The following is a 133186-nucleotide window of genomic DNA, read 5'->3' as shown; positions in this document are numbered from 1 at the left end:
TATAAATCAACACTATGTCAGTCACTTGGAAACATCCAATGAACTGTAGCTACTCTTAGCAGAGGTATTAACTATTCAATACCTCGATGTATGACATTTAGAAAATCTGAATTCATGAACAAAGAAAACAAATTCAGTGTTATTCATCAGAGTCCAGTGTTTTAGGACTCAGGGTCCACCTTGAAGAAGAAAGACACAAGTTTATAATGGAGCAAAAGAATTTTGTATGCTACAGCAGGAAGAGACATGTTACTCAAAGAGGAGAACAGCCCAAGTTTGAAAGGAAAAATGAAATTCAATAAAAGTTATAGAACATTCCAGGGTGACAGAGCCAGAATGGGTGCACAAGAGAAGGCCGGATGTCTTAGGGATTGTGCATCCTGTGATGGGAGGTGGGGCGGAAACAGTGGGTGGCTGGGGGCACACAGAGCTGTGTTCAAGGTTCAGCTCTACTACCTGAACCAGGTACCTTGGCCTCCCTGAGGCCAACCGTCTTGTGTGTAAATTGAGAATATGGTTAGCACGTACCCCACAAGTTGGGGATAAAACAAAACAAAAGAGCTTGGCTCAGAGTAGTCACTATTTTTAGTGCCTGTGTGTGACCTTATATATCCCCATTCCAGCAGCTTCCCCTTTTCCTGCATCAGCAGCTCCTTTAAGAATCTGATGAAGGAGTGCCTGGGTGGCTCAGTCGGTTAAGTGTTCAACTTTCGGTTTTGGCTCAGGTCATGATCTCACAATTCATGGGTTCTGGCCCTCATTGGGCTCTGCAGTGACAGTGCAGAGTCTGCTTGGGATTCTCTCTCTCTCCCTCTCTTTGTCTCTCTCTCTCTCTTTCTCAAAATAAATAAATAAACTTAAAAAAAAGAATCTGATGAAAATTTGGGGCACCTGGGTGGCTCAGTCAGTTAAGCATTGGGCTCTTGATTTTGGCTCAGGTCATGATCTCACGGTTCATGAGTTCAAACCTCGCGTCGGGCTCTATGCCAACAGTGGGGAGCCTGCTTGGGATTCTCTTGCGTGTGTGCTCTCTCTCTTTCTGCCCTTCCCCTACTTGCATGCTCCCTCTCTGTTTCTCAAAGTAAAAAAGCAAATAAACCTAAAAAAAAAAAAGAATCTGATGAAAACCAGAGAAGAGTGTACCAGTCCAAGTTTCACCTACCATTCATGCCCCAAATCTCCCAATGGACACATGGAACCCAGATTATAAACTTCTCAACAGATTCAACTTCCCCAATGTACAGCAGTGGTCGAATCCAGAGACAGGTACACACAGAGATGAATGTCTTCTCTCTCGGGGAGTAAACCCAGATGACAGGTGGGCAGGCCACCCACCAGGCAGTCCCATTTGAGTGTGTAACAGGAGTCAGGGATCCAGTACCTTCCTCACTTGGTGAGACCCTGAGTGTCAGGTTCCACTTTCCATCTGGAGCTTAGCGGTGATGGTTAGGTTCTTGGAAGGGGTTTGGACGGCACTTGGGCAAAGCATTGAGCATCACTACTCCAGATGAAGAACTGACCTTATCCTGGCTGCTGTCAGCCTCTTGGCGACAAGAAATAGAACAGCAACCACTCCTCACCTCAGATTCAGGGTCAACTTCTTCCTGGCCCTGGAAGCAGACATGGAGGCCTCTCGCCACCCTACCTCCTCTCAGCAGGCCCCTTCAGGACCCTCTCCATTCTACCTCACCAGCCCAGGGAGACTTTATTTAGTCTGGCTGAGGGTGCGGGGAGTATATGGAGGGAGGGCTGCATCAATGTGGAAGAACTTGCGTCCTTCTGCAGTTTTCCCATCTTCTACCTGGCCCTGCCTTCTGAATACTAAAAGCCAAGAATTTGACACTGTTTTCTTTGGCTTTCCCTAGAGAACCTTCCCCTAGGTGGTAATGGGCAGCTTACTCCTAGCTGGCTTGGCTAGAGTCAGAGTCTCAGTTTGCAAGTTAATTTGCTGAAGTATGGGTGTTGGGACGTAAGACAGGGCACAGGGGTGCAACTGCTCCCCTTTTGTCTCCTTCTCCCCCTGCACCTTTCCCCATTCTTCCCTCCCCTGAAGCCAGGCTGCCTCTGCCATTCCTCAAGTTGGGGGAGCCCACCTCCCCACTCAGGGCTTCTGCACTTCTGGTCCTCTGCCTAAAGTCCTGTCCTCCCTCACCTCCCTCACATCTGTGCTCAAGTGTCACTTCTCATTGGCCATCTGATTTCTCTGACCGTCCTATTAGAAACCGACCTTCCCGCTGCCAATGCCTCCCAGCACACTGTGTAGCCCCTCCCACTGTATTTTTCTGTATAGCACTTGCCACTACTTAGCATGTTATATATTTCATCGGTTTATATGTTTGTTTGTCTCCTCACACACACACTAGAAATGCATACTCCACGGGGGTGGAGGTTTTTGTCAACTTGTTCACCATTGCAGTCTCAGCCTCTAAAGTGGTGCCTGACACACAGTAGGTGCTCAAATATTTTTGAATGAATGAGTATATATATCCCTAGCATGAGTATGGATGTCTATAATAGGAGTAGAACAGGGAACTAGGGGAGCTCATGGCAGGGACCCCTACCTGATGATGGAGGAAGGGGCACTTCTGATCCCTTCCTGCAGGAAGGTCCCCTGCAGAAAGTGGCAGCTGAAGAGTGTCATGGGCCCCCACCGCCCAACACCCAATGTGCTTCCATTGTTAGTGTTCTCACACGCCCCTCAGTGGAGATGAGAACCTGAAGGCCGGGCCCCACGTCCCCACTTCTTTCTAGGCCTCTGTCCTCAGACTGCTGCTCAGGAACACTGAACCAGAGATGAGCTGGCCAAGCCCTGCCAGTCTGTGCCTCCAGCTTTTGTTTTCCCCCAATGCACAGTCCTCAGGGACAAGCTGCTTTGGGAGACAACTTTATCAGGACTAGTAAGACAAACAGCTTTGGTTCTTGCTAATGGCCTCATTCAGAGAAGTGGCATCTTTATAAGAGGACTGCTTGGGAGAAGAGGAAAGCACTAAAATCTGGTGACTGTCCTCCCGTGTCATGTCAACCACTACAGTCAGAAGCATATTATGTCTCCATCAAGTGTTACCTGAGCCAGCAACCACGTACGCCTGTCGCCTCCACATGCTCCTGCCTCCTGCGCATTATGCTCTCACTTATTTGTTCTTCCATTTACTCCACAAATGATCATTGAGCACCTACACAAAGAGGAAGAAAACCCAGCTCTGCCCTCATGAAAACTTCAGGCTGGAAGAGGAAACCGGACTCAAAATGATGTATACGTCGCGTAGAAAGAGGTCCCTGTGACACAAGAGTTAAGTGTAAGGACCACAGAGCCAGACAGAACGAGGTAAGGACTTTTATTCCCCCATTTATTAGTTTTGTCTACTTGGGCAAATCACCTACTGTCTCTGAGGGGCAGTTTTCACGATCTGTAAAATCGGAGAATCCTACCTGTCTTCGAGGGGTGTTGTGAAAATCAGTTTCAATAGGCCATGTGGTATGTTTAGTACAGTGCCTGGTAGAGGGTGATTGGTCAATAAATGGCAACTGTGATTACTAATACGCCACTGGAGCCATGGAAATAAAGGGTTCAGGAATTTGAGGGAGAAAGGGTTCACATCCACATGCGCAGAATCAGAAACGCTTCATGGAGGAAGCGGCATCTGAGCTGGGTCTGAAAATGTGGCTAAGTAGAGATGAGCAAGAAGCAGGAGCAGAGGAACCCATCTGCTGTTCTGTGAGGAAGCTGAGGCCACATGTAGATGTTTCTGCCAACTGAGGGCCCAGCCAACAGCCAGCCTCAACCACCAGACTGTAAGTGATTCTTGAGTGAGAGCCACTCGACTGAGCCCCATCAACCCCCAGAATTGTGACAGATAATAATAACCCACTGCTTCTGTTTTCCACCACAAGTTTCTTACACAACAACAGATGACTAGAAAGGAAAGAAGGTCTCAGATTTCCACTTAGGCCATCTGACCCTGGAACCCCTGCTCATAACCATTACCCCTAGCATCTAACCAGTGCCCAAAACATGTTCGTGTTCTCTTGACACAGCTAATGAAATGCTGAGCCAGATTTCAGATCTGGCACCTCCTGATCTTGACTTGCCAAGGAGACAGAGGATGATAGGTAAGACTAGGATATTAGGTCAGGAAGGGATGTGCTTTGTGGTTTGATTCTTTTTCCCCAGCTTTATTGAGATACAATTAACAAATAAAAATTGTATGTATTTAAGGTGGACAACTTGATGTTTGGATACATGTATGCATTGTGAAATGAGATTACCCCACTCAAGCTAATTAACATACCCATCACCTAATGTAGTTTACCTTTTATGTAGATGTGTCAAGAACACTTAAGACCTACTCTCAGCAAATTTCAAGTATATGATGTAGTATTAGTAACTATAGTTACCATGCTCTACGTTAGATCTCCAGAACTTACTCATCCTGCATATCTGGAACTTCGTACCCTTTGGCCAACTTCACCCTTTTCCCCCTACCGCCCCACCCCCCACCCCCCCACCCCCCCACCCCCCCCCCCGCCGGCAACCACCCTTCTACTCTCCCTTTTTATGACTCCAACTTTTGAGATTCCACATACAAGTGAGATCATACAGTATTTGTCTTTCTGTGTCTGGCTTATTTCACTTGGCACGATGTCCTCCAGGTTCATCCATATTGTTTCAAATGGCAGGATTTCTCTCTTTTTTAAGGCTAAATAATATTCTTCTGCATACATCTACCTGGTTTTATTTTTTCCCCAACTAAATTAGGGGAGGTAGATATGTGCTCCCCAACCTCAAGGACCTCCAAAGTTTATTTACTATTGTATTAGTTTTCTAGGGCTGCCATAACAAAGTACAGAAATTTCTTTCCCATAGTCCCGGAGGCTAGAAATGTAAGATCAAGGTGTCAGCAGGGTTGATTTTCTCTGAGGCCTCTCTTCTTGGCTTGTAGATGGACGTCCTCTCCCTGTGTCCTCCCATGGTCCTTCCTCCATGTAGGTCTATGTCCAAATGTCCTCTTCTTATGAGGACACCAGCCATATTGGGTTAGAGCCCACCCTAACAATCTCATTTACATTATTTAACCTCTTTAAAGACCGTATGTCCAAATATAGTCACATTCTGAAGTACTGGAAGTTAGGACTTCAACATGAGTTTGGAGTGGGAGGGATACAATTCAGCTCACAACAAGCAACCCAGAACCTTAGGACTAAAGCCGTAATGTTACAAGAACACATCAATGGGGGTGCCTGGGTGGCTCAGTCGGTTGGGTGTCAGACTTCGGCTTGTGTCATGATCTTGCGGTTTGTGAGTTCGAGCCCTGTGTCAGTCAGTCTCTGTGCTAACAGCTCAGAACCTGGAGCCTGCTTTGGATTCTGTGTCTCCCTCTCTCTCTGCCCCTCCCCTGCTCATGCTCTGTCTCTCAATAATAAATAAACATTATAAAAAAAAAAAAAAAGAACACATCAATGAAGTGGGCATTATAATTGTCTCATTTTTAGGCTTAGAGAAGTTTAAGTCATCCAAAAGGATGTGGCCCCCAGGAGGCAGAGGCAGGATTTGAATCAAGCAGCCTACTAATCTTACTCTGCGCATGCCCAAACTGCAGAAACCCCCTTTGTATGTGGGAAGAAGTGCTTCTCACCCTTCTGCTTCTCCAAGTTCCTTTCTCTTTCCCCCCAACTCTGCCCTCTCTCTGGTCTGGGGCTTTCAGAAAACAAATCCAGGAAACCTTGCATGCTGTTTCTGCTTCCCCCCACCCCCCCACGCCTCATGTGAGGGAGGGAAGAACAGAACCTGCTGCCTGCTTGAACATAAGGAGAGGGATGGGTGGGGCAGAGATGTGGATGAACATCACAAATTATCATCTGTCACTCACTACCCAGATGTCCAAGCCATCACCATCCAAAGGGTGAACCCAGCTGCAAAGATGTTCTGCATGTGTATGTGCACATGTATGAAGGACCAAGCATGCTGACTCGGCCAGGTGTGCAGGGGTCCGGCCCACACAACTAACCCTGCCCGAGGCCATGGCTCTCCAGCTTCTGCAGAGCAGGGCTTGATAAGGAAGTATCTGCTGCAGCTTTCAGAGTGGAAGCAGCCTCTTTCCTTCCCTCCTCACCTGATCCCAGGATGAGCTCAGCAGATTTCTCAGGAAGGGGCTCCAAAGGCAGAAGCTAGTGGCTCCCCGGACACAACAGAGTCTGCAGGGCTTCCCTCAGAGAGCCCCAGGAGTGGGCCAGCCCCCCGCTGTGACCCCTCCAAGGAAACACCTTGGGAAGGTCTTCCCTCTCCCCCCCAGCACGAACTACCTGCAGGGAGATGCCAGGGGGCCCAAATGCCTGCTTTCAGGATCTTCCTCACGCAAGGTTCAAGCTCCAGGTATTCCAGCACGGGTGTGCTGGACCTTCAGCATCGTTCCTAAGGTCCCCAGGGACAGGTATTTTTCAACACCATTCACCATATACTGCTGAGGGCCTCCTCCAAGCCAGATGTGCTTGACGTATGGTGATGAACTAGACGGAACCGCCCAGCCCCTCAGCCTCCATGATGGGAATGTGGCAGGAGTTGCAGTCAAACCGAATCTGGGATCCATGGTGTGATTGGGCCCACCGCCCAGGGTCCAGGGGCCCTCCCAAGCGTCTGCTTGCATAACTTGGCATGCACAGAATCAAAGGAGTCTGCAAGAAGGCCAATTATGTAGGTGGGCATTTAGGGGCAGAGGGACAATAATCCCTTTTATTCTGGCATCCCCAGTCTTTACCTTCCTCTCTCTGTTGACCCCCAACCCCCGCCTCCCAGCTACCAGCCTACTTCGTTATTTCCCTTTTGTGCTTACATCCATGTCTCCACTATGTGCCCCCCCCCCACCCCGTTCCCTCTCCCATCCATCGCAAACAGCTTTCATCCCCACCGCTCCCTGGGAACCGTGCTTGTCAAGGTCATGAAGGGCTCCGATGGGCCCTCATCTGCGGGCACCTCTCTGCAGCATTCGGCACAACAGATCCTACTCCCCTATGTTTTTAAGCACTTCGTTCACACAGCCTCCAACCCAGCTGACCACTCCTTCTCAGCAGAGAACCTTCTCATCCCAACCCCTCAGTGCTGAAGCTCCCCACAGCTCAGTCCTTGGATCTTTCTCTTTACTCCCTGGTGACCTCCTCCACTCCTGTGGCATTAAACTCTATCCACATGGTGACCACTCCCAAACTGTCACCAGCCCATGCCTTTTCATAGGCCTCTCAAACTTAACAAGTCCCCAGCTGACCTCTTGTTTCTCTCTCTCCCTCAATGGTTTCTCCCCCAATTTCTTTTGGTGAGTGGATGTCACCACCTCAGAGAGGCCTCCCCTGATCACTTGTTCTAAAATAGATTGCTTGGGGCGCCTGGGTGGCTCACTCAGTTAAGCGTCCAACTTCAGCTCGGGTCACAATCTCGTAGTCCGTGAGTTCAAGCCCCGCGTCGGGCTCTGGGCTGATGGCTCGGAGCCTGGAGCCTGCTTCCGATTCTGTGTCTCCCTCGCTCTCTGCCCCTCCCCCGTTCATGCTCTGTCTCTCTCTGTCTCAAAAATAAATAAAATCTTAAAAAAAAAATTTTTTTAAATAAAATAGATTGCCTATCACTGTAGCTCCTTACCTTTTTTTATAGCACTTGTCATGAACTGTTTGTCTGTTTGTTTGTTTGTTTGTTTGTTTATTGACTGTCTCCTCCATTAGAATGTGAACTCCACCCTGGCAAGAACTCAACCCATTGTATTTACTTCTGGATCCCCAGATCAGACAGTAGCAATTGGCACAAGGTAGGCATTCATTAAAAATTTGTTGAGTGAGGGGTGCCTGGGTGGCTCAGTCACTCAGTGGCTTAAATGCCCCACTTTGACTCAAGTCATGATCTCGTGGTCCGTGACTTTGAGCCCCGCATCAGGCAAATGATGCCTTGGCATCTGGTCCCTGGCCAGGCCTCAAGTAGTGGTGTGCTAAAGTTGCTCTTTACCAGCTACAAGGCTGATTACCAGCATGTCTTTCCAATTTTGCATTCAGTGACATCACACTGGTAGCTTCAAGTCTGCTGCCATGGGAATATTCTACAGAAATCAGCAAACACTACCGATCAGGGCTTTGGTTTTTGTTTTTGGAAGGGAGTCTACCGGCACACCACTTTTCATCTCTGAAGAAGCTCTTTCCTCAAAGGACTGTGGGGCACCTGGGAACCTGAACAATGCTGCCCCTGGGCTGTGGCAACAACACCTGAGCCAGAAACAGGGGCATTCTGCTTGGAACAAAGCATGGCTGGGGCACTGTGAGACCCAAAGGGAAGACACTTCCAGCAGGCCCTTGAAGATTTGCAGCTTTGAGAGGGCTGGGACATAGCCCTAAGGGAGAGAGCTGCGTGTGAAACACCAGGAAATTGAGCTCCAGTGGTTACACTTGTGGTTCCTCTTTCAGGCAGCTTGCAGGAAGCAGTTAGTTATTAAGGAGGTGGTGGGAGATGAGGAATTCACAAGAGCCCCCAGAAATATTTGAGAAGACATTTTAAGAGGGCCCAAGGTTTGGGGCACCTGGGTGGCTCAGTTGGTTAAGCCTCCGACTTCAGCTCAGGTCATGATCTCGCCGTTCATGGACTTGAGCCCCACATTGGTCTCTGTGCTGACAGCTCAGAACCTGGAACCTGCTTCAGATTCTGTGTTTCTCTCTCTCCCTGCCCCTTGCCCACTCATTTTCTCTCTCTCTCTCTCAAAAATAAATAAGACATTTAAAAGAATTTTTTTAATTAAAAAAGTTTGGGGGCACCTCGGTGGCTCAGTTGGTTGGGCATCTGACTTCGGCTCAGGTCATGATCTTGCGGTCCGGGAGTTCAAGCACCGCATCGGACTCTGCTGACAGCTCAGAGCCTGGAGCCTGCTTTGGATTCTATGACTCCCTCTCTCTGCCCCTCCCCTGCTTGTACTCTGTCTCTCTCTCCCTCTCTCTCTCTCTCTCTGTCTCTCTCTCAAAAATAAATAAATGTTAAAAAAAATTTAATTTTAAAAAGAGGGCCTGAGGTTTGATAGGTGGGGACTAGACAAGAACATTGACTCTTCACACTCATGTGGCCTAATTTGCACCCTCCTAAGGTGGGACTAGAGCTAGTCACTTTGCAAGGGGAAGGGTGCTCAGAGGCTGGCTTTTATAGCTAAACTGCCTGCTTTGGGTATCAAGAGCTGGGGCGTGGTTCTCAAACTCAGAGTAGAAGAACCACTCAGGGGCTTAATGAGAATACAGACTCACCCCTGGCCTCCTCCCGCTGATTTAGTAGGTGACGGTAAACCCAGTAATCTGCATTTTCAGCAAACGTCCTGGGTAGTCATTTTGAGAAGCACTGCATGCACCCCCACAGTAAAAGACTAGCTTTTGCTCCCTCAAGATCCCCTACAGGGTCTCCAGTCTTCTGGGAACCACTTGCTAAACACGGAGTTGAAGGAGCAAATTCCTCTCTCCCCAGGCCCTGATAGGGCAGCTTCCAGTACTGACTTGCCTGCCATCTACCTTAAACTCAGGACGGCTTCAGAGACGGTAAGACTTCCATCTGACCCAGAAGTTTAAAATGGTTGACCTCCTCACCCCTGCCTCCAAGCGAGGAAGGAGTCAGGCCTGGGGGCAAAAGGGCAATGTTGTTAAGAAGCTTCAGAAACCCATTTCCAGAAATCAAACAGCAGTTGTTCTCACGCTTTAGTTTTAATCACGCCGAGAGGTTTCAATTTCCTCCTTTTGCAGGCTCACAAATATTTGGCATTGGGTTTCTGCGAGTTCTGTGACTGCCTGGAGATCTGACCACTGCCCTCCCACCCCACGCCCTACCCCCGCGAGAGGTGCGAGGGTCTCTCCTGCGGGCGCCCTGGCGTCTCCAGCTGCACTCAGCAAAGAAGACGAAGCCTCCCCGGGCTTCTCCTTGCGGCCCAGAGCCGGGCATCCTTCCTCCCTACGTGCAGAGACTGGGAAACAGTTCTTTAGGCACTGCAGTGACCGCGACCGCTCCACTCTCGCTTCCCCTGAGCAGGTGCTTGGAACAGGGCAAGTTCGGCGTTGAGGAGGACCCCGGCGCCACCTGCCGTCCACCGCGCCTAAGCGACGGAGTGTAAAAGAACAACGCTGCAATTCAGCTTGCACTGCTCTGCCCACTTCCTCTGAGCCCCATTGGTGTTTCGGCTGCAGCCAGACATTCTAGAAATCTGAGTTAGGACAGAGAGAAAGACATTTGAAGATGCCGCACAGCTGACTTTGAAGATGAAGAGAAGGGGACCAAGAGTGGGGAGACATAGGCTGCCTTTGGAAGCTGGAAAGGACACAGAAACGGTTTCTTCTAGAGCCTCTAGAAAGAACTGCGACACCTTGACGTTAACCCAGTGAAACTTATTTCAGACTTCCAACCTCCAGAAATGTAAGAGAACACATTTGTGTGGTTTTATGCCAGTGACTTTGTAGTGACTTGTTACAGCAGGAATAGGAAACTCACGTGCATCTTAGCAGGTATCACACCCTCAAGGCGGTTAGAGACGCCATACTCACAGTCCTTTGCAACGCCAAGGGTCTCTATATGACTGGTCCTTCCCCTCTCCAGGAGGAGACAAGTCAAAGAGGCAGAAAGTGCAAGTTAACACCGATTTACTGAACTTCTCCCTTGTGCTAGAGAGCTAAGTCCACATCTGAACCCCTTTCCTGGAGAGCTTTGAAACTAGGCGGGAAGATAAAGCCCAGGCCGCATTTTCCTACCTGGGTTATAGGGAGACGTGCCAGGGACTCCACACTGCTGTAGGGTAAACGCCGGGCAGCTCCTGGAGCAGCGATTTCCTGGACAAGACCAGGTTTGAAACATGTTTAATATAAATCTAGATTTTGAGATAAAACAAGGGACTTCAAAGAAATTTTCCTTTTCTTTAGCCATCTGAAACTGTGTTTCCCAGATATGCATTCACTCTGACCTGCGGTTAGGGACATTTTGGTGGACAAATCCAAAAAGTTATAAATTAAGGACAGGTGATGTTGATTGAACCAATGGTGGAAAGTGCAGTGAGATGAACCTCGACCACACAGCAGCCTCCAGGCAGAGGCTGAGGCAGGAGCATCTGAGGAGAGGGAACTGCAGCCCACCTCGAAGGATGTGAGAAGGCAAACGGTAGGGGAAGGGAAGGTTTTCCTGGAGGGAGAGACACCCACAAAACAACCTCGCTGTTTGGCTACTGTGTCATTAGAAAAACCATGTGTTGGGTGCCTGGGTGGCTCAGTTGGTTAAGCATCGACTCTTGATTTTGGCTCAGGTCGTGATCTCATGTTGTGTGAGTTCGAGCCCCACATCGGGCACCACACTGACTGTGTAGAGCCTGCTTGGGATTCTGTCTCCTTTCTCTGCCTCTCTCTCTCTCTCTCTCTCTCTCTCTCTCTCTCTCAAAGGAAAAAAAGAAAGAAAGAAAGAAAGAAAGAAAGAAAGAAAGAAAGAAAGAAAGAAAGAACATACATGTGCAGAGTGGCCTGGGTTCTGAACAACTCTAAAATTACAGCAGGAAATTTTTTTTCATTGACTATCTATTGAGAGTGTAGAGACAGAGGCAACCTCATACAGTGCTAGGGGGTGGTGTGAGGGCACCTCCAAACATTTTGGAGGGCAATTCGACAATGTCTAAAGCATTTTTTAAAAATTTTTAAAATGTTTATTTACTTTTAAGAGAGAGAAAAAGGCAGAGCACTAGCAGGGGAGGGGGAGGGAGAGGGGGAAGGGCAGAGAGAAAGGGAGACACAGAATCTGAAGCAGGCTCCAGCCTCTGAGATGTCAGCGCAGGGCCCGATGCGGGGATCAAACCCATGATCTGTGAGATCGTGACCTGAACCAAAGTTGGACACCTAACCGACTGAGCCACCCGAGTGCCCCTAATGGCTAAAACTTTTGAAGCAAACACCCTTCAGCAGAGTACATGTAGGCCTCCCACCACGGACATAGTGCTCCAAGCGCACAACAATGTACAAGGGTGTTGCTGCGGTATTGTCTGTAGGAGAGAGAAACAGAGCGATAAACCATCTATCCTCCTCTCTCCTCAGCTGTGCAAGAAGGAAGCCGATGCCTGTTATGTTCTTCTGGTCCTAACTTTTTAAGATGCCATAATTGCTCAGGTGATGTGCTTTGCACTGGGCCTACTTCATGATGATTTAAGGGGAAACACTGAATGAGCCATAATACTCATAATACTCATAATACTCATAATACTCAGAAATGGCAAAAATCATGATGTGGATATGCTAATGATTGTAGTTTGGAAGATGGTAAGTACACTGTTCAATTACTTCTGTTAATTCCCGGGAACTATAGCCCATCAAACCTTTAGAAATTATAGGCTGTGAACAAGGTTCTGGTTTAGACTCAGATTGTACCAGTCCCCATTCACCCCCACCCTGTCACTGTAATGGAGCCAGTGGAGTGAGCCAGGGAGGCCTGTGGTTTGGAAATTAAAGCTGAGCAGACAGGAGTTGGCTTCTGGTCCAAGGCTTTTTGAGCTGACCCTGAAGGTAGTTGGGGACTCTGCTGTGACTCCATAACAGAAATCCTCAGCAGGAGGAGGGATGGCAGTTGGCAAAAATAATGCCTGGTCAATCTCACTGCCTCCAGAATCCCACCTTATCCTCCAGAAGTGAAAGGATCTTCTAGAAATAGGTCTTCATGAGTTGTGCTCTCACTGCTAGCCTAGTTATCTTCCCAAGAGGATGCCACTGGCAGGGTCAGTCTCCAGGGAGAAGTGAGGTCAAGCTATTTCTCCAAGCACTCAAATTTTTTCTCGTCATGCATCCTATTCCAAGAGCCCTCAGGGCAGTGATTACTAAGAAGCCCCAAAATGAACACCATCTCTAAATCTAAGATCCAAAGGGCTGTTCATTTTAAGGTGTAACAAAAACAACTGTCTGTGCTTTAACCTTTAGAAAAATCTTCCTAGATAAGACAAAGCATTATGAAGAGTTCCCAATGTCCCTCAGACTGATGCCTTGAAAGCCTGGGATTTTAGGGTAGACAGCTGGATTCAGTAGCCAACCAGCTATGTAGCTTCCTGGGGGAAGGGGATGATCTGTAAGAAATGCTAATGCATCACTGGGATAAATTAGTGGAAAAGCTAATTGGTCTCATTCCTGCTCCAGAAGACAGTTTTTCCGTGGGGAGATTAAAAAAAATAATAATCCACTCTTTCCTAACACAGACCTAACTCTGTACATGTTCGGTCGGAGTCAACAAAACATTGGTAATCATAGTGAAAAGCATATTTCTTACAGTTCTATTCTGTGTTTGGAAACATTCTCCTACAAATGCTTCTACTCCCTTCATTTTTCTTTTAAAGTTTATTTATTTATTTTGAGAGAGAAAGACAGTGCATGCATGCTAGCAGGGGAGGAGCAGAGAGCGAGGGAGAGGGAGAGAGAATCCCAAGCAGGCTCTGCACTGTCAGTGCAGAGCTTGACATGGGGCTCAATCCCACGAACCATGAGACCAGGACCTGAGCCAAAATCAGGAGTCGGATGCTTAACAGACTGAGCCACCCAGGCTACCCTACCCCCTTTAAAAATAAACTTAAAAAGTAGGTGTTCAAATACTGATTATACTTTGGCTCAAAACGTGTCTCAAATCAAAATACAACTTTGTGCAACCCCCTAGCAGAGCCCGGCCAAAAGAAAGCCCTCATTAATTGAACTCAGCTCCTAGGATAGAATAGCCCTGCTTACAAATGTGGAAGAGATGGGCAGTTAGAAGCTGGTTCCAGGCTGAGGGACAAGACTGGGAGTGCAGGCATAGAGGGTCCTTGTCATACCCTGGTACGCTGCTGTGTGTAATCGTGGTTGTCATAGCCAACCCTGTCCTCGGTTCTCCCAGACGTGGAGAGGGGAATCCAAGTTCTGAACACTGATCCAGCAGGAGCCGCTAACTTTGGATGAGAAAACTCCATCTAAAAAATAGGCACCACTTGGGGCGCCTAGGTGGCTCAGTCTGTTAAGCATCCGACTCCTGATTTCAGCTCAGGTCATGATCTCGCGGTCCATGGGTTCGAGCCCTGCATCAGACTCTGTGCTGACAGATCAGAACCGGGAGCCTGCTTCAGATTCTGTGTCTCCCTCTCTCTCTGCCCCTCTCCCGCTCATGCTCAAGCTGTCTCGATCTCTCAAATATAAATAAACGTTAAGAAAAAAAATTTTTAAAAATAGGCACCAATCCATGGATCTCTTCTGCTCTAAAGTCAGGAGAAGAATGAAACATAAATAGTTGATGCCATTTTTTGCTGTTCCTTCTTGTCCACACCAGAAAATAATGCAGTTCTTTTCTTCCCAAGTGCCTGCTGGTAAGGGGTGATTAATTCATCTGAACCATGTGGGTGGGCTAGAACAAGAACATGCTGAAAACAATTGACATTAGGCTCACAAAGTCAATTTCACAGTAGCTGAAATTCTGAAACTAAATAATGCATACTGTGGGCCTGTTCCTGGGGAGTGGGTGATTTATGTAATTACATTAATTTTGCACCCTTTAACCTGCTTTCCCAAAAGTTATCTGGTTCAGAGAAACCACAAATGAGACTTAAAGAGAGAATACGTCCATAGAACAACAAGAGATGCTCTCTTGAATTTTTTCTTGGAATGTTAATTCTGCTTTACTAGTGGACGGAGGCACTACTCGGTGATTCATGTTTCTCTGAATTTTTATTTGTGGAACATCAGTTCTTCCTCATCCTCACTAAATAAAATCTGAAGGGCAAAGTTTGACAATTCGCTTTCAGGGTGAATGTGGGCAAACAAATATTTTCATGTAGTACTCATGGGAATGGAAACAAGACTTCTTAAGAGAAGGTACACATTAGCTACCCCCAGGCCAAGGAATTGCAAAAGCTGATTGCCTAACTGGTAAAAGGAGGAAGGGGAAACTATAGAGGGGAAGCACAATGTAACACTTTGATAGATTGTCCTCCTGGTTTATTTATAAAATTAAGTCAGTGTATTACCTAGTCATGCTACCATAACAAAATATCACAAACTGGGTGGCTTAAACAACAGAGATTTATTTTCTCACAGTTCTGAAGGCTCAAAGTTCAAGATCAACATGTCAGCGTGGTTGGTTTCTGCAAAGCCTGTCTCTTTGCCTTGCAGATGGCTGCCTTCTTGCAAGTCCTCACGTGGCCTTTTCTCTGACAGTGTGCATCCCTGGTGTCTCTTCCTCCTCTTATTAAGGCCATCAGTCCTTCTGGAGCGAGGCCCCACCCCTGCAGTCTCATTTAAGCTTTATTACCTCCTTTAGGCCCTATCGCCAAATACAGTCCCATTGGGAGTTAGAGCTTCAACATAGGAATTGGAAGAGCATGTAATTCAGTCCATAACAGTGTATTGAAATCTTTTGGAAGGATACACAGCACACTGATGTTAATGTGACTTTGGGGGAATGACACTGGGAATCCAAGTTGGGCCTGTTCTTCTACTGAATTTTTAAAATGGTATTATGTTAAAAGATGTTGGTGATAAAGGGATATTAATTGGAAGGGATGTCAAGTTTTAGCCCTCCCAGTACCTCTCCAGAGGTCCCACCCAGCCCTGAGTGTTGACAGCCATGTGCCTCACTTCTAGGCCCCATGGAGAAGGAAGTCTACTTCAGCAGGCATTAGCATCCCATGTGGTCCCCAGGGACCCATCAGTGCAAAGGGAAGGAAAAGGATCCCGTGGAAAAATAGCATTGTCCTGTGACGCGTCTGTAGGGCAAGCGCATCTTTGGGACCCCGCACTGTATCTTCACCCTTTGGCCCCTTCTAAAGCCTGTGGGCTTCTGCAGGCTGTCACCACCCACAGGCCTCCAGCTCTGATAGCAGAAGGTCCAGCAGAGTGGCCACTGGAGCAGGGCATGGAGTGTGGGGGGTGGCGGGCGTTTGGTGTTGAAAGATCCTTCACAGCCTCCACAACCTCTCCAGTCACTTCACATGCCACATTCTTCCTATAAAGTCAGCACTGCTAGCAGAAGTCCCTCTCGAGCACTTATGCAAGAAATCTGAGGAATGCAGAGCAGTGGCTTTAGTCCCTGAATTTATATAAACCACCAATTGCCTGTGGTTGTTAGCCGCTAATTATTAGGTGTTTTGTCACTGTCAGCATTTTCATAAACTGTTCCTTTCTGTGAGACATGATAAGCATTTAATCAACGCTGAATTGGAGGCATGTGTACCAGAGCCGCAGTGAGCGGGTGGGGGAGGGGGGGACTGTGAGGCTGTGTGTGGTTTGGAAGCTAGGAGCCAATCTGGTACTAAGCACACTGCATTGTGAGACACTGAAACAGTAAAGGTAATAACAGCTGCCTTTTTCTGTGCACTTGAAATTGGGCCAGGCACGGCGTTTAAGTCCTCTATATCCTCTACTCCTTGCCAAAAAAACCTTGAATGGGGCTGTTATAGAGGAGGGGCTCAGAGAGGCTCAGTCATCCAGCCAGAGAGAGGACAGTGTCAGTGAGGGAGTGAGTTTGGCTGCACATAAGACAACACAAGTAATGGTGGCTTGGACAATCAGAAGATTTTGTTTTTCTCTCATGTAGGAAGTTTGAAGGCAGGCAGTCCAAGGATGGCGTGGCCACCCCATACTGCCAGGAAAGGCCCATGTCCCTCCTAGAGTTTGCCTGTACCATCCTTCTAATGTGGCCATAATGTCCCTCTTCCACTCCCAAAGAGGAAAGGGAGCAGGGCAAAGGCACATTCAGCTGATTCTGTCCCCCTTTTAAGGAGATTTCCAGAAAGTTCCATCTGTGTACTTCTACTGTGTCACACGGGCACTCTTTTCTGCAAGATGGCTATTATGCATCTGATATTGTGGAAAGTATTTACGTATATTATTCTGTTTATTCCTCATAACAGCTCTTTAAAGAAGGCCTTTTCAACCCCTGGGTCCTAGTTTATTTTTTTTAAGTAGGCTCCATATCCAACATGGGGCTTAAACTCACAACCCTGAAATCAAGAGTTGCATGTGACTGAGCCAGCCAGTAGCCCCCCCAACTGCCTGGATTCTAGTTTAATCCCTGCTATTACATGCCTAACTCATCCCAGATAAATCTCTTTCCCTCTCTGGCGCTCAGTTTCCCTTCTCATCTGTTTATGAGGGATTAGACTAGAGTTAGGAGTTCTTACTTGGGGTCTACAGACCCCACAAGGCCATGGATAACATTCAGGGTGGCAGGGTGGGGGGGAGGTGGGGCACCTGGGTGGCTCAGTCAGTTGAGCGTCTGACTCTTGATTTTAGCTCAGATCATGACCTCGTGGTTTTGTGAGATGGCGCCCCACATCAGACTCTGCACCGACAGCACAGAGCCTGCTTGGGATTCTCTCTCTCCCTCTCTTTCTGCCCCTTCCCCACTCAGGCTTGTGCTCTCTCTCTCTCTCTCTCTCAAAATAAATAAATAAGCATTTAAAACAAAATCAGGGGGGAGGGTCATGAATTTGAATGGGGAAAAATATTACATTCTTATTTTCACTGACCTCTAGTTGAAATTTAGCTGCTTCTTCTATTGTAATTGTAGGCAACAGACCACAGTAATATTGGCAGAATCTGTGACTTTTTCACCAAAAAAAAAAAAAAAAAAATCACAGGACTTTTATAGCATGTTATAGTTGTTTTAGATATGTTAAAATATTGTCTATGTTCATCACTACAAAATTATGGTAGTTACTATACCTACCATATTTAATGTGTTAATTATATACATACATATAATAAATGTGATCTATATTACAAAAATATATGTTTTCATAATCCAGTAACTGTATTTCAATATGATTTATTTTGTTCATAATCCTGCGTATTTTGCTTTATGCACTTAAAAACATTTTTCTGAAAGCGGGATCCATGGGATCAGCAGATCCCCAAAGAAGTTCATAGAACAAATAAAATGAAGAACGCCTGAAGTATGCAACCTCTGTGCCCTTCTGGCTATAAATGAAACTCTGCCACGAGCTATCACGGTCACCCTGAACAAGTCCCCTCAGTTTTCTCTTCTGTGGAATGGTAATAATATATGCATTGCCTAGCTTAGAGCTGCTAGGAGAACCAAAGTAATCTACATAAAGCACACGCAACTGCAAAGCTCATGCATGTTCAGTTACACAGGGTTACCCGCCGAAATGCTAACTAAATGCTGAGTGTTGTCAAATTATCCAACTTTAGACCTATTTTCCAAAGATGCTGATATTTTTCTGTCATCTCTGGGGGAGTGTCCTGCTATGGCATATATTTTCTATTGCAGGATTGGGACCGAACTAGTATAAAATTCAATAATAATGAGGGAAATGCACCTTACGTGCACCTGGTTGAAGCTACTTAAGACCACAAGGAGATAAAATGAGATTTCACCACTGAGTCATATAGCTGTAATTATACTTAGACTTTTTGAAAAATTTGGCCAACATACCATGGTTTAAAGAAAGTCATGGATCACCAGTCATTTCCTTTGCAATCTCGAAACATAGGGATAGTTGGACAAGTGATAGGAATGTTTGGGAAGTTGGTTTCTTTCATAATCTGTGACTTTAAAATATCTGTGAGTACTTATTACATATTTATTCATCCAAGACGTCTTCCAAGGTGGCCATAATTAATGTTTTAAAAGCAAAGTAAAGATCTACAAATATCTTGTTGAGTTATATTCTAGAACGGACCTCAAATTATGTTTGGGACATTACTGAGTGCTTTTGTTATGCCCAGAATTCGTGATCCCCAAAGACCACTAGGAAGCCGAGTCCGATGCAAAAGCAAAGAGCCTTTATTTGAGCTAGCTCGAGCTCAATCCCCTACCTGCACCGACGCAGCGGTGAGATACCAGGGAAAGAGAGCGAGTTTCAAAAGGACAAAGGTTTTATTGGGGCCTGGGGCAGTTGGTGAGGTAATGGCTATGGCCTCAGCCGATTGGCTGGGGAAGGGTCCTGGGGAAGGGTCGAGTCCTGTTAGGCAGGTGAGGGGGGGGATTACTCAAGGGGAGGAGGTGTGGTCAAGGTGAAGGACACAGAACAAGATGGAGTCGGCTGGCGTAGGCCCGCCCTTTCACTTTCACAGTCTTGAACTCAAAAACAAAAGGTACTGTGAGGTAGTCAACTTGGCCAAGAAAGACGCTTCCTAAACAAGCTAGTGTTTTGATAAATTTCCCCAAGGATTTATGCAAGTATGTGCTCTGAGCTGTTTTTACTGGGGAGAATATTTGGTTTGCACAATGGAAGCTGCCTTTTCTTCTGGCTTTCAGAGAATTTTAGTCTGATACTGGGGTTTGAGCTATATGGAGAACCCAGCTAAAAGTTAGACTTAGGGAAGATTTTTATGGTACTAAAAAAGAAAAAGAAAAACTTTATATTTTTTAAAAAACCAGCAGAGAATAAACCCTGGTTTTTTTAAAATCATGAGACTAAGAAGAGATCATTCATTCATTCATTTACTCATTCATTTCTTGACAAGTGTTTCCTGACTGCTTACTTTTTCAAGGCACTGTGCCACGCATTCAGCACACAACTGATGTGGCCCCTGCCCTTGCGAAACTTAAACGCGTTGATGACATTAACATTTTTAAAGACCCACTCTGTTCTAAGTACTTTACATATGCTAATTTATTTATACTTCCCTATCACCCTAGAAGGAAAATACTGTTATTATCCCCATGTTATAGTTGGGAATCAGAACTTTATTGAAGTTAAGGGGTTTGTCCAAGTTTACAGGACTAGTCAGGGGCTGAGCTGCTATTCAGTCTTGCCCAGTATGATGCTACAATCAATCTGTGCTCTAAAACACAGGTCAGCAAACTACAGCCTTCCAGCCAAGTCCAGCCTGATACCTGTTAATAAAGTTTTATTGGAACATAAAAATTCTCATTTTTTTACATGGTGTCTATGACTGCTTTCATGTGACAACAGTAGTCCAGCAGTTGCAGCAGAGACCGTATGACCCAGAGGGTCTAAAATATTTACTCCCTGGCCATTTATAGAAAAAGTTTGCCAACTCCTGCTCTAAAACTCTGCTATACTTCCTCTCTAGAAAAAGGGGGGGGGGGGGAATAAGAGGTAATTAAAATACTTGAAAATATTTTTTTAATGTTTATTTATTTTTGAGACAGAGCGAGACAGAGCATGAACGAGGGAGGGTCAGAGAGAGAGGGAGACACAGAATCCAAAGCAGACTCCAGGCTCTGAGCTGTCAGCACAGAGCCCGATGCAGGGCTCGAACTCATGGACCGTGAGATCATGACCTGAGCCAAAGTCAGACGCTTAACCGACTGAGCCACCCAGGCGCCCCTTAAAAATAATTTTTTAACGTGAATTTCACTCCACTGTGAAATGGAGTGCTGTGAGAGAATAACTGGAGGGAGAAGAGGAAGTTAGAGGCATCCTCTTTAAAATGTGAGCCCCAGAGTAGGGGCCTCACAAGCGGAGATCTGAATCCTGGGATAGAGCTTCTTGCTGAGGAATTTGTACACTATTTAGGTGTCCAAATATCCACTGTTTCTACTTTGACCTGAGCAGAGAATGATAAAGGAACAGGCTCCTTTCCGGAGTGCAAAGGTTTCTTTCTCCTTCAAAGGGAGCCTGGGAGGATTCAGTGACAGATGAAAATGTTCAGCACAGTGCTTGACACCCAGCTGGCACTCCACAAAACGTCCTTCTTCTTCCTTCTGACACCTGTCCTTGCCACCTGCTGGACCAAAATTGGCTCTCTGAACTTGCAAAGGTTTGTACAGCATGAACACAATGCTTTATGCTTTAAGATGGACATTGACATTTAATATAGCAAAGTGAGGTTGGAAGTGTGGTTGCTAACTCAGAATAAATTATTTGGTCCAGCTGATGAGTCCCAGGGGAAAAATGTGCTAGGTCAGTCATTCCATTTGTAGTTGGGGCACAAATACCCTTTCTTCATCCAAGGCTGTAGGCATAAGGAGGTTGGACAGTCAGGCAAGTGGGTGTGGGATGCTTGCCTTGGCGGTTTTCTGGATGACTCACCCAAGATATTCAGTCTCCATTTTATATGGGACCTTCATCCATCCATCACAAGCATTAAAGGCCTCATCTTTAACCAGGCTCTGAGCCATTTGCTTGCCACTAAAAAAACTTCTGAGTTTTCCTGCCAAGTGTATATCCACATATATTTTTATAGATAGAAATCACCTTCAAAACCACTCATTTTTGCATTTAAGGTTACTATATCTGCCCACTCCTTTTGTTCTTTAGAAAAACATACACTTTGTGGTTAGACCTAGCCTTATGTCCTTGTTCTGTTCTACTAGCTGGGTGACCTTGGGGAAAAATTTTAACCTCTTTGAGCCTCAGTCTTATTTGTAATAATAATACTTACCAATGTAATCCATTTATACAATATTTGATTGTCTATTGAGTGCCAGGCTCTGTGCTAGGCTCTAGGAATTTCACAGCAAAAAAAGACAAATCTCTTGTGACTGTTACAGCCATAAAGGGAGTCATAATACTCAAGTAAGTACTCAAGATCATTACAATGTTATTAAATGATCTAAAGGAAATGTACAGGGTGAAGTATTAGAGTGAAATACATAAGTGATATTAAGGCAAGACCAGAAGAATGAGAATTGTGCAAAGCATAGGAAGCACTCTTAATGTCTTCAGGCAGAGGGAACATTGAGTACAAAGGTCTGGTGGTGGGGCAAATACTGTTGTGTTTTAGAACAGAAAGTAATATTGTATCCAAAAGGGAACCTGGTACAAGGGGAGGTCATTGAGATGAGTAGAGACCAGATCTCATGGGCCTTATGGGTCATGATAAGGAATTTTGGCTTTTATTCTAATCAGAGTGGGAAGTCAATGAAAATGGTTAAGACTTGTACAGGATTCAGGGCACCTGAGTGGCTCAGTTGGTTAAGTGTCCGACTTCAGCTCAGGTCATGATCTCACAGTTCGTGAGTTCAAGCCCAGCATTGGGCTCTGCACTGACAGCTCAGAGCCTGGAGCCTGCTTTGGATTCTGTGTGTGTCTCTTTCTCTCTGACCCTCCCCTGCTTGTGTTTCTCTCACTCTCTCTCAAAAATAAATAAACATTTTTTAAAAAGTCTTGGACAGGATTCATGTTTTTAAAGATGAGTCTGGCTACTGCATGGTGAAGGAATGAAGGAATTATAAGAAACAACAGCAAAGGGAGGCCAAGATCATTGCAAGGATTACCTACAATTACAAATGTAAAATAATGAGTACAACCATGACACATATAAGTTCTTTACGAAAGTTAGTTGGCTAGTGTTCTAGAAAGTTTAAGCCTCATACAGTAGACACTAACCTCATGTGGCTATTGAGCATTTGAAATGTGGCTAGTGCAATCATGGACTTAAATATCTCATTTTATTTTAATAAGAGGAATTTTAAAAATTAATATCTAATTCAGTCATTGGGAAGTATTTTTGAAAAAATTTAGATGTATGTATCTATTTAACCATAATTTTTATGAAATCTGAGTACAGATTCAGGTATTTTCAATGAAAACTTAATGTCTAAATTGAGATGTGCCCTAACAGTGAAATATATATATGATCCCAAAGACTTAGTATGAAAAAAAGAATGTATAGTATTCTCTTAATTTTTATATTAGTTACATGCTCGAATGAGAATATTTTGGACACATTTTGTTAAAGAAAATATTGCTTAAATTAATTTCACCTCTTTTACTGTTTTTAATGCTGCTACTAGAAAATTTAAAGTTACATATGTGGCAGTCACATTTTATCACTATTAGACATGCTGATCTAAGGGAAAACAGAAATCCAGGAATTTAAATGCACAGAATGTTAGCTTTTGGTTATGTCTCCTATCAGAAATCTCAATTTGAAGATTGGAACTAGGAAAAAATAAAAGGCAATAACACCTTTTGGAAACACTATAGAACTATAAGATCTACATCTTAATTTTGTATTTTATGTGATATATCTCATCCTCAAGGAATTCTTGTGGCATCCCTGGCTATTCCTGGATGTTGGACCTTGCTTTGGCAAGTTCATGCACCCCAACTCTGGGGAAATGTGGAGAATAGAGCTCAGGACTTAGAAGATCCCAGAGCAGGAAGCTTTATCTTCAAAGCTGGGCTCAGTAAGCCCCATAGTATGAATATATTCGCTCTGGGCACAGAAAAAAACTGAGTCAATATAGCATAAATATCTAGCTCCAGGGAGGGTAGATGCACAGAGCCTCCCAAAAGTTTAGCACAGTGCATACATAATAAGTCATCAGGGGAGGCAGAAGTGATTCCCATCTCTTCCTGAAGATTCTCCACAAAGCAATTTATGTTAAAGTTTGTATGAAAGTCTGTAGGAAGTGCTTTAGGTTTGTTATTTTATTTAAGCTTCATGAAACCTTATGAGGTAGGTATCAAGGTTCAGTGACTAGTCTAACATCAGATCACACAGATGCTGAGAGGATGGGCAGAGAGATTCAGACCAAGGAAGTCTGACTCCAGAGCCCACACTCTTCCACCATACTCAACAGCAATCCTATTGTCATGCCAGTGACCCAAAAGATCACCTTGAGCATAAGACTCCTTCTCTTGTATCATTCCATGCCACCGAGAAATCACCCAGCTGCTCCCCCAGAAAGAAAAGGAAAGAGAAAATGGCTCCTTTGCTATTCTCCTGATTCATTATGTACATGCCACAGGGTCTACTATGATGCCTAGCATTCATTCATTATTCATTCACTCATTCATTCATTCATTCATTCATGTTCAGCTTCCATTCTTTCAACAAACTTAGGGGCTCAATCCTCTGTCTGGGGAGTGTTAATGAAAGCTTCATAAATATTATCACTATTAATATTGATGATCATGAGTAACCCTAGTAAAAATCAAGTACTATTAGTAATTGATCATAGTATTGATAATACTGTGAGAACATCATTAATAATAATGATTACAATAACGGCAAATGTTTATTGAGCACTTACTATGTTAAGGGCTGTTACAATTAAAGTATTTTTTTCTATATTGAGCACTTCACTTGTGTTTTAGATAAGACATGACCATTTAATTCTTACAATAATCCTATAAGATAATTCCAGAAGTCTCAAAATCTCTTTATACAACTCATCAGAGCACCAGGTTACGCATTGTTTTAGCCATAAATTCTTTTTTTTAATTAATTTATTTTTTGATTTACATCCAAGTTAGTTATCCATAAATTTTTGGAAGAGAACCATTCACCCATGTGATAACAGGATGTTCACTGATCCCTTACAACTGACAACAAGACAGACATGGTCTCTGCCTCAGGAAAATAATAACAGAACGGACTTCTCAATGAAAAACATTTCTTTTCCTTTTATAATAGTGGCTGTGAGCACAAAGACAAAATTTCCACAGTTCCAGGATCTGATTAGTAGGCTTCCATTTGTAAAAATTTGTTTCTTGCTTTGTACTCTATAGCAACATCCAGCTACTTGTCGTTTCCAAAAATAGTCATGATATTTTTATGATGTCCTTCAGCCTTTCCTGTTTTTTTTTCCTTTTAATTAACTATTACTCTTTCAACAGCATAACTCAAATATCTTATTAGTGAAGAAGTACTAAAGTGAGCCAATTGGGTGTTGGCCCTTGGTTAAAAAAAAAAAAAAAAAAAAAAAAGACTGAGGGGCACCTGGGTGGCTCAGTCAGGTAAGTATCCAACTTCAGCTCAGGTCATGATCTCACGGTTCATGGGTTCAAGCCCCATATCCGGCTCCGTGATGACAGCTCAGAGCCTGGAGCCTGCTTCGAATTCTGTGTCTCCTTCTCTCTCTGCCCCTCCCCTGCGCATGCTCTGTTGCTGGCTCTCGCAAAAAAATAAACATTAAAAAAAAAAAAAAAAAAAGAGTGGATTGCATCTTCCTCAGGCTCAGTAGTGCTTTTATCTTATTTCCAGTCTCCCCTTCCCCGACTAGCCTATGCAGTCTTGGGAATGGGAAGGGCAGGGACAGTGTCTTATTAGGTTTCCTGTAACCAGCTACAGTCACAAGGCTGGTCACATAATATTATTGTCTCTAACACTCATTAAACACTATGTGTGTGTCAAGCCCTGTTCTCCGAGATTTCATCATTTCTTTCTCCCAAAACTTAATGGTGAGGTATCATTGTTACCCAACCCAATTTTTATATTTGAGGGAAAATTCATATACTAAAGTTTAGAAGAAGCATTTGGGGCTCCTGGGTGGCTCAGTCAGTTAAGTATCCATCTTCGGCTCAGGAGCCCCGCTTAGGATCCTCTGTCTTTTCCCTCTGCCTCTACCCCGCTCGCGCTGCACTTTCTCTCAAAAATAAATAAACATTAAAAAATAGAAAGTTTAGAGGCATTAAGTAATTTGCAGCAAAGTCATACAGCTAGTCAAATGGCAGAGCCAAATTAGAATTCAAATAATCAAATAATCCACCTAAAGCATTTTTCACAGCATGTGACACTTAATAAACACATAATAAATGTTAGTTACTAGAATTATAATTCAAAGTTGGACAGCTAGTAAAGTAAAAGAGCTGATATTGTAACTCAAGTTTATTTTATGTATTTACTTATTTATTTTGCTCCAAAATTCATAGCTTTTCAATTACACCAGAATTTAATTAACAGGACTTATTTTTTTTTATTATTATTGAAGTATAGTTGACATACAATGTCATATTAGTTTCAGGTGTACAGCATAATGATTCGACAATTCTGTACATTACTCAATGCTTACATAACTGTAGTCACTGTTACCAGATAAAATTATTGCGATATTATTAAGTATATTCCCTATGCTGTACCCTTCATCTCTGTGACTTATTTATTTTATAACTGGAAGTTTGTATCTCTTTGCACCTAACAAGACTTCTTAAAGGTCATAAAAGGCCTAACTACCAAACAGTTTTTTAGTTCCTGCCATATTAAAAAAATTTTTTAATATTAAAAGGTTTCCAAAATTCTGGACAATTCTAAAATTGTCTATTCTATTCTAGAATAGAATTCTAAAAATCCTATTTTTAATGGTTTTTGTATATTAAAGCTTTTGATGTACACAAAAATACGAGGGTATGCATAACTTCATTTAGAAACAAATTCAAAAAACAGGTTAGATATCCTTCCTGATAAAGTCCCTCCCAGCTATCTCTGCAATAGGTTCTGTGAGTTAAAGAAAACTAAGTAATCTCTGTTGTTATTACTGATTACCTGTCTGGCTACCTTGAAGGATGTTTCAATTCTGTATTCCCAGCATAATGTGTGGGGTCTAATAAACATTTAGTAAACATTTCTTGAAAGAATGCATTGGACAACAGTTCCCTTTGATTCCAGGACCCCTTTAACACTCAATATTAATGAGGACCACAAAAAGCTTTTATGTGGCTTATACTTACCAATATTTACTATACTAGAAATTAGAACTGAAAAATATTTAATATTTGTTAATTTAAGATAACAATACACCTATTATATGCCAACATAAATTATCTTGTTATAAATCATTATATTTTCCAAAACAAAAAATGCTATAGTGAAGAGTGGCATTGTTTTATTTATGCAAGTCTCTTGCTTAACAGAAGACTACTGGATTCTCAGAGCTCCTTCTGCATTCAAGCCGTTGCGCGATCACATGACACAGCCTCTGGAAAACACTGTATATTCATGAAAGAAGGGTGGGAAAGGCAAATTTAGTGTTATTATGAAAACAGTTTTGATCTAGCAATGGACCCCTTAAAAGGCACACTTTGAGAATCATTGGAGAGAAAATTTTATTTTGGACAGGGTTTATGCTTCAGGATTCCTTTATACATTGTTAGCACAAGAGGTCAGAGTGACGGAGTAAATGGAACAGCTTGGAGACGACCTTTTTGCCGCAGGTGCTGAGTAATGCGGCTCTCGCCGTAACCCAAGATGGTAACTTCCGCCTGCATTTCAGTCCGTACAATGGCGTCACACACCGCGACAGCGACGTGCTTTCTCCCTGAGGGTGCCACTACATTTCCCAGGATGCTTTGCTAACAGTGATGCCATTGGTTGGCGCCGACGGAAGTGCACTTGGCTGAACGGAAATAGAAGATTTTAGAGGCTGGGAAGGTGAGGACGAGAGGAGCTGGGGAGCTGTGAGTGCCACCTGGGGCTGTCCGCTTAAGGCGTGGGGGACTCAGAGAACAAACTGTTGGGAAGCGTAGGGTGGCCTCTTCTTAACCCCGGGGACTCAAACTCCTGCATTCTTCCACTAGACCTGGAAGCAGGGGAAACAAAACTGTGTGTGGAGGCTAAGTCTTAGTATTAAGGTCTTGTTTTTTGAAGTTTTCTTGGGACGAGCTGGGACGAATTCGGGCTCTTGTCGCGACACAAGGGGCGTTGGCGTGATTTTGCTGTGACCAGAGGGGTGAGGGGTGGAGCTGCTGACGGTGTGACTCAGCTTATACAGCAGTGGTTCTCAATTGGCTGTACATTAGAATCACCTGGGATGCCTTTTTTAAAAAAATACGAGTATCCTGGGCCTACGCCAGACGCCAAAATCAGAATCTGTGGAGGATAAGATCTGGGTAGCAGTACTTGCTAAAGCGTCCCAAGTATTATTGTGTTTAGCTAAGGTTGAGAACCACTCTTTTCGTGCCTGAGTCCTGATTAGGACCAGCTGCGCCACGGTTTCCTTTACACTATAACCTGCGTGGGCTCTACAGCGCGCACTTGGGTGAATTTGACAATCGCTGTTTTGGCACTGATTGCATTTTAAGCACCGTCAGATACTTATTCTTGAGCTTCGTATCGTGGTGCTGGAAAGGCCCGTATTTTTATTTTTATTATTTTATTTTATTTTATTTTATTTTATTTTATTTTTTTACGACCTGGCTATTCGTTCTGAATAAAGGTTAGGGGCGTTTCATTTTTCTTACTTTTGTTTTAGCTTATGCCTATTTTTTACAACCCTGACAAAATTTGAGCAGTGGAAAAAGGAAGAGTCACATTAAAATCGTTCTCTTTTGTTGCTTATATGAAGTTCTGAAAGGGGTGTCAGTTAAAATGATGTTTGGCATTATTTATGGGTTTATAACCAAATTTTTCTTTATGATAATTTCAATGAAAGGAAGTTAAGGTGTGTTTTGGGGTTTTGATGTATAAATTTGTTTAGGTGTAATAGGTAGAATCTTTTTTTAATACAGGTTTCCCCTGCTGTCTCAAAAGTTGAGCGTTTATCAAACCTTTCCTGAGCCAAAATGGCATAAAATAAAGATTATCCACACACCCACCACCCCCTGCCTTCCAAAAGGTCGAGTTATACCAGTTTGCTTTTACAAAGACCTGCATTAATATTTACATGTTTTCACTAAAAGAAATCTGAAGGGGATTTTCACTTTTACGAAAAGAGCTATTGCCATGCTAATGTACCATGCTAATGTTAAAAGCGAAGTGGCATAAGGCAGACTTTTGGAAAGTGGTGGATACCTGTATAAGCACCATTACCTAACATATTTTCTCTTTTCCCAGAACTTCAGCTTCACCTTCCTCACTGATCCAGCATGGGGGAGAAGTCAGAAAACTGTAGGGTTCCAGAGGATCTTTTCAATGGTTTGAAAGTTACAGATCCCCAGGAAGCAGAGTGTGCTAGCCCTCCAGTTTCTAATACCAAAGATCACCATTTCCAGAGCAAGTTGCTCAAGGATGTTGAAGCCCATCCCCAGGAGGACCAGGGAGAAGAGGAGTGTTTTCATGACCCTAGCACCTCATTTGAAAAGGAGGAGCCAGGAGTGGACAGGGTTGAGAACAAACCTGATGATAATGTGAATTCCTCTGAACTAGATGAAGAATACCTAATAGAACTGGAAAAAAACATGCCAGATGAAGAGAAACAGGTAAATATTTATTGTGCACTATCTGCCACGATAAACTGCTTTTTAAAATGAATAAATGTGTTTGATACTGTATCACAGATTGGGTCATCTGTGCTGAAAGAGTTACTTGCCCATCTGTGTCCTTATTGCTTTAGTAGTGACGGAGCTGAGATAAATCAGTAGCACGGAGTGTGTCTGCTTAACAGATTTCCTTTTTTTCTTTCCTTTTTTTTTTTTTTTGGTCAACTTTGAGTTCTTCTGTTTGCCTCATATAATATTATAACATCTGTATATACCTTTTAGCTTTTTTTTTTTTTAATGGCCTTTTTGGTGGTTGGCTGCTGAAATTCCTGTAAGGGACGTTTTTTGGTTAGACTTTAGAATTATGGTATGCTGCTTATTTGTATTAATCCCTTGATAGCAAAAAAAAAAAAAAAAAAATGACTGCCTGAATATTCTGGTGGTGGTTTGGTTGCAGAGGGCAGTGACTCGGCCCTGTATTGTTTACATAACATTCTTGAGAAATAGACTTGTATATGATACTAGTTATCATTTGTTAAGCACCTATAATTTGCCAGCCACTAAACTTAGAAAGTTGTGTTTTCATGTCATCTTTACAACACACCTATGAAACATATACTGTTAGCATTTCCCATGAGAGAACAGAACTTAGTAACTTGCCCAAGATCACACATGTAATAAATGGCAGAACTGATTCTCAAACCCAGGTCTGATTCCAAAGTATAATGTAGCATTTAATAACAAAAACAGCTGTCTTTCTACAAAGCAAATACACTAATACAATGTACATTTTCCTGCTTCTTTGCCCCTGGGCCACATCCTTAACTGGGCAAGCCTTCACTTTTGGAGACAGAAGTCTTGGTATCCTCCACATATCCTTCCTTCTCATCTCCTAATCGAGGTCATCTGAAGAGTTACCATAATATCTGAGTTCCTTGTCTGCAAGGAACTTGAATGAGATTTGTAGCTTAGGCTTCTGAACAACTCACTCACTGAACAGGTTATGACACATTGGTAATGGGCAGGGATTCTGAATGTGCACTGTAATGGTGGGAATTGGGAAGTAATGTGACATGGAGCATCTTGTCTCCTTGGGCATTTTTCATTATTAAGTCTATTGGTTTTATTTTATTTTTTATTTTTTTGAGAGAGAGTATGTGCACACCCATGCAAGTGGGGAAAAGGGCAGAGAGAATCTTAAGCAGGCTCCATGCTGTCAGAGCCTGATATGGGGTTCCATCCCACAACTGTGAGATTGTGACCTGAGCCAAAATCAAGAGTCAGACGCTTAACTGCCTGAGCCACCCACACACCCCAAGTCTATTAGTTTTAACATGCATGTGTTAGCTTTTGTGCTAGTGTGATAGGATAAAATAACAATGGCTTAGAAGAGAAGGACAAACGGCAAAATGAACCAGTTTCATAAACTACCTCAGCAGAAATGGCTCGGAAAATTAAATCACGTACTGTTCAATAATTAGGGAAATGATTTTCCAGAAAGTGCTTGATTCATATCACAGGTGCAGGCTTTTTAGAAGCATTGATTAAATGTCTGTGTTAAAATGTTAGCAATGCCTTTCTGATACCTTAATGTGTTTTACCCTGATGGTGAAATTTCTACTGTGCCATTGGTTTGACAGTTGTGTGATTTGACTCGAGATGTTACATACTCTGCCTCCCATTCCCAATTTAGTAAAACTTTGTGTCTCCTGGCCAGGAATCACATTTTAAGTTCTATAAATATTTAAAACAATTACTTCCATTGCCTCTAAGTTGAATATTCTAAATGGCACAATGACTTTTAAACTTTTTTCTTCCTTTTAAAAGTTAAGATATAACTTACATATAGTGAAACTGTTTACATTCTGTGTACAGTTCAGTGAGTCTTGACAACTGTATGCACCTGTGTAACTCACACACTTATTAGGATCCAGAACATAACCATCATTCTAGAAACTCCCATTGTGTGCATCACCACTCATTCTGTCCCTGCACCCCCACCAACCCAGGGACCCACTGCTCTGGTTCCTATTCCATAGGTTGGTTTTTTCCTATTCTAGACTTTTGTGTAAATATAATCACTTTCCAGATATAAACATTTTGTATTTTATATTTGTGTATCAACTTGTATGTTTTTGTAGCTTAATTTGAAAATTTGTAACAATATCTCTTAGAAACAACATGCTGTGGTGATAGCCATTGTTATTTTATAGAAATGTAAACCATTAATTCCACTAAGGAAACAACCTCCAAGAGTGCAGACTACCTTTACCTAATTGTGGTACTACTCTCTTGGGTATTTTTCTGGTGTTTTGATAAATATCTTTATGAAATTATTTGGAAACCAGCAAAAACAGATGAAGAAATCTCCACTGCACACATGGTTTGCTTTTATAGGTCACTAGGAACAGGATACCTTTAAACTTGATTCTTTTAAAATAGAGTTGAGATAATTCAATGACAACAAAATAAACACAAATTGCCAAAAAATGTGAACAGATTTTTAGCCTCACTAATAGTGTTTAAGTGCAGATTAAAACATTACGTCTCGATTTATCTGATGTCAGCAATGAGAGGACATAAAGAGTGCTTGTGCTAATTTTGGGAGTTTAAAGTGCTATGTCATTTCTGTGGGATATAGGTATCACATTTTTAATATGAATATTTCTTTAGACTAAGGCTATCAATAGAACCTTTTGCAATGATGGGAATGTTCTATGTATACCCTGTTCAGTATGGTAGCTACTGGCCATGATCAACCACATTTTAATAGTCATCAGCTGTGGAGCATTTGAAATGTGGCTAGTAGAGATGAAGAACTGAATTTTACAATTTTTAGTCATTTGTTTTAAGGAAGTTATTAGAGATGTGTACAGATGTATACATAAAGATGTGTCACAACATCATTCATAATTTTGAACATTAGAAATGATGTTCAACAGAGGGTATTACTTTAAACAGTTTTGCCATTTTTATGCAGTAGCATGTAATGCAGTCATTAAAAAGAAAGATAAATCTTAATATTGATGTGGAAAAAATACCTGTTAATTGAATTAAGCAGGTGTGATAATATGGCTTATAATAACAATTATGTACTTGGGTTTGTCCCAGTTCCTAGCAGAGTTCCTAAACCCTTGGAATTTCCTAATAAGAAATAAGGGTGTGTTTTGTTATTTATAACCAGCCCCTTTCAACCACACACATAGGAGCTTTCCAAAAATCACCTCAAGAATGAGGTCTGGTTGTCAGAGTTTGGAGCTTTCAGCCCCACGTCTGGGGAGGGGACAGAGGCTGGAGGTTGAGTTAATCACTAGTGACCAATGATTTGACCAGTGGTGCTTATGTACTGAAACCTACATTAAAACCCCAGGGGCACCTGGGTGGCTCAGTTAAGCGCTCAGGTCATGATCTCACAGGTTGTGAGTTCGAGCCCTGCGTCGGGCTCTGTGCTGACATTGCAAAGCCTGGAGCCCACTTCGAGTTCTGTGTCTCCCTCTCTCTCTGCCCTCTGTCATCCTCTCTCTGTCTCTCAAAAGTAAATATTTTTTAAAAATTAAAAAATCCATTTTAGTACTATGAGTGTGCAGATAGAATTGAAGTCTGCCTTAAATCTTCAGGAAAAGACCATCTAATTCTAAAAGTAGCATGCAGTATCAGTCATAGTAACAGCCATGTGCTAAACTAAATAAAATACCCTAATATTGTGCACTTACCAAAGTACTCAGCTAGTTTTGTTTTGTTCTTTTTTTTTTTTTTTTAATGTTTATACTTTTGAGAAAGACAGAGCACAAGCAGGGGAGGGCAGAGAGGGAGGGACACACGGAATCCGAAGCAGACTCCAGGCTCAGAGCTGTCAGCACAGAGCCCGACACAGGGCTCAAATCCCCAAACCATAAGATCATGACCTGAGCTGAAGTCAGACGCCTAACTGACTGAGCCACCCAAGGGCTCCTGTTTTGTTTTGTTCTTTGATCCTAGGTATCTAATTCTTGTCTTCATAGAACATTAAAGAAAATCTATGTTTTGCTGTCAGCAGAAATGAATGTGTTCACACTAAAATATAAGTTACTAACCTTCATTATATAACAAAACTAAACAGTGGGGGAAATTTGGAGGGACTTAATAATGGAAGTTACTTCATTTGATTTTATAAATGTTAAAATATTTGAGTATCTCTTAAGCTTAATGATGATACAAATTTCTATGCTGTTCACTCAGTTCAACCTCATTTGAAAGTATTTAAATCAGAGTACATTTAAATATTTATTTTCGTTATTTGGTTCATAGACACTTGAGTTTTCTTTTTACCCCCTTTTTCTTAGGAAAAGAACCTCAAGCAGTTAGCAAATTCTAAATCCTATTGATGAAAAGTTGGGCTTTCTATGATGTAATAAGAGATATGAGATATCTATTTATGGCTGGGTAGGACCAGAAATGCACTTTTGCAGAATGTTTAAACCTGTGTGCTATAATATGGAACAGAAACAGGTATCCTTCTTAGTCTGTCTAGCACTGGTTAAAGTTTTTCTCAGGAAGTCTTTCATATTATAACTGTTCACTATCTTTTCCTTATAGCATCATCATTTTCCTTTTTGTGGAGTGAAAATTGGAGTAGCTACTAAATATATTAAGGGTAATCCTCCAGAAAGGCACTAGGAGATGTTTTAGTCACAACTTCCATTTGGTTTTGGAAGTTGTTAACATAGCATAATCGATGTTTTTAAATCAAACAAACTGATGGGGCACCTGGATGGCTCAGTCGGTTGAGCATCCAACTTCGGCTCAGGTCATGATCTCGCGGTCTGTGAGTTTGAGCCCCACGTCGGGGTCTGTGCTGACAGCTCAGAGCTTGGAGCCTGCTTCAGATTCTGTCTCCCTCTCTCTCTGTCCCTCCCCCGCTCATGCTCTGTTTCTCACTCTGTCAAAAATAAATAACATTAAAAAATAAATAAACTGAGTATAACTACGATTTGTACTTGAAACTTATGTTTTGGCATTTGAATAAAACAAAAGTACTCAATGAAAAAAAAATTTAAACAAAAGGGTTCAGAGAGCTTCTGAATTGGGTGAACATGTAGAGGTGCAAGGAGGGTGACATACTCAGCATGGAAGCTCAGTGCCCCTTCCTGCATACCGTCTCTTCTGTCTGCCTGTGCCCAGAGTTAGTCTTTTTTTTTTTTTAATTTTTTTTAATGTTTATTTATTTTTGAAGGGGAGAGAGACAGAGCATGAGCAGGGGAGGGGCAGAGAGAGGAGGGAGACACAGAATTCAAAGCAGGCTCCAGGCTGTGAGCTGTCAGCACAGAGACCGACGTGGGGCTTGAACTCATGAGCCATGAGATCATGACCTGAGCCGAAGTTGGACGCTTAACCGACTGAGCCACCCAGGGGCCCCAGAGTTACAGTCTTTAGAATAAAACAGTAATCTAGTAAGTGAACTGTTTTCTTCAGTTCTGGGAGTCTCTTTAGCAAATTAATTGCAGCTGAGGAGGAAGTCATGGGAACTTCCAGTTTATAGCCCAAGGGTCAAAAGCAGAGGTGACAACCTTGACTGGCAGTTGGCATCTGAAGTAGGGGTGGGGTTGGGAACAAGTCCTTAATTTGTGGGATCTGATGCGTCTCCAGGTGGAGTGTGTCCAAAGTGAGTGAAAACGCAGGGCAGCATCTGGTGTCTGCTGTACAGTTGGAGTTGTTGGTGCAGGGGAAACTCCCACACGTCTGGTCACAGAAGTGTTCGGTGTGTTGGCAGGAGAGGAGACACGCAAGAGGTGTTTTCCCTTTACAGCAGGTTATAGAATAGTCCATGATGATTCCTTTTGAGTTAAAAACCTGTGTAAAAATGTGTTCAGACGTGAAAGTTTGGAAAGATACAGGGTGTGATTATTGGGAAATTTTCATTTATGTTTAATACACTTTTTTGAAGTATAGTTGACATACAGAGTTCTATTAGGTTTAGGTGGACAACATAATGATTTAACAGTTCCACACATTACTCAGTTCTTGCCATGGTAGTGCTTACCGGTAAGTCTGTCAGCATACAAAGTTATTACGGTATTATTGACTGTATTCCCTATGCTGTGCTTTTCATCCCTGTGACTTATTTTATAACTGCAAGTTTGAACCTCTTAATCCCCTTCACCTGTTTTATTCTCTACTTTTTTTTTATACGTAAGTGCACATCACATTTATAATCAACAACACAAGTAATTCCATTTTGAGAATATAAATAAAAATTGATTCTTTACCACCAGCATGGACTTTTTACCAGAGCACAGAAAGCTGACCTTTGAGGATTTGGAAAGAAATGCTATTATAGGATCTGTGTATGTTTCTCTTCAGGTAGAATCAAGTATCAATAGCTAAAGCCTGTTATTCAAGCTGACTTGACTTGCCCTGTGGCTGAGAAGATAATCCAGGCTCAATTGGAGTTCCAGTTCTCAGCAGAACTCCTAAATCAGTAATGGAGAAGGGGAGGGAGAGGAGGCAAAAACAAAAACAAGAGTAATGGAGGAAGAAGGCAGCTAAGATTTTTAAAAACAGGCAAAATCTTTTAAGGAAAGCACTGTGTGTGTGTGTGTGTGTGTGTGTGTGCAGTATATCTTAAGTATTTGTGAAAACCTAAATGTTGACATGACTATCCAGAGGAATGGGATTTTAGCACACATTTGAGATGTACTGGAACTGTGAAGCAAATAAGTGCTTCTCAAAGGTGTGGCTGATGTAAAGGACAAATCTGGTAGCAGATGAGAATTGTTGCTATGATATTATGATACAAAGATGCTTTATAGTATCAGAACCTATAGAACTTACTGCATAGGGCTGATCCTGTGAGAAAATCACCTTATATGGGCTACTTGTCACAGTGGAGTTTAGTCGTATGTAAATTCCCTAGATAATTCTTATGCGTTCACTGAAGTTTGAAGACCACTGTCTTAAGGCCTTGCACATCATCTTCCTTCACTCAATAGCTGTTGAATAAATACTATGATTATCTCTCCCGTGAAGGTGAGTAATTGATCTTACGAGTTACAGAGAGTTTATCTCATTCATTTATTTATTCCAGAAATACTTGGATTTCTTCCACATGCCACGAATTGTTTGAAGCCCTTAGGGATACAGTGGTAAACAGGATGAGAGGGTTTCTCTTCTCTCCTAGCTGCTATATGCTAGTTGGGAGGTATAAAAAATTTTTAAGATGAAGTGATGTAGGGGTGGGGTTGGAAGGATGGGGAGGATTACTTTAGATTGGCTGGTCAGGAAAAGCCTTCTCTGGAGAGGCTGTAGATCAGCAAAGACTTGGAGGGAAAAAGTCAAATGTGTGACAATCAGAGAGGGAAATGTTCCATGCAATGGGGCAAAGTAGTATACAGCATGATTTCTTAGCTTCAGCTACTGGGTGGATGGTGATTCCATTTACAAATATGGAGAAGATGGAGGGACTTAGAGTTCATTAGGGCTCTAGTGATGTAATTCTTGCTATAAATGAAAAGTTTATTTGTAAGCCAAAGTGCAGAGGTAGTTACTTTAATGGGTTGGCTCCCTCCTACCAGTTGTTTGCCCATGGTATTCATTTGTAAATAGGTACACCCATAGATCCATTTAAGTACAGAAGTCTGTGTTTGGTAAATGTGGACTCAGAGCACAAGATTTCTGGGATTTTAAAGTGTATTTTGAGAGGAAGAGAAAGAGAGTGAGCGAGAGAGCTCTTGGGGGATGGGGGTGGGTCAGAGAGAGAATAAGAAGCAGGCTCCATGCTGCCTGACATGGGGCTTGAACTCACGAACCATGAGATCTTGACCTGAGCTGAAACCAAGAGTCGGGTGCTTAACCGACTGAGCCACCCAGGCACCCCAAGATTTCTGGGATTTTAAAACATTTTCCTTAGGCTCTGAAGACGTAAAGGATTATTCTTTCCTTCAAGACTTTATCTCTAGCCAGAGACCATTATTGAAGTATTGTTTGGAACAGAAGTTCTTCATCAGTTATTTCCCTCTCATTTTTCCTTAATCTCACAGTACTTAATCCTTTTGATTTCCATGTTTCTGCCTTCTCATTGCATTATTTTCATAATTGTTATCAATGGTGCTGTAGCAGTGGGCCTGTTTGCAGGGAACATTCTTCTGGTTGCTTCCAGAAAGTTTTCAGTAACTTTTCTATAGTGGCCTGCATATTCTGTTAACCTTATGACAAAACTCTTTCTGATTTGTTTTTTCCTTTTTAATGGGCATCCTTTTGAATTAAGGTTGCCATATTTATTAATTTCTTAAAGTTTACTAGTATTGGATTTAACGAACACTGTTAACAAATGATTAAATAAAATCCGAGAATTTAAGAATTGGAAAGACCTTAGATTTCTGATCCTGAGTTTAAGTCAGGGGAAATAACTTTTCCAAAATTTTTACTCCCAAAACATTTGGAAGTTAGTGGGATAATTTTAGATTGTTTGCTGATGAAACAGTTAAAGTGGCATTCAGCGTTCCTTGTGTTTATTAAGGAAGATCACTTTATGTAGATCAATGGTTCTCAAACTGTATAGTGCCTAAGAGTCACAGGAAATTTATTAATCATGCAAAGCCCTGAGAAGTGTGTGATAGCACAGACTTGTGAGGTGGCAGCCAGGAATCTGCTTTAACAAACATCTCCAGGTCATTTTGTTATAGGTAGAACTGTGGTCACTCTTTGGGAGACAGAAAGCCAGATTAACAAATACGACCAAGCTTCCAAAACGCAAGTATAACCAGTATACTGACTGCATCTCACATCAGAAGAGTTGACTCATGGGATGTTTTTCTTTTATCTTCCTCTTTGCTCAGGTTCTATAAAAGGTTTGTTGGGCTGAATTTAAACAGTACTAAAATAAGGAAATTTATTTCTATTAAATTGAATTTTGGGAAATAGAACTTTCTGAACTAAGAAACAAGGAAATATTTCCAAGATTAATTCCTTATAGGTCAGTCATCTATCCTGAGAAAGATAAGACTTAGTGAGAGGTCAGATTCTCACTACAGCTCAAATCCAGAGAACCTAGAAGACTTCTAAAAGTAACTTGTGGAAAAAACAAATATGTCTGTATGTGTGAAGCAAATGATGTCTGATTTCAAAGAAAACAAAACTGAAGCTGGTCTTTCTTTTTAATGATGAAGGAATTCCCTTCAGGATCATTTGTAGGATGGGTGTCTCCAGTCCTTTCAGTGTGTAGTTGTTCCACCCCACCTAGATAAGACTGAAGCAGCAATGGTACTTGTGCCTCCATTTTCCAACCCTTTAGTAAGTGTGTGGCTTTTTTAACCTTCTCTTTGACCATTATGTGATCTTTGAACACAGTGCTTGACTTAAAAGTTTATTTTATAGCAATTACTTTACAAAACTGCAGGGGGAAGCAGAGACCTGCTGATAGATTTACAATATGGAAATTAACCTGCTGGTGTGAATCTCTTGATTTTCTCCTTGTTATCTATTAAATCTATGATCATTGCAGGATCGTTAAATGAATTTTTTAAATGTATTTAATGCCAGTTTTTTATCATTTGATAGAAGGAGTATAAATAAGCTCCAAATTGTTTCTTTTGTATTCACTGATCTTAAGAATAGGGAATATTCCTAGCTAGCACTGAAAAGGTGGTTGTTTCATGATTAATAAGGGAATTAAGGAGCACCTTCTGACATTTGCCAGTTTACACCAAAATTAAAGTTGAATCAACTTAAATTCTCTAGGATTTGAGTTACAGTTGGAAAGCTATTCCTCACAATGAGATTAAAGAGGAATTCACCTGTATCTTCTTCCAATACTTATATGGTTTCACTTTTTATATTTCGATCTCCAGTCTACTTGGAGTTTGCTCTTGTGTAAGATGCAACATATATTCTAGTTTTGTCTTTTTCCAAATGACTACCAAGTTGTCCTAGCACCATTTTTAAAAGTCTACTCTTGCCTCAATGATTTGATTAAATTTTAATATCAACTCAGACTGAGTTTGTATTTTTTTTTCCAAATGCTCACCTTCCACCTGTTAAATTATCAGTTAAAACCTAACTTAGTTTATAGTGGTATCATTAATCAAAGTAACCACATTTAGACATGGGTTAGATCACCATTGAAAGATCTCAGTAGCAATGAAATTTTTTTTTTTAATTTTTTAATGTTTATTTATTTTTGGGAGAGAGAGAGGGAGACACAGAATCCAAAGCAGGCTCCAGGCTCTTAGCTGTCAGCACAGAGCCCGACGCGGGGCTCGAACCCACAAACCATGAGATCATGACCTGAGCTGAAGTCAGACGCTTCATGGACTGAGCCACCCGGGCGCCCCTCAGTGGTGATGAAATTTAAAAATAACTGCAGAGCAGCACCTGGGTGGCTCAGTCTGTGAACTGTCTGACTTGATTTTTGGCTCAGGTCATGATCTCATGATCATGAGATCGAGCCCTGTGTCGGGCTCCGTGATGGGCGTGGAGCCTGCTTAAGATTCTCTCTCTCCTTCTCCCTCTGCTCCTCCCCACCTCAAAAAATAAGAAATAACTAGATAATTGATTAGTTTAAAAGTATAGAATGTTTGTTGGGATCGTGTTTTGCAATATAATACTTCAAAGTTGTTTTTTGTCTTTAAGAAAATACAGTTCTCTCTATTCTGTGAAATTCTTTTACCCTGTAATCCAAGAACATTGTTCCCTGGAAAATAGAATAAAATAAGATCCTAGCATACCTATATTTGTGAAGGCAAAGAATAGATTTTAAACATTTGCAAACTGAATTAGTCTGTCTGCAAAGAACTCATTTTGCTAATTCAGTGGAAAATGGCCTTGGGTTACCTATAGAAAAACAACTGAAGATCTGTGGTGCGAGTCCCTGATTCAGTGAGGTAAAGGTTTATTGTTTGTTTGTTTATTTATTTATTTATTTTTAATGTTTGTTTATTTTGAAAGAGAGCACATGCCTATGAGCAGGGGGAGGGGCAGAGAGAGGAGAGAGAGAACTCCCAAGCTGACTCCTGCTGTCAGTGTAGAACCTGTCACTGGGCCCAAACTCATGAACCATGACATCGTGGCCTGATCCAGAATCAAGAGTCAGATGCTCAACCAACAGCCACCTAGGTGCCCAGTAAAGGTTTATTTTTAACATAGTTCTCAAAACAACTCGAAGTGAGTTCTCTGGGACTGGATGACATGTTCTAAAGCACTGTCATCCTCTTTACAAGTGTCTTAATTCTTGATAGCAAGGGGATTAAAAATATTTTAAAATTTAATTTTTAAAAATTAAAATTAGTGCCTTTTATGTTAGATAATTTTTTAGTGTACCGTTGTAATATTTCTAATATTTAAACTGTTTCTTAGCTAAATTTATTTAGTGGTTGCTGTATAGATTTATATTATGCATCCTATTAGAGTCTAGTTTAGTTTAATACTTTGTAATTCCAGTAAAATATAGACATTTTGCTTCAGGATAACTGTTTCTTCTTCCTTGGTGCCACCATTGTCATATACATTATATCAATTATATGTTGTAAACTCATCCACAAAGTATTGTAATTAGTCTTTTTTGTCTTTTAAAGAAATTGAGAAAATAATGTATTTATAGAACCATTTCTAAATTTTTTTAATGTTTATTTTTGAGAGAGAGCACGAGCAGGGGAGGGGCAGAGAGAGAGGGAGACACAGAACAGAATCCAAAGCAGGCTCCAGGCTGTGAACTGTCAGCACAGAGCCCAACGTGGGGTTCGAACTCACAGACTGTGAGATCATGACCTGAGCCAAAGTTGGAAGCTTAACTGACTGAGCCAGCCACCCAGGTCTCCCTATAGAACCATTTCTAAAGCTTTTCATTTCTCCATGTCGATTTGAGTTACCGTCTGGTATCATTTCCTTCCAGTCCAAAGGATTTCCTTTAGTATGTCTTGTAAGGGAGGTTTGGTAGCACCATTTCTGTCTTTATCTGTGAATGTCTTTATTTTGCCTTCATTTTGAGGTACGGTCTTGCTGCATATCTAATTCTTGGTTGACAGTTTTTTTCTTTCAACATTTTGAGTGTGTCATCACACTGATTTCTTTGGCGAGAAATCAGATAATAATACTGTTGTTGTTCTGAACCTGATAAGTTGTTTTCCTTCTGTTCGTTCAGATTTTCTCTTTGTCTTTCAACATTTTGACTCTGGTGGTTCTAGATACGGATCTATGTACTTGGGGTTCATTGAGCTGCTTGGATCTTTAGATTAACATTTTTCATCAACATTTTGAAGATTTCAGCCATTATTTCTTCAACTATTTCTTCTGTCCCCTTTCTGGGACTCTCAACACATATATTGTGAGGGCTCTTCATTTTTCACCATCTTTTTTCTGCTCTCAGTTCTTCAGATTGGGCGTCTATTGCTCTACCTTGAATTTTATTTAATTTTCATGCCAGTTCAAATCTCCTTTCTATGAATTTTTCATTTCAGTTATTGGACTTTTCAACTTTTTCCTTTTAAATAATTTTTGTCCTTTTTTCATGGTTCTCTTTTTTTATTTTTTTTATATTTTATTTTATTTTTTTATTTTATTTTATTTTATTTTATTTTATTTTATTTTATTTTATTTTATTTTATATATATGAAATTTATTGTCAAATTGGTTTCCATACAGCACCCAGTGCTCATCCCAAAAGGTGCCTTCCTCAATACCCATCACCCACCCTCCTGTCCCTCCCACCCCCCATCAACCCTCAGTTTGTTCTCAGTTTTTAAGAGTCACTTATGCTTTGGCTCTCTCCCACTCTAACCTCTTTTTTTTTTTTTTTTCCTTCCCCTCCCCCATGGGTTTCTGTTAAGTTTCTCAGGATCCACATAAGAGTGAAAACATATGGTGTCTGTCTTTCTCTGTATTGCTTATTTCTCTTAGCATCACACTTTCCAGTTCCATCCACGTTGCTACAAAGGGCCGTACTTCATTCTTTCTCATTGCCACGTAGTACTCCATTGTGTATATAAACCACAATTTCTTTATCCATTCATCAGTTGATGAACATTTAGGCTCTTTCCATAGTTTGGCTATTGTTGAGAGTGCTGCTATAAACATTGGGGTACAAGTGCCCCTATGCATCAGTACTCCTGTATCCCTTGGGTAAATTCCTAGCAGTGCTATTGCTGGGTCATAGGGTAGATCTATTTTTAATTTTTTGAGGAACCTCCACACTGTTTTCCAGAGCAGCTGCACCAGTTTGCATTCCCACCAACAGTGCAAGAGGGTTCCTCTTTCTCCACATCCTCGCCAGCATCTATAGTCTCCTGATTTGTTCATTTTGGCCACTGCCTGGCGTGAGGTGATATCTGAGTGTGGTTTTGATTTGTATTTCCCTGATGAGGAGCGATGTTGAGCATCTTTTCATGTGCCTGTTGGCCATATGGATGTCTTCTTTAGAGAAGTGTCTATTCATGTTTTCTGCCCATTTCTTCACTGGGTTATTTGTTTTTCGAGTATGGAGTTTGGTGAGCTCTTTATAGATTTTGGATACTAGCCCTTTGTCCTGTATGTCATTTGCAAATATCTTTTCCCATTCCGTTGGTTGCCTTTTAGTTTTGTTGGTTGTTTCCTTTGCTGTGCAGAAGCTTTTTATCTTCATAAGGTCCCAGTAGTTCATTTTTGCTTTTAATTCCCTTGCCTTTGGGGATGTGTCAAGTAAGAAATTGCTACGGCTGAGGTCAGAGAGGTCTTTTCCTGCTTTCTCCTCTAGGGTTTTGATGGTTTCCTGTCTCACATTCAGGTCCTTTATCCATTTTGAGTTTATTTTTGTGAATGGTGTGAGAAAGTGGTCTAGTATCAACCTTCTGCATGTTGCTGTCCAGTTCTCCCAGCACCATTTGTTAAAGAGACTGTCTTTTTTCCATTGGCTGTTCTTTCCTGCTTTGTCAAAGATTAGTTGGCCATATGTTTGTGCGTCTAGTTCTGGGGTTTCTGTTCTATTCCATTGGTCTATGTGTCTGTTTTTGTGCTAATGGTTCTCTTTTTTTAATCATTGTTATGCTTTCATTTAAGTCTTTAAACACAATTTTCTTTAGTTCTTTGAACATGTTTATAGCTGCTTTCAAATCTGTGCTAGATCTAAAATCGGTGATATTCAGATATTTCTGTTTACTGCTCTTTTTGTTTTGTTTTTTTTTCCTGGTTGTGGGTCAAATTTTTCTGTCTCTTTGTATACCTTACAATTTTTTGTTAAAACTGGACGTTTTAAGTAGGGATGTAACAGCTCTGGATTCTGTCCTCTACCACCACCTTCCCTGCTTGCATTATTTTTCCTGTTGCTTTTTTGCAACTGTTGCTTTTTACCTAGTTTCAAGCTGTACAGTCCATTTCTCCTGGTGTCTGTGTGGCCACTGACAGCTCTGCTCAGCTGGGTTTTGTTTTTGTCCTTTTCTTGCTGATATTTTTAAGTATGGCTTTCTTGGGGTTGCTCTTGTTTCTGTATAGCTTAGTGGTCAGCCGATAACTGGTCAGAGATTATGTTCAAACAGCTCAAACCAACAAGGCTTCCACCTACTGATCTGTGTGTGGATTTAGAAGTGTATTACAATTTTAGGGAATTTTCAGGTCAGCTGGACCCTCTTGTGTCTCCTCAGCATAGGTGCACAGGTTCCTGATAGGACAAGCATGCATGAATAGCTTTGGTCCTCTTCATTGCTACCAGGCTTGCGCACCATCTCCAGTCCATTAGGGGTACAAGGAGAGCTTATCAGGTACCTCTGTGACTGCCTCTTCTGTCTCCCTGTTACATTTCTGCTTGGTCCATGGGTCCCTTATTTGCCCAGCCAGGGCCACAACCACAGATTAGTAGGACCCCTGACCTTCCCTGTTTGCTTACCACTCAGATTGCTGCTTATTTCTGACAGTACCACTGGGCATGGATTATTTCATCTCCGGTTTGAATCAGCTCAGACTCCTCAAGCAGTGGTGCTGCTGGTTCTTCATGGCCTTCCTTGCTCTATTAGAACTACGGTGTCAAATGATGGGAGGAAGAAGGGGAGCAGGTCCTTGCAAGGAAGCCACAGATTTCACGGCTGTTTTCTGAAGTTCAGTAGTTTTTCACGAGTGTTACTCACTTTGCTGTAAGCTTTTAGTCAATTTTTAGGACACTGAAACGGCTGGTGTTAATCATTTTGTCCAATTTATAGTTATTTTTTACGTTTGCCACATCAGAAGTCCCATCCAGTATTGAGTTTTGATCTGTTCAAATATTTATACATTAAAATCAAACCAGAAAGGATGAGGAAAAAATTAAGCCTTAAAATGGATTACAAATAGGGGCGCCTGGGTGGCGCAGTCGGTTAAGCGTCCGACTTCAGCCAGGTCACGATCTCGCGGTCCGTGAGTTCGAGCCCCGCGTCAGGCTCTGGGCTGATGGCTCAGAGCCTGGAGCCTGTTTCCGATTCTGTGTCTCCCTCTCTCTCTGCCCCTCCCCCGTTCATGCTCTGTCTCTCTCTGTCCCCAAAATAAATAAATAAACGTTGAAAAAAAAATTTAAAAAAAAAATGGATTACAAATAGAATGAAATTAATGTGATCAAATTGATCACATAGAGAAGATAATTCCAGTAACTTTAAGCACAGTACTCTGGCTGTTCACCCTTAGTAGGATATATTTTAAAGTTACAAAGAACTGCAACGAGGGGTGCCTGGGTGGCTCAGTAGGTTCAGCATGCAAGTCTTGATTTCTCTCATGGTTGTGAGATCGAGCCCTGTGTCAGGCTCTGCGCTGAGCTCGGAGCCTGTTTGGGATTCTCTCTCTCCCTCTCTGCCCCTTCCCTGTTTGTGCACATGCTCTTTCTTTCTCTCTCTAAGATAAAAAATTAATTTAAAAAATTGTTTTAAAGAACTACAATGAAATCTTGAACTTTACATAGTAGGTTCATCATAGGTACTGATATTCATATAGTAACTTCAGAACTTTTCTGTTAATTTTAGGATAGAGCAAATGAGTAAATATATTGCTGTTACTGGGAATCAGAGTTTTCAGTGTGGGAGAAAGTGAGGAAGAATCTGGTGGTGTTCACTTGTCTGACTGCATACAAGATTTCATGTTTATGTATTCTTTGACTTGTGGCATTTTTGTTTTTTTATTTTTTAAAGTTGTATCTCCTGGATTTCTTACTGAGAGGACCTAAAAACAATGACTTGCTAGTAACAGGGAACGTACTAGCATCCAGATCTTGGTTTCTAAATACCATTCCCCATCAAAAGGATCCAGGACTCCTTGGAAAAATGGCTGATTCCAAGGCTGGAGCAGGCGTAGTACAAAGTATCATATCTGGAACACCATGTGCACTGGCAGCAAAGTGCACCCATAGGAACCCCTGGAAGTGAGCTGAGAGATTTAGGAGCCTGGTCTAAATCCTGGAGCCCCTTGGGAGGAAAGGTGCAATCAGCCAAGGGCCTGGACAGGGGCCCCTCTTGCCTTGGTCTGAAGGCTGCACAATGTTGTATTACCATTGAAGCATTAAGTAACATTCCAAACATTCTGCAGTGTTTGTACACATATGTATTATATAGTTATATAGTTATGTAATATATACCAAATTAGAGGTGACAAGGTACAGTGCATTCACAGAAAGGTCACGCAGGGAAGGAAGCGAAAGGTGGCTCTGGGGAGGACATATGGTTTGTGTGACTTTGAAAACCCGGAAAATTTTGTTTTTGGGAAAACAGTTGGGAAGAAAATACGGAAGAGAAACAAGTGCATTCCAAGGTGGGGATGCATATACAAAGGAATGGAATGAAGGATAAAAGATAAGCATGGTAGGTGTTGAGAGACAGTGAAGAGATCAGACTGTCTAAAGGAAGGACTTGTGTTGGGTGGTAATGAGAGGTAAGGTGGAGTAGATGGGAATACAAGTTTGATGTAGTTTTAAAAAAATAGAAAACCAAGAGATATCTGATCTTGATTTTCTTACCTGTAAAATGGGTCATTTAATACTTTCATGCTCACATCTGAGAATTGCCCTGCAGAAAGCAAATGAGCTAATGTATGTGACTGCAGATTTTAAGAAGTAACGTGCTATATCCTGATACAAGTTATATTAAATTTTGAACACCAGGCTGAAAAGTTTGCAGTTGGGGTAATAACTGCTGAAATAAACTCCATTCATCACGAGCATTATCTCTTTGGGGTTTTCCTTGACAGCTCCTGTGATGATTTACAATGCAGAATAATGTCACTGTTTCTTCCTGAGTTTTCCATGATGGGGAGGAGTACTGAGTAAAGAGCTCTGTAAAATTTCTTTGGTTTCCATTGTTATGGAAATAAAATTCTAGAGCAGATATTCTCTGTGAAGCCTCTGGAATGTGTTAAAAGACCTTGTGGAAGGGCACCTACCTGGCTGGCTCAGTCAGTAGAGTATGCGACTCTTGATCTCTGGGGTCATGAATGTAAGCCCCACATTGAATATAAAGTTTACTTTAAGGGACCCCTGGGTGGTTCAGTTAGTTAAGCGTCCCAACTTCAGTTAGGTGGTGATCTCACATTTTGTGAGTTCGAGCCCCTCCGCTTTGGGCTCTGCACTGATAGTTCAGAGCCGGGAACCTGCTTTGGATTCTGTCTGTCTCGCTGTCTGTCTGTCTGTCTGTCTCTCAAAAAAAAAAAAAAAAAAAAAAAAAAAGGACATTGTAGAGACATATGACAGGGCTCCTAACCACATTATACGTTATACCAGAACCTGGAACAATTTGAACCTGATAATGCTGCTGAATGTCAACACCACCAGCTCATTTATATGTTCTTGGCGTTTAGCATGCTAAATAAGACTCATGATACAATCTGTGCTTGGATTCCAGTAATATTACACAGTATGCGTGCCGTCTTTTGGAGAAAGAGAATGTTCTGGCAGCAGCATAAACCCTAGTCTTTGTACTGGGATCAAGATAGTCCCTTGGCACAGCTGGGAATAGTGCAGCTTTCTCCTAAATGTACTATTTTTAGCTGTTTCCAAGGAAATATTCAGCATGATAGTGATAATTGCATTAATCCTCAATTTACACAATCTGTGGAAACAGCAGCTCTTTTCCAGTGTTTACTACTTAATGGGTCACTGCGTTGTGATTTGTCAGCTGAAAAAAGAAAATGCCTTCCTTTGAATAATTGGCTTCAGAAATATGATCTGGATCTCTTCCCTCTGCCAGTTCAACCTTTAGTCCTGGTTACAGAGACACTGAGCATAGCATAATGTTTAAACTTGTGGAATCACTATGTTGTACACCTGAAACTTAATGTAACATTGTGTGTTAGCTACACTCAAGTAAAAAAATATAGTTTGAAAAAAGACACTGTGAGCTTTTCCCAGACTGCCTGCTCAGGCTGGCCATCATCATTAATTCCTTCTGGTATACCTTGGATCTAAGTTTTGCCTACTGGTATGTCAGTGTTCTAAATTTACCAAAGAGTGATTAAACTCTTAACATATGCGCGCGTGCGAGTACACACACACGCACACACACAACACCCCACACGAGTCTGATCTGGCAGTCTGAGTGATTCATCTGTGTTCATAAAACATTCCTGATGAGTTTGCAATGGAGAACAGATTATAGCTTACATAGTAGCTTGAAATTAGAGTTAAAACAGAGACTGAAAGTTCAGAATGGATATTAAACTCTAGTAACTTGATGAGTTGTTCTTCTCTAAAGAATTTTTGTTTTTGCAATAGCCTTTTAAAATATATTAAAGACTTTTAGGACCTGTGATGCATTTATTCGTATGATTATGTAATTTTCTCTTTTAACTTATTAATATGCTACCTTACATTAATATGTATTCTAATGTCAAACTTTTCACCGTTAGAACCTAATTGGCCAATTATGCATTTTGTGTGTGTGAATTAAAAACCGACCATGAATTTGCTATTATTTATAGGGCTGTAATTTTACCTTAATTAAAATTGTCTTATCTTTTTTTCATACCCCCTTCACTCATGTCTCCCACCCCCTAACCCCACCTCTGGCAATTGCCAATCTATTCTCTGTTTCTATGAGCTTGGGATTTTTTTGTGTTTTATTGTTTAGGTTCCACATATAAGAAAAATCATATTTATCTTTTCCTTCATTTAGGGTAATGCCCTCGAGATCAATTTATGTTATTGCAAATGGCAAGATTCCATCTTTTTATGGCTGAATAATATTCAGTTGTGTGTATATATACATCACAATTTCTTTTTCTTCTTGTTTTTTTGTTTGTTTTGTTTTTACTAGGCAAAGAACTTTATTAACCTTGTTTCAAACTTTATCCCCAGGCTTCTTCAGCTTAATTCACTGCAAAGAATGAATTGCATATAAGCAAAAACTAAAAAGAGCTGCATTGTCCCAGAGGCTTGGGCTTAAAAATATTAGAGATCCATGAACAGAATTTTAAAAAGCAGTCATAAAATAGCAGCTCCCAGTAACTTCTTCAAGTTTTATCTTCTCCAGAAGCTGACTCAGTTCAGTTTGCTTCATTCTTGGAAGCTTCATCAAAAACTTTCCACAGGATCTGGAACTTCATCCTCCTCCTCCTCTCTGGTAACTAGTGGTTCTTCTCCATCTGCAGATTGTGCGGGCAAAGCTTTAGCCCGTCTCTTCTTAAACTAGTCAGACCTTCTGCACCGCGCTGGTTTAAGATCCTGGGGAGCATTTCTGTCATTTCCTTTGTCTCAGCATGCTGATGTTGAAAAGTGTTCACTGCCAAGAATGGCTGGACTTTAGGGTTGTTAAAGTGGATCACTATACCTCGGTTTGTGAACGTATTCACTTCTTCAATACCAGAGATACTGTTTACCCCCAACTTCTTTAAGGAGAACTGAAGTTTTTTATCATGTCGCCATTCCATGATCCCCCTTCTTTCAGTGAGCTGCACACTCTGCTTGCAGTTTGGCAAGTTTACCCTGGTTCGTGATAGTTTCTTTCATCTTTTGGGGGCAGAAATGGAACCGAGCAGGCGACTAGGGTTAGCGCTCAGGGAGTCTTGGGCAGAGCAGCTGAGCTAAGGTGGTCACACGTGGGGGTGCAAGGTGGTAGCTAGAAGGAGGCTGGAATGAGGCCCAATCCACAATTTATCCCTTCATCCGTTGACTGACACTTAGGTTTCCATATCTTGGCTATTGTAAATAATGCTGCAGTGAGCATAAGGGTGCATATATCTCTTGAAGTTAGTGCTTTCATTTTCTTTGGCTAAATACCCCGAAGTGGAATATGGGTCCTATGGTAATTCCTGGGTCATATGGTCATATGGTAATTCCATTTTTATTTTTTTAAGGAAACTCCATACAATTTTCCATAGTGATTGTGCCAATTTACATTCCCACCAACAGTGCATAAGGGTTCTTTTCTCCACATCCTCAACATTTGTTTCTTGTTTTTGTTGTTTTTTTTTTAAGTAATAACCATTCTAGCAAGTGTGTTATTTCATTGTGGTTTTTATTTGCATTTCCCTGATGATTAATGATGTTGAACATCTTTTCATGTACTTATTGGCCATCTGTATGTCTTTGGAAAAAAGTCTGTTCACATCTTCTGCCCATTTTTTAATCTGATTGGTTTTTTTTTGCTATTAAGTTGTATGAGTTGTTTATATAGTTTGGATATTAACCCTTTATTAGATATATGATTTGCCAACATTTTCTCCCATTCAGTAGGTTGCCTTTTCATTTTGTTCATGGTTTCCTTTGCTGAGCAGAAGATTTTTCAGTTTGATATAGCCCCACTTGTTTATTTTTGCCTTTTTTGCCTTCGCTTTTGGTGTCAGATTCAGAAAATCATCAGCAAGATCTATGTCAAGGAACTTACTGCCTGTATGCTCTTCTAGAAATTTTTTATGGATTCAGGTGTTACATTAAAGTCTTAATCCATTGTGAGTTAATTTTTGTGTAGAATGTGAGACAGTGGTCCAGTTTCATTCTTTCACAATGTGGCTGTCCAGTTTTCCCAACACCATCTATCGAAGAGACTGTCCTTTCCCCATTGTATATTCTTGGCTCTTTTGTCATAAATTAATTGACTGCATATGCATGCATTTATTTCTTGCCTCTGTTTTCCATTGATCTATGCGTCAGTTTTTATGCTAATACCATACTATTTTAATTAGTATAGCTTTGTAATATAGCTTGAAATCGGACCATGATGCCTCCAGCTTTGTTCTTCTTTGTCAGGGTTGCTTTGGCTCTTCAGGGTTGAAATAACTTTTTTTGAGTACAGTTGACACACTATGTTACATTACTTTCAGGTGTACAACATAGTGATCCACCAAGTTTATACATTATGCTATCTATGTTCACCACAATTGTAGCTACCATCTGTCTCCATATATTGCTATTATAATATCATTGACTATGTTCCTTATGCTGTGCCTTTTAATCCTGTGACTTATTCATTCCATAACTGGAAGCCTGTATTTCCCTCTGCCCTTGACCTGTTTTGCCCAACCCCCTACACCCCTCCTCACTGGTAGCTGCCAGTTCTCTGTATTTATAGGTCTGATTCTGCTTTTTTGTTGATTCATTTGTTTTTGTTTAGGTTCCACTTATGACTGAAATCATATGGTATTTGTCTTCCTCTGTCTGACTTATACCACTTAGCATAATACCTGCTAGGTCCATCCATATTGTCTCAAATGGCACTATTTCATCCTTTTTATGGCTGCATAATATTCCACTGTGTATATATAACATATCTTTCTTATCTATTCATTTAGGTTGCTTCCATATCATGGCTGTTTTTTGAAAACCTCCACACTGGCTGTACCAGTTTACATTCCCACCAACAGTGTACAAGGGTTCCTTTTCTTCACATGTTATTTCTTATCTTTTTGATTTTAGCCATTCTAGCAGGTGTAAGATGATGTCTCGTTTTGATTTACATTTCCCTGATGATTAGTAATGTTGAGCATCTTTTATGTGTCTGTTGGCCATCTGTATGTCTTCTTGAAAAGACTTTTAGCCGAACTTGTTATGGAGTTTTCTTTGCTTCCAGCATCCAACTCCCCTTCCTAGCTGGAAGAATTCTTCTGCATTGTAGTCTTGTTCAGGGGTCTTACCCCGTGTTCCTCATTCCATTCTCTGACAGCCAAGGCATGTGAGCTATGCTTGGCTTATTGGATGCTCCTAAGCAAGACTTTGAATTTCGATTGGGGCAAAGAAAAGGAAATAGTTAGGATTTATTTGCTCCTATTACAGCCCTTCCACTAAAAGACAGTTAGGGAAGCCTAACTGAGCCTGGGTGGCTCAGACAGTTAAGCGTCTGGCTATTGCTTTCGGCTCGGGTCATGGTCTTGTGGTTCGTGGGTTCAGGCCCACATTGGGCTCTGTGCTGATGATGTGGAGCCTGCTTGGGATTCTCTCTCTCACTCTCGCTCTTGCTCTGTGCTCCCCCGCCCCCCCCCGAAAATAAATAAATAAATAAATAAATAAATAAATAAATAGACAGTTAATGCTTTCTTGCTTCTTGACTTGAATCCTGACCATTTTCTAAGCCTGTGTTTTTAGGCCTCCCAGTGATTCTGTGAGTACCAGTATCTTTCCAGTGAATCTTCCCCTCTTTAAAATTTTTTTACCTGGGGCGTCTGGGTGGCTTAGTTGGTTGAGCATCCGACTTCAGCTCAGGTCATGATCTCACATTCTGTGAGTTCGAGCCCCGCATCAGGCTCTGTACTGACAGCTCAGAACCTGGAGCCCACTTCAGATTCTGTGTCACCCTCTCTCTCTATCCCTGCCCCCTGCTCATGCTCTGTCTCTCTTTCTCTCAAAAATAAATAGAAACATTAAAATTTTTTTTACCTAAGATACAGTCTTTTTTGCTTGCATCCATAAATTGTGATACCATAGAGAACATTACGACCTCTCTCCTAGGTAATACTAGGTAACGAAGTGTGACCATATTCTTATATTTTGATTCCCATCACCATCACCCATATTATTTTCTTGTATTCCCTTAGAATAGCCCTGTTCCAGATATGTTATATTTTAGAATGAATTATTGTATCTGTCGTATATCTGACACATAGTAGATACCATAAAAATGAGATTGATTTTATACTCACCTTTTAGTTTCTTTACTGAGCTTCATCATCTAGAGTATAATAATGCATTTGGGAAGCACCCTGGTCTCAACAGTGTATTTACAAATCTATAGACATATTTTTACTTTGGTTCCTAATCTTTTTTTATATATACATTTTTTAAAGCATTTATGTATGTATGTATGTATGTATGTATTTATTTATTTATTTATTTATTGTGAGGGCCGGGGGGGAATGAGAGAGAATGGGTATCCCAAGCAGGCTTCACGCTGCAGCACACAGCCCAACACGGGGCTCCATCTCATGAACCGTGAGATCATGACCTGCGACGAAATACAGAGCTAGATGCTTAACTGACTGAGCCAGCCAGGCGCCCCTCTTTGGTTCCTAATCTGAAGAGTCCTAGTTGTTTAGGCTCCATGCTTTTCCTGTGCATGAAATAAGCTGCTAACTGTATTTCCTCCCTTTGAAGTTTTTATTTAGTCGGGAGCTCTCATCATGATCCTAGAGTCATGGGTTCAAGCTCTGTGTCAGGCTTTGTGCTGAGCAGAGAGCCTGCTTAAGGTTCTTTCTCTCTCTCCCTCTGCCCCTCTCCCTCACTTGCATGTGTGCGCTCGCTCTCTCTCTCTCTCAAGCTCTTTCAGAAGGTGGCAGGCAGGCACTTCTGCCAACTCTGCTTGTGCCCACCGTATTGCTAAGATGTTTAGGTCTGGAAGCAAACCACATGGGGATAGCATGTGCATCTTTGCAGAATAACATTCACTCTGCCTTTGAGTATGATGGGTGCTTGGCCATCTGTGTGAATTTCTGAGTTGTTCGAAGCAGCTCAGAAACTAAAGATTTATTTATCTCGGTTTCTTCAGACTTCCTTGTGTTATCCTGTTAACAGAATATTGCCCTGACCCTGCAGATGGGCTTTGTTCCCTGTAACACACTCTACCAGCATTCTGTAGGTCATCTTTATCATGTAAACCACACTTGTAGTTCAGTATATATTAAATAACTTATTTTACAGAAAAGTAATAGCTCATATTTATTGTGCCCTTATTTACCAGGCAGTGTATTGGGTGCTTTATGCACCTTATCACTTTAATCCATAAAACTATAAAGCCTCATTTTTTAGAGGAAGAAACTAAGGCTTAGAAGGATCGGGAACTTGTCCAAAATACATTTAACAAGTAGCAGATTCAGAATTTGAATTTGCAGAGGTGTGCATGCCAGTGGGTATGTTGTTTAGTTTTATTTTGAGTAAAGAGAAATTAAATGATACCTAAATTACTATTCCATGCAAAATATTTAAACACCGGAAACCCAGGTTTTGTGTTTTAAACATCAAGAATGCAATTGATGATTTGCCAGATGGTCAGGTGTTTCTCTGTATCTGTTTGAGATTTAGATAAAACTGACCCAGTTCTCAAAAGTCAAGCTGAAAAAACAAAATCAGTTACTTCCTGTTAAAAGCCTAATGAAAACTAACCTTTTTGCTCACTTATAACATTGTGAGAAATGATGTAATTGATCTCTTGCAGAAGAGAAGAGAAGAGAGCACTAGACTAAAGGAGGAGGGGAACGCGCAGTTTAAGAAAGGAGGTAAGGTCGGGTGCCTGGGTGGCCCAGTTGGTTAAGCATCTGACTCTTGGTTTTGGTTCAGGTCGTGATCTCACAGTTCATGGGATTGAGCCCTGTGTTGGGTTCTGCACTGACAGCACAGAGCTTCCTTCGGATTTTCTCAACCCCCTCCCTCTTTCTCCTTTTCAAAATAAATAATAAACATTAAAAAAAAAAAAAAAAAAAAAGGAGGTAAGGCACCGATGTCTAATCATTTGCATCCTCATTCTGTTTTAGAGTGTGAAGAAACACCAGAGAACATTTGGGAACAACTAGCAGACCTAAACTACTAACAATACAGTGTTGTTTCCCAGCACCTTGAAATTTTGTTTTTCACCAGGTCCAGATCATTCTCACCTGATGGTGATCAATTACCACATGTCTCTTGGCACAGGCATACTTTTTCTTTTCTGTAATCCACTATAGATCTAAAAGTTAGGAGGGCAGACTCTTCAAGTGATGCATTGGAAAACTATCCTGCAAGGTTAAAAGGCTGCTGCCTTCATTAATGTAAAAACAGGATCCCTGTTCCTCAATTGTAATGATGCTGTAAAAACTGGCCCCGTGGTTCCAGTGTGGCCTAGGGAAGTATTTTGCTTGTACTTTGGCTGGTCTTTCATGTGCCCTTTTCTTTGGCTGCCTTAAGTAGAGAGATGTTCTCCATTTCCTTCTGCATTTTTTACATTTGCTTAGGAATAACTTGGGTTCATTCGGATATTTTGGGGGAACTATGTGATCTTACAGTAGTATTCTGTCACATATGTAAAATGTGTATGCTTTAGAAAACTAGGAGTAGTAACATTTTCCTCTCTAGTTATTTTTAAAGTTAATTTTTTTTTCTTTCTGTTTAGTCATCATCACTTTTTTTTTTTCTAAGAGAACTAATGTTTCTAATTTTGAAAGCATATCTCTTTGTATTTTAGTGTTAAATATTTCCAACCTGAGAAAGGAGTGAACAGGCAATTTTCTTTTAGTGCCCTAACCATGTAATTCTGTGCATAGCAGTGAATAAATAAATTTATCACCATTTTCTCTTTAGGTCTTTAGTCAACCACTGATTTTTACATTGTTGCTTTTAGCTCCATAAAATGTGTCTCCAAGCATTTCAGAGAAGCAGTTTTGGCTGGTGACTCCATAAAAGCACAATATCTTTAATGAAAATACATACAGAGAATTTTTTTTATCTTAAGCCATTAATCCCAACTTTAGTCTCTTTCATCTGTCCAGTTCTCTAATCCCCTTTCAACATTCCTTACTAAATGGGTAAGCCAAATGAAAGTTAAACATACAAAACATTCTGTTTGAGACTTTTGTGAATGGAAAGCTATGCATTTTGAGATACTGTGGCATACAATAATAGCAGGGACAAAATCTAATGACCTCTTTTACCTTATCTTCAGATTATATAGACGCTGAGAGTTCTTACAGTCAAGCCCTTCAGATGTGCCCATCCTGCTTCCAGAAAGACAGGTCTATTCTGTTTTCAAATAGAGCTGCTGCAAGGATGAAACAGGTATGTGTTTTTAACCCTTTTTTTTCTTTTTTCTTTTTAAAAGTTTTATTTATTTATTTTGGGAGAGAGCATATGCACACAAGGATGGGGCAGAGAGAAGGAAAGAGAATGCCAAGCAGGCACTGCACTATCAGTGTGGAGCCCGACCCAGCATGGGGCTCGAACTCAGGAACCATGAGATCATGACCTGAATCGAGATAAAGAGTTGGACACTTAACCAACTGAGCCACCCAGCTGCCCCCTGACCATTTCTTTTTAAGAAGTACATGAACTTGCAGTGTTTCATAGGGTAGCTTTTGTTCCGAAACTAGCATGGGGGCTACCACTCTTGATCTCAGGGTTGTGAGTTCGAACCCCACCTTGGATGTAGAGATTACTTAAAAATAAAATCTTAAAAAAAAAAAAAAAAAAAATGAACAACTAGCACAGGGGCTTAAAGTTGCTTCCCTTGTCCTGCCCATGTATTTCCCTGATGTAAAGGGCACAGGGAAGATAGAAAAGTATCTGGGAGTGCCTGGGAGGCTCAGTCAGTTGAGCATCCGACTCTTGATTTCGGTTCAGGTCATGATCTCATGGTCATGGGATCGAGCCACGTGTCCGTCTCTACGCTTAGCATGGAGCCTGCTTGGGATTCTCTCTGCCCCTCCCCTGCTCCCATGTGTTCATTCTCTCTCTCTCTCTCTCTCTCTCTCTCTCTCTCTCTCTCTCTCTCTCTCTCCCCCTCTCTCCCCCCCTCCCTCCCTCCCTCCCTCTCCCTCTGTCTCAAAATAAATGTTTTTGTTTGTTTGCTTAAAGGAAAAAACTTGAGTCAGATTACTCTTAACATTCCTTGTTGGAGAGGTTGATCGAATGCTTTCATGGGAGGAACACTGACAAATTCTCCATCAAGCAAAAAACCAAGTAATATATATCCTGGAATAGCTGCAGCTGTTTATTTTAGGCCTCTGGAATTCTAGATAAAGACTCAAAGGGACAGGGAAACACTGATTAAAACTCTAGACTTCAAAATGCTTATTCCTAGGATTCTGATTTTCTGTCAAAAGTATGGACACAGGCAGAAATCCAACAGTTAAGATGAGAGGCCCCTAAAGTGTAAAGTAAGTGTCCAGGAAAGTTCAAATGCATTTTGTATCTCTGACGGTTTGAGAACTTCGAACCACAAGAGTGTAGAGAAGAGTACAGTTGTATTTGTTTTGTGTTATATTGGTATTAAAAGTTAGATTTCTTGTTGATTTATCTGCTATTCCTGTTTAGTCAACAGAGTCTATTTTAGTGGATTGAAATGATGTGAGAGTTTTGAAAAAAGCCATACCGATTATTTAAAATTCTGGCTATTTATATCCAAAGCTCAAAGAGTGGGTTATTTAGCATACCTTTAAGCAACCACAAAACATGGTCAGGATTGGCTTAAGTAGTTTTTTGTTTGTTTAGATCAGGTATCTATGTCACTTTATCTTGTTGCCAGAAATTCTCCAGTACCTCTACCAAAGTCACTTCGGATGAGTAAGGGTGTTTGTTTTTGTTTTTTTAAGGGGGTAGGGTGGGAATTATTTCAGTAATTAGACATGAAAAAAGGTGGAGGGTTTTTGGTATGTTTAAACCTGTATGTTTGATTAGTGGATTCAATTTCCAAGGTGAAGTGTTTTTAGAGTGATTCATGTGTTATGGGAAAAGAAAGAATTCTAGAGTACGCAGACATTTTTTGTTCGAAGAAATAAAATAATTTAGTTTACTTAGAACAATATTCATTCATATATTTCTACCATTGACCTGAATTCACACCTAACAGTTTTTACACTTAGCTGGAAAAATCTTTTGCTTTTGCTTCCTGGAGACATCTTGCCACATTCTCAGACTGGAAATTGTCATTGTGAAATGACATCAGGGTTATCTTGAATTTCAGAGAAAAGGCATCATACCCATTTGGCTCCTGAGATTTGGAATTCTTTGTTTCCACAATTGCCAAGTTACTAATACTGCCTAGGTTGAACTAGTATCATTGACCAGGTTCTTGGAATTAGGAAAAGGTATGGTCTTGCTAGTCTTTTGTCTGTCACATCTGAGAAGAACTCAAAAGAGAGTTTTTCTTTGACTGTTTCCTGTACAAGGGATAGCTTTGTTAGCACAGTTGTTTATTCTTTTAAGTTGTACTCTTAATATTTTACGATTCTAAAATTAGAAACATGAAAACTTCCAGGATTAATGCACTGGAAGTGATATAAGGAGCATATTCTGAGTTTTTCAAGAAGTGGTGGGTTAACTGCTTTTAGGATTTCTGAAAGGTAGGCTCAGCATCCCTGACTGAACAACACTGACCAGGCTTTACATTTCACATCTGGTGAGTAAAGGCCAACTGGAGTTAGGGCAGAGTTTCAGCTCTAGGCCTGGCTACACAAGAGCAGACAAAGCCCTAAATTTTTTAAACTGTCCTTATATACAATGTGGGGTGTGTGTGTGTGACTTATGTAAGTTATGAAACGATGGCAAATAGGTTCTGAGTTTTTAATTGCATGGCACTTAAAATTTTTTTTTAATGTTTATTTTATTTTTGAGAGAGACAGAGACAAATTGTGATTGGAAGAGGGGCAAAGAGATAGAGACACAGAATCTGAAATAGGCTCCAGGCTCTGAGCTGTCAGCACAGAGCCCCATGTGGGGCCTGAACCCACAAACCGTGAGATCGTGATCTGAAGTCAGATGCTTAACTGACTAAGCTACCCAGGCGCCCCTAATACACAGCACCTTGGACTGCCACTCTTAGCAGCAGACAATACCTGGGTGCCCTGAGGTGTTAGTAGACTATAAGCCTCAAACAAAGGATTCCAGAGTAAAATGCCATAATTCCTTGATCTGCAGGGGCTGGTTATTGATAAGATGCATTGCCACTTAGAGGTTTTTTAGGGGCACAAAGAATACCACCACCACCAATATACATATAAGTTGTAAAGATTTACTCCTATTTTAGAAACTTTAAAATATGAAATTGTAGGGGCGCCTGGATGGCTCAGTTGGTTAAGCGTCCGACTTCAGCTCAGGTCATGATCTCATAGTCTGTGAGTTCGAGCCCCGTGTCGGGCTCTGTGCTGACAGCTCAGAGCCTGGAGCCTGCTTCAGATTCTGTGTCTCCCTCTCTCTCTGCCCCTCCCCTGCTCATGTTCTGTCTCCCTTTGTCTCAAAAAAAAAAAAAATAAAAACATTAAAAAAAATTTTTTTTAAGGAGTGCCTGGGTGGCTCAGTCGATTGAGCTTCCGACTTCAATTCAGGTCATGATCTCACAGTCTGTGAGTTCGAGCCCTGCGTTGGGCTCTGTGCTGATGGCTCGGAGCCTGGAGCCTGCTTCGGATTCTATGTCTCCCTCTCTCTCTGCCCCTAACCCACTCACAGCCTGTCTCTGTCTCTCTCAAAAATAAAGAAACATTTAAGATTAAAAAAAAAGAATTTAATATGAAATTGTGTGTTTTAGATTTATGCAAATATGGTGAGTTAGGGAAATACTGACTTACACTAAAGTATACAGATATCTTTACTACGGGACTTCATAGAGCTTTTAATATGTAAATTGTTACGATGAACATTGGAAGAGAGATAATATAGTTAGTGACTCCCAGATGACTCTGAAACCTTTTTTGTTTGTTGTGGGTAAAATGCAAAATAACATAAAACTGACCATTTTAACCATTTTAAACTGTACAATTCAGTATGATTAAATATATACACAATATTATGTAACCATCACCACTGTCTGGTTCCAGAACTTTTTTGTGACCCCCAAAAGGAAATCCTGTACCGATTAGGCAGTCACTCCCCACTCCTGGAATTGTTTTTGATTGAATTCTGAAACCCAGTTTGATAGACATTGCTCTGAAATATTGTGTAAAATATTGAGTGTTTTCTCCAATAGCCATTATAGGAAGTATTGAACATTTATTTGAATTAAAATTTCTGAAATATTGTAGAAAACTTCTGATTTGGGGAAAATAGACATTGCTTGAAGAGTTAAATAGGTTAGTGTCAGAGCTGGATTTCCAGTTTAGTTCTTTTGACATCCAGTGTTCTTTCCACTATGCCATTCTTCTAGATTCAGCAAGTTTAATTAGATACCTTATTTCATGAATTGTTTTGTATTTTTATTTCATCAGTGGATAAATTAAGATTTATAACCGAGACTAACGATAAGCCACAGTGTGTGTCCATAATGCATACTTTCTGGAAGATACCACTTTGGGTGGGAGAATACAACAGCTAGCCAAAGAGGAGGGTTATTAACAGTTATTCATATATCAATCGTTTGCCCTGCTCATTGATCACAACCTTTTCTCAATATCAGCATTCTAATGTGAAGTGCCTTGCAAATATAATAGGTCAATTGCAACAATCTTTAAAGGTGTTAGGAAGAAACTATGAATAATTTGTTGCTAGAAGGCTTTTACATCAGAGCTGTCACCATTAGTTTGAATTTTAGCTTGGAAATATCATGCATGTTTTCATGTGATGTCTTTGAAGAGTATTGTGCATCTCCACAAGCAGTTATTAATGATCAGTGTATGTTATTGACTCTGAACTATTAAGATAGAACTAGGGTGACACATATTAATGTTTTGTTTCCTTTTAGGACAAGAAAGAGATGGCCATCAGTGACTGCAACAAAGGTAAACTTTTTAGTCTTGTTGTATGTTAACATATGAGAGCATTAATTACCTCAGCTGAACAAATAGAGTCAGTCAGATATGTGTAGTTGACCCTTGAACAACACAGGTTTGAACTGCATGGGTCTACTTATATGTGGAGTTTTTTCAATAAATACATTAAAGTGCTCTATATGTATTTTCTCTTATGATATCTTAATATTTTTTTCTGTTTAGCTTTCCATTGCTATGAGAATACAGTATATAACATATATACATAGTATGTGTTAATCATCTGTTACTGGTAAGGCTTCTGGTAAACAGGTCAGCACCCCTGACCCCCACGTTGTTCAAAGGTCAACTGTACTTGTACATGTGTGTACCCTTATTTTGGAACCTTTAAAAGAAGAAGCTTTATAGTTCAGCCTTCTTGGAGGTACTGTATAACAGTCACCTTAGTATACATGCTTTTGAATAGATAGTTCTGTCAGTTTATCCTGTGTTAGTAAATATGGAAAGAAAAATTCAAAGCTACCTTGGCCACAGAAACCCATGGAACAGGATTCACTTCTGTAGTGTCTGAATTACTTTCTGAGGAGATTGAAATTGAAGATTTTAACTGCTGCTAGGGCATCTGGATCTGTGTATTTGTGGAGAGAGAAGCAGCACAGTGAGGGGCAGCTTCTATTGGGGAATTGGTACTCTTTTCACTTGTAATAATTCCTCCAAACCTACTTGCCATCATTTTAATTACATTTTCAGATTCTACACAGTGAACCGAGACTTTACTGTCTGCTACCTGGGTTCCATTATGGTCTTTTCATCTCACCAACATATAGACATACTCCCAGCCATAGGATCACTATTGGGTTGTTGGTTGGTTGGTTGGTTGATTGGTTGGTTGATTGGTTGATTGGTTGGTTGGTTGGTTGGTTGGTTGGTTGGTTGGTTGGTTTTTGTTTTTGTTTCAAAAATTTCCTAATAGTCCAGACAGTTGGTTTGGAGAATACACATGATCACTTTTCCTTGCATTCTACTACTCTCATGAATTTCTAGGTAATTACTAATTTGGGAAATTTTTTCAGTTTTCCATATTTGGATAGTATTTTCTTTTAGAGAATTGAAGAGTTAGAAGGAAGCTTGTATGTTATCTAGTCCCACTCATGCTCAGCATGAACTCCTCTCTTTTTTTTCTTCACATTAATTAATCACCTTCTTTACTGGCTTTCTTTTCTTTATGCTTAGTATTTCTGTATACTTAGTATTTCCTTCTTAATATACTGAAGGAAAGTGTTACTACTTTGAATCTAGCAAAGTACTTTCGATCTATTACTGTGTTGGGCTAGAACTAATTCTGAATATACTGTTTTGTTTGGAGGAAGGTATTTAACCTTAATTTGTGTGAGATGTGTGGGTTAGAAGAATTTAAATTAGGAACAGTTTGCTGATGTTCAGATCTCCTTTTTCTGTAACCACTCCACCTTTCAAATGGCTGGCTTCCCTCAGATATTCCCTTTTCATAGCCTTTGAGCACTCTCTGAAGTTACCTTATTTTCCTCCCTTCACTTATCTACTAGAATAGCTTAAAGCTTCATGTGAAGGATCTTGTCTGCTTGTTTACCACTATACTCTAGAGATAATACTACATGAAGTACATATATTTGGTACTAAAGAAATAGTTACTAAAAGCATGAATGAGTAAAAGTTGAGTATATTACTTGAAGAGAAAAAAGTTCTAGAGCCATGACATTGCTTTCTAACAGAAAAAGAAACAAACGAATAGGAGAAAGACAGTATATAGTTGATCCAAAACATGGGCAGAGGATTTTTCAAAGGGCAATTGTTGTTGGATAAAGGAAAGGGTGTTATGGGGCACCTGGGTGGCACAGTTGGTTGAGCGTCCGACTTCAGCTCAGGTCATGATCTCACAGCTTGTGAGTTGGAGCCCCATGTTGAACTCTGTGCTGACAGCTTGGAGCCTGGAGCCTGCTTCGGATTCTGTGTCTCCCTCTCTCTCTGCCCCTAACCCACTCACATTCTGTCTCTGTCTCTCTCAAAAATAAACAAACATTTAAAAAAATTAAAAAAAAAAAAAAAAAAGGAAAGGGTGTTATGCACCAGTGACCTAAAGGTGTTGGAACACAAGTTTGAAGGAACAATGGGGGTTTAGCTAAACATGTAGCCTCAGTAGTTAAGGCGTAACCTCAGTCATTGAGGCCTAGAAAAAAGGATCATAGCAGAATCTGCCACCAAACTGTTCCTTCAACTCTTTCATTTGTACCTTCAGATTCTTGCTCACTTTGGCACTGTGCACATGGGCTCTGTGTTCTGGCCTGTTGTGAACTAGATGAAGGACAAGTGTGTGAAAACAGGACTTTGGGTATAGACCAGGGTTTAGTAAACTATAATCATCAAGCCAAATCCAGCCTGCCACCTGCGTGTGTACAGCCCATGAGCTAAGAATGGCTTTTACATTCTTAAGTGGTTAGAAATCAGAAGGGAAATATTTTGTGATATACGAAAATTATGAAATGCAAATTTCAATGTCCATAAACAAAGGTTTATGGGAACACAGCCATCTATTTATTTATAATATATTTATACATTGTCGTTTCTTTTGTGCTACAGTCACAGAGTTGAGTAGTTGCAAAAGAGATGGTCTGTCCCATAGAGCCTGAGATATTTACTGTCTTGCCCTTTATAAGAAAAAGTTTGCCTGTGCCAGGTGTAGCCTTTGACAAATGATTCTTCCTTTTAGACCTTCGGAGGATGGTTAATAAAGAAACATGATATAGCTGAGGATGTGCAGGCCCTTTTTCCTCATGGTAACAATGATTTCTTCTCTTTTTACAGCTATTCAGTTAAACCCCAGCTATATCAGGGCAATATTGAGGAGAGCGGAGTTGTATGAGAAGACTGATAAGCTAGATGAAGCCCTGGAGGACTATAAATCCATATTAGAAAAAGATCCATCAATACATCAAGCAAGAGAAGCTTGCATGGTAAACCAATTTTTTTTATTTATTTTTTTATTTTGAGAGAGAGATAGCAAGTGGGGGAGGGACAGAGAGGGAGGGAGAGAGAGGGAATCCCAGGCAGGCTCTGTGCTGTCAGCACAGAGCCCAGTGCGGGGTTCAAACTCACGAACCATGAGATCATGACCTGAGCTAAAGTCAGGAGTCAGACGCTTAAGTGACTGAGCCACCCAGGTATCCTGGTAAACCTAATTTTTTTAAGTGTTTTTTTTTTTTCTGTTCCGTGTATTGCTACTCACTGAATCTTAAATAATCCTTTGGGACCCAACTACGTTCTGTTTTTTATATATTTATATTATAATATTTTTTTTTTCACACTTTTGTCATTTTATTCACCAATCACAAATACGGTCTAAGGAGTCAAAGTGATCACGAATAATGGACTAGCACCTGGAACAAAATATATGGGAGATCTAACTTTGTGACCATGTGCCATTTAATCCCCATTCTGTTCATCTGTAGGGTTAATAAGAACTCAGTTTCATTGTTGGACTAGGCAGATCTTGTCCACTGTAGTTGTACAGTTTAGTCCAAAATGAATCTTAGTGTTATAGATCATAAACTCTGGTTTTCTGTCCATCTTTTTCAGTCACCAAGTTTCTAGTTATTATATGGCCAGCATGTTTCCAATTAAATATATTCCAAATTAGCCTCCTTATCTTTCTTAAAATGACTCTTATTCTTGTCCATGGCACCGTAGATCCTTTTGCTTCTAATAAACATCACAGTATTTTTAGGTCAGTTGTCAATTAGCTACATATTACTGGAGTTCTCCCCTTAAAAATAACCTTGGATCTGTGCCTTTACCTTTAGCACTGCTCTTGGTCTCTAATGTGCAGAGCAGTACACCCTCTAACATACGTGCTGCAGAGTTGGATGTGTCTGTATTATCGCCCTCCCAGATAACAGATGTTCAGATACGTTTGAGAAACACTGACTTCACTAAACAGTCTTCTTCACTGCCAAACTTCCCAGCTGGCCATGAGGACAGAGAGGTCTGTCGTGTGCACCAGCACACAGCACAGGTTACAGGCCTCCAGGAGATGAGACGGCGGGGACGTTTTTTTCATCGAAGGCAGCATTTTAAAATGGAAAGGTTTAGATGAAAATCTAAGTCAGATCCCTCTTAAAAATTGGGAGGTGTGGACATACTGGATCTTTCTTGAATTCCTGTGTCTTGGCATTCGGCTGGAACTCTTCAATTCCTTGCTGACTATGCTGCTCTCTATTGCCTTACACTGATTGATTTCCTAGGTTACATTTCCTGTCTGGATGCTGAGAGCATTTGAGCAGGGCCCCGCCATGTAGGACTTCCCACTCATTTCACGAGATCATTATTCCACCAAGCAGACCTGAGAGATGTTGACCAGTCTCCCTGCATTAATGTCCTAGGTGGTTTGGGTTTTGTTTTGCTTTGTGTTTTTGCACCCTCAAGATGAATTCCTTCAGTAATAACAAATTTTTTATTTATCTAAAAATGGAGCAATGAGAAAAAGACTGATTCGGATCATTAAAATACATAAGTAAATTTGACACCAGTTTTAGTGCTTTATGTGACTTTTGACATCTCTGGTGGTAGTATTGACTTAATTTGACATGGAGAAAAGGAATAGAGTTCTTAAAATCTTGGCTAAATTCTTGGTAGCCTTTATCCTTGGCAAATTAGGTTTAAACCGTTTGTAAAAGGAAGCCTTTTATATTAGTTGTCATATGCATAAAGAATTTATTTTATTTTGAATTATTATAACTGGGTTATCGCAGAGTACTTAGGGCCAATCATAGAGCTAAAAGCAGCCATCTGAGACTCTGATCTAGATCAGTGATTTTCAGCTGGCATGATTTGGGGTGGGTTGCCAGGGACATGTGGCAATGTCTGAAGACGCTTTGGTTGTCATGACCAGCATGGTACTCTTGGCATCTAGTGGCCAGGGATGCTCTAAACATCCTGCACAAGATGCACAAGACAACCCCCACAACAAAGAATTACGTAGTCCAGGATATCATGTTGCCAAGATTGAAAAACCCTGAGCTAGGTGATCATTTAGGAACATCCAATATTGATCTGACCCCTTCTTAGCAAATTAGATTATATTAATAAAGGACTTCAAGTTAAAAAATATAAATGAGCCAAAAAAAATTTTTTTTAATATATAAACTATAATCCTACCACCTAAATATTACCACTGTAAACATCTGGTATGTATTCTTTCAGAAATTTTTTTATGTGTATATTCACCAAATTTTTATTGAGATTCTTCCCAGGCCACTGGGCCAAGAACTGGGAGTATAGCAGTGAACCAGACAAAACTCCTTTGTGTAGCTCACCCACAAATATTTGTGGGGTTTTTTTCTGTATTTAACAGGATCATATATATGTACATCACCTCCTCTGACTTTCACATTAAGTGTGTGTTGCTCAATTTCAAAACAAAGCCAGAAGATTTTTCACCAGCTCTTCTTGTTTCTCCTCTTTTCCCCTCAGAGATTACCTAAGCAGATTGAAGAACGTAATGAAAAGCTAAAGGCAGAGATGTTAGGTAAGTTTACGCCCCTTACTTTCCCATGGCCCTGGTAGCTGGGAGGCAGGATGCGGACAGCAGGATTTGGTACTTGCTGGAGGAGAATACAACAGTGAGAAATAGCTCTGGGGTCCTTCATTTGTTGTGTGAGCCAAACCATGGCCCTAGTGAGTTTGAGCTGTTTTGGATTCCAGGAGGTTTAGAGTGGTTTAGAGAGGGTGTCAGCTTTTCAAAAACTAAACTTCTATTTAGTTTTTCCTGCCTTCAAGAATGTAAAATGTGATTCAACCTGGGATCCCACTAACAACTATTTCAGGTCATGAATTTCATGAAAAGAGTTGAGTTTCTTCATGGAGTAAATGACTTATGTTTTTCATTTCATTAGAGTATAGTCACTACCAGCTGATACTGTGTCAGAACTAAGGGAATTTTTGTTTTGAAAATGGCATGAGAGTCCCTTCAGTGTTTGAGAAGACATGAGAAGTCAGGAATGAGGAATAAATGGTGAGGAGAACAAAGGAGTGTGAGTGAAGCATACGTCAAATGGATTCATGGTTTATTTCTCTTATTTGCCGAAGCATTTTATAGTTGGGGTCAGAGAAGCCTTCCCATGAACAGCCTGTTTGACTCAAGGGAGTCAAGTTTCCTAGACAGAGAGCTCTCCAGCACATTCTGCTTATAACCTGTCTCGTATTTCCCTGCTCAAGATCTGCTTTGTGTTTTACCTTATGAATATTTTCTAAATCTACTATGTGAATTGAATTTAATATATTGCCATCAGGTGGGCCTAAACAAAAAATCTTAAAATAAATTGGACTTGGCCATTTATGGCCACCGCATAGGTGTCAGTATCCAGAGAATGAGAACATATTTTCCAGAGGATCAGTCTGATAGCAGAACTGATTGAGAACAAGCCATTAAACCTGGACAATCCAAAACCTCTCGCTCCTGCTAAGAACTGTTTTAGAGTTGGGGACACTTCTGGAGCATTCCCCAGTTTTTCCAAAAAAGGCTCTTTCTTTCCCTAATTTACACCTACTTGACAGTTTTCCCTAATTGACACCTTGTTTGAGCAAAAAAAAAAAATTATTTTAGAGGTACTCTTTCTTCAAAGAAAAGGGAAAAGAGAATTTTTCACCTATTCTAACAATGACTCTTTGTTTTAGAAAAAAGCTAGTATCTGTACTTAGCTGAGCCAGATTCAGGCTGGAGGAGATTTGGGGTGGCCACAGTGCACTTGGAAAAGACCCTTGTTGTTCTCCAGGTCTGTTTCTTTGAGCCAGTTTGAAATCGTGAAGGGATGGATGTAGACAGAATCTTACAGCCATTGTCAACTCCCGATGGAATCAAAACTTCCATTTCTCCTTGCCTGGCTGGCTGAGTCCCTCTAAATTCTCATGAGCCAAAATTTCTGTGTCTGTAGCTTTGGGTTTTACTTATATTGTCCCCTTCGTTTGAAATACTCAGTTTGAGTTCATTCTCCGTTTCTTCTGTAATGACTTCTCCCCTCATCGGATTTCAGCAGTTTAAGTTGCTTGGTAAATCATATGTCAGTTTGTTGTTAAACATAAAAAATATGAATAACTAGACTCCTTTACATTCTTACTCAGTAGAAGGATCATGAATAAGATACTGCCTCTAGGTGTTCCCCACTGTAGGAGAGCCTAAAAGGGAGAGAGCATTCTTGAGGTGGAATCACAGCCCCACAAGAGCATTCCGGACTTCTTCCCTCCCCCTTACAGGTGCCATGGCTGTGCTTCCTCTGCTGGGGGGTCCTCGGGGGCCACTCACGGCAGAATAATCTCACCCCTAGACATTCTGAGCAAGCCTTCTGCAGTGGACCACACAATTTTTAGTGCTGGTTTCTCTGGAATGCTGGCTTCTGCTAAAAACTGGCAGTTAAAAGATTTTAAAAGCCTGCTCAATACCACTTGTAATTGGCATTTACAAAGTGAGGTCATTATTTAACAAAATGAGCTTTTTTTATTTGTTTGCTCAGTTATCTCTGACTTTTTCTTTTTTCTTTTCTCAGTAAGTTGACTTCCTTTTTGTTAGAAAAAAGAGCCATAAAGCTGCCTCCATGAAGGAAAAAATCCTAGTTGGACTAATGAAAGGGTGAACATCCTTGCTTCTCCCTTTCTAGCCTGTTATTGAGAAAATTATTAGAAAAAAAATTACATAAATCATTAGAACAAGCCCAGTAATGCTTCCCTCTCATAGGCACCTGCGGCTGCTTCCTGCCCAGCCACTGTGGCACACGCCTGGGCCTTGTTCCCATCCAGCCCAGCTCTTCCACTCATACCATCACCTCCTTACACCCTCTTGGAACATATTTCTGCTCTCCTGATTCCTGAAGTTTCTCAGGTGTTCACTCCTGGCCACTAGCAACCTAACCTGCACATTTGTGAACTGAATTAAGAACACTATCTTGTATGATGCCGTGATCAAGAGCTACGTAAGGTCACTTGGAAGTAACGTGTCCGTTGTCTTTGCAAAGATTTGACACGTTCTTTTGGCTCTTTCCGTGCATTAGGTGCTTCTCTGCTCTGCATAGTAGAGGGTCCTAGAACCAGCTCCCTCACCCAACGTCATAAGAAAGCCTTGACGTTGTCACTGTCTCTTAAAACTGCTGAAGTCATAGGGGCGCCTGGGTGGCTCAATTGGTTGAGCGTCCGACTTTGGCTCAGGTCATGATTTCACAGTTTGTGAGTTTGAGCACCACGTCAGGCTCTGGTGCTGACAGCTCAGAGCCTGGAGCCTGCTTCGGATTCTGTGTCCCCCTTTCCACCCCACCCCTGCTTGTGCTCTGTCTCTCTCTGTCTTTCAAAAATGAATAAACATTAAAAAAAAAAAAAACTGCTGAAGTCATACATGTGAATATGGGAATCCAGGGTCTTTTTTTCATATTTCTTTTCATGCCACTCTGCCTGATGCTCGTTAGAGACTCCACATGCAGTGTGCTCTGGCCACATGAGTGTCTCTAAACCAATCCCTTGCTGTCATTATTCCCTCAGAGAGTATCAATTTGTAGATTTTCACTGCCCTGCTTTCTGCCTCATTCCCTGGTTGCTGCTTCTCCAGCTCCTCTCAAGAGAGTCACTCCTTCTCCAGCTCCTCTCAAGAGAGTCACTCCTGGGGCGCCTGGCTGGCCCAGTCGGTTAAGTGTCTGACTTCAGCTCAGGTCATGACCTCACGGTTTGTGAGTACAAGCCCCCCATCCAGCTCTCTGCTGTTAGCACAGAGCCCAGTTCAGGTCCTCTGTCCCCTTCTTGTTCTGCCCCTCCCCCACTTGCATTCTCTCTGTCTCTTTAAATAAGTAAACTTTAAAGAAAAAAAAAGTCAGTCCTGCTTCTTTGACAGTTCTTGGGAAGGCTTATTTCAGCCTCCACTTTCACCCAAAAGCTAATGTAGGCATTTGATTTGCCTGTGAGTTATTTTATCTTCCATATTCTGTGCTTGATTTGCCTTTTGCTCAAAGGAAAGCAAGAGGCAGTTGCATGGCTTAGTTTTCCTGCCTCATAAGAGGAAATGCAGTGAGTCGGGATTCAGTTGTGTCCTGCTGGGCCCCAACCCCAGCTGTCTTAAGGAAGTGAAAACAAATGGCATTCCTGGCCCTCCTCAGGGTGAATGGACTGGCACACAGTATCTCCAAGGAGAAGTTATGTGTAAGAGTCCATTGGGTTATTGTGACACAGTGTTGCTTGGAGGCATAGAAACTAACACTTACCAGATCTGGATCCAGTGACAAGCATTGATCTCTAGTCATAAACATTCCTGTCTGAGCACAAGCAATTTGGGACTCTTCTCTTTGCCTGCAGTTAGTCTAATAGATGAGATCCTAACACGGACATGTTGACACTTCCCAGCTGAGTGATGGTGCCAGATCTGCTCCAAGTGGAAATAAGAAAATCTGACTGATTACTGCCTACATAGGGAAGGCGTACAATTTGGCAGCCAGTGGAAAGGGTGGCAGATAGGCTAATGTGGCAGATCCTGTCCGAGGGACCAGGAAGCTGCATTAGTCTCTGAGCATCCAACCGGACTCTAAACAGCAGCAGGGAAACTCCTGAGGGTGAGTGTGAGTATATTTATGAGCATGATCTCTACCGAAGGTGCTTCTCTACTGTAACCATAAACAGCAAAAGACGAATTTTTCAATCATCTTTCAACCAAAAAATCATTGGTTCTACCATAATGTTTTACTCTGTTCCCTTATATTCTCACTGGCCTCAGTCTGATTTCAGAGCTTTTTTTCTTCTTCCTTTTTAAGATTTTATTTTTAAGTAATCTGTACACCCAGTGTGGGTCTCAAACTCGCAACCCCGAGATCAAGAGTTGTACGCTCCACCAACTAAGCCAGCCTTGCACCCCTCAGAACTTCTTTACCCAGCATTATAGGCATTCAGATATTTGTTCAGTGAATAAATAAATGGCTGCTTTCCCAGAATGTTGCACTAACTTTCTGTCAGGACCACCTCCAGGCTCTCCTTTTCATTCTTCCTTTGCCACAGCATTATTAACCCTTAAAGCTCAGTTCTCAATCTTCAGTGGCCTTCCCCGTGGCACAAGAGCCATAGACTCTGGCCTGGCTCATAAGAACATGCCCGAGCCCACTGGACACATTGCTTGCCCTTGCCCACCCCTCTCTATACATTTATCCAAACCATTTTTGCCAGCCCTGCCCGCTCCCTCTGTCTCAAATGATTACAGTCCTGTCTGTCCTCTGATGATGATTCACATGGACACTCTTACACGAGAAGCTCTGGCAGGGCTCCCCCCTCCCCACCCCCAGGAAGGAATCTTCTTACTCTCCTGGCACTCATATCTCAGCTTCCCCGTGAACTGGCTTGTGTGTGTGTGTGTGTGTGTGTGTGTCTTGTCTTCCCCATCCTATCTCAGCTTATTCTGGTGAAGTGACTGTCTCCTGTCTCTGCCTCCCTACCACACAGCGAGATGCCACACATGTGAACTTAGGACTGTTGGTCAGATTCAAGTCTGGGAACCTCAGGTCGTCTCTAACATGGAGACTTTTTCATCGTGTCTTTATCAGGTGTTTCAGGCACTTTGTGTGCATTGTCTCACGTAGCAGGCAGAACTTCCCACATTCTGATCTGGAGATCACATAGTAAAACTATTGCGGAATGTTAGAAAGGCCGAGAACGGAAGGAAGGAGAATGATAGCCTGTGTGCAGGCTGAGTCCTCAGAGAAACAGAAGCAGGATCAGATTAGATGTACAAGAAACCCGTCGGGGGAAACACCTGGAAGGGGAAGTGGGGCAGAGGGGTGGGAGCTGTCAGATGGCTGTGGAGGATAGAGGGAAGCGGAGTAGGAAGTCTCACCCAGCATGTAGTGCTCAGAAAGTTCCAGCAAAGCCATCGGGGAGCCCCACTCACCTGTCAAAGCACCTGGTCTGCCCCTACCGAGCTCAGTCGGTCATTGACTGGGACATGCAGGTGTCGGCAGAAGGCATCTGGGGAAGCACGTTTTCATGAGTGCCGTCAGAGAATCAGTTAAGCTAAAAGTGCAAGGCTCACTGTGGTGGGCACCTTCTTCAGCAGGGCAAGCAAAGTGAGAACCTACAGAAGGCCCTAACTGTCCCTCTCTATCTGCAGTTTAAAGTCCTGTCCCCTTGCCATCCACGGAACACAGTGGCATGCCAGCGTCCTGCCCCTCTCAGTTCCTCAGCGCGCTGCAGTGTAGTCTCTCCTGAGGTGCCTCTCACCCCCGCACAGGCGGAGAGCTCCTCCCCGGGGCTCAGGGCGCACCTCGCTCCTGTGTCTGCCTCCCCACTAGACCGAGAGCATCTCCGAAGTCTGTAGCTCCCATTGCATCAAATGGCAGAGCCCGTACAGTTGGCGCTTTCACGGGTTGCTGTGCAGTGAGATGGGCTCGCAGCAAGACCTCCATCCAGGGGGCACCCGGGGCTCAGTCGTCAGTCCAGAGTGGCCCTCAAACAGAGGAGGCTGCCAGATGGCGCTGCTGCTCTTGGGAAGCGTGGTGTGAACATCCCTTGAGATTCATTCTCCTTTCATTCGCTCCATGTCAGAAGAGCCAAGGGTTGTGCCAGCAGTGACCTTTTAGTTGGCTTCTTTAAATGTGTGTTTCCCCCCTGCCCTCCTTCCTCAACCCCAGGACAGACCGCCAAGGTCCTGGGTGACTCATGCTTACCTGAGGATGCCCCCTCCTTTCTTTGTTTGTTGTGGCCCCTACCTGGGCATCCATCCACTTGAGGCTGTGCTCTGGGCGGCACCTGGGTGTGGGGATGGGCTGCCAGCGCCTCTCCTCAAACAGGTGCACTCAGCACGTGTGATCCAGGTTTAAGTTTGGGAAGCCTGTCTGGAGACTGGTTAGCCTGGGTCTGGGAGCCTCCTGGGGATAAGTCTTAGACTGAGACCAAAAGTTCTTGCAGTGAGTTACTAGAAAAGGCCTTGACAGGTGAAGGCCATGCATCTGTAAGTTCTCTGCTTGGGCTTTGCTTCAAGGTGGGAGGCCTCAGAGAGAGAAAGCTGCTAACAAGTGGGACAGTGGGAAGGAACCCGTAGCTCTGACAGTTAGGGGCTTCTTCCCCTTTACCCCCATGCTCCTCTCCATTGGAAGTGTACCTGCAAGAACAATTGTTCAGAAAGAGTTGAAACTGTGTATTCACCTGTTCCAGCCAAAGATTTTCCAAAATGCTCCTACCTTCAAATATTCCATCCCATTGCCCCATAAGTCCCTATAAATCTCCAGCTGTTGACATACAAACTCTGTGGCACTCTTATATGTAGAATCCACATAAAACTCCTTGTTTATACCATGTGTCTCAATTTTGGTTTTTGAAACGTGAATGCACCTGTGATTAATGAGTAAAGCCCAAATCTTGGGGAGAAGAGACTGGACTATTGAGGTGGGTGGTGCCATCAAAGGAATAAGAACCCCTGTTTCCTGAGAAGCAACGAGTTTGGTGTAGAAGCTAAGGCTTTCCCTAGTAAAGCAGGAAGCTCTTCAGTGTGAACCCAGGCTCAGTAGAAGTCTGCTGAGTGGAATTGGATGCAGCAGGTGGCTGCTGCTTTTTCCACAGAGAACAGACTTGGAGGGTCCACTGCCCTTAGCACCAGGCCCTGGGGCTCGGCAGTATGCTTTCAGCCCCCCTGGGAGCAGCAGTCACTTTGGCCATCACTCATCCCAGGGCCTGTGTCCTTTGTTGGTCCTGGCCTGTTGGGACAGGAAGATCATCTACAAAGTACAGGCTTGGGGGTGGTGCCTGGGTGGCTCAGTTGGTTAGGTGTCCAACTTCGGCTCAGGTCACGATGTCACGATTCAGGAGTTCAAACCCCACATCAGGCTCTGCACTGACAGCTCAGAGCCTGGATCCTGCTCTGGAATCTGTGTCTCCCTCTCTCTCTCTCTCTCCCCCCCCCCCCCCACTTGCTCTCTCCAAATAAACTTAAAAAAAAAAAAAAAGGCTTGAGGATGGGTGGCCCTAAAGTGTGACCACACTGCTGAGGGGGCTAAAGTTTTCATAATTTTAAAAGCAGGAGTTTCTTTAACTGAAGAGAGATGTCCTTTATATTTTGTAATCAGATAGGAAGGCAGGATCAGTCGAGGTCTTCCTACATCTGTTTATTCCCCATATTTATTTGAATTTCCACTTTTACATTGCAGGTAAACTAAAAGATCTTGGGAACTTGGTTCTTCGACCTTTTGGACTCTCCACCGAAAATTTCCAGATCAAACAGGATTCCTCTACTGGTTCCTACTCCATCAATTTTGTTCAAAATCCAAATAATAACAGATAACAAGGTTTACAGTAGCTTTTGAAGCTGGCTTGGAGATTGTATGCTGCTCGCTGTTAGCAAGGGGGAAGGCCCTGCCAATATTTAACTTTCAAAAGCATCTTATCTCAAAGACAGGCTATCTGCTAGGGCCCAGTGCTCCCTTCTCCCTCTTGTTTTATGATCCAGGTCAAATGCACTTCTGATGTAATAAGCCTAATTTGATTTCCGTTTTAAGGTGGTGTCTATGCATCTGTTACCCTTGATTCTGGCTGACCTTTGCTTTGTCCGGGCAGAAGCCTGCTTGTCAAAGCTGACCTCCCTGAGCTATACACACAAGCCCAGCCAAAGTGTCTCCTGGCCCAAGCCAGGTTCAGAGACTACCCAGACATGATTCATGAGGCTCCCGCCTGCTGCCCCCTCTCCCTGATTACTCACATTGCTCAGGCCGCCGGGCATGGGCTCCAGCGTCTCCTGGTTTCCTCTGTGGTAATAAACGCTTTCTTTGACGGTCTGAGCTGGCTTGTGAATTTTGTCCCCATAATGACAGCTAAAGCGGAAGGCTCCTCTGGCTTCAGGCTCAGTGTTGCTGAATGTTACCAGCATCCACAGATCTGCCCACAGTCTTAGTTGCCACCTCGAAGATGATCTTGAAGAACTGACCATTCCACCAGGTACTAGAATGCAGAAACCACCTCACACAGTGTCTTGGGCCTCTTCAGGTTTGTGCAGATCATGATGAGATCAGTGTTTTTGCCCAAGCATCAATCTTAACAGTTTCAACTTAAAGTAGCACCATTCAAGAAGAGCAGTATGTGAATCCCAGACAAAACCATATTCTTTTAGACTACACGAACCCAGAGGTTTCAAAGGTAGGTTTGGGCTTTCTTAGTCATCACTGATTGTTGGTGAAAGCTTTCAGTTCTGGTTTGAGTGTCAAAGGCAGTGACTTGCAGGTTTCATCTCAGAACTGAAGTGCCCATATAATTCTGTAAGTGACATTGCAGCAGTCCTGCCCCGTGTCCAGACGTGCCACGGCTCTGATCTGTTCCTCAGAGCCCTTTAGAGTGCAGTGTGTTGGTCGGTCGCAGAATGATGTGCAGTGTTAACTCTGTGCTATGCTAAGCCTCTCTTCCAGATTTTGAAATGGAATTAAGGGGAAGAGGAGAGGGGGAAAGCACGTGGTTACTTTTGCTTTGCTGTCTTTATGATAAATCTGGCATCTGAAGTTCTCAAAAAAGTGTGTGTGAGGAATCACAGCGATTGTGCAGGAGCTTTGGCCAAAAGGCCTGTGTCCGGCTGTCGGTGGTGATGGCGTCCTGTGCAGCCGTTTTGCCAGAGCAGCGATTCCCAGGTCGCTCACCTCAGGACCCTCACACTCCGGAGCATTTGAAGAGTGTTTGGGGTTATGTGGATTTTATCCATTGATGTTTACCAGATGAGAAATTAAAACTGAGAAGTCCCTTAAATACTTAGTTAATTCCTTTAAAAATAGCAAATATATTTCTTGTTTATATATATATATATATATATTTTTTTTTTTTTAAAAACAATAGTTTTAGAAAAATGTCTTCCAAAACAAAAACATTTCAGTAAGAAGAATGACATCATTTTACATTTCTGTAAATCTCTTTCACGTGTGGCTTAGTAGAGGCTAGCAGGATTCAGATCTGCTTCTGCACTCAGGTTGTCACAGTATCCCGTCACGTAGCCTGGCGAATCCTACACCGGGCACACCCATGACAGTGTGACAGTGAGAAAAGCAGTTGACCTACCTCTTAGTATTAGCGAAAATAGCTTTGACTTCTCGGAGACCTGAAAGGGTCTCAGGAATTCCTGGCAGGCCTCAGGGCACTTTTTTTCTTCTTTAATAGAGCTCTACACCCAACATGGGGTTTGAATCACAACCCCAAGATCAAGAGTCGCATGCTCTACCAACTGAGCCAGCCAGGCTCCCCTCAGATCACATTTTGAGAACTACTTTGCCAGATTCTGACTTTGGGCTCAACAGCTGAGACTCAGCCAAGGTCGGAGCTGAGATTCCTGAGCACCTGTCTGAACCTCCAGGGAGTGAGGAAATAGACATGTTTGCCTAGATACAGCCTTCCTTAAGACATTGTCATTGCCATAGGCTCCAGAGGTTATGCTTTTTTTTTTTTTTTTTTTTTTTTTTAGTCTATTTATTTTCAAAGAGAGAGCACGAGCATGAGCAATGGAGGGGCAGGGAAAGAGGGAGAGAGAGAATCCCAAGCAGGCTCTGCATTGTCAGCACAGAACCAGACGCAGGGTTTGAACTCACAAACCGTGAGATCATGACCTGAGCTGAAATCAAGAGCCGGACACTCAACTGACTGAGCTACTCAGGTGCCCAGGTTTTGCTTCTTAGGCCTTCCTCTCTGCTTCCTCTCCCTTCTCCACCACCTCCACCCTGCTGAAATCTCACAATGAATCTTGAAAGAAAAGAAAGAGAATCTAACTAGGTGTGAATTTTTTTTTTAATTTTTTTAACGTTTATTTTTGAGAGAGTGCGAGCAGGGGAGGGACAGAGAGAGAGGGAGACACAGAATCCGAAGCAGGCTCCAGGCTGAGCTGTCAGTGCAGAGCCCGATGTGGGACTCAAACCCACGAACTGTGAGATCATGACCTGAGCCGAAGTCAGACACTCAACCGACTGAGCCACCCACGCACCCCTAAGTGTGAAATTTCTTAAGCCAAGGAGTTTTTTCTTTGTTTTTTTTTTAATCAACCACAATTATTTCTCTGTTTACAAATCTGGAAGAAAAAATAGATTCAACCTTTTGAAAATGGTTGACATTAGAATGAATGGAATAGAATTGAAGCATTTGATATTGTATATGTTCTTACTCCGACAATATCATGATGGATCAAAATAATTTTGGATCTCCTTCAACAGTTTCCTTGAAGACTATTAAGATACATATTATTTAAATAATATGATCTATTCCCTGCCTCCATGAGCTCCTGGAAGGTAAGGGCCATGTTTATTTTTTTTTAATAGCACCAACAGCTACTGCTCTACCAGAAACCCAGTTAATTGGTATTAAAGAGCATTCTACAAGAAGTGTTTTCAGTGTGAATAACCATCACAATCCAGAAGTCTCCAGTATCTGTACCCTTTGATTAGTACCTGATTTTTAAAATGTCTCCTTTACTAACCGTTATATGTTATCTCAAGGTAAGTAGAAACTAGTCATTTCCTCAAAATCTTAAGATCTGGCAAGTGTTTTTAGTGTCAGCCAGGTTTATGTGCTATTTTTCACCTTCCAAAGAATATGGTGGGAGGCAATGAAAGATAATAGCTTGGTTTCACCTAGTCGAGACCAGTGGATTGATCTGGAACTTCCCTGTGTATTGCCCAGAATGGCCTTAACACCCTACAGTTAATGGTCCCAGAACTTTCTACAGTAGTGTTTTTTATTTGGATAGGTGTGCAGTTCTGGCTAATTTAGAGGGCTCAGCTAGGATTTCTCAACAGTGAATCCAGTACTTATACACTGTGAAGCTTAAAAAGACACTTTGTAAAGAAAGTCACTTTAAGCCAGTGGGGAGCCCATCTTGTGCAGCCATGTAAAATGTCCTGAGATGTTGAGCATTCAATCTGGCTTGTAACCATATGTCTTCTCATCTGTAAATTTTCATTTTTGCATCTTAGAGACTTGTAAGGGTTTGTCTTGAGACTTTCAGAAATCCCCACCTTGTTCTGTAGTTTCAGCCTCCCCACCCTCTCCCAGATCACATTTCCACTGAATCTTGTGTTCTCTGTATTTCCATACTATGTCTTAACCACCCCTCTAACTTTGACATGAGCGACTTTTCTGTTCACAGGAGTTTCACCCAGGAAACTGGGACTATTCCTACAACAAAGTCCTACTCATCTAGTGCTTTTTCTGTGGAGTGCACTGTAGATTAGTTCCTTTTCCTCATGTCATGCATCTGAGTTATGGTTATATTCTATTCTTAAGATCCAACCTCTTTTCCTAAGAACTCTGACTTTCCGTATATGATTCCCTTCCATCAGAAACACTGCCCCTGGGTTCCCTTCCTCCCACCCTTTTGCCCCTTGTCTCACCCCCCAGAACTCCATATCTTATTACAAGTTATTGTGCTTGTAGGAATAGAGAATATTACACCATGCCGAGATGTGGAGGCTGGGGAGTGGCTGAGCCTACTAGCTAATGACCTGAACATCGTGGCACTGGGCCTACATTTGAACTTCAGTAAAATGGCAAGACCTCACACATTGGACCTTCAGAGTTAACTCAGGTATAGTCAAAGGCATGAATGCTTGTTCAGTCTTAAATGACGAAAGTCCCTATTTCTCGCAACATTTTGTGGCATTAAAAGTAGGGAACTGCTCTTGGAAATGTTGTTGGGCCTGGTGATTATTTCTGGTGCTGTGGGTCGCTGAGCTGGCCTCCAAGCCTATTGGAAATGTAATTGAATTCCTTTTACACAGCTCTGAAGCTGGAATCCAGACTGATTTAGAAAGACAGAGGGAGGGATTTTACTGAGTAAAATGTCATGGGCTAGAGAACTGGCAGCAGGTATTAAATGTAAACCTGATTGGGAGACGTATTTGCCGAGTTGTCTGTCTGATCCTAAGAGCTAACCAGACCTGTGAATCCTGTCTTTTACAACCTGTTTAGCAAAAATTGAAATGTCAAAGGGGAAGATCAAGGAGGATGGGAACAGCTGTGCAGGTGAATGGCTGCTTTAATATCCTTAAGGTCTTTAAAGGGCAAGGTCCAGTAACCCTCTAAGACCAGGGTGCCAATCTGAGAAACCTCCTAGGACAGGAAGAATCAGTGCTTTAAGCCTCTGTCCCTTTTCCTCTCTTATCTGAACTTCCCTTAAGCTTGCTGTTGGCCTACAAGGCAGCATAGAGTTGCTGGAGCTCAGTCTTCCAGGGGCAGCCCCGGGGGTCACTGCCAGCTCGGCTGTTGCCTTTTCTGTGTCTGTGTTGCTGTGATCACTTCCTGTCGTAAGCCAGCCTTTCCCTTCATCGCCCCCTCATTTCTGAAGGCATTGAACTCTTCCTCTAATACGTCTTTTGGGGTGTACTGCGTGCTTGATACCCCCAAACCCTGTTAAAAATCTTGGAACACTTTTAGCGAGGTGTGTATGCTCCTTTTCACCCTGCAACCCACTCCCCCCCGCCCCCCCCACTTCGATAGTTATGAGCTTAGTTAGTCCTTCCGTCACCTGCATTTCCTTTAAAAGAGGAAGCATGTGCACATTGTACCAGAAGGGGCTAGGAAGTCTGTACCTTCAGGAAACTGTACAGTTAAAAGCCAGACAGAAAAAGGTGATCGTTTCCATTTGCCTCCTGCTGTCTGCCAAGAGCTGCCCTGAGTCCCCACTAGACCAAGCCCATTAGTGCTTCTGAAAGTGAGCAATGGACTGCTTGCTACCAGTCAACCCGAGAGGTGGGGCTAAAATAACCCTAGAGTATCAGAACAATTGCTTCAAACCCTTCAAGGGGCAGTCAAGAAACTAGTAACATGAGTATATGAAAACTAGTCAGCATGGCCCTCATACTTCAGAGCATTAAACGTTTCGGTCCTCCTGGCTACAAGCTGCTAATTGTCGAAGCTAGGGTTGGATACATGGGGTTTGTTAGTTATGCTAGTCTACTTTACAGATGTTTAGAATATTCTATAATAAGAATTTTCCAACTCTGTGAGGTCTGCAAACTAGGAATAAACTCCATCACATAGGAGTTAAGCTCTATCAGCCAGAACTAGAAATATGACTCTTTACCTTGTTTTTGCTTTCACTCAGGAGGCAACTTTGGAAGCCCACACTTCCCTCTTAGCTAAAGCACGGCACGGCCTGCTGTCTCATTGCCCAGGAAGCGCATAGCTAACCACTCTCAGCCACGATTTGGTCCCAGCTCCTAGAGCTCTGGCTTGCTGAAAAAATACAGCCCAACCAGATGGGAACTCCTGCCTGGCACTGGGGCTTCTAAGCCATCAGGCATCATGGCGGATGTGAAGGGAACCAACTCAGAAGCCTCTCCAGGAAATCCTTAGTGCCAAAGGTGAGGAGCTAGATAAAAAGATACTGGAAGCTTGTTGTCCCCCTGTGGGATGCTGTGTCAGGTGGATGTCTACATCAGGCACCCCACCTGAACACCCACCTGGCAGCCACCTAAGGCCACCTGAGCACCCAGGTGCCCTCCAATTCCCCAAATGTAACAAGTTAGAAATCCACAGATGGTAAAGTCTTCAGGCGGACTAAAGACAGAAGTCCTCAGGGAGGCCAGGAATGGGAAGCAAGGGAATGGAGTGAAGTAGGGAGAACAGTGTTTACATCTCAAAGAATGTAGGCTTTGGTGGACGGTCTCTGGTACTTGGTCTGACGTACACAACAGTGTTTTGTGGAATAGTTTGACTAGCCCAAAATAGAATACGCTATTTGCAACTTTTCCTCACGAAGTTAACTGGGAGAGAAGGTCGGGTGATTTCCTGAGGCAGCGTGACACTGATGAGGTCCTGCCGTTGGCAGCGCTGACATCAGAGGTCAAGAGTAACTGCCTTGTTTTCTACAGGTGTTAGAGCAGCTTCATTTAAACATGTGAAGGATCCCCGGCCCCATCCCTGTCTTCCACAAGGTTGCTTTGTGTCTTACTGAAGCCCCTGGCTGTGCTTTTCTGGAACAGTGACACAGCAGACAACTCCTTTACCTCAAGGTACTTCAGACTGATGATATGGTTCAGCTGCTTTAGATCACAGATCTGAGCTGTCCACTCAGGAATCATGCACTGAGCTTAGAATTCAGAAGCACAAAATTATAGACTAGTTCACTCAAGGGAAAAAAATTCCATCTTCCATGGTTTTGGCCAGTGAGGTCACCGTGTGATTCTTCTGTCAGGAAGGTGACTGGTAGACCTTAGATTAGAATCCATACTTGTAAAGCAGGTTATCTGTATAGAAACATCCTCTTAATGTCACCAACTCACTTTGCCTCCCTTGAGTCAGAAGGTTGCTTCTACATATGTGTTTCACAAGGGAATTGGGAAAGGGCTAATCCCAGAAGTATGCTTAAGTACGGTGACCTAGCAGCTTGGGTTTGGCCAGCTCTTTCTTCCTCTGACACAGTATTCCTGACGTATACCCTTTCCTTCCAGGTTCATTACCTTCTTGATATGATACCTACTTGTTTAGGCCATGAAATTTCACTGTGAATAAGCAAAGATTTGGCAGGATGTTCACCACTAGAGCAAGGTATGCTTAAAGAAAACACAGCTCTATTCAAAGCACTGAGGGAAGAATCATTACTTGAAAGAAGAAAAATGAGTTCTTAGGTATAAAAGCAGGAAAACAGCTTAATTTTATCTGTAGGGCATATTTGCAGTGACATACCCGGCATGTCCATGGAGGTACTGGTACATTCCATACAGGATTCCAGGGCATGTCCAAACTTACATTTCCTTATATGAAGACCAGAAAGGTCCTGAGTTGTATCCATGGGTTTCATCACTCATCCCCTCTCCTTTGTTAAGAGGGGTGTCTGTAAACACACTGACACATGTATATAACATGATCTGGACTGTATCGGGGCGGGGTGGGTGTCATGTGGCAGCCTTCCAGATGATGTGTGCATGGCTTCTTTACCTTGGTTCTCTCTAGTTCCATTTCCATTAGTAGGAAACTTCAGGGGGGGGATACAAAATATAAACAGAGCCATAATCCAGTGGCCTCGTCTTTACACTTACATAGATAAACTGAAATGGGAGAATATTTGAGCTTAAAGATTCTGCATATACTCTGGAATAACAGGCAGCCTTCTAAAGAATTGCTTATCTCAAATGAGCTGGTTTGGGGGTGAGACACAGTAACTTAAGTTTTTGGGTCTGAAAAAATCCCAGCTCTCTGGTAGGCTTTAAAAGGCTAATTTTTTCCTGAAAACGAGTGTTTCTGCTCAAACACATTGGACATGCTAGGCCTTTTATTTTTTTTAAGTTTATTTATTTTGAGAGAGAAAGAGAGATCACAAGTGGCGTAGGGTCAGAGAGAAGGAGAGACGGAATCTCAAGCAGGCTCTGCACCATCAGTGCAGAGCCCGATGCGGGGCCCGAACCCACAAAGTGTGAGATCATGACCTGAACCGAGATCAAGAGTCAGACGCTTAACCGACTGTGCCATCCAGGTGCCCCAGACATGCTGGGCTTTTAAAGAAGCAACCATTTATCCATAAGCAGGACTTCTTAAAATTAAACCTACCAGTAGATACTTAATCACATCCAACTCTGAATGGTAGTAAATTTGTTTCCATCAGAAAAGAAAACCGTATACTCCTGAAAACAATATTACAGTATATGTTAACTAGAATTTGAAGAAAACAGTAATGTCTGTGTACAGGGTCCTAATTAAACTATTCACCCTTCTTCTATCCTTTGATCATAGAGGGTCCCATAAAATCTCCCGGTGATCAAATAAAAACTTACAGGCTGTTCGCCTAAGGAGGCAGTGTTACTTAAAACGGCTCCCTAAAGAACAACAGTGGTTGAGTCCTAATAGTTAAAAAAAAAAAATCTAACTCCTAAAAAGTAAACAAAAGTTTTTAGATAACTAAATTTTAAAAAATCAAGACTTTATTGGATAAATGTTACACAACATTCTTTAACATTGAAGTCTTAGCATACTTTAGATGAGAAACAATTTTTGTCATTCAAGTCTACAAAATGAAATAGGCTTGTGAAGATTTGAAATACAAAGGTAGCATGAAGCAAAGCTTAAATATTAAGCAACTAAAGCAATGAAAAGTGAAATAGCAACATGGTATGTCTAGGTTTTAAACACCACCAAATTTCATTTATTAAAAAATGAAAATGTGGTTTATAACAAAATGCCTTTGAGAGTTTTGTCATGAGAAAAAATAGATACTTAAAAAGAATTGGGAGAGATCAGGTTTTGCCTTTGTATTATTTCTTGGTCATTTCCATCACTGCGCAAAGAATTCTAAAGCTTAATTACAAATCCTTATTGTACAACCCACCATGGCTTAGAGTTCTCTGGTTCTTAAAGTGAGCCTGAAAGGTACTGCTGGTGTTCAACATCTGAAAGAACAAGATGGACCCAAGTCTAAGAGGGCGCCACAGAAGTACATGTAATCTTTAGAACTCCCTGCTGCTAGTTCCTGAGCTTTTTCAGATTTGATCAAACGTGTGTAATGACTTCATGAAGAACTTTCCAAAAAGACTTTAGAATGCACTCCAAACTTAATTATTTGCAGTGTAATCAAAATTTGTTTAAGCTCACTAGAAGACTGTTCACCTTTTCTTCTTGAGTCGTAAAACAAGTCCTAGTCAAGTATATTAAATGTTTCCCAACTCTTACCCAGACCCTTTTCTTAATCCTGAGTGTGGGGTTAAGTAATTCCAAACCTATACAGTAAGATTATGGAAAGTCTGAACACTGGAGCCAAATGTTCAGTTATGTTATGTTGCTTCAAATGAATTTTGTATTTTATTTTTTGGCATTTTTCCCTTTTTTTTGTATTAAGTAATCAATATGGATTATCTTGTAAAAAATAAATCAGCATTGCCACTAAAAAACTTCAGTATTATTATTAAAAGTACGGCACCATCAAATATAAAATGCCTTAAAAATGTAGTAGTAATAGGTCCATCTGGTTTTCTCATGTTTTCTCCATTCATTAAAAAGAAAAATTAAAGTTTTTCATAATATGTATTTTCCAAAGACCAAAGCAACAGTATGTTCTCCATTAATAAGAATTCATTTTCCATGCGTGAAAGCTCTTTATGGGTCTGTTCCTACTACGTGTTCCCAGGGTCAAGTCCCACCTGACACCTGGGAGAATGAGTATCTTGCACTTAGAAGGAAGGGCTCTCCATGAGAGAGGTCCACATCACAATTCAGGGCAAAAGCCTTTCCACCTCAGTAGGATTAAGAACTAGCTCTTAGAGTATACATTTTCACTCTAAGATCAACACTAGCCTATCCACTTTGAGTCAGAATTTAAAAGGTAAGAATGCTGTTATGAAAATGTGCACAAATGTCAAATACTGGTGGCAAATAAATACATCTTAATATGTTCTAACAAGCAAACGTATATTCAAGATAATACAGCCCTGCTTTATTAAAGAACGAAAAAGGTCCGAAATCTCTTTGCTGGGTGGAGTGGGGCACTTTGCCATCCTTTTAGCAGGATGTTAGATCATCTTTTCTGTTGTTTCCACCAGCACCTGAAGGAAACCTTGGCCTCACCTCGGCATATGTGACTATTGCTGTTTCACAGGAGATCCATTCTAGAAATGCCTTTGCTCATAGCTGAACTGATTAACAAAACCTTGAAGAAAGCACAAAGTTTTAGTTCAAAACATAATCCAGCTTCTCTGTCATCATCCCTTGCCTTCTTAGGCCTGTCCAAACTGTACTGGTAAGAACTTCACATTCAAAAAAAGTTACGGTCAGTGATTCTTCATACATAAAATTCAAGTGATTTCCTTGCATGTTTCGTATCACTTTTCTCCTCCTCTCATGCATAACTTATTGCAATGGTTTATTTTTTTATAAAACATTCCCCTAATGCCTTGTCTTCGGTTTAATATAGCACAATTTGCAAGTGCCCCTTTATAGACTGTTGGTTTTAACCACTGCCTTAACATTTACTTCTTAGTGCAGCTTTAAAAATCTGAATCTCCAATTTCATTCAGTCCTGATGCTCTGGTGTTCTGTGTCACTGTGGTACAGGTCCATGAAACCAGCAGCCTGCTAATGTCTTTGTGCTGAAATACAGTAAAGAAAAGGAAGAAAAGGTAGTTAAGCACAAGTAAATAGGAGAAAAATTATGTCCTTGTTGTTTAAATTCAGCCCTGCATAGATTATAGGATCATACTTTTTTCTTTTAAATCAGCTAAACTTAACCAATATTTGAGAAAACAATTTACTTCCACTTTAAACCAGCAGAAGCGTTCATTTTATTTCCGAGGTACATCTGGCCAAATTCCAACACAAAATTTGTCACCTTCACACAATCTGCACTTGAGTATATTTTTTAAAATACCTGATGAACATTTGCCTAATAAAGGGGGGATTTTAGCTTTGTTCTTTGTGCGGTTTTATGTTCTTTACCTCACCAGAAACAATACTAAACTCTGTGAATCCTCAGCTGCTGTGGACCACTCTGAAGCACCAGAGGCCTTCCTCTAGCACAGGCTGCCTACACACGGGAGCAAATTTATATAACAAGTCAAGCTACGTGCAAGTCAGCTGCACAGCATACTGTCTACATATGTATAAAGAGCAAAAAAGGGGGATGGAGGGTGCCTTCCCAGAGCTACACACAGCACATCAGAAGGCATCAAGAGCGCCATTTCGCTACTCAAAGGCCACTTATGTACACTCATTAGATACAGCGTCCCTTATCACACCAGATCATGAGCAGAGGCCCTCTTCACCATACCTCCAAAAAAAAGCAAGCCTGAGCAAAACATTTATAAAGGGCAAAGCTTATAAAAATGATTGCCAGGAAGCATGACAAGAATTTCTGCCCAACATTATCAACTTCCCTTTAATACCAAGTGGTAAGAACCCCATTGAAGCCCTCTATAATCCCTGGTTATCGCCTCTCAAGCCTGGGAGACTAGTACCAATAAGAGCCTCAATTCCAAAAGAGGTGATTGTGGAGAGAATGATGACTTTTTGGTCAAATGTACTTTTAAGCCAAAGGTCTATGGTGTTTTCAGTGGAATAATAACTGACAAAACAAACACAGAATGCAGGAAAGAAAAGAAAAACCACCCCCATCCTTCCCAATGTTTAACTTCCAGATATTTCAAAGTAGGTGTCTTTCCCATTCTTTGCTAGCACTCTTGCTCTTATGTTAAGCTTCCCAGTGCTGCCTCACTGACTTACTGGATCAAGGCCTATAAAATAAACTTACAGGGCATTCTATCATGCTTTTTCGCAAGCAATGAAAAATGGCTTCTACACTGCACACATCAGAATGGAAGGTGAATGTAGTCTTTGCTTCTAAAGAAACAGAATGATTAACACTTTTAGAACTGACACTGAACTAAGAAAAGTTCATCTGTTAAAACTAACAATCGTAATACTATTTAGACCCACACAGAACTCTGGAAGTAAAATGAAAGAGAAGAAAAAAGTAAACAGTCAATCCCATGTACAATTTCATTTCCTTCTATTTATGACTCAATGTTTGGCTTCAACCTTAGGCCTAATCAGGTTGACAGGAAAGCCAAGGATTGAAGCATGTCTTATGATTCCTATGAGATGTACAGAAAATTAAAACATGATTTTTCCTCAAGAAATCACCATAAGGGTAGCTACCATCCCTGCAATCCAGGTAAGAGTCCAAAATATCCCAGCCTCCATCTCTGATCCAAAATGTGCCATTGTGACTCAGCTTGCAAATTATAGCTTATCTGCAATGATACAGCCCAATTACAGCTCACCACCAGCTGCACACACCAGAGGGTTAAATAGCCTTAATTCAAGGAAGCAAAAAGAGATCATAAGTTCAGAAGCAGTACATCAGAAATCCTTAAACCTTTCCAGCTGTAGAAGAGTCCCAAATAAGCCTTTAAGGCGTTATCCAGAGAAGTTTCAATAAACGCACTTAAAAAGATTATGGCCACATTTCAGGATTATCTTTTGCCCCCCTCTGAATTTTGACTTTCCTTACGTAAATGACAATGGTTCTGAGGTTAGTTCGCTAAGAATATATATATGTTCATAGATGTATATATATATATTCTTATATATACACACATTAAGAATGACTAAGAAGTTAAATGAATATAAAAGTGACAAAGACTGAGATAGTGAAAAGATAGAGAAATCCACTATTTGACCTTCCACGAAGACTCTGTTGCTAGTTGACAGAATTCTACAACCTGATACTCAACTTTTACTGCCCTAGGAGAAACTCGTCTCATGGAAGCTCACAGGAGGCTGGCTCTACTTGTTTTTAGCACAGCTGGTAATACCAATTGAAAGTTACTTTCATTCAGTAAAACGGTCACCTATATGAGATACACCCAGCTACAAAGGTCAATGAAAACTCAGGAAAAAGAACTAATGAACTCTTTTATGTCTAGCCTAACCTACTTCAGAATGATCAAGTGGTGACATGATGCCCTCTTCACTTTGTGGCAGGGCTTAGCACAGACAGACCTGCCCGTTTCACTGTTAACTTCAATGCTCCCAGTCTGAATCCACAGTGGTCTGTCAGACACTGTAAGGGAGCAGCAGGACTCGTCACTGTCTGATGTAATAGCTGCCATTTGTTGAGACCTATGGTAGAAAAAACCAAGTTAACAAAAATAGAGCAGTCATTTGAGTTCTTTTAAATCCATTTTACAAAAAAAAATTTTAAAAATAAGACCAAAATTCAGTTGAATTTTCATCATGAATGTATTCTGGATAACTTGCTGACTTCACAGGAAGTGAAGCTTGGATACTAAAAGAAAACAGATTTGAGGTGTGTACACACCAGTATTGGCCAGGAGAGGGCACTCTCCAGAACAAGTCAATTCAGCAGCAAGACGCCTTGGGCGCACACACTAAGATGCTGCCCTCCAATACTAGCTCCCGTGTAATGTTCCTGCTAAAAAATTTCTTCTAGCCTACCACTAACCTAGGGCTGGAGTAGTCCTGATCGGCAAGGGCCGAAGTTGTCATCCTTGTCCATGTTAACTTCATTAATGAGTTCAGAGACCCTATTTTGCAGAATGACCAAAAACTACCTGAATCCTTTTGTCCTTTTAATGTCTGTGACCTCCTATGCATACTACTCAGGACCTGGCATTCCTGTGTGAGTTAATACCTGCTCGAAAGAAGTCTGACAAGATAAGCTTTCTCACTGGGGCTTTTAGAACAGAGATTTCAAATACAAAGAATAATTCAAATGAAGGATTGCTCTTCTAAGCCTTATTTTTAACATATTTGTTTGTCTGCTTACTTCCCTATTTTAAGTATAAATTCATCGCATCCATAAAGTCAACTCTGGGATCACTTATTTAGATGATTTTCAGTCCTTATAATAAAATGATTTTTAGAATACTAAGGTACATCAGAAACAGTAACAAATAATCAAAACTTTTAAAAAGGCTTTTCTGACATTGAAAAGGAGAAACCTCATACACCTGATCTATAATTACTTCTGAATTTTAACTCAAAGGAGAACAATTTTCTTAAATGAGATTTAATAAGGTTATGTGCCCTTTTGTTCATGGGAAACAAATACACTATGTTTTATATATTATTAATTGTAATCCAACAGCAATCACAGAAGAAAAAAAGGAATCTTGAGTGCACAAAAGAATTTAACTTTGAACCTCTCCCTCCAGAAGTAAAACTTGTTAGGTTTTCAACCATCATTCTAAATCTCTTGGATTCTAGTTAAGAGAGTCAAGAAGCTCTATCAAAAAATGATCTCTTGCTGTGCATTTGCCCTTCCCACCCCCTGAAACACCATATAAAATATCAACATGCCAGTCCCAGTCCACAGAACCTGGCTAATAAGTCTTTTGTCCTAATATTTAAGATGAGTTTCCCCTCAGTGCTTTTAGGGCCTTGGGTTTCTCTTTAGAAACGGACCACACATACATGATCCATTAGAAAGAGCCACGGAGCCCTAGCAGTGATACCCGCACGAAAGGCAGCAATTTCACTTGAAATTACTTATTTTGTCCTTTAAGAAAAAGCTTATTTGCAACAATGGCAACTATTCCTGGGAGGCAGAACTATAAATGGGCAGATCAGAATGGGGGGAAGTCATGAAAGAAGGAAGTAGAGGTCATGCTCTTAGAGCAAAGTTCAGCATTAAAAACTAAAGAATTAAGATTATATACTTGTACCTGTTATCTTGCTGAACACTCAATATAAGTTTTCTTTGAATATAGTGTAGTATCAGGGCGCCTGGGTGGCTCAGTCGGTTAAGTGTCTGACTCTTGATCTTGGCTCAGGTCATAATCTCATGGTTTGTGAGAGAGAGCAAGCCCCGCATTGGGCTCTATGCTGACAACACACAGCCTCCTTAGGATTCTCTCTCTCTCTCTGCCCCTCACCCACTCATTCATTCTCTCCTACTCCCCACCCCCAAAAACAACAACAACAGCAAAAAAACACACTGTAAAATCATGCAACATGAACAAATAGGAAAAGCACAGTGTCTCATTTTACAGTAGACATTCTGTTTTTCTAGCCTTGGTGCTGTTTTTCTAACCAGTTATAATAGGGTTTTAGACAAACTGCACACAGTTCTTCCCAGCATACCAGGACTCACACTAAGATGCCACTCCCAGCCAGATTCCCTGCTAAAAACTAAACCGGGGGGGGGGGGGGTGGTGGTGGCAATCATAGGTTTGTAATTAACATCTCAAAATTGAGCCATGGGTAAAGATAACTACCTTCTGGAAAATATGGCCACAGCACACGCAGATCAAGGCCTTGGAATGTGTGGTATTTCCCTCCTAAAAAGTGGAAACTACTCAGTCATATCAGTAGCAATAAACAATAAAAAGGAATTTTCAAATTAATAGCCACTTTTTACCATTTGGCAAAAAATATTAAAACACCAGGGTCCCAAGGGAATATGGCATTTGTGCAAATCAGCTAACTGACTCACTTAAAAGCTGACAGGCAAAGCTTTGTGGTTCTGATGCCTTTATAAAGCTCTCCTAGGAGGACCTCTACTCACTCCACTGAGCCCCACCAGGGCAGATAGTTCCCACACGTCTTTGAAATGATTTGGGATGTGCCAGGCTTCTGAGATGGTGATGAATTACTTTTCCTCATTCATTCACAAGTAGACATCATTTCTCCTTTGTCAGGCCCTGTGCTTGGCATAAAGGAGAGAAGTGGGAGAGGAACAGACTGGAATTTATGCAGTACATAAGTGAGTAAGGGGAGAGTTGAAATGCAAGGTTAATGCAGTTTTCCCTTCACCATAAAGCCCTGTTGCTCCCCACAAATGCCTGTTGGAAATAGTTCAGCCTCCTTCTAGATATTTATGGATGATCATGCTATGGTTGTTGAAATCTCAGGTAATAACACTGTTATTATAACAGTTTATAAATGAATGTATGTCACACAAAGCTTATTTCAAAAGCTACCAGAAATGAAATTTCTATGCCATACACAGAAAGCAGTGGTTGTGGAAATGACAGCAAGTTATTTCTATAGGTCTTGTGCTAGGCACTTTATGGCTTTAAATTCTCACAATTACCTTCTGAGGAGGTACTATTTATTCTCCCCGTATCACAGAGGATGACAGTAAGGTAACCTAAGATCACACAGCTAGCTTCTAAGGGACAGATCCATGCCTGCCATTGAATCCAGGAAGAAATCTGGCTCAAGACCCTGTACTTTCAGCCATGTCCCTGAAAAGTGAGAAAGAATGCTTCTTGGCTCTGGGGGTCTGACCGGCTCAGTCAGGAGCATGCAACTCTTGATCTCAGGGTTGTGAGTTCAAGCCCCATGTTGGGTGTGAAGGTTACTTAAAATCAAATAAAACTTAAAAAAAGAATGATTCTTTGCTCAACACAAGCCTGGTATAGAGCACTGCTGGTCACTGGCAAGTTATATGCTCACAAGTATCCATTTCTATATTTTACACTCAACAGGATAACCCTCACATTCTTATAAAAACATTCTCTCCAGGCAAGCAAAAAACTGTTTTACTAGGGGAAAATTATATCCCTTCTAGACTTTTTCAGTAACTTTTAAGTGAATCTTTGTGTTATAATGAATACATGTGTATAATGATATACATTATAATTACAACTTTTTTAGTTTATTTATTTTTGAGGAAGAAAGAAGGAATGAGCAGGGTGGGGGGGGGGGGCAGAGAGAAAGGGGGATAGAGGGTCTGAAGCAGGTTCTGTGCTGACAGCACAAACCGTGAGATCATGACCTGAGCCAAAGTCAGATGCTTAACAGAGTGAGCCACCCAGGTGCCCCACAATTTTTTTTAGTTTAAATGAAAAGGGAAAAAGTGTTATAATAACAGCCTAATGCTTTAGCTATGGCATAGGTGGTTTTCCTTCTAGATACAGGCACTAGGATAGAAAAAATTATGAGTTTTAAATCATAATTTCTGGTTAAGACTTAGATTTCTAAAGTAGTAAAAAGCAGCTACCTGTCACATTCTTATGATTATAAGGAAAATATAAATTATGGCTGTGTTTTCAATGTATTTTTAATGAGGCCTTATACAAATGTCAGGAATTTAAAGAAAAAAGTTTTAATTCATATTTAAACCAAGTTTTAAGACTACGTATTTTTTAACTGGTCTGTTTCGAACATCAAAGTTTTAAGAAATTGTTTTATAAACCAAAGTGTCCAATAGTAGAAGGCTATAAATTGGACAACATACACTATAAGCTATCGAACTTATTCAGTTAGAAAATAAGAATCTGACTCAGAAATTCAGTATTTTGATAAATCCTTGTGATTTTTGATTCTATGGTTTCTTTTCCTTTATACCTCCCTGTATCCAATCTTATCTTGTGCCACAATAACACAGAAATCTTTAAGAAAAATTCAAGTTCAGCAATTGCTTTTTTCAGAAATTAGATGCATTAAAATTTGACTCAATCCATCCCAAACTGGACTCAAAGGCAGGATATAAAAACTAATTTAGCATTTCCTACCAGAGTGTGGTACACAAAATCATCTTAGAATTTTAGAATTTTAATAGTATGTTGTCAAGGAGTATGTGTTTTTCATTAACTGTACTGACATAAAAAGTGTAAAAGTGGGGGTGCCTGGGTGGCTCTGTCGGTTGAGCGTCCAACTTCGGCTCAGGTCATGATCTCACAGTTTGCAAGTTTGAGCCCTGCATCGGTCTCTGTGCTGACAGCTCCAAGCCTGGAGCCTCCTTTGGATTGTGTGTCTCCCTCTCTCTGCTCCTCCCCTGCTCACGCTCTCTCTCTCACAAATAAAGATTCCAAAAGAAATTTTTTTTAAGTGTCAAAGGGAGTAACAGTAAACAAATTTGAAAATATGGCAAAAAGTGTGATGGTATGTAAGTAAGTTTTGGGGGCGCCTGGGTGGCTCAGTCGGTTGAGCGTCCGACTTTGGCTCAGGTCATGATCTCGCGGTCCGTGGGTTCAGGGTCCCGCGTCGGGCTCTGTGCTGACAGCTCAGAGCCTGGAGCCTGTTTCAGATTCTGTGTCTCCCTCTTTCTCTGACCCTCCCTGTTCATGCTGTCTCAAAAATAAATAAATGTTAAAAAATAATAATAATAATAATAATAATTTAAGTTTTGGAAGCTAATTAATTCCATTAGTAAAATAATTTCAATGATTTCCATGTTGATAAAATTGTCCAAAACAACTGTTTTTGTCACTGGGAGGGAATGGTTTTAACTTAAAACCTGCCCTTAAGTGATTTTAATAGGCAAATGCAGTCACACTAACTCATCTAAAAATTTTGCCACGAGGCAGTTACAGCTCTAGCACTAACCAGGCTGATCCAGGCTGATCAGGAAGGAATCCTGGAAGCCAGGCACCAAGGTGCATGTTCCAGTCATGGTGCTTGACCAAGAAAAACACTCCCGTGACTTACTGTTCTAGAAGCTATTTGGAAATTATCAGTCCAGATGTAAAAGATTTCGATCAAAATCCAAATTACAAGTGGAAAGATGGTGATGGGTACACAATGTGAATATACTTAATGACACAGAGCCATACACTTTTTAAAAAAATGGTTAAAATAAATTTTATGTGAGGTGTACTTAATTTTTAAAATACAAAACAAAACAAAACCAAACCCTAACAAATTATAGTGTTCTGTGTATGTATATGAAGGAAGAAAATAATTTCCACCTAAAGTCACAAGGAAAGGGAAAAAATCCTTGAGTCTATACTGGGGCGCCTGGGTGGTTCAGTTGGTTAAGCATCCAACTTCAGCTCAGGTCATGATCTCATAGTCCATGGGTTCGAGCCTCGCATCGGGCTCTGTGCTGACAGCTCAGAGCCTGGAGCCTACTTTGGATTCTGTGTCTCCCTCTCTCTCTGCCCCTCTCCCACTCATGCTCTCTCAAAAAGAAGTAAATGTTCAAAAAAAAAAAAAAATCCTTGAGTCTATAAATATGAAGTCTCTTGAGTAGAGACTAAACAAGAAGACTTGCTTCTCTTCTTGGTACCAACTATCCATGGGAGAGACACTAAGACATCCTGGAAAACTAACCCTACAGAGACCATCTATATCACTATGACTTTAAACCTTCTATTCCTTTATTCAGAATAGCACAACAGAGCACATAAATTGCTAAAGCTTTCTTTCTTTAAATTCTATGCACTCTGTTTAGTGAGGGCATACACGAACTGTAAACACAGACTATGAAGGGCCTATTAACTCAGAACCAGGTAAAGGTAAGTAATTCAGCTTAGCTGTTTTTATTTTCTCCTGGCAGTTGGCATGGCACCAGCTCCTTCTGGTTCTATTTCTGAATTCCCTGTATCAGGCATCTCAATCAGAGATGATCTTCACTGCCACCATCCTAATACCATCCCAAAGCAAACGCTAAATTTGCCCCGACTGAGGGTCTTCATTCTCTTCTAGCAAATCCCCTATGGAGGCCTTCACTGGGCCCAAATCCAAACAATATCCTGAATCAAAACCTTATCAACTTTTCTAGACATTTGCCAGTCCCTTCTCTGCTAGGAGTACTAAACAAAAATGAACCAATACAGCAGAAACCATAGAAAAATTCACAAGTTAAAAGGAAAAATCTAATTTTAGATCCAAATTATAGATTTCTTAAGGTACAGGCATACCTCGTTTTATTGCGCTTCACTTTACTACGCTTCGCAGATACTGGTTTTTTTACAAATTGAAGGTTCAAGACTTCAGTGGAGGAAGTAACTGCAGATGTGGCAGAAATAGCAAGAGAACTAGAATTAGAAGTGGAGCCTGAAGATGGGACTGAGTTGCTGCAATCTCGTGATAAAACTTTAACAGATGAGGAGGTGCTTCTTATGGATGAGCAAAGAAAGTGTTTCTTGAGATGGAATCTACTCCTGGTGGAGACGCTGTGAAGAGTGTGGACACGACAACAAAAGATTTAGACTATGACATCAACGAGCTGATAAACAGACTTTGAGAGGACTGACTCCAGTTTCGAAAGTTCTTCTGTGGGTAAAATGCCATCTAACGACATCACATGCCACAAAGAGATAAATCGTTCATGAAAAGCAGAGTCAATCGATGTGGCAAACTTCACTATTTTCTTAAGAAAATTGCCACAGCCACCCCAACCTTCAGCAACCACCACCCTGATCAGTCAGCAGCTATCCACATTGAAGCCAGACCCTCCACACCAGGAAAAAGACCCACTGAAAGCTCAGATGGTTAGCAATTTTTGGCAATAAAGCTATTTTTTAAATTAAGATATACATTATTTAGACCCAATGCTATTGCACACTTAACAGACTGTAACAGAATAGAAATAATTTGTATATGCACTAAGAAACCAAAAAATTCATGACTCACTTTATTGGGTGGTCTGAACCGAACCCAGTATCTGAGGTAGGCCTGTTTTCTAATTCCCAATTCAGTTACTCTATATAAAGGACTTGTATATGTAGGTAAAGGAATGCAAATGTGTATCTTTCCTTCAATATAACCAACGTTAAGTATGACCTGTTCAAAATAGGGGTGCAAGTCAATATTTTGTAAGTTAGAAACTCAAACCCACTAATGAAGACACACATTTAATTGATTTTGGTAGCACTTTCATTTTCTTTGCCTGCAGTCTGTCTTTATACCTATATTCTTGTCTATTCTACTTAGTATGAACTTAAAGTTACTATTCATAAATTTTTCCCTTCAAAAGCACATAGGACATACATGTCCATCAAGTCATATGAGTGGGCTCCAGACTAATTAATTCTACTTTCCCTATTTTGCTGATCTCTGGTTCCACATCTATAAATGAGTCAAAAAGATACCCCTTTTAGATTAACACTTGGCTGTTCTGGGAAACTAGAGAAAAATACTCTGATGCTTTAAATTTCTGACCAATTCTAGAAATAAAGACATCTTTCGCTGTTACACCTCTTATTTTTACTTGGTTTCTCCCCTTGTTAATCCCTTATTCTAAGCCACTTTTTTTTAGACCACTGGAGATGTGATTTGGCCTAAGCCTAGTTTTCTCTCTGCCCGGGGAAAAAACCACTTTTGGTTATCTCCATACAAAGAGTACATGCCTCCTTCTTGACCACTTTAAAGAAAAATGTAAAAGGAAAATGGCTACAATGATCCAATTCAACTCTATCTCCATCTCTACTGGATACATTAAGCTGTTTAAGAAATTTCTATTTGGTATAACATACAGAGAAAATGAATCACTATGCTGTACACCTGAAACTAATGTAACACTGTGTGTCAACTATACTCAAAATTTTTTTAATCTCCATTTGAATGAAACACTACTATGCAGCTGTTGGGTTAGTGTTTAGAATATACAGATTTTAAGATTAAGCAGTTCTTTAAAGTTTCTTCCCCTATGGAAACTTCAAATGAAATGTGCCACAGTTTAAAACAGAGGGAATATTTGGCAAGATAATTAGAGATCATGCACATTACTGATTATATTTCAACCTTTCCCTCAGTGGTATGGACTACATAAAATTGGATGTTATTTTACTCAACAACCAGGACTTTGTTACTTTTTTCTCCATGGCTTCTGAAATCAAATTCGGTTTATGCAACCAGAGCACATTTGCCAAAGCTTCTATTTATTAGCAATATCCACAGTCAAACCCACTGCGTTAAGACAAAACTCACCTGGATCATTACATGAAGCCTTGAAATTACATATTTTAAGGGACTTTTTGCTTTGCCCTGTTTAAATCTTTCTGAACCTTAGATTTCAAACTTTCAAAAATATCTGAACAAATTCATTAATCTGAAACAAATACCCCCCAAAAATATTTTAATTCCTTAAAACCCCTCAATCATGCTGTGAACGTCTTTCAACCTGTTATAATCAAAGAATTTTAAAAATAGTATAGTTGTTTCTGTTTGCAGGAAAGAATATGTTCTATTCAAGTGCAACATTGTTTTTTTCAATTGTGTGTTTATTATAATCAAAAAGCATTGACTGAGTTCCCCAGAAGAAATTCTACTTGCTTTTGCAGAAATCAGTGCATAAATCATAGAAGTCCATAACCTTAAGGAAGCTGACAGATTATGGATTTTAATCTCCATTAATTCCATAGGCAACTAAGAGATTTCAAATTGGATTACTTAGAATTACACAAAAAGTTGCTCTACTTAAAATTTTCAATTTTCCATGTCAAATTGATATTGCATCAAATTTAAAAGTAAGTTAGACACACACAAAAAAATGAAAGCAACTTGAAAAGTCTTGGGATAAACTTGCCTCCACAGGCAATCAGATCTATTTTTCACTAACAATGAAAAGCTAAAAATGGAAAGTTAAATCTACATGGACCATGTAGAAAAATAGTGATCTAAATTACTAGCCCCAAAAGCAAGGATACCTGAGGCAGAAGACCAGGTGGAAGAGAGACTGGTTGTAATTACAAGAACCATGTGATGAAATATTAAGGCTAAAAATGAGGAAAATTAACCCCACACGTTTATGAGAAATTGGCGGGAAGAGTGTCTCAAATCTAGAAGCACATCAGACCTATATGCTATAAAACTTCATTTTAAGATTATGAGGATCACTTACTTGAATTTCATCTATACTCAGATATATTCTCTGATAGGACAAATAGGAAAATAAAAGTTTGATTTTTTTCATCTCCTCTACACACTAACAAATAATTTTCTACCATCTTGAAATTTTTCAAAGCTTTTTGAGAAACACACACAAATAATTTGGATTTAGTCGATTTTATTTACAGCTTTTTTTTTTTTTTTTACATTTCAGAGCATTTACACAATTACATTTTCTCATTTTCTGACCTGCAAACAGATACCTTAAACGGAAATATCTTTTAAAAATTATCAAATTAGGTACATCCAAAATGCAACAATTACACATATGACAATTAATTCACAAAGTGTAATTTACCAGGACGTATCCTAAGAATTTAGGAACAGCCAGTCAGGAGAAATCTGACCAAATTTAGCAATCAACTATTTACACATCCAAAGATAAACCTACCTAAACTCCCAAACCAGAAATTTGAAAGTTTTTGTTAAATCCCCATTGGACAAAAGAGAGTGATGATTCAAAAACCTAGTCAGCCTTGAAAGTCTTACCCCCAAATACCGGGCTCTTTCCCCAGTCTGCAACTGAATAGCAAGCATCTCAGTCTGTCAAACACCTAAGTATCAAACTCTTGCACCATTATGCACATAGAAAGGCTAAGTGTTCATTAGTTAAAAACAAGACATCATTAAATATCCACACTATTACCACCCCCCGCCCCCAGCTCACCAGCCCTTACTGCAATCCCAAATATGCAACCTGTGTCACATAGTGACAGGCTCTATCTCATATATATATATATATATATATATATATATATACACACACATACATATATATGTGTATGTGTGTATGTATGTATATATGTATGTATGCATATACACACATATTATGTATGTGTGTGTATATATATATAAATATACACACATACAGTACAAGGTACAAATGGCAATTAACAGTCCCTGCAAAAATTCATTTTCAGTTGAGGCTATGGCTCCTATGCCTTGGGATGGTTTGACTTCAAAACTGAAAAATACTGCTGAAATCTCACTTCCTTAAGACAAATTGATTGCTTGTTCAATTTTAGCTTCTCAGTCTAAAAATGGCTATAAGGTAAGTATAAAAAAGCAGCCAACTGAGTACAATTTCTCTCTCCGATTTGGCCAAGCTATTTTGTAGAAGTTACTCCTAACTAGACTAGAAAATCTGTGGCGCCTTCCGATGGTTCTTGCCTACCTTACTGTCCATGTTCACGTTTCAAACTGTGTCAACAGAGCCCGCACTTCAGGGGTCAGCTGCTTGGCAGCCTTAGCCGCCTCTGTGATAGCCTTGCGATACAGGCCCTTTCTCTTCTTATTAAAGCGTGACTGGAAGTTTTCTAAAAAGGGGGAGAGTTGCGAAAGAGCAAGAAAAGAGGTTGTTGGAGACCCAAACCATGAAATACGGGCCTCCTGTCGGACTAAAAGGCCGCTATCTTTCCGGCTCACAGTTATAGTAAGAATACGGGCTGGCCACCAAGGAAAGCCATAGATCTTGGCCCAAACAATGTCCCCTACACATATGGTCCTGCCATCTGGTGTGACGCATTTAGAGACGTTTTTGGAAAAGACTTTCATTTTCAAGGAATTACTGAGCTTTTTCTCTTCCTTTGAAGAGGAGGAAGTGGAGGAGGTGGAAGGTGCATGCATACTGCCTGGAGGAAAATCAAAGCTTTCAGAAGAACTACACTCAGAGTTGGAGGATTTCAAATCATCTGTGCTATCAATGCTACACACGGAAGCACTGGAAGAGTCAGGTTTCTTTTGATTTAGGGTCATGTAAACAGAGATACTGCTTTTGCTGCCCTTTTTGCCCAGTGTCTGTGGTTCATCCCGCTCACCAGGCACAAGCATGTCATTGGTGTCCTGAACCTCACTGCTGGCCTCTTCGGGGCCTTTTGAGGGACTCTGATTTTCTGAAGGGGCCTCACCTGCTGAGCGGGTGGAGGTGCAGCGAGACTGGGGCTTGGGTGCCATCTTGCCACTCCGAATTTTCTCAAGTCCTGTCTTCAAAGAAGAGTCATTCTCTTCATTCCTGTACCTCTGTGGTTTTAAACGAACCCGGGGTGGAAGGGAACCTGAGCTAGGACTCTGATATCGACGTGTGAAATGGACTTTTGAGTGTGCATTTTTGGATGTAGAGGTTTCGCTCTGCTTCTTCTGTGCCTTTTCTTTGGCAATTTTCAACACTTCCCGAGCTTTTGCATGATCCATGTTCTTACTCTGGAGCACTTTTTTAGTACTTAACTGAGCTTTTGATGTATTTGCCTGAGCAGAAACTTTGACTACTCTGCCTCTGCTGTGAGCAATACTGGAAACCTTAACCACAGTATTTCTTCTCTGGCTTTCATTTTGGTTTTTCCCATCCACTTTATGGTCAGTTTTCAGTTTTTTGTTCACAGTAGTTACACTTTCGTTTTTCCGTTTCTTGTCTTCGTATTTAGAAGAGTCACTTGCACTGCTACCTTTTCTAATTTCCTTTTTTTCAGCAACAACACTGTTTTTACATTTGTCACACAGGACTTGCCTGGGTCGTAGTTTAATAGCATTCATTATTGAAGTAGGCTCTTCCCTGTACATTTTTCGTTTGGGTCGCTTGATTTTCCGAGGAGGTGGCTGAGGTATTGACTGGTTATATGTGTCCCTGATAAACAAAGGGGGAGGATAAGGTGCTCCTTCATGGAAGAGAGGTGGTGGTTTGCAAGTCCACAGGCTTTCAGCCAGGCTCGGCTCGGGAGGCGAGACTGGAGAAGGGTCATCAGGAACAGCACCGTTCACTTCACGCTTGACTTCCGTCCCTTCTTGGAATGTATTACTTTGGAGCTGCATGGCTTCAGGTTTGTCCTTATATTCCCTTTTGGGAAATACTGTCACAGGGATCCCATGGGGCCCAAACCTTGGAAAGAAATGAAAGAAAAAAAGTCATTAAGTAAGTGTCTAAGATTCAGTTTCTTAAACTGCAACAACACCTAATGTTTGTTTGTATGGCTTTCCTGAAAACTATTTCATATTAAAGAATAAAAACAAATACCAACTGACCACCTCACCCCCAAAATCCTAAAGCCCTTCAATTTTTCATTGGTCCCATATCTTAGGGCTAAACAGATTATATGTCTAGGTATAAACTCAAACGATTGTTCTAAGCAGTGCCAGAATAACTGAGACTATTTAAAATAGACCTTTCGGTCTTGAATCAGAAAGGCATTCATTCTATCAGGTAGCTTAATATGAAATGACATTTGATATTACATTCGCTGGACTACGGACAAGTCTAGTAAATGCGACTATGAATCTGCAACATACATATCTCTCTCTGGTTATATGAGCTTTCAAAAGCTTCACAAAACAAATTCAGCCTTAACTATCCCAAAACACTGAATCAGTAAAACCCCATCTCAACTTTGTTTAATCACTAAAGATTCAAAGATAGCTGTGCTCCTTTAACTCATCTTGCACCCTAACTCTTCAGCCCTTCATCTACCTCCTGCCCTGCAAAATCATAAAAATATGAGACATTCAGATGCTCAAGTTAGCACACAAGCAGACAGGTATAGAGCTGTGGCTTTCTAACTGTTTAAAACACACATCACACATTAAAAAAATATTTTCACACTGCAATCTAAAACATTTATGTATACATGCATGTATACATATATAGACACTTACGCCACAGTTTCACTAAATACTTTTAACCTCATATTATGTAATATGACACATTACATGGATTTTAAAACTGGTCCCGACCAAATTTGCAAAGCACTGGTACAGAACACGAATCTTTACAATTCTCCGTTTCTAATAAAACAGGGGTCAACATAACCTTGTTTCTCATGTAGACTTAGAAATCACTGTGGTTTAATCCTCCTGGGCTAAACATCAAGAACTCTTAAAGCTAAACTTGCCACACTCAGACTCCTGCACATAAAAATAAAGCCACACTACCAAAAAAATGTCATCATATACATGTTAACACATTACTTTTAAGCACTATTTGATGCTGTTTGAATACCAGTGAATACAATTCTAATGTCAATCCTTTAAGGCAGAGGTGCTTAGAACCAACCCACGGACCGGCTTCAGGCAGCCTGAACTCGTAAGATGCAAATGTTTTACATGTCTGTTTTTCATGAGAATGAGTCTTGGTTCTCATACTCTCTACTCTCTAAAATGTCCTTATGTCCCCCAAAGGGTTCAGAATATCTCTGTTGGGAAGAAATGTTGAGATTACATTCTTAGGACTATAAACACACCCAAACGCGGACAGGGATACAGTAAGAGCCAACACCACTAAGTTCTATCTGGTTCTAACACCCAAATCATTTTCTTCCTGAAGTCTTCTATTTGGTGACCACAAACCAACAGTTTGAGAGAAATACTTACAAACTACAAAGGAAGAGGAAAGCTTTTACCTAGGGTGGGACAAATTTGAATCTGGGCTAATCCACAAAGGACACTCTCCTCTATCAGACTCTGCCAAGTGGCTTTCTATTCTAGTATCTGGTACTTAATGTTGGCTTCCTATTTACTTGCAAGGCACTCTGGGCATTTAGCCTGTTCTCTTATATGCTCAATGACCACTTTTTCAAGATGACAGGACAGGTGATTCTTGGATTTTAACATAGAGCTATATAAAACAATGTAACTTATCTAAGGTGAGAACCACAACTGGTATTAGCATTAAAATTTCTACCATTTAAGAAGCTATCATTTTGCCCCCCTGCACTCTCACATGGTGTTTTCACAGTGGAACAAAAAAAACATGCCATTCCTTTATTAGGCATAACTAAAACCATAATCATCCTAATGTCTGAGGTAAACTTTCACACCTGTTCTTACCAACTCTATATCCATAGGTGTTACTAAACCTCACTAGATAAATTTTTTGTGTAAATGGGTAACACTATTTCCTACCACTAAGGATTCAGGTAAGGATTAACAGGAAAATGTCAGCCATTTTTCTTGACTAAAATTTACTTCATTTAATTAATTTGATCCTATTTTCAACTAATTTACTAGACTTAAGGAACATTTCTATAACCTTAATTTATAATCTCAAAGTGGGATTATCTAGCCAATTATTTTAGAACTTTATATCAAATAAGCTGTGGAATCTGATATTTTTCCTCAGAGAGTTTAATACAAACATTAATTTCATACCTGGGGTTTTTCCCTCACCTGTCCCTCTTAAGCATATAAAATACAAGCATTCAATGTTTTTTTTACTAACACAGGAAGGCACTTCATTGTGTAATATGGCACCGAAAGAGGGTGTGGGGGTGGGGGGAGCCAAGCTGATAACTGTGAGTGGTGCATGATTGGCAAAAGCAGAAAAATATTTGTTAAGGAAACTTTCTCAAAGGACCAGAAAGATTAAATCACTTTAAGAAGAAAAGGGGTATCAATGTACCACTCCATCTCAGTTGTCTCCCTAACATGGGCAACACTTAGTAACTAAGGGTGGAGATGCTGGTTGAGATATCAATTTCTAGGATCACAACTATGATTTAAATTTTTAAAATCAGAGTGTAAATATATGAAACTGCAATGAATCCGTTTCATCTATGTATGTATATACAGATGCTCACATAAAATATATTTGTAACTATGCTCAAAAGTTTGAAAACCACTAATTCACGATACTGTAACCTTAGTAAGAATATAAAGTAGCTACAAAACTATACCCTCTTGGAGCACCTGGCTGGCTCAGTCAGTAGAGCATGTGACTCTTGATCTCAGTCAGAGTCATGAGTTCAAGCCTCAGGTTGGGCATGGATTAAAAAAAAAAAAAAAGGGGGTATGTCTTAAAAAAAAAAAATCACAAAGTCTAATTTCTCAAAATCTGCAACATAATACTCTGTGGTGGTTGAAAATGGAGATTCCTAAGCCCTTGCCACAAGACAATCCTAAGACCCTCCCCTAGGGTGGAAAGCAGAATTTAAATTTTTAACAAGAACTTTTGCTTTCGCTTTTTCTAAGGTGAAGGTATTTAGGTCTCCTTTGAGTGTTCAAAGGGTGACCTCAGCAGAGGAAGACTTCAATCACAGAGAGGTGGAAAGCTGACTAACATCCCTTGCCTGAGCTTTTTCTAAAAGAACTTTTCACAAATACATGAGTAATAAATAAGACACAAAGCATCTTTCCTCTTTTCCTCACCCTTTCTTTGTGCAGCACGAAGGTATTAATGTATCAGGGACTCATCCTAACCCTTACCTATTTTCAGTAATCTTTAACCACTACCCAAAAACTCTAAAGGAAAAATATTCAGGTATTATAGCTTAATTAAAAATAGCTCCTGGGTACCTTGGCTGGTTCAGTCAGTAAAGTATCCCAACTTTGGCTCAGCTCATGATCTCATGGCCTGTGAGTTCAAGCCCCTGCAGTGGGCTCTGTGCTGACAGCTGACAGCCTGGATTCTGCTTCAGGTTCTGTGTCTCCCTCTCTCTCTGCCCCTCCCCTGCTCGCTCGCTCTCTCTCGCTCTCAAAAATAAGTAAACCTTTAAAAAAAATTAAGAAAAAAAAAAAAAAGCTACTGGGGCACCTGGCTGGCTCAGTTGGTAGAATATGTGACTTTGGATCTCAGGATTGTGCGTTTGAGCCTCATGTTGGGTACAGAGATTACTTTAAAAATCTTTTAAAGAAATTAATAATAAAAATAAAAATAATCTTTTAAAGAGGTGCCTGGGTGGCTCAGTTGGTTCAGCACCTAACTTCAGCTCAGGTCATGACCTCGTGGTTTGTGAGTTTGAGTCCTGCATCGGGCTCTTGCACTATCAGAGTCTGCTTGGGATTCTCTCTCTCCCTCTGCCCCTTCCCAACCTAAGCAGCTCTCTCAAAATAAACTTTAAAAAAATTTGGTTTTTAATCTTTTAAAAACTTTTTTAAAAAATAAAAATAGCTTCCAAGGAAAACCAGGTGAAGTACACCAGAGACCTCTCTGAACTATCTTGGCAAATTGCTGTGAATCTATAAAATTAAGTTTTAAAACTAGTTATCTTCTTAATAATTTTGGAGTAATGATTAATGCCAAAATCTTGAGGAGGGAGAATACTGGTGCTTGTTATTTTGTGTCAAGGCAAGAAAGAAAGGAAAAGTATCCTCAGCTAATGTAAAGGTGAAACCAATGTAATATAAAGTATTTAATACAGCAAAATTCAAAATGTGACTATTAGAGAAATGATAAGAATGTTTTCTAATATTTGGGTTCTACTTTAGAGGTCTGAATTCCATGGAGGATTCTAGCTTTGACTAAATGAAGCTCTTAATCACCCACTAATAAAATTAGGATATTTGCTTGCTTAAGATTTCTAGCATTACCAATCAATCCTATACCTAAATTAGGCATCACTTCTTAGAGTAAAAATTATCATTCAAATTCCCTTTCCACAGGAACACTTCAAACAAAGCAAAAAATGTTTACCAACAACTCTTACCTCTTATTCTGAAAGTGTTTTTTAAATGCCGGTATTTTGTTTATCTGCATTAACTTCACAGCAACCTCAATCACCTCATCTCTGACCTAGGATTATACTCTTTTCCTTCCTGTTTACAACAGTTTAACAGTGCACAACTGATTCTCATTTTCTTCCTTCAAATTCTGGTTGCCAAGCTCCAACTGTAGGAGGAAATTCTTTTAAAAATATTGTACAGTAAAAATAAAGAAACAAAAAACTAAGGTATTACTATTTTAGGCAAGCAAACAGGGGTCCCGAGGAATTCAACACTCAGAAAATAATTCAGCAGGTTAGCTGAGACAGACCCCAGTGTTCTGGCTGAACCAGACCTCCCTCCAATAAACAGAAAACAAAAATAAACTTTTCCTTCCCAGAATTATGTTCTCTTAAAGAATCTACAGTAGGAAAAAATTATATGCAGTTAACCACTTGAAAAATAATAATCCTGATTTATTTCAACTCAAGTAGATGTTTTCAGAAATTACTTCTTCCTTAAATTAGCAACAGGCTAACTCATAAAGGAGGAAACCGTAAAGCACGATTTTGGTTCACATTACATCTCTGGAGATTGGTTACCATGTCAAAATTTAATCTTAGGACAAATGAAATTAATAAGCTGTACACAACAGAAAATTTTACAAAATAAAAATGTGCCTCTAAGCCCCCCAAAATTAAAACTTCACGCCTGTACACACAGTTCTGGGTATATATCCAAAATAACTGAACACAGGGTCTCAAAGAGATAATTGCACACCCATGTTCATAGCAGGATTATTCACAATAGCTAAGAAGTGGAAACAATCCAAGTGCCCATCAAAAGACAGATAGGTAAATAAAATGAGGTATGTACGTACAATGGAATATTATTCAGCCTTAAAATGTAAATTGTCACGTTACAACATAAAGATAAACCTTGACATTATGCTAAGTGCAATAAGTCAAAACAGATACCATATGATTCCACTATAAGACATCTAAGTCAGTCAAATTCAGAGAAACAAAGTAGAATGGTGGTTGTCAGGGGCTGGGGGAAGGGGAAATGGGGAGTTATTTCATGGGTCTAGAGTTTTAGTTTTAGAAGACTGAAAAGTTCTGGAGATCTGTTTCACAACAACGTGAACCTACTTAACACTAGTTACGGAACTACACACTTAAAACTGGTTAGGATGGAACACAATATGCGCCTTTTAAAATTTAAAAAGAATTTTTAATTATATATCTACCTAATACAGAAGGGAAAAGTTTGATGAGCACTATATTTTCATGGTAGTAATGGAATGATTAGTGCAAGGGAAAGAGTCACTACACTGAGGAATAACAGAACAATACCTTGACCTGAGGACAATCCAAGTGAACAGCACCAATGAGGGCAAATAAGGATTATGTGCCTGCAGACGTGGTGCCCTGAGAACACCGCCCTGCCTGTATAGCTTGAACCTCACGTAAGCAACTATCAGACAAACCAATATTGAGGAAAAGTCCCTATTACATGTAGACTATATTATATGGCAACTAAATACAATACGTGGTCATTTACTGGAGGAGGAAAAAAGCTTTAAAGGACATTATTGGGAAAATTGACAAAATGAAATATGGGCTGCAAATTAAAGTCCTCTGTGAATGTTTCCTGGATTTGAAAACTATATTGATTTAAGAAATAAATGCACAAGTATTAAGAGGTAAAGGACAATGATGTATGCAACCTACTCTCAAAATAGTTCAAGAAAAAAATACATTTAAAGAATAATAAAGCAAACATGGCAAAATGCTAAAAAAAATTAGTGAATCTAGATAAAGGGCTTATTATAAGAGTTCTCTACTATGTTTGAAATTATTTTAAGATAAAAAGGTTTTAAAAATTAATTGGGACACCTGGGTGGCTCAGTCGGTTAAGCTCCCGACTCCGGCTTAGGTCATGATCTCGCAGTTTGTGAGTTCGAGCCCCGCATCGGGCTGTGTGCAGACAGCTCAGAGCCTGGAGCCTGCTTCGGCTTCTGTGTCTCCCTCTCTCTGCCCCTTCCCCACTTGCGCTCTGTCTCTCAAAAATAAATAAACATTAAAAAAAATTTTTAATTAGTTTTTAAAAGGTATAATCTTAAATTTAGTTCACCTCAACTCCACCAAAACATTTAAGCAAAGAAGGTACATAAAAAAGAAAAATTGGAGGCACCTGGCTGGCTCAGTCAGTAGAGCACGCAACTCTCAATCTCAGGGTCATAAATTCAAGCCTCACACTGATGCGGAGCCTACTTAAAAACAAAAATTTGTCCTACTTAAGCAGAAATGCCAACAAATGCACTTCAAGTACCACTAAGCACAAAATCTATATTCAGGTACAACTATGCTAATTATTCACAGTATAAAACCAAGCCTCAGTCCTAGAACCCAACTTCAGTAGGCAAGACCAGAATGTAATACTTGTTGCCAAAAGAAACTACAGACTTGAGAGGGAAGAAATCACAGTGGATTAGCGACCAGGCAATGAGCTTTGTAGGAAATGGCTTACACCGAGAAGGACCTAGACAGATTTACTGAAGAGTGAAACAGGGAGTGGTAAAAAGTGGTTACCCATTTGTGAATACTGGTAACCAATTTAAGCTGGTTTAAAAAAGTGAAACACTGGGGCGACTGGGTGGCTCAGTCAGTTAAGTGTCCAACTTCGGCTCAGGTCATGATCTCACAGCTGGTGGGTTTGAGCCCCAGGCCAGGCTCTGTGCTGACAACTCAGAGCCTGGAGCCTGCATCAGATTCTATGTCTCCCTCTTTCTCTCTTTGCCTCTCCCACACTTGTTCTATCTCTCAAAAATGAAAGAAAGAAGGAAAGAAGGAAAGAAAGAAGGAAGGAAGGAAGGAAGGAAGGAAGGAAGGAAGGAAGGAAGGAAGGAAGGAAAGAAAGAAAGAAAGAAAGAAAGAAAGAAAGAAAGAAAGAGAGAAAGAAAGGAAGAAAAGAAAGAAAGAACGAAAGAAAGAAAGAAAAGAAAGAAAAGAAAGAGAGAGAAACAGTGAAGAGGTGTCACAAAAAAATCAGCAGATGACCAGATGCACTAGGAGTCACCACAGAGCAACCTGATTCCCTATTCCATAGGAGAGAGGTAAGAATTCAGCTTACATAGGCAATAACAAAGATAATCCATCTGGCGGAAAGAGAACGCATGCCGGAGACACTGCATGAGGGAGGGCACTGCTATGAAAGTTCGGTGAGAGCATGGTGAAGGGAGAAAACTAGTCACTTAAAACAAAACCAAGAAAGGGGCACCTGGATGGCTCAGTCCACTACATCTGACTTTGGCTCAGGTCATGATCTTGAGGTTCCTGAGTTCCAGCCCTGAGTTGGGCTTTCTGCTGTCAGCATAGAGCCTGTTTTGGATCCTCTCTCTCTCTCTCTCTCTCTCTCTCTCTCTCTCTCTCTCTCTTGCTCTCTGCCACTCCCCCACTCACACTCTCAAAACTAAACATTTTTTTTAATTGCCCCCCCCCCCCCCCCCCCGCCAAAAAGGACAAGACCAATGAAGGCTTCTGATTGTACAGTGATGGGATCGGAAGTGTCTCCATCATTTTGATAAAACTTTAGCTCAGAGATACCTGGGTGGCTCAGTCAGTTAAGTAACTGACTGTTGGTTTCAGCTAGGGTCATGATCTCACAGTCACAGGGCCAAGGTCCAGCTCTCCCTGCCCCCCCCCCCCACCCCACCTCTGCTCTTCCCCTGCTTGTGCTTTCCCTCTCAAACAAATTTAAAAAAATAAAAACAGGCTCAGCCATGCTAGTCTTGTTCTATCATTTAATAAGTGTAAAGAAAAGCACAAAATTATATTTTCCATCACTGAAATATGTCATTCTCAAAGCTAAGCCCTATTCAATGTTTTAAAAGCATATAGTAAGTAGAAACACTAAAAGGACTAAATTTCTCTGAGACTGTATCTTTTTCTTCATGACAAAGCCCAAAATTTCCTCAAAAGCCACCTGCCCCAAGCGGCAGTGCGTAAAACAAAAAAAAATACACCACACCATATATTTTGCAAGCATCTCCTACTTACTCATTCCCTAGTAAAATGTAACTGTCACTCTTCTTTATTAAAAGGCCAAGTTTTTCGTCACAGATATCACCTGAAGCTTCTACGGTCCTTTTAAGGTGTTTTAAAGGTAAAGATTACACTGCAACATAACAGGATTTACGGTGAGTGTCTAGTCAAGCGAAACCATATTGCTTACATCTGCCACTTAGTTAATACATATAGCACTTACTATATGCTAACAACTATTCTAATATATACTTATTTTCACTAATTGATTTCATCACCACAACGCTTTTAGTGAAGTGTTAGACCTGTCCCCATTTTAGACAGGGTTAAGTGATCTTCCCACGATCACACGGCTGGTATGTAGTAGAGCCAGCACATGAATCCATGCAGTTAACCAAAGTCAGGTTCCTCACTGCTGCTGCTACGACCACTACCTCCGTTTCATCAAGTTACTTATCCTCTTTCTTCCACCTCCACTCCCCACTAAGGGAGAGGAGGAGCTGACAGCTCCATACGCTCTTTTCAGAACCCTGTGGAGATAGACAGGCTTCCCAGTTCAGAATTTTTCTGGTTTTTGAGATAACAAGCAGCCTATCATCAAGCATATTAATACTTCAGCAATGAAATGAAAGAAAATTCACACTAAATGGGATAAGTAGATGTAAAGGTTTGATAGATAAATCGATGAAATAGTCACCAAAAAGTAACAAAAAAGTTCAGTTTTAAGAGCTTTTTCGATACTGGAACTGCAGTTAAGTAACTTCAAAGAACTGTCATCTAGATTGAGAATATGCATAATCGCTCACCTTAGGGCCTAGAACATAATAAGTAGGCACAATATATAGTAACTATTAAAGTTAAAATGTATTCATTTTATTAAATATAAATGAATATGGATCATGTTTTTAATTAAAAACTACAAGTATTAAAAGAGCAATCTGCAGGGACTATGGGTACCCAAATGGGCAAGGAGGGAGGGAGGATGACTTTAGCAACAGAAAAACAAAACATGCACCAATTATGAACTAGAATCCCAGGAAATATCTTTTAAAATTAACTGGTAGGGAGGGAGGCTGCATAAAAATTTTTAAATAACATCTAAATTTAAAAAAATATACTCAATCTTTGAAAAGTCTATTCAACCCTCTTATAAAATATGGATAGCTTTTGGAGGGGTCAGGGAGTTAAACACTAATAATTTCGATTTTAAGCTCCCAATCATGTACCTTCAACCAATCCTCTAAAAACCTACCTAGATAACTAAGTTTGGAAATAAAGATGGAGAGAACTATGGATAAACTTATGCTTCAGTCTTTTTAATTTTTTTTAATGTTTATTTATCTTTGAGAGAGAGAGAGAGAGAGAGACATAGTGCAAGCAGGGGAGCAGCAAAGAGAGGGAGACACAGAATCCCAAGCAGGCTCCAGGCTCTGAGCTGTCAGCACAGGGCCTGATGCAGGGCTCGAACCCACAAACTGCGAGATCATGACCTGAGCTGAAGTCAGAAGCTTAACTGACTGAGCCATCCGGGCGCCCATATGCTTCAGTCTTTTTCAAAGTAAAAATAGTAATAACATCTGTATGGTAGTCAAATTATTTAACTCCTTAATAGTAAACTCTTGATTTTTTTTTTAAATGTTTATTTTTGAGAGAGCGTGCACAAGCTGGGGAGAGAGAGGGACAGAGGATTCGAAGCAGGCTCTGTACTGACAGCAGGGAGCCCAGTGAAGGGCTCGGAACTCAGGAAGCATGTGTCAAGTCGGCTGCTCAACACCAGTCAAGAGCAGACAAATCTTGACTTCACTTTTATACATCACGTGGAGCAACACAGTTGACATTTTCCCAAGAAAATGAACACTGGTATCAAAGGATCCTTTTCATTAATGTGAACACTCATCAGTTTGCAAACTTTCTATTATGAATTCTAAGTACTTTTAATATCTCTTTTGTATTATGTCTAATGGGGTCCACCACACAGAGGCCTAAATGATTTCTCAGACTTTTTTAAGACAATTTATTCAATTTATTTTTCTATTCGTATTTTACCAAAAACTGGCTGTTCAACAACTTACAATATTTTAGTCTTCAAATTATTTTCCAATTAAGCTATTCAGTAGTTGGCAAAACATCCCAGGACCATATATGAAGCAACCCCATTTCCAAAAATGCCCAAAGTATTCACTAAATTGGAGTGAAGAGCAATTCCCCCCCCCTTTTTTTTTTAAGAGACAGAGCAAGCCAGGGAGAGGCGCAGGAGAGATGTAATTTCAAGAAGGCTCCACTCCACCCTCAACCCTCGAACCCACAACCCTAAGATCACAACCCCAGGCGAAACCAAGAGTCAAACACTCAACCAAACCACCCAGGCGCTCCAAGCAATTCATTTTTTTTTTTTAAGTTTACTTATTTGAGAGAGAGAGCACACACACACAAGCAGGAGAAGGGCAGAGCAAGAGGGAGAGAGAATCCCAAGCAGGCCCTGCGCTGTCAGCACTGAGCCCCGACATGGGGCTGGAACTCACAAACCTGAACTGAAATCGTGACCTGAGCCTAAATCAAGAGTCAGATGCTTAACTGACTGAGCCATCTGGCACCACCCACCCCCCCAGCAATTCATATTTTAAAAGCAAGCAACTGTTGCCCGGTTGAGAGAAGAACAAGGAATCTATCATTTCTACCCACCCCATCAAAATCATAAGCTAAATGGTAATGATAAAAACAGTGAAGTGTATTAGATTTAGACCATGATTGTTTTCCAATCTTAGAGAATTGCATATTGTTCAAAAAGGACATCTGTAAACTACCTACTAATATCTACCACTTCGAATTTCAGGCAATTTATTTAATCTCTCTGAGCCTTAGTGTCTTTATCTGTGAAATGGGGATTAGCGGAATTTACTTCACTGGATTTTCCAGAGAGTCAAGTGAAAACAATGTATACAAAGTGCTTGGCCTAGGACCTAGTTTAAGAGTGGGAAATACATAGTGGCTACTGTTAATTACAGAAAGTAAAGATTGGCAACCTTCCTAGAAGATGGGAATATGCAGACAGTGAAATCAAATATTTCGGAGGTATGAGTTTTAAAAGGCTAAAAACCACTATTCTATTTTAAGGTGACTATATAAAACTGGTCCAAGGAAAAAAGATAAAAGTTATAGACTACTAAATTTCTAGTGGGTAACCAGATTTAGGATACCTATTTGCCAGTTCTATACTAAGGATCTAGATTTGCCACCCAAGTGGCCCATCTCCACATGTACTGCTTACTTTGTAATTACATCCCAATCAAAATTAACCAGTAACTTTTAAAACAGGTTTAACAAATTTATGGTCCTACTATTTTGGCAAAACCACTCCTTAAATATTAGTTATCTCCAAATATGGTACAAGAATCACCTGTATCAGAATCATCTTGGTTAAAACGGCAAATTGGAGCTTAAGCACATTTGTTTGGAGAACCACTGCCCAACATGTTTAGCAAAAACATTCTGTTAAATCCACCCAGTGTAACTTAACCTCCACTTACTCTCTTGCAAGATCAGACACTAACTAGAGCAAGCTCTGCTCTGCTGGTAATGTGTGCCTGAATCAATCTGGAATTTAGGAAGAACAGGGCCAATATCAAGAAATAAGGATGTACTTCATAGGCACAAATAACTATGAAGAACTTTTTTTTTTAATCAATGTGACATCAACTCAGCCATAACAGAGAAGATGAGCACATACTACACAAACTCTTTAATAGCTCCCCACAGAAAAACAGATCTTAGGAAGATTAAGCCGATTTTCATCAACAACTTTGCTTTAAAACAGTATATAGTGAAGTATGGTCTGTCTTACATATAAAAGGCTGAAAATTAGCCTCATTAGAAACCCCAAGTCCAATAAAACACGCCTGGCATAGTTTGTGTCTACATCTAGTTTATCTAGTTTATAAAATTTAGCTTTAAAATCTGTTTTTAATAGCATGATGTTACAGGATTCTTTACACTCAAACTAGGTTTTTAATGTCCAACAATGATCACCTCTTAAAAAGAAAATCCTTGCAGTCCAACATGCTATGGAAGAGCGCACTCTCAATACAACATATATATTGATTTAGTAGTGGGTGTCCTAAAACTGTCTGGGTCAGAAAGTAGTTGGCATTTGCCTCTGTGCTATCTTACTATGGGAACCTTTTATCAACACCTTGGGATATAAGCAGTATAATCACCAAAAAAAAAATAAATAAAATAAAAATTTAAGTGTTTTAAATACGTACAACTCAACACAAGCATTCAAGCATACTACTTCAGGACCTAAATTCTCAACCTGGATGCTTAATATAAGCTACTAATACCACTACTCACTGCTTCACCAGAATGGCTGTATATTTTTCCCACCAAAAGTAGAGCTATTGCACCATACGTTTCATGGTCTCTGTAAAGAAAGAAAATCATTGTCTTGGTTTATATTTCCTTAAAAAAAACAAATAAATTTTCTACAAACTGTTTTAAGAACTTAGTGAAATCTGAGGTTTTTTAAAGAAATCACCTCAATTCTTTTTAATGCAACAGTACCCCATAGACACACACAAGTCAATATTTGTAAAAGGTCAAGTCTAAAATGTAACTAGCTGCAACTTTTAATAAGCATGTACCACAAAATTAAAATGCACAGGGTTTTTAAGCATAAACATTTACTTCATGACTCCTTAATTCATATCAGATCAAATAAAATGGAATTCAGAGAGATTTTTCAGGATTTCAAAGTAGCTTTAGAACTACTTTTTAAGATGTGGAGAGCAGTAATAAACAATTTAAATGATCCCTCTGTGTAGTTAGAAACCATAGGTCCCGGTATATACTGTTCCTTCAGGTAGGGATTGAGAAGGCTGAAACTACGTTTTCAGAAACTGGGGCTGCAGCCTTTTGCCCTCTGCAGAAAATCTTCACTGGTTAAATTTTTCTATATTTGGAATTATTAAAGTTGAAAGTGTGTTTAAGCGATAGGTCTACAGTGTGCAAGCAGGCAAGTGATACCTGTATCATTTCTACTGACCCAAACTAGGGAAGAGAGGCTTTCAAAAGAGGTCCTGAGGGGACTGTGCCTGTTGCACCTTCAGTTTGCTCCTGAAGGAAAAGAACTACTTTTAAAATCATGAAAATGCATCCAATGGGATGCAACTGGAAAAAAATCCAGAATGTGGAAAGTTCTGCCAAAGTCAACGGTTTAACAAATAAACTGCAAGGGAATAAATGTAACGGCAAGAGAACTACCAAAGAAAAACTTATGAAACTCATCAACCAATTACTGAGTATAAACTTTATTTGGATCCTAATCTGCACAAAACTTAGATACCGACTGAGATGTTAATTTTGAGATGCACTATGAAATTTTTACACTGACTGGCCACAGGATAATAGAAAGGAACTGCTGCCATTATTTGGGCTGTGGTAACAACAGTACAATTATGGTTTTAAAGTTCTTATCTTTCCAGAGATCTATACCAAAATTCTTATGGTGAAGAAATAGGTTTAGAATTTACTTCAAAATAATCCAGTGGAGGTGGGCATATGATGAAAGGAGTGTGACTAAGAATTGATGAGCGTCAAAGCAAGAATGATACATACAAGGAGGTTCGTTTCCCATAATAAAATACAAAAGAAAATTATGGTACAACCACTGATTATTCTAAAACAATCACTAAGACAGTTTAGCAACCTGAAGGAATGCTTATTATATAATGCTAAATGAAACAAATGTATTTATGTCAAAATTTCAAAAGCTTAAGATTAAGGAAGAAAAGGGAGTAAGAAAACCAAACTGAATTTGTGGGTTAGTTGATTATTTTTATCTGCTAGTATTAGATTATTGTCATTACATATTGCTAATGAAATCAGGAGTAGGCATGTAATTTAAACTACCTAAGAGAGCTGGGTATAAAACAACAGTGGAGGAACCTAGAATAAACTAAAGAATGCCTGAAAGGGTATTCAGTTTCATAAATCCTAAGCTACATAAAAGCAGTTTTTAACCAGATATTCAAATATCTTCATTTTTAGGTGAACATGTCATTTAAATAGTAGCCAAAGCAAGCTACTTGGAAGATATGAGGAGGAAGTAATCAAACTGGGGTGGTACAGGAAAACCAGACCTCCTGGTCACCCTATTTATTTTACAAAAATACATAAACTGAGGCATGAAGTTTGTTTAATGTTTGGGTTTGTGAACTGCCTAAAGTCAAAATGAATTACCCTCACAGACTACAGACTGGAGCCCAAAGAAGCATAAAGATTTGCCCAAAGTTACAGTGTTAACTAGAAAGCCTGGCGCCAGGAGTCAGACCCCAATTACTCTGACACTCTGCCCAGATCAATCTACTTTTCAGTAAGTGGTACTACCACTTTCTTTTTTCTTTTTCAATCACATGTGTCCTATTCCTTTTCTCCACAAAAAAGATTCTCCTCAAAAATGTGTTCTTCAATCAAATAACTAAAAATAAGGCAAAAAATAATACAATGACAGGAGGGTGAAGAACATCAAATGCTTACAAAAGCAGACTCCGGATCAATCCATATATATGAAAAGCTGTACACTAGGACTGAACACTTTTCTACACAGTGAACAACTCTTCCAACGTTAAAAGACATTTCTGTACCATTCATAATGTCAGAATAAAATAATCAAAAGCATTAACTGGCCCTTTTAAAGATTGAAGAAAACCATGCACATACATTGAGGCACTTAGGAGTCTCCCAAATGTAATTCTTTCCTGTCTCCTTGAACAAGAACCAAGACTTCAGAGACTGCTTTGTGTTCTGCAATTTACAGCTAAGGAAATGGGGAAGGTGCAGAGCAGAAGGGTCTCATGGCTATTACCTGACTGAAGAATCTGCTTGGCTCCAACACTCATACCCTCTGTATTATCCCATATAACTACTGAAATCAAGATAGGCACTAAATTTCAGAAATCTGCAATTCTTTACTTACTGTTTAAAAGAAAATTTGCCAGCCCAACTTTCTAATATGAAAATAGAAAATGTATAGGCTTCAGAATCAGATCAACCTACACTTGAATCCTTACTTTGCCATAGGCGCAGTGACTGGCCAAATTAAATGAACTTCAATTTCCTCCTATATAAATGAAAAATACCACCAGAGTTATAAAGACTAAAACAAGTGGTACAATGCCTGGTACATAATAAGCACTCAATAGGAAGTTCTTGTTATTTTTAGCCAAAGGTTTAATTAAACAGCCAATTCAAATAGGATACAAACTGTTTTTAAAGCAGCTGATTACTATAGTCATGGTATAATCTATGAAGACTATCTCCTGGATCATCAGTTAACCCCAAACTGCACATGCAAGGATGCAATCAAGGTAAAGCACAGATTACAAAATATATGGACAGATCCATTTTTCCAAATTATATTATGAAAAAGAGATACCCAACTAATCAATCATTTGTCCAATAATAATTCCTTCAAGTGCTAAATTTTAAAAACTGTTATTTCCTCACCAATTCCACAACGGCTACCTCCCATATATAAGCTTCCAGAAGGCAGGGACTGTATCTCATAACATTCAAAACACTAAGCGGTGCCTTAGTCACAGATGTGTTCAATAAGTATTTGTTGAAAGGTTGATATGGTTTCCTTAACGACCTTTTAAAAAAAAACTTTAATGACAGAATCCTTTCACTTTAAAACATTAAAATGCAAAAGGTTTGCAATAAAAATACCTCCTTCAAGCAAAGAAATTGCTGTCTATAAGAAGCACGGTTAGCAAAGTAGAACTCAAACAACAAATTGCAATTTCCTATCAAAGAAAATTTTTTAAAATAAAATTAAACACCAACACCATGAGCACCTCCACAGAGAAAAGCACTATCCATTCCATTGCCAGGAACAACTTACCTTTTTGCACCTTCCTTTTGCAGATTTGAAATCCAGATTCTCACACAATCACTGGCCTTCATTTCTGTTTGATTCAATAGCATACACACTACTGAGTCTCTCTCCTTCACTATTAAACGCATCAGTAGAAAGCACACTGGTCTTATTCTGCTTTCTAACTATGAAAACAAAAGTGCAAAAAGTCCTAATCCAAAATTCTCAAAAAAAAAGAAAAACCAAAAAAAAAATTTTTTTTGAGATTACACAATGTACAGAAGTAATTAATTGTAAAGGCTCCAGCTCCCATCTTCCCCCCTGCCCAAACACCCTACTTCAACATTTCTTTTTTTTTTTTTTACAAGCGCTTTCAGTATTTTAAATGGTTTTTTTTTTTTCTCCCAAATAGGAAAAGGACTCTGGTATCTTGATGGGAGGACAAGATATTTAAAATAAAACATATTAAAATAAGCTATTTCCAAACAGGTGAGATACCCATCAGAGTGTGTGCTGTTGCAGGAAACAGAATGGAGAGCCGTGAATGGGAGTCTCTGCACTTCATATCTGCAAAAGAAGAGAATAAAAAAATTAACTTTACTCTAGACTTAGAACACCTTCTTTACCTGTTTAAAGCAATGCCCTTAAACATTTTAAATCAGAGATGAAAATGACTAAGACAAAGGCTTATGGGTGAACTCAACCTTCTTGCCCTTAATACATAAATTTATACTGTATCTACAGTATTAGAAGTCAATATTTGAACAGTTTTATACCACACCATCTTGATATTACAGGGTAAAAAAAAAAATCTCTCTTCTTTAGGCTTTTCTTAAAACCATCACTTCAATTAGACAAATGTGCTTCCCTATTGCACAGTTATCTAGTGAGAATTAGTTCTAACAGTAAGAAAAACAGTCTGGAGGTTCATTTCTAACAAATACTCTTCCCCCTATAAGGAGTGACAGTTAACCTTCTGGGGACCCCAACGCACAACCCCTTTCTTCAACCTCGTTAAAGGTTAAGAAAAGTGCCCCACAAGCAACGTCCCCCCACCCCCGCACCAGGTTCTCCGCAAAACTCCCGCATTTCGCGTTAACCCACCAGCCCCCAGAGGGGGTACACCAGGGCCACGTCAGGGACGGGGCTCAGGGGTGAGGGATGAGCTCCGCGAGCCCGTCAGGCACCCGCGTCCCCCACCTGGTGACACACCTGCCCTCGCAGGCGCCCACCTGGGGCAGAGACCGCCCTCTCCCGAGCCCGCGCTGATGCCCCACTCGGAGCGCGCGCCCCGCGCCGCACGGGACCCGAGGGCGTGCAGGCGGCGGGAGCCGGGGATGCAGGGGTCGTCCCGGCTCGCTCCCTCCCTAGGGACCAAGCGGGCCTGGGGGCGTGCTGGGGCGGGCGCAGTACCTTTTGGACAGATCCATGAGGACACCGGAGAAGAGCTTCTCCCCTAGACGGAACGACACGACGAGCGCGTCCTCAATGATGTGGTCCAGCGTGACCCGCACCTCCGAGCCGGGAATCAGCTGCGACACCGCGGAGTCCCCGCCCGCCGGCGGCACGAGCGCCGGGGCTGCGGGCTGGGGCAGCGGCGGTTCCTGGCGCTCCTCGGGAGCGGGGGGCTGCTCGGGCTGCGGTGCAGGGGAAGGTGGAAGCTCGGGCCCTCCCTGAGGCGCGGCTGCCGCCGGCTCCGCCACCCGAGCGGGCAGCTTCTCCTCAGCTTCCAGCTCTGGCCCCGCCGCCTCCGGGCTGCGGGAGAGCTCCCCCGGCGGCGGCGGTGGCGGCGGGAGCGGCGGCTCGTCGGCCTGGGGAGAAGACTGCTGCCCGTCGGCCTCGCCGTCCGGCACAGATGCTTCAGTCGCCGTGACTGGGAGGGGGTCAGTGCCAGCCTCGCTGCCGGGGATGGGCTCCATCTCCGGCTCGGCCTCGCCGGCGCCCCCCTCCCCGGGGGACGCTGCAGTCGCTGCCGCCTCTGCAGCCACGGCCGCCATTTTCTTCCTGGCTTCTCCCTCCTCCAGCTCGGGCTGCAGCGGCGGCAGCAGCGCTGCTTGGTTCCCTGGGCCTTCCCCTCCCTCCCTTGAACAGTTTCGTCCCGCCCTTTCCCTGCTGCTCGTTATTGGCACCGCGCCATTGGTTGCGCCCTATACCCCTCCCGCACTTGTGATACTCCATTGGCCAGGTGCGGGCGTCTATCACCCAGTCAGTCCCTCCCTCCCATGCAGAGTAGGAACTTCTCATTGGCGGGATGAGTTGTCAAATGTTGAATCTTAGAGGAGGAGTGAGGGGACGAGGGAAGTCACAAAAGCTGAGCCACATACTTGTCGCCTCTTTCTATTGGCTGAAAGAGGAAATAAAGTTTTATGGTTGGTCTACGCTCTTGCCCATTATCAGTCAGGCTTTCAGAGGTGGGATAAAGGAGAGAATCACGTAGCGTGCTAGTTCTTTCAAAGGCGACCGAGGGGAGGAGTAAGGGGACTATGCGAGGGGAACAGCTTCCCAAGAATCCCTGCGCGGAGGCCCTTAGAATAAATGTTATTTCTAGGCGCGGACCTGCTTGCGGCCGCGTGTAGGCACGACAAGCTTCTTTGGAAGGCCATCTAAAGTTTGAAAATAATTCTTCAAACATGTTTTGAGCTCCTACTAGGGTAGGAACCGTGCTAGGTGTTGGAGATAGAATGATGTGCAAGACATTCTCCATAACCCCGTGACAGACGCTCCAGCCCACACACAGGAGTGTTTTCCTTGACTTCTCTCCACTTTCTAGGAACAATGCACCTACTTTTTTCAAAGTAGGAAAATGCTAATGAAAAGAGGAGGGACACCATGCATACTGTGTTCAGCTGATGAATGTTCCAAAGAGCAGTCCTGAGGCATTTAGGGGCTTACATGTGAACATTGTTTGCTGTCTCCAAATTCACTGGAAAGTGGACGCACCTGGTTCCTTGCTTAAACCTTTTTCTTTCCTGGGCTCTCTGCCACAGGCTCAAAAACTCTTTTCAGTGTCCTAATGCTCCCACCTTAACGCTCTTCCCGTTTTAAGTCTCTTCATTTGTTATGCCTAGAAGAATCTACTGAAGCCATTTATTTCAGATTGCACCTCAGAATCAGCCTATTCTCCAGAAGAGGTTGTAGGCACTGCGATTGCCAACAGAGGGAGGAGAGAAAAGTTGACAGTATTAAGGAGAGTAAAAAAATGAAATTCTAAATAATCATAGCTAACAATTATTGAGCACCTGTGTACCAGGCCCTAGTACAAACGCTTAGTATAGCATCTCATTTAATCCTTATGCTACTTCTATGAAGTAGGTACTATTACACCCATTTTAGAGATAAATTGGAGCACAAAGAGGTCACTCAGCTAGTAAATTTCCGAGACAAAATTCCAATTTTACATTGAAAAGGACCAAAAATGGAAAAAACTAAATATCACCATATGTTCTGACTATTTCAAGTCACGGGGCTCTTGGGAAAAGCCAATAGGAAATCCTAGTCAGGGCAGGTTTAGCATCTCCAAAGTAGCAGAAGGAAATGAAATTACTGACTGTCCAGTCTGTGTCAGAGATTTTTCCCATAAGCTCTCATTTAAAATACTGTGAATTAAATCCTCTCCCTCTTTTCCAGATGAGAAAACTGACCCTTAGCCAGGTTAAAGATCTCAGAGGTCACACGCCTAACAGCAGGTCCAATCTAACACACCTCTGCCAAGGTGCACAACTATTCCACTCACTCATTCATTGAACAAATAATTTATCTCCTGCAGGCCAGATGCCTGCAGTAAACAGACATGGATCCCACCTTACAGGGTTTTCACCATGATCACTTGGTCTATAATTCACTATAGTCAATTAATTATTACATATAATTCTATAAAACTCCTAGATCCATGCTGAGTTCCCACACTGTATAACCTCTCAGAAGGAAAAAAATACAGCTCAGGTCCCAGGACCTGATTAACTCTTACAGTAATTCATCACAAGATGCTGCAGTGAATCGCTTAAATTAAGCATTTATGGCAGACTGCCACATACCAAGTCCTCCCTCTAAATCACTGTTTTCATCCTGCAACCCAAGAGCCTCTACTGGGTCTCTATATTCACATCAAGCGTAACCCCTTCTGCTTTTCTGTCGAGGCCCTCTCTGTTCCTCCTCTATCTTTCAGGTTTGTTTTGTAGTACTCCTCAAGCTTGTTAATACTGGGAAGATCTAATCATGCATCTTTCATCCATTTATTCAACAAATAAATATTGAAGACCTACTATGTGCCAGTTACTGGGCTTACCAGGCTGAAGGCATGTAGAAAGAACATAAGAAACTTAATGCCTGGCCTCCTGGGGCTTATTTTTCTAATTAGGGAGTTAGAAAATAAGCAATGAGTAAACAAGATGATTACAGATTGTGAGAAATGCCATAAAAAAAACAGGATGAGTGATAAGCAATCATTTCTAGCAGAGGGGCAGAGAGTGTCTTCTTTAGATAAGGTGGTCAGAAAAAGTCCCTCTGGTGATAAGACATTTTAGCTAAAATGCAAAGGATAAGACAGAGCCAGTTATTGACTGTTGTATGACTTCAGCAATTGCTGAAGTCCTTAGGCCAAAGGGGGCTTAGTTCATTCCAGAAACAGAAAGAGACCAGTGTTGTTGAAGAGGAATGAGCAAGAACATAGCTTGGTGAAGTAAGATTGGAAAGGAATACAGAGCCAAATCATATTTTATGTACTGAAGATATAAAAACAAGAGATTCTACCCTCAGGGAGTTTCAAGTCTATTGGGAACCTAAGCTGTTGTATCCTAGTCAACCCTGCATTCAGCCTCTTCCTGGCATAGAATCAGCATAGAAGAAGCCCTTGGTATTTATGGAATGGATAGCCACATGGTATCTGAGATTAGATGGATGGTTAGATGAATGGATGAGGGTTGGATGGATGGTTGAAAGGTTGGATGATGTCTTAATCCATTCAGTCTTCTAGAACAAAATTCCACAGACTGGGTGGCTTACAAACAACAGAAATGTATTTCCTACAGTTCTGGAGACTGCAAGTACAAGATCAGGGTGCCACCATGGTTTGGGTGATAGCCCTCTTCCAGGTTGCAGACTTCTGATATACTAGCATGGTAGGAAGGGACAAGGGAGCTTTCTTGGGCCTCTTTTACAAGGGCATTTATCTCATTCATGAGGGCCCCACCCTCATGACCTAATCACCTTCCAAAGACCCCCATCTGTTAATACCATCAACATGAGGGTTTAGGATTTCAACATATGAATTTTGGAGGGACACAAACATTCAGACCATAGCAGGTAGATAAATGGTAATTAAACAGATCACTGAATGGATGGACAGATAAATGGCAGGGATAAGGAATATAGCTGACTACTCAAGTGGATCTTCACTGTCACAAGAAGACTTTGATCTTGAGCTCTGTGGGGTACTACAGTTCAGTAGCTAAAAACTCAAAGTGGAAGTGTATGAAACTGTATGTGACTCCCCAGTTGGCCTCTGACTAGCTATATGATCTGGGCATGATCTTAGGCTAGTTGATTAATCTCTGTTTCCTCATTTACAAAATATCTAAATAATAACTACATAAGGGTGTGCTTGTTTTTAAGTGATATATGTAAAGTGTTTAACATAGAACCTAAATCATAGTAAGCACACTGCCATTATTGTTAGCAACTAGATCTAGAAATTCAGTCTTTTTTTTAAACTATTATTTATTTTATTTAGTAATCTCTGTACACAATGTGGGACTCAAATTTACAACCCCAAGATTAAGAGTTGGATGCTCTTCCAACTGAGCCAGCCAGGTGCCCTTAGATATTCAGTCTTATTACATCTGGTATTAATCATATTCTAGGGGCTCTGACTCCCACTAACCAACCTTGTGAAAGACTAAATAAAACCCCAAACACTGGGGTGTTGGTTCACGGAGAGTTTTAAATATGGCTAATTGTGGTTATTTTTTTCTGGGCTTGGTTTCTCAGGAAATCAAATTGTAGACAAAAAATAGCATGGGGAGCAGAGACCCACCACAAAAGGAACTAACTCACTGCACATGGCTGCAAAACCATGGTCACTGAATGAATTGCTCCTCCTGTTCTAGAACAATTTCTGTCCAGTAACCAATATTTCTCTTCTAAAATCAAATCACCTACTCTCAGATCAAGATAGTGATTGATAACTACTGACAAACATGTCAATCATTGGCTCTCTCTCCATGCATCTCAGTGGTTCTAAATGTATCAAGGGATCTCTCTGAGAATCTGCTCAAAAAAAGATATTTTACATATTGTATGACTCCATTCACATAAGGTACCAAAACAAGCAAAGCAAATGTATGCTCTCAGAAGTCAGGATAGAGGTTATTTTTGACCAGGGAAGGGGAACAGGACAGTTCAGCTAATGACTACTACAAGCTAATATGAGTAGGGTTTTCTAGGATTCTGATAATTTTCTGTTTCTTCATCTACCTACTTGTTTCACAGGAATGCTCAGTTTATAAAAGTTCATCAAGCCATGCACTTATGTGTGCTTTTCGGTATATAGATTTATATTAGTTATCTATTACTGCTAGTGTCTTAAACATCATACATGTATTTTATCACAGTGCCTCTGGGCAGAAATTCAGGCATAGCTTAGTTGGATCCTTAAAATGTAACCAAGATGCCAACAGGGGCTGCAATCTCACCTGGAAGCTAGATTAGGGAAAGGCCTACTTCCAAGCTCACTAACATGATTCTTGGCAGGAGTCAATTCCTTCATTGCTGCTGGCTAGAGGCTGCCTTCACCTCTTTGTCACATGGGCCTGTCCATAGGACAGTTCATGATTTACAGTTTGCTTCATCAGAGAAAAATGGAGCAAGCAATAGAGAAGTTACAGTCATTTATAGCCTAATCTCAGAATAGGCATCTCATCACTTGTGCTATGGTCTATTCAGAAGCAAGTCAGTAGGTCAAGGGGTGCTTGGGTGACTCAGTGGGTTAAGCATCCAACTTTGGCTCAGATCATGATGTTGTGGTTCATGGGTTTGAGCCCCGTGTCGGGCTCCGTGCTGACAGCTCAGGGTCTGGAGCCTGCTTCGGATTCTGTGTCTCCTCACCCTCTCTCTGCCCCACCCCCTCTCATGCCCTATCTCACTCTGTGTCTCCAAAAATGAATAAGTGTTAAAAAAAAAAAAAGAAGCGAGTCAGTAGGTCGAGCCCAAACACTAAGAGAGAAGATTATGCAAGAGCATGAGTATCAAGAGGCAAGGATCATTGGGAGCTGATTACCACACAATTTAAAGATTTTTAAAAATGACAGGTGCCCGGGTGGCTCGGTTGGTTAAGTGTCTGACTTCAGCTCAGGTCATGATCTCACGGTTTGTGAATTCAAGCCCCGCATCAGGCTCTGTGCTGACAGCTCTGAGCCTGGAGCCTGCTTCAGATTCTGTGTCTCCCTCTCCCTCTGTCCCTCCCCTGCTGGCACTCTGTCTCTCTCTGTCTCTGTCTCTCTCTCTCTCAAAAAATAATTAAACATTAAAAAAATTTTTTTAAGATTTAAAAAAATTAAAATGAAAAATATTTGAGATATTTCCCTAAATCTTCCCCCACCCCACATACTCATCCACAGACTGTGTTAAAGCCTCTTGTTCTATGTAGATGCTGTACATCCCATACCACCAGCCCCTTAGTAACAGATGCACACCTCAGATAGGCAGGTGGAAGAGGCCATCATATTACAAAGGTCAATCCTAATATTGAGAACAATCCCTATAAGGAGAGCCATCATTGATCTGTGAGTACCTCCTATGTGCCAGGTGTAGACAGCAGCCAGGTAAGCCTGGGGACGATAAGTACATCAAAGGTGGGTACTGTCCTGAGACATCTTCCTCTGCAGTCTTGGGTGTTTTTTCACATGCTCCCCCTCCCTTCTTTGTATATTTTCAACAGCTGCCATGTCAACATAGTTCCTTAAAATCGCACTTCAAGGACACTGCTTTAGAGGGAGTGGTTCTATGTTGACCATCTTGGTTTGCCTGGACCGAAGGGTTTTCTGGAATGTAGGACATTCAGCTTAAAAGTGGGACAGTCCTGGGCAAATGGTGATAGTTGGCCATGATTCATGCTGGGTGTCTTGCAGAAATGAATGCTGATCCTTGCAACAACCCAGAAGGAAAAGGAGCCTGGGAGAGGTCAAAGAAAACTTCTAAAGCTGGAAAATGGGATTAGGATGGGCACCAGGTCTCTGAGTCTCCAAAGATGTGCTCTTGGCAACTTTGATCTCTTGGCTATTTCTTCTATTTCCTTCACCATCCTCCAGGACAGGATTTTTGGATAAAAGGCATATCAGTGTGCATTTTTTGTCCAGCCTTCTAGTTGCAAGCCCACAAGTTAAACCTGACCTTAGATTCTACCTTGATTGTATCCACCCTCTCAAAAAAAATTCTAAGAACATTTATGTATTTGATTATTTCTCTCAGTTGGGTTCTTCTATCATTTTAAAGGTAGCAGGTCTTAGATTATGAGACTCTCTTTTTTTCAGTGTTTATTTAAAAAAATTTTTTTAAATGTTTATTTATTTTTGACAGAGAGAGACAGAGCATGAGCGGGGGAGGGGGAGAGAGAGAGAGAGAGAAAGAGAGAGAGAGAGAGAGAGAGGGAATCTGAAGCAGGCTCTAGGCTCTGCTATCAGCAGAGAGCCCAATGCGGGGCTCAAACCCACAAGCCACAAGATCATGACCAGGGCTGAAGTCAGACACTTAACAGACTGAGCCACCCAGGTGCCCCTTAGATTATGAGACTCTTAAAAAGATTTCATTTTATAGCTTCCTTAGACTAGTGCTTATCCAAGTAATGGTATTTAGTCTCTATCATGTGCTTACTTCTTATCCGGCATGAAATCACTTAAACCATATTATATCCTAATTAGGTACATTCCATAATTATCACCATTACAGATTAGGAAACTGAGGCACATCTAGGTATCAGATGGGGTGCCTGGATGGCTCAGTCAGAAGAGCATGCAACTCTTGATATTGGGGTTGTGAGTTTGAGCCCCACATAGGGTGCAGAGATCACTAAAAAAATAAAAAAGAATAAAAAATAAAAATAGGCATCAGAGATCAATACCTATTTGCTCATTGATTACAAGGAGCTCCTGACCTTATGTGAAGATTTCTGAAAAATAGGTGGAAATGTCAGCTAAAGAGGTACATGTGATACGAGGGCCAATCTTGAGAAACCACAACCCCCAGATCATTTTGATAGAATTACTCCTCTGTCATCATTATTTACCTCTGTTTCAGTTTCCTCGTTTGTAATACAGGAATGATCATCATCATCTCTACCTCAAATAGCTGCTGTGAAGGTTACATTAAATTGGATCATGTCTATAGGTGGTAACAGTTCTTATTATCCCTCCCAGAGGTCTGGAGGCCTGGGTGGGAGCATGGAAGTCATTTGGTTCATCCGAAGTAAATTCTGAGCCAGAAGCCAGGGACCAGGCACTAGTGTTAGCATTTATTTTAGGGCTATTCCAGTGTTTACCCCCAGCCAGTGCTCTGACTACATATGCAAATACAGGTCTAAACTGCTTTGGTACATTCTTATGCCAAATTCCTACTCTGTTTTATTTGTATTTGTTTGTTTTAAAAACAGCTCACATGGTTTAGGAAGGAATGCATGTCTAGCTATACCTAGGGGAAAAAAAAAGACCCTTGTAATGTCTGTGTCGTTCATCACTGCATCTCTCGCATGTGTAGCACAGTGCCTGGCACATGGCAGGCTTTCAAAAAACATTTGTAGAATTCATAAACAAATGACTAGGCAAGTGAATAGTTATTTCTAGGGGGTAGAATCAATGTGGGTTTTCTTTTCTTTTTGCTCATCTGCATGTCCCAGTTATCCTAATTTTCTCGTTTTTCTATAATGCACATGTATTTAAGAAATGTTTAAATCCTTCAGCAAATAAATATATAACTAAGTGAATTTTTTAAAAAAAGGCTAGGGTAGCCTTTTAATAGGAGGATTCCTTTTTTTGTTTGTTTTAATGTTTATTTATTTATTTTTGAGAGAGAGAGAGAGAGAGAGAGAGAGAGTGCAAGCGGGGGAGGGGCAGAGAGAGAGACTGGCACAGAATCTGAAGCAGGTTCCAGGCTCCCAGCTGTCAGCACAGAGCCTTAGGTGGGCTGAAACTCACCAACTGGGGAATCAGGACCTGGGCCACCCAGGATGACCTGAGCCATCCTCCCAATAGGAGGATTCCAAACACGGAATCTCTGGACAGGGTGTGCAGAGCAGCAGGCCTGAGTGGGTTGCCCAGGAGCTAATGGGGAGGAGGGATAAGAGAGTCCGCATCCTAGATCCCAGAGGCTTCAGCAGCCTGCCCTTCTCCGTTGGGTCACAACACACAACATATTTTACTTTGGTGTGCGTGCTGGGTGAAGGCGAGAAGCAAGTCCCAGAAGAGTTTTTCAGGGACTCTAAATGATTCATAAGGAGTTCTCCTCGGGAAGCGGAGACGTGGGTGTTGGGTGCACTGAATTGGAGGTGGCATAGCTCCTGACCCCTCCCCACTCCACCAGGCAGTGGACCTTCAGAGGTGACCCCCTTCTGTAGGAGTTTTTGGCCCCTGTATCCAAATCCGAATTCCTTGCAGGCTTAGCCCACTCCCACGCTGGTCCGTGGTTGCTGACGAAGACGGGAATAGACAAGCCAGTTTAGTTGTCGTTCTCTCTTTGTTCCCTTGACCTTGAGGCATCTAACGCAGCAGAGCCCGCGGTGCCGGGAGCCGGCAGAGTTCTGGAATGAAAGGCAGGAGACCTTGGAGGGCTCTCGGAGCCCACACTCGTTTTCTCTGCTTTGGTCACCATAGTGACTTCTCTCTGAAGCCTCAATTCTGTGGGTTTTGCTCGATATTCATTCATAATAAGGCCACCCCTGCGTTTTCCGCCCACTGGGGAATAGAGCGCCGCGTGCATTTGTAGTCACGTGGCTCATGCGCTGGGCCTTTAAACTCTGCGCGCGTGTGTGTGTGTGCGCGCGCGCGCGCGTGAAGCGGCGGGGGGCGGGCGCGCGCGCGCACTGCGAGGTCCTCTTCTCTGCGGAGGGAAGGGTCAGAGCTGGGAAGGAATTCAGATCCCCTCTGGTCTTGTTCTCATTGTTTACAGAGAAAGGACCTGCCCAAAGTTTCCTAGCCTTGCGAGAGACGCCCCCACTAGAACAGAAGTGTCCTGACTCCTGGCCCAGTGCTCACTGCACTCCATCACACAGGGACGTGCAAGGCCCACGGGCTCATCCCAAATTTTCTAACTTCTTGGCCTTTTGTGCCAAGCACTGGAGTCACACTTCCTGACACCGTCACTAAAGGATCCAAAAATTTGTGATAACCAGATCGTGAACCTCTCTAGTGAAAGGCCAAAACTAGAGCTCTGATAGTGAGACAAAGCACTTCCATTTCCAGTACAGATTTGCAAGTAAATTAGCTCATTTGATACTCCGGATTACCCTGCAAAGTGACTACTATTATTCCCTTTTAAATTGAGAAACTTGTGGCTTCAGAGTGGTAGTATGAATCAACTAGTGAGTCAGAGGTGAATTTGAGTCCTAACTCTGCCATTTGCTAATGATAAAGAATAGCATAAAAGCTCATCAATATAGACCCTGAGTTCAAATTCAATGAGATCCAGTGTCCCTGTCATTTCCCTGCTGTGTGACTTTAGGCAAGTTACTTAACTTCTCTGAGCTTCTATTTTCCATCTGTAAAAACAGCGTAATAGCACCTATTTCACAGTGTCTTTGTGAGGATCAAATAAAGCAATACACGGAAATCACTTAGCACTGTACTGGATACTTAATAAGTGGTTTCTATTATTCCAAAATTAGAAAGTACTCTCCTACTAGAACTGCTGGTCACAGACAAAAAGAAAAAATCTACATCCCACATCCAGGCTCACCCAGAGCCCAATACCTTCCTTTGTGTCAGCCAAGGAACTGAGTACTTGAAAAAAAGACATCCCAAAGAGAGGAAATGAATTTGAAAGATGTTTTTCATAGCTTGATTTTGCATTTCTAAAAGATTCAGACTTGGGAAGGGAAGGGAGGAATTGGATTCAGTGTCTCTCTATAGCTTTGCTTCCAATACTCTCCAGAACTATGCTGCCCAACAGGGTGGGCCCCCAGCCTCTTGTGGTTATTGAACACATTAAATACACCTGCTCCAGATTGAGATGTGCTGTAAGTATAAAATGCATCCCGGATCTTAAAGACTTAGTGGGAAAAATTGTAAAACACTTTTAGAATTAATTTCACCCATGTCTTTTGATGTTTCTAATATGGCTATCAGAAATTTTTCAGTTCTGTATGTGGCTCAACATTATGTTTCTGTAAGACAGAGCTGCTACAGGTAGAACACGGAATCCCAGCTCAGGCCACCTGTGTAGGGCACCTTCCGTGTCTCTCTCCTTTAATTCTTACAACAATATTGTCTGGAAGGTATTGTTATTTACACTTCACTCCTCAAGGGCAAATTTAGGGATGCCAACCCTTCGTTTTACCAGGTAAGGTCACCAAACCCACTATTACTGTGTACTAATATCATTCCACAAGAGAGGGACTTTGTAATACCAACAACACTGAACATTTCAACTGCATCAAACAGTACATTGCCCCCTCAGTAATAAAAGTAGCTGGCATTTCTTAAGAGCTTATTATTTTAAAGGCACTGAGCTAATATATGCTTCAGCTTTTTCAGTTCTGTAAAACCCATGAGGTCGGTTCCATTATCATCCCCATTTAAAAGATAAAGTGAGTGATGGGGCACCTGGGTGGCTCAGTCAGGCGCCACAAAATCAAAGACTCTTGATTTCAACTCAGGTGATGATGTCGTGGTTAGTGAGATGGAGCCCCATGGTTGGTGAGATCAAGACCCACGACGGGCTCCATGCTAACAGCACTGAACCTGCTTGGGATTCTCTCTCTCCCCCCCCGCCCTCCCCCCTCAAAATAAATAAATAAACATTAAAAAAAAAGATAAGGAGACCAAGGCTCTGAGAGCCACCGGCTAATAAGTGGGGACTGTAGGATTTGAACTCACATACGATAAACTCTAAACCCTGTTCTCCATCAGTTGTGCCTGCCCATAATAGTCCCAGGAAGTGATTGAAGTTTGCATTTGGCTATAAATTTGATGAGGTGTTTTTGTTTTTGTTTTTAGAATTCTATTATACATTCATACCCTCTCCCTTTCAACTCCGCCCCAGTCTGTACTTGAATTTGGGAAAAGATAATTACAGTTGAAGTGACACGGGTATTTAAAAGGAAATCAACACATCTGCCTTCATCCTGCATGAATATGGAAGAGGATTTCTATCTAGCCAGCCCTTCTTGTGTTCTCTTTCAATGGAAAATGTCAGCAAGCTCCGGAGACCAAATTGAGCCCGCTGGGAAGGCCCTGGTGCCCCACGTCCAGTGAGGACCAGGCTGTAGTTGGGCTGCTTGACTCCTTCTCATCCACAGCTTGATCTACACCTTCCACACAGTGGGAGCCCAGATGCTGCGAGGGGGGTCATCGCTCTACTCCACCAATTTTCCACCTGATAGGGGATTTAGAACCGAGTTTCCCATGGGTGAGTTACAATTCATTTCTGACTTGGTCACCTCCCAGCTTTCAGCTTTCAGTAGCACAGCCCTCCTGGAGATCACGCCTGACTTCTAAAACTGAGGGGAAACCTTCTCAGCATTAACCTTCTCCAAGTCGAAATTCAAATCCCTAAGTTGTAGATTTGCAGGGTGGAGGATTAGGGAAGCTGGCATTTTGAAGCTACAGGATAAGGGGAGGCCATAATAATCACGTCTTTCAGTCATGTTGGGTTGTGTGACTATACTGACTATTACTTGCTAGGAGCTTTGCAGACATGGTATCAATCAGTCCTCATAGCAACCTACGAGGTCCATCTTAATCATCCTACAAAGGGGAAAACGGAGGCTAAAAGAAGTGAAGTGACTTGCTCAGGGTCACACAGTTGCTAATGGCTGTGTCCTAAGACCCCAAACCTGGTCTGTCAGACTCTATAGCTTAGAACTGTGGACTAGTGTGAGGCACCTGGGTGACTCAGTCGGTTAAGCATCCGACTGCAGCTCAGGTCATGATCTCACGGTTTGTGAGCCCCGCATGGGGCTTTGCACTGATAATGCAGAGCCTGCTTGGGATTCTCTCTCTGCCCTTCCCCTCCCACTCTCTCTCAAAATAAATAAACTTTAAAAAAGAAAAAAAACATGTGGTTAGTTTGCTCAAGTTCACATCATAGCTGGTAAGTGATAGAGCCAAAATTCCAGTGAAGATAAAAATGAGAGAACATGCCCTTCCCAGCAATTTTGTAGAGATTTAAAAAAAGATAATACCAAAAATGAGTCAAGGTGAGGTGAGATGAGCATTCTTTCAAGCACTCAAACCTCTGCAATTTGATATTTCCCTTTTGAAAAGCAATTTGATAATTATACAAGGACCTTAATTTTTCTTTTTTATGTATTGCCCCCACCCCTGCACTTAGAACAGTCTCCGACAGTCGGTAGTCCTCAATAAAGATTTGTAGAAGGAATAAATTCACTCTTACCCTGACATTCCCCTAAGGCCAAAGTGCTGTTAGGTTCACTTAAAATCAGTAAATTCAAAGAAGAGAAATGGAGAAGGGAAGGATAAGAACTTAATTTGAGATTATGTTTGATCCGCCTGGCAGCCAGTATAAGAATCATTGCCAGCCAACAAAGGGTCAGGACACCCATAATAGATCATTCTCACTGCCAATCTTACCAAAAGAATATTCCACTGTTAGCCAAAAATGCTAATAAAAATAATTACCATATTTGGAATGTTTATATGCCAAGGACTCATGTATTAATATCATTTCGTCTTCATAATAGCCTTATAGATAGATAGTATTATTTTCATTGAAGAAACTGGGTCTCAGAGAGGTTAAATAAATTGCCCAGAGCCACCCAGAGGGTCGGTGATGGAGCCAGGATTCAGCCAGTACTAGAGTTTTCATTCCTGGCTAAGCATGAGAAAATGGAGATTTCTAGACCTCCCCTAAAGTCACCAACTTGGGACTTCCTGGAGTGTGGCCCTGGGATGTATTGAAAAGTTTCCACAGATGACCCGAAACCTACCAAAAGTTAAAGACCTAGACCTAGTTCAGTCTTAACCCAAAACCCACCTTTTAACTTCTCACTTGCCTTGGATCCAGTACTAATCAGTCTGCCCCAGAAGAATCTTTACTTGGGAGAACCACTGATGGTCTTTGTGAAGGCTTTGGTCCAATGATCAGCTTTCAGGATGAGACTTTGTCCGCAGAGTAATAGACAAAAGCACACAGGCTCAGAGGATTCTAACAAAAGGGTTTCAAAAAGTCAGGCAATCTAGTATCTTCTCAGCCCAGGTACATGCCTTTCACTTACCCTGGAGCCCTGTGCCCTCCTCCTTGCCTCTTTGTTTCCATCCATTCATCTTTCGGATGGCAACTTCCTGCCTGATCGTATGAACTATGTACCTCACACACAGCTCTTTCTGTTTATTTGTGTGATTATTTACTTGTTTCCCCTTGCATGAGACCAAAGAAAGCAGGGACCAGGCCTTGTTTTGCTCACCTTCAAACACTATCCCTAGGCCTAGCATGCAGTAGGCACTCAGTAAATAAGAGCTGACCTTTACAGGTCTCCTACCATGTACCAAGCTCTGTAGTGAGCACTTCGTATATATGAATCCTTACAACACCCTGATGCCCACTTCACAGATGAACAAACGAAGGTATGGAAAGACTAAGTGGTCACTTAAATGTCTAAATGGCTGAAATACACCAAATTAGTCTGTGGCAAAGCCCAGATTCAAACCTAAGCAGCAAAACTCCCAAGCTGAAACTCTTGATTAATTCATGTTCTGGTGGTTGACTGATTGATGGTTCATTAACGGCCTCTGGAGCCACCACACCCACAATTCATCTGCTGGAGACCAGAGCTAATGCCTGACCCCACAGGGCTGATCTGAGTATCCCAGCAACGTGGCCAGAGTGCCAGCCCTCAGAGGTGCAAGGTACGCTGGGAGAGAACAGGCTTTGGGAGCAGCCTTGAGATTGCATCCTAGTTGCATTACTTGCCTCTCTGGGCCCCAGTTCTCCCATCTGCTGCATAGGTTAATAATTGCTGCCCTCAAGAATCTTATGAAGATGAGATGACCTAGTATACATGAAACAGCCTACCATGATGCATCATACCCAGCAGAGGGTCCACCACACATTTGTTTCCTTTCCTGAATCAATCTCTCTTTCTGTCATCTCAGTCTAAAACCTATTCTAATAAGGCTCTAGCTTTTTCCAACAAACATTCTCCAGCTGAGATTCAGAGGCAGCTGTGTCCTCTGCTCCTGTCTGCCTGCTCCCTCACAGAACACTCCCCTGCTATTTCTAGCTCCTTTCTCATCAAGGTCCTTTCCCGTTTTCCAAGGTAGCTAGGATACAGACTTGTTAGGCCTGGCCCTGAATTCCCTGCGGAGGCTGGTGCAGGGCCTTTGGGCAGGTGGCCACATGGGGAAGCTGAAAAGGACAGAATCAATAGAAACAAATTTGTCCTGAAAATAAGGGCAAGGCCCACCATGCCCTTTGCTTTGACAGCATCTCAGAATCAGAACGGGGAGAAAAAGGTCTTCTTTCTCTCTTTCTTCTTCCCTTCCTCCTTCCTCCCTCCCTCCCTCCCTCCCTTTTTCCGTTCCTTCCTCCCTTTCTCCATTCCTTGCTTCCTTCCTTTCTTCATTCTGTCCTTCCTTCCATCCTTCCTTTTCTTCTTCCTCCTTCCCTTCCTCCCTTCCTTTCTTTCTAGATTAAGGTCAGTGTTTTTAAAAGGACTGAAGGTTTGGGACTCCAGATGACCGGATATTGACGAGGACCCGTGACAAACTAGGAAGAACAGTGTCTCGGGAGGAGCAGGTTATTATGGCATGTGTGAGCATAAGGAAACATCAGAATCAAAAGTAACTCCCCGGGGTGCCTGAGTGGCTCCGTAGGTTAAGCGCCTGACTCTAGATTTCAGCTCAGTTCATGATCTCGAGGTTTGTGGGATCAAGACCTACATCAGGCTCCATGGAGCCTGCTTGGGATTTTCTTTCCCTCTCTCTCTCTGCCCCTTCCCCACTCATGATCTCTCTCAAAATAAATAAATAAACTTAAAAAACAAAGTAACTCCCCATGTGTCTTTGTTTGAGTAAACTTCCTGCCTGGCAATGAAGACAACTAGCAGAACCTGGCCTACTAGGGCAATGGACCACTTATTTCTGGAGTCCCTCCCAAGCACCAGTGAGAACGGAAGGATGGGTATAGAGAGAGCTCAGGCAAGGACCTAGATTCAAATATCCTCTCCTTATAGGCGGGCCTCCTGCTTTCCTCTTCTTTTTCTTTTCTGATTAAAACATTTTTCTAATGGACACATGTACATAATGAATAATTCAGACCACTCAGAAGAATAGAGGGAAAGGTATGCCTTCTTTCCATCCCAGTTCTCAAGTTCTCGGGTACAACTATTGGTTTCTTCTTCTTCATCTTTTTTAAAGTAATTACTACACCCAACGCAGGGATTGAACTCATGACCCTGAGATCAACAGTCGCATGCTCTACCAACTGAGCCAGCCAGGTGCCCCACAATAATTTTCTTCTTTCCCCAGTGTATTACATGCCTTCAGATCTCCTAGTCCAAGCATTTCACTTCTCATGAATAATGCCAATCACCAAATATGTATGGAGCTTCTTCCATGTGACAGACACTGGACTAGACACTGAGGATACCATGATAAGTACAGTCCCTGACCTCAGGGAGCCTACAGGCTAGTGCATCAATAGACAGGTAATTGCATATGCATAATTATTGGACTATCATTGTGAGAAGCACCATAAAGGAAAATCACAAGCATATAATATGACTGGCCAAGGAAATGGCATTTAAGCTGGTTTCAGAAGGATGTGTAGGAGTTAAAACAAGAGGGAAAAAGTGTTCCTGCTAGTGGAAACAACATATGCAAAGGCCCTGCAGAGGGAAGGTGTTTGGCAGGAGGGACTGGGAGAAGGCAGGTGTGGCCTCACAGAGCGAGAGTGTTTGTGAGGTGAGGTTAAAGGGCAGGCAGGGCTGGCTCAGCCAAAGATCTAAAAGCTCTGGCAACCAGCCCAAAGCTTTCCTGAGTTGTCATCATAACAAGTCCCTGTGCCAA

At 41.3% G+C, this 133186-nt stretch overlaps 2 protein-coding genes, 1 long non-coding RNA gene and 1 pseudogene across 23 annotated transcripts; 2 read left to right on the top strand and 2 right to left on the bottom strand.

The window, feature by feature from the left end:
* The first annotated feature begins 26930 nt into the window (after positions 1-26930).
* Positions 26931-73387, top strand: TTC1 (tetratricopeptide repeat domain 1). 3 transcript variants are annotated; one of them, XM_027033535.2, is made up of 8 exons: positions 26931-27057; positions 28459-28823; positions 53348-53408; positions 54827-54939; positions 59552-59588; positions 62418-62566; positions 65082-65136; positions 72764-73387. In XM_027033535.2, exons 2-8 carry the CDS (start codon positions 28491-28493, stop codon positions 72895-72897), a joined length of 882 nt encoding a protein of 293 aa, XP_026889336.1. In that variant the 5' UTR covers positions 26931-27057; positions 28459-28490; the 3' UTR covers positions 72898-73387. The 3 variants fall into 3 exon arrangements, with proteins under 3 accessions (XP_026889336.1, XP_026889331.1, XP_053055534.1); XM_027033530.2 differs by having other exon boundaries at positions 27005-27083; XM_053199559.1 differs by lacking the exon at positions 72764-73387 and adding an exon at positions 65504-67939 and having other exon boundaries at positions 27005-27083.
* Positions 47386-50491, bottom strand: LOC128311003 (transcription factor BTF3-like; annotated as a pseudogene).
* Positions 73388-76469: 3082 nt separating the features above from the next.
* On the top strand, positions 76470-83239 carry LOC113592486 (uncharacterized). The gene is made up of 5 exons (XR_003412374.2): positions 76470-77157; positions 78676-78934; positions 79445-79585; positions 80024-80120; positions 83102-83239. It is a non-coding gene; the product is annotated as an uncharacterized LOC113592486 (long non-coding RNA).
* On the bottom strand, positions 81469-117055 carry PWWP2A (PWWP domain containing 2A). Of its 19 annotated transcripts, XR_008288903.1 has the most exons (6): positions 116373-117054; positions 97547-98511; positions 92669-92756; positions 86058-86177; positions 84805-84893; positions 81469-83647 (listed from the first exon to the last, which is right to left on the bottom strand). XR_008288903.1 is itself a non-coding variant. In XM_027033451.2 (5 exons), the coding sequence occupies exons 1-5, from the start codon at positions 116954-116956 to the stop codon at positions 83599-83601; spliced, it is 1872 nt and encodes a 623-aa protein (XP_026889252.1). In that variant the 5' UTR covers positions 116957-117055; the 3' UTR covers positions 81469-83598. The 19 variants fall into 19 exon arrangements, 18 of the variants coding, with proteins under 18 accessions (XP_026889252.1, XP_026889258.1, XP_026889254.1 ...); XM_027033451.2 differs by lacking the exon at positions 84805-84893 and having other exon boundaries at positions 85992-86177; positions 116373-117055; XM_027033457.2 differs by lacking the exon at positions 84805-84893.
* Positions 117056-133186: the final 16131 nt, after the last annotated feature.

This window comes from Acinonyx jubatus, chromosome A1 (assembly GCF_027475565.1).
Source record: "Acinonyx jubatus isolate Ajub_Pintada_27869175 chromosome A1, VMU_Ajub_asm_v1.0, whole genome shotgun sequence".
Taxonomy (NCBI): domain Eukaryota; kingdom Metazoa; phylum Chordata; class Mammalia; order Carnivora; family Felidae; genus Acinonyx; species Acinonyx jubatus.
Note: the sequence above shows the minus strand (reverse complement) of the source record. Positions and strands in the feature narration are given on the sequence as shown.

What these genes read in the sequence shown, in the direction of transcription:
- TTC1 (XM_027033535.2), top strand. Translation starts at nt 28,491, where the DNA reads ATGGGGGAGAAGTCAGAAAACTGTAGGGTTCCAGAGGATCTTTTCAAT. An exon ending in TGCCAGATGAAGAGAAACAG is followed by an intron (nt 28,824 to 53,347) that starts GTAAATATTTAT and finishes GATCTCTTGCAG; the next exon opens with AAGAGAAGAGAAGAGAGCAC. An exon ending in AAGCAAGAGAAGCTTGCATG is followed by an intron (nt 62,567 to 65,081) that starts GTAAACCAATTT and finishes TTTTCCCCTCAG; the next exon opens with AGATTACCTAAGCAGATTGA.
- PWWP2A (XM_027033443.2), bottom strand. Translation starts at nt 116,956, where the DNA reads ATGGCGGCCGTGGCTGCAGAGGCGGCAGCGACTGCAGCGTCCCCCGGG. An exon ending in CTCATGGATCTGTCCAAAAG is followed by an intron (nt 98,512 to 116,372) that starts GTACTGCGCCCG and finishes TTTCTTTCCAAG; the next exon opens with GTTTGGGCCCCATGGGATCC.